The sequence below is a fragment of the Triturus cristatus genome, chromosome 4_2 (assembly GCF_964204655.1).
Source record: "Triturus cristatus chromosome 4_2, aTriCri1.1, whole genome shotgun sequence".
Taxonomy (NCBI): Eukaryota; Metazoa; Chordata; class Amphibia; order Caudata; family Salamandridae; genus Triturus; species Triturus cristatus.
Window position 1 is genome coordinate 640,475,297 of NC_140586.1, and position 144,179 is coordinate 640,619,475.

Below are 144,179 nucleotides of genomic sequence, written 5' to 3' on the forward strand. Positions count from 1 at the left end.
TTACCCATGTTCCCGGAGGGCGGGCGCCCCTCAGTTTTCAATTGACTATGAAAGACGGGGTATGAATTCTCATATTACTTCTTCTAGTTCCCATCAAAATTTTCCTCTCTTTAATATCCCAGTATCTAATCGATACGCCCCACTGGAGGACGTAGATTGACTGGGAAGGCTGGACGCCTTAAATACAGGTAGATATCCTTCAAGCCCTCCTGATTCATCCACCCATTCTGGTCAGATCACTGGTATCTTGGGGACCGTAATTAACTCACATAATAAGGATACTCCAATAAATCTCGATGTAACAAGGTCTGGTGCAACTGTAGGTACTCATAAGTCATCTTCTGCTTTGCCTTTGTGGCCATATAAGGAGAACGAAACTGTCAATTCTGTTAGTGAAAATATTACTAGTTCTCCCATTGGTCTAGCTACGGCGACAAGGGTCTCAATTGATGATGGTGGAAGGCTGTTGGCATTTGATAATAGACTTACCATTTTGTCCTGGAACGTGGCAGGGTTTTCTAATAAGATGTCCTGCCCCGACTGGGGACTTTTTATTGACCAGTTTGATGTCTGCCTGTTTCAGGAGACTTGGATCAGGGAACATTTCTTTAGGTTGGGCTTTTTGTCAGTTAATAACTTGGCTTCGATTGGCGAGAGGGGAAGACCCTTTGGTGTTTGTCCATCCTGATTGGTTCGCACTTAGGATGCACAGTGACACAATTAGATACCCAAGTCCTAGATCTTCAATGTATTAGACTTTCCTTCCTGTCTAAATTTAGTGTGATCCTTATTAATGTCTATTCCCGTCCCACTTGGATGGGAAAAGAATCCCCAACATTGGATATTTTAGATAATTTTATATCTGCAGTACAGGGGGAGAGTACATTGATTGTTGCAGGGGATTTCAACTGCCAATATGAACCTTTGCCCAACCATAGAATCTACCACTAGCGAGGAGGATTCGCTTTGGTCCATTCCAGATGTTCAAATACCTCGATTAAGGCATGGACACCACTTGCTCTTCAAATGAACTCCATTACTATGGCTCAATCTTTGAGAGCCTGTAATGGTCGTGCCCAACCCGACCAGGAGGGTAATGCCACTTTTAACCGCACAGGCCAGCTTTCCCGTATAGATTATATCATGGTAGAGGCAAGGACTTTGTGATCCTTCCACGTCATGATAGTGACCATAATGGTACTTGATATAAGCCTTCCTGAGATGGGTTTAAATATGGGGGATAGACTGGATAACCGAGGAATTCCCCTTCTTTCAAACGACAGAAGAAGGCTTAAATGGCCAACGGAGAAAAAGTACCCAGATAAAATGAGTACCCTCTACCAAGTTGTCCATCAGGCGTTCTTTGAACTAAGTGGTCATTTAGACCATGGGCAGGAAGTGTTTTTTAACCAAATATATAATATACACACAGGTCTAGCGACCGCTCTCGCTGAATAATTAAATCCACCAATAGTTAAACCCAGGGAGGATAGGAAGGCCTCTACATGGTTCGATTCCAACTGCAAGAAAGCCAAGGGGGCACTCCTGGACGCAATTTAATCCCTGAACAGACCATTAATAAAATGCAAGAGGCTAGAATACAAGAGAGTGCTAACCGAGGCCAAACAGAACTGGGAAAAATGCAAATGGGATGCCATAAAAAACGTCCTCGGGAATAGGGACATGAGGGAATTCTGGTCAATAGTACGAACTGGCAGTAGGGATGGATAAAAGGCAGATGATCCAAATATTGCACCGGAGCGATGGGTTGAGCACTGTCAGATGCTTTATGCCCCTCCGGTAGAAGCTAATCCCTTTTGTGTTCCCTCTGCACAGTCACTGTCTCAGAACATCGATGAGACGTTAAATTGCTTCCTCGATAATTCTCCCTTAGTTCATACTAATAATGAAAAATGTGATATCAAAGTAACATTGAAGGAGGTTGAACTTGCTGTAAAAAGGCTCCCAGTAGGTAAGGCGCCTGGCCTCGACAAAATACCTGGTGATCTTTATAAGGACCAAACAGAGATATGGGTTCCATATCTCTGTTTATTGTTTAACGCTATACTCCAGGGTTCTAAATTACCTGATACCTGGGTGGGAGCTGAGATTATACCAGTGTTCAAGAAAGGATCCCAATTACTCCTGGCTAATTACCGTCCGATCAGCCTGATCGATGTAAGTCAAAAACTATTTGCACGTATCATTCTCGATCGGCTTCAGATCTGGATGGAGGAACAACTGATCCTGAGCCCCTATCAGGCTGGTTTTAGGGAAAAGACATCCACGGTCGACCAGTTACTAAGGCTCCAACTTTTGTACTGGAAAACTGTGAGAGTAGAGGGTGGCAGCCTCTATTTAATTTTTGTTGACCTTAAAACTGCCTTTGACTTGGTACCCCGTCAAATACTATGGGCTGTATTGGGGTAAATGGGGATCCCTGCATATCTCCTTAACATCATTAGGAGACTTCACTCGGATAACTTTGCCCAAGTGAGGAGTGGTAAATGGGGAGGCTTAACATCTAAATTCCCAGTCAATAGAGGAGTAAGACAGGGATGTGTCCTGGCACCCACCTTATTCTGTCTTTTCGTTAATGCACTGATTGCCCACCTCAAGGGGGTCAAAGATATCGATGCCGCAAAGCTAAAAAAACGATCAGGTGGTGGCATTAATGTTTGCTGACGATACTCTCCTATTGTCAAAATCGCCAATGGGAATCCAACGTGCCCTGGACAGCTTTGTCAATTTTTGTTATAAAAGGGGGTTAGAGATTAATACACAAAAGACTAAGTTTATGGTCTGTAATCCACCAAAGACCAGATGTGCCAATCCCTCCCTGAACGGCATAGCTTTGGACAGGGTAACTGTATTTGAATACTTGGGTATCACCCTCACCGATAGAATGGATTGGGGCCCACAACTGGCTAAGGCTAAACTCAGACTTGCGCAGACCACTGGTGGTATTTTAAAACTCCACAGGGAATCCACCTCTAAGCCAGTTGCTTCCATTATAGAAATATATAAAGTACAAGCACGGGGAGCAATTTTATATGGGGCGGAATTGTGGGGACATTCCTCGGTAGAAGGTATCAGTAAGACTGAAAAGCTATTCTTAAGATCCCTGCTGGCCCTTCCATCCAGTACCCCTCTTATCCCCATGAGAATGGACATGGGTATTAGACCCATAGAAGAAGAAGTGGCTCTACAGCCCCTAACCTATTGGCGCAGACTTTGGGTTACCCCTGAGCTGACACATTTTAGAGCTGAAACTGAAGAGTTACTGGGCCTTCCCGGGACTGAGAATTTGCCCTGGTTTGCTTTTATAAAAAAAGAAAGTATGAGACTGTGTTTATCAGGTCTTTGGTCCAATCCTGCAGTAGCTTGTGCTGAGCTGTCGCGTGTTGATTTAGTCAATTTGTATCGCATGAATAGAATCACGGATACCCTCAGCAATTCCGACTTGGGCTCACTTACCCTCCCCTTTTTTAATATAAAAGACAAATATAGAGTGGAGCCGTTCTTAGATGAGATTCTACCCAGTGCAGCGAGAAAACTTTACTTGCAATTTAGATATGGCACACTCCCGCTTAGGGTTTTCTCCTATAAATGGTCGGCCAACAAGACAGTAGAATCTCCGGCCTGTGGGGCTAAGGAAGAGACTGAGTCCCATGTTCTCTTCTTCTGCACAAAGTATAAATCCATACGGCAATGGTGGCTTGTCCAACTTTGCAGAAATTTGGGATATAGACATCATAACGAGGCCCTCAGAATACTTAAATGTAACACTTCTACTCCTCTTGTATTCTCTGTTTCGCGTTTCATCGATGCTATGTGGCACAGGTGAAGATCCTTCTTATAAGAAAAGATAGGGGAAGAGAGAAGAAGAAAAAAAAAAAAGATTTTTATATATATATATTTATCTCCCAGGAACTAATTAAGAATTGCAAACCTGTGTCTTTCCTAAATGTTTTTATATTTCTTTAAACTTTTAACAATTTTTATACATTGAATGATAACTGTTTTGTGTTCCTATTTTTAAGTGTAGTAAATACTAGTAATGACATTGTCTGTAAGTATGTATCTTTTAGGGTCTATGACCGAATTAAAGATTATTTGACTGACTGACTGGTTCTCCTTTCGCGTATGCTGGGGACACGAAGATATCCGCCTATATGGAGGGGTCCATCATTGCCACGAACTACCCAGCTGAACGTTTTAGATTAGCTTTTTGTTACTGTTATTGTTAATTTTTCCTTTTCAGGGTGACAGATGCTTCATGTTCAGAAGTATAGGGTGGGGCTGTTGGGGGATTGGGGGGATGGGAGGGCCATTTCCCTCTGGATCTTTTACTTTTTGGCTTTGTTTCAGCCACTGGTTCTTTTTTTTCATGACAACTCATCGCACGCACACACCACTGCCACTGACAGGAGACCTACCGCAGCGCGCAGGCCGTATCCTCTTACTTTAGCCGCGAAACATCGCCTCACCTGGGACCCAGGCCCTTCCACAATTATTCACCCCTGCGCCACCCACTCCTCAGATGCCTACCCATGGTAGACCTTACCACGTTCTGTCGTGGAACGTCAATGGCCTACTAGACCGTATCAAACGACCCGCCGTCCTTCGGAGTGCCCAACGCCAGGCGCCTGACGTCCTTTTCCTTCAGGACACACACCTCCTAGGAACCCATTGCACTTTCTATGGGTTTGACAGAGTGTGGCACTCCAGTTTCATGCGGGTCTCCAGGGCGCGGCCATATTACTTTGTAGGGGTCTCCCTTTCACACTGGTGCGAGCGGCGACTGACGCACAAGCCGTTACGTGCCCGTGACCGGCAGGCTTGAAGGACAGGTTCTCAATCTCCTATCTACATACATAGCTCCCGCCACACTGCCCTCTACCCTCCAGCACCTCACAACGGTAATCTCCACTTTCCCTCAGGGTCAGACGATAATGGGGGATGACTTCAATGCGGTTATGCAGCCTTCTCTTGACATGACAGGTACTCCCTCTGAGTCACGCCTCACCTCCGCTAAACGGCTTTCGGACTGGTCCTCTTCCCTGGGATTATGCGACACCTGGAGGGTCTGGAACCCCCGCCGGGAACAATATACACACACTTCTGCGGCCCACCATACCCACTCCCGCATTGATTTGGTCCTACTACCGGCCACCGACTGCCAGCTGGTGTCTGGCGTCACTATCCTCCCCCGTGGCATCTCGGACCACTCTCCCATCTCCCTTCACCTGGTACATGTCTCCGGTGGGGTGCGTACAGTCTGGCAGTTAAACGCCTGTTTTTTGCAGGATGCAGAGGTCAACGAGGCCCTCGGAGTGGAACTGAAACAATACTTCCTGATCAATAAGGGCTCAGTCCCTTCCCCGGGCACACTATGGGAGGCCGGCAAGGCCACCATACGAGGTGTGGCCAGCGGTCTGGTTCACACAAACGAGCGGCACAGACTGCTCGCATGATACAACTCGAGGCTCAGCCCATGCAGCTGGAATCGGCTCCCGAAGCCTCAGGCGATGCTCACTCCGCTAGACAGCTCGTGCTGCTCCAGCAGGAGATCCGCCGGATTTCCCTGGATTCGGCCAAAATGCTGTGGCGCTCCTCAGTGGCCCATGTATACGGATGGGGGGGGAAAAAACGGTAAGCTGCTCCATAATCTGGTCTCCTATCCCAAAGCCAACCAAATCATTCCTGAAGTCTGCGACGCGACCGGCATCCACCACTGTGCTTCGCAAGCCATCACCCAAGCGTTTGCAGGCTACTATGCCCAGCTCTATGTGGCCCGGACCCCTGAGTCCTCCCTGGGTGGCCTGTTGGAACAGACAGGGGTTCAGCTACCCCGTCTTGTCCAGACCGTTTCTACTGATCTCGGCCTCCCCTTCAACCCCGAAGAGATACACAGTGCTATCTCCCTATTACACTCTGGTAAGACTCCTGGGCCAGACGGCTTCCCCCAGGAATACTACGCGGCTTACCGTGACTTACTGACCCCCCACTTGATCTACCTCTTCCAACACGTGGTGAAGACGGGATCCTTCCCACCGGAGACAGATGTGGCTACTATCGTGGTCATTCCTAAGACCTAGCAACCCTCTCTCTCCAGCGCGGAGTACCGCCCAATCTCTCTCATCAACACCGAGATGAAAATCTTTGCCACTGCCTTGGCCCAACGCCTCTGCCCTCTCCTGCACGAATTGGTCCACCCGGACCAATATGGCTTTATGCCTGCCAGCGGCACCCGACATTGTATACGTCGCCTACATCTCGCCCTCGCGTACCACCACCAGCTCACCCCGTACCTGGCCTTGCTCTTCATCGACTTTGAAAAGGCCTTCGATACGGTTGATTGGAGTTACTTGGAGGATGTTCTCACTGTGATGGGATTTGGCCCCCCGTTTCGGTGGCTCATCAGAGTCCTATACTCCAACCCTAAAGCACGGGTTCTGACCAACTGTGCCTTTTCAGAGGCGTTTCCTATCCGGAGGGGCACCCGCCAAGGCTGCCCCCTCTCACCGCTCTTATTCGCGCTGGCGATGGAGCCCTTGGCCTGCCTTATACACAACAACCCCCACATACGCGGGTGGATCCCCACCACATAGACAAAATCGCCCTGTACACGGACGATGTCCTTCTTTTCCTAGTCGACCCAGAGAACTCCGGCCCACGTTGTCTGGAAATCCTCTGCGTCTTTGAGAGCGTCTCAGGCTCACGGCTAAACCCAATGAAGTCCACCCTAGTCCCCCTCCATCCATCACGGGCCTGTTTCGATTGGCAGTCGACCATCCCCTTGCGCCGGTGCTGGAGCAGAGTTTTCTGTTGAAAATCTATTGGGTTTTTTAAGCTCTGGTTTGTCTATTGTCGAAAGAAATTAAAATTATTAATTCATAATTACTAATTATTTGTTTTGTGTAAGTATTCTAATTAACCAACAAGAAATAACAAGAGAAAACTACACGTGGGGAAGCATTTGTGTCGTTTATTAATAATGTGCATGTTTTATTAATAAATGTTGCTGAGTGCTGTTTATTTTAAAGCACGAAAACGCTTTTTAAATGTCATGTACTAATGCTTTTCTTGTGTTGCCAAGGCTAGATAATTACATATACATAAGGGTATTAGTGGGGTTAACACTGTTTAATCACTATGCTGTGGTAACGTTGTTTTGTCTCTTTTAATTAAGATGGTACGTTTTGGCCTAGTATAAAATGGCTGCCGTTTGCAGCCTGGCCTCGAGTGAATGATTTGTGATGAGAAGGCCTTGCTGAACATGGTCGAGAGTCATCTGACCACAGTCTTCGCCTGGTTAAAGTTTTCCGTGAGGACAGCAGTTCTGGGCGAATATCCAAATACATCTGAGCAACCTTGGAGGACAAAGGAGCCATAATGAATGAACTCTGAGATCATAATGCTGGTTCCGAGGAAATGTGAACATGAAAAGATACTTTTTCAAATTCTAGTTCCGTGTTCCGTCTTTTTATTTTTGTGATTTTTCTGAGCGGAGATTTTCCAAATGTAGCGATGCTACATCCTTTCCTGCTCGCTTTGCCCAGCGGTTCAGCGGATATCGAAAACATTTTATGTTGCCTTCTATTGTTTAATTCATTATAAATATTGTTAGCTTAGAGAGGGTTTGTTCGTTGCATTTTGGATTCTGAGGCCACTTCTTTCCGAACTTGCGTTGGTGAGGATCGATGCCGCGAGGACGGTGACCTAAGAGACTTTTATCGAGAGACCTGTCCTGATGACCCATTTATGACATTTAGCTAGAATAGGTAACTATGAGAATAATGATTTATTTTGATTGCCTTTCCATTTGAACTAATTTTAGATAAAGAATCATAATTTTAAATACAGTGTTGGTTATTATTTCTTGTCAATTATTGAGTACTCTATTTTGATTATTGTTGATTATTATTGGTTAAATCATGACTCGAGACAGTGTCAATTAGGTCTTATCGACCATGAGTGTAGATGCAGGGTGTTTAGAAGGTTTCTTTCCATAGGTTCAGTGCTAATAGAGTAATCTGAGTGTATGTTAGTGAAATGGGCCCAAGTGTATGATGAGTGTATGTGCGTGTAACTGTGAATTTACTCTATCCGTGGAAGTAGGGAGAATTTGTACACCCCAATCTGCACCAATTTCCTGGTAGCAGAGGATGGTTATTGATGATTGTCTTGATCTGATTAGATTGCTTGTATATTGGCTTTGATTTATTGATTATTGATTGATGTTGGTATATGTACTAATACTAAATGTTGAAGTCGTCATGTTGAGTTTTATGTAGTGCTTCTGGAATTTGGGAGCTGGTAGCAGTTCCGTAGTAGGGCAGAGGGAAGTATATGCTGCTCTCGGGAAAGACGGGATTGTTGGTCCTGTACGTATGCAGGAAAAACGTGTGACAATTGAAGTTGCGCGTTACATTGTCTGTGTTCGGAATTAGTGACATCGTTGTGTGTTACTATTAGAAATATTTCTGGTATAAAAGGAGTGTGTATGGTAGCGAAGGTTATCTGTGAAACTCTGGTCTTAAGTCCCAGGGATCCGTAAGGTTCACCGTTAAAGCTTATCGCGGGAGGAGCAATAGGTATTCTCTGAGCTTGTTTGAAGGACTGGGCAGAGGTAAACACTGCTTGGTTAACGTATGTTATAATTCTGTAGTGGGGCAGATTGTTCGCTGTTCTCGGGAAAAGCAGGATTCTGTGTGTATGTACTACATTTTCTTGTATGAATGTGCGTGAATGCTCATATATTTAGTTAATTATAATACTCTTTGGAGCAGTCCTAGAGGAAACAGTTAATGAATGCATGCTACTGTGTCAACGGGATTCTTGTGAAATAGATTTCCTTTACTATTCTTTGGTTAGCGAAGCAGACAATGGAGATGTTTATATGTTGTAACTAATAGATTTTGTAGAATCTGACACGAAGTCTACTGAGAAGTTTTGTAAAGGAGGGGTAGACGACTGACAGGAGACAGGAGCAGGAGAGACTGCAGCGACTGCTGACGTCAAACAGACCGCGCTCTGATTGGATATTAGATCAGAACAGTGCTCGCGCTGAGATTGGTGCGTTGGTGTGAGCCGCGCAAGGATTGGAAAGAGTCACCTTGTATTCTTGTGACGTAGACGCTCCAGGATTGGTGCGTTAGTGTGAGTCGCGCTGTTATTGGATAAAACATCGTACTATTGAGTTGTATTACGGAAGGGATTAGAAAAGTTTGGTAAAAGCTAAAATGTATTACCAAGAAGAGAAAAAGAAAAAATCTTTGTTCAGAAAGATTAAAAATTGGTTCGACAAGGACAAAGATGTTAAAACGAGAGAAGGTGAATTGTTACCTCCATCGAAAACGCCTGCATCCTTCATGGCTGCGAGATATGGGTATCATACCTGTATATGGTTGGAGAATTGGGTTAGGTATACAAAGGAGGATGGTGTTCTAGCATTTCCAGAACATGGTTCATTTAATTTGGCCGTGTTGAAAAATTTGCGGGAAAAGATGTTATGTCTTGACCCAAGACCAAGGCCGACACAGTTTGAGGCTTTAGTGGAATGGGAAGAGGAAGTACATGAGCGAGAAAAACAGAGGTCTGGGGGAAATTATAGGTACATGTTTGGGAGGAGACATGATCGTGAAACTCATCATGATCGAATGAAGAGATGGCGAAATGCTAGTATGTCAGAGGGATTATACCCTATGAGAACAATTGAAGAGAAGGGTACAGAAAGGGTTCCTGAGGCAGAAGTGAGAAGATATGGAGTTAATGAGTATGAAGTCTTGAATGACATGATTTACAAAAGACCACCTCCATATAGACCAGAACCAGAAGAGAGCACACCAGTTGTTTCTCCGATAAGAGATACATTGCGTATCATTGAGACAGAAAATGTGACACCTGAGTTAAGAAGTGGTAATCCTTTCAGGGAAAGAGAGAATAGAAGCGGTGGCGAAAATACGAGAGAATTAGCCAGAACTACATCGGAGTTGACTGAAAAGATTAAAGAGTTGACAAAGAATCTAGATGCTGTTACGGTGCCCGTAACCATAGGTCCGATTATGCCTGTTTTTGATAAGCAGAGGACAGGTGAGAATGGTTTGGTGATTCCAAATGTGGGGAATAGATTGACAAGTTTGGTTGGTCCTTCAGGAGATTCAGGAAAAAGGACAGAAAAATCCAGACCTGAGACATGTAGTGAAGGATTAGAGATACAGTCTAATTCAGGATTGAATGCTGGTGAAGCTAGTTGTTCAGGGATGCCGGTTTTAGAACCGCAGAAGAAAGTGGTTCCAGTGAGAAAATCTACTGAAATAACAGCTGAGGATTTGAATGAATGGATGAAAGTTCTTCAAAAGAGGGATAAAGATTCACAGGCAATTGATGTGGCTAGGTTACGTGTAGAATTAGAAGAGCTTGTTGCAGGGACAGTTCCAACAGAAATTCTGAAAAATCATCATGATGGTGAATTGTTATTTATGTGTAAAAATATCACCTGGAGAACTAAAAATACACATGACAGATTAAGAGCAATAGCAAATGAGCATGGAGTTGACATTGATAAAGTGAAAGCTTTGCAGAAGTCTTACAGGATGGATTTCACAGACAAAGATATTGAAAATCTGAATGGTGCTGGTAGAACAGGACAGATTAAAGAGATGATCGCTTTATTGCGAAAATGGGGTGATGTTGAGAAGTGGAAGGATAGGTGGTACAAGAAAAGAGAAGAATCAGGAAATAGGACTTATTTAGCATTTCCTGTGAGAGAAAAAGAGAAAACTGAGGAGGCTTATCCTATGAGAGAAATACCTGGAGGAGGATATGTACATGTTCCATGGACCAGACAGGATATTTTATCATTTACGAATGATTTCCCTCGACTGAGAGAAAAGCCCGTCGAGTGGTATAGGCAGGTAGACAGGTTTGTGAAATTGTCAAAAGTGCTGTGGATTGACCTGAATAGTCTGTTTGATATAATTGTTCCAGCAGACTTGTGGGCTGAATGTAAAATAGTTGTAAGTTGGCATACTGAGGAATATCCAAGAGATCAAAGAACAGGAGCACCAGATCCAGAGGTAATGAGAAAGTATGAGCAGGTGATCGTATACCTGAAAAATAAAGTACCTCCAAAAGAGACAGACTGGGTTAAAATAGATCGAACACATCAGGAAGCAAAAGAATCGGTCATGCTTTTTATGAGAGGCTGATACTGGCTTTTAAACAATTCAGTGGGGATGAACACCTGGGTGACAAGGATTTGAGTCATTTTGTATACAGATTTGTATATGGCCTGAGACCTGAGATTAGTGAGAGAATTCGTGAGCATACAGTGGACTGGCAGAGTAAGAAAATAGATGAGATTTTGAGACATGCAAAATACTTCAGTGATGAAATTGAAGCAAAACAGAGAAAGCTGAAAGAGAAAGCAATGTGGGCACAAGTGAAAGTTGCGGAAAGACAGGAAGCACAGTTAGTGGAACAGGCGAATAATGCAGGAAATAATCCAGGGAATAGACCTAGATATGCAGGGAAAGGAAAGGGGAATCTTGAGGAAGCCAAAAAAAAGTTCCCGTGTCACAACTGTGGCCAACTGGGACATTGGAGATCTGAATGTACCAATCCACCATTAGCGAATTGTGGAAATATGGATTTTTCTGGTCAGTTATGTCCCCTATCTTGGACCCCAACGGTTCTATGTGCATGTTACAAGTACATGTATGTTCCCTCCAGTTCCAGTTATGAAGACGCAAATACATGTGCGTCCACCGTTAACATGTCCTCTGTTGATCCGCCATGAATGGGCCGGATATTCCATTCCTAAGTACGAAAGGCCACCGCCTTTATATGGTTCACTTATGCCATTTTACAGTCCAGGCAAGTAGGCCCTGATTCTGTCATCAAGCTTTTCTTGCTTTCTGTCTCTGAAGCTCCAGTCCGAGCCTGCATCTGTGACCATGAACTTTGTCTCATTCCCTGCGCGGCTCACGAAGCCTGACATCAGCTTGCTGCCTGCCAAGAACTGTATTTCACCTTCGAAATTATCTGCTCCGATTCCTGCCCAATGCATTCCTGTCTAGTCGTTTAAGTAAACATTCTGCCAGCTACCGAGCAAAGGCCCGGCTTCTCTGTCTTTATACAAGTAATTCATAGCCCTGTTACTATGGAAGATTCCGCCCTCGCATCTAGTGTAGACACTTAGACGCTTGTACACGCACTAACAGTCAGTATAGTCAGTATAGAATAAGATTCTACTCTAAGAGACCTCTCTTTTGGATAACATAGTTCTTTAAACATAGGATGTTAGATATGATTTGGGATTAGGTTGACTTGACCCTCCAGACATCTGTCGCCACATGTAGAGCTAAATGTCAAGTCCCCTCCACCCCCTAGATGCACGTCAATCACACGTCATGCTGCTGCGCGCGCATTCCTGTCAAGTATTTCTGCTGACATTGCGAAATTCTTTCATGCAACCGCCCTCTTATGACATCACATCTGATGACGTTCTTTAAATCACTCCCAGTTACGCCTATTTTTGCTACGCATGTGAAATGTTATCTTTGCTATCAATTGTTACGCCTCTTGTATTGGCCTCACTGTAATGCCTATTGTATAAAAGTAATTGATTGTCAATAACGTATGTACTTCACTTCCTGAACCTTCGTGGTAATGGAACCTGGAGCAACCGATTATAATCGACCATTGGAATAAAGCCCATTCCGAACCTCTAATACCACGGATTCTGCCTCTTATTTACTGAGCTATTTTATTATGTTTCTGTATCAAATTAAGTCCCGGTAATTAAATTATTTACCACATGAATGGCGCCCGAACAGGGACTCTTTCTCATCTCACGCGCCGGCGGTGCGTTGCAGGCCCGGTCTCCTGCCACAGCTGGACGGACAATAACGCGTACCAGCAGGATTTCCTGTATCTCCCTCCGGTCAAGCGGGGGCGACTGAGGCTGCGATCAACACCCAGACGAGGCGGTGAGAAGTGCGAAGTATCCCGACCAGAGCCTAGCTGAGAGAGCAAGATCCGAGGTATACAGAGGCCCACCAGTTTCCGAAGTCCCAAGTCGAGTCTGGTGTCCGAAGTTTTCGAGTCGAGTCGAGTCCAGTCCGGTTCAAGTTCAGTTCAGTTTCCGAGGCCTTCCGTTCCGAGCTACCCGGTGAGTACCATTACTGGGGAGGCGTTCTGGCGTGCACATAAGTTGTGCCGGTCCAGACGGGTTTGGGTACACAAATCCGGTCTGCACTGTTTCAGCAGTGTATCTGTACTGTTTAGCAGTATATCTAGTATATCAAGTATATAAATTCAGAATAATTCAGATAATGCCGAGTATTATGTTTAAGTGATTAAGTTTTCCTTAGATCGTCATCGTCATTGTTTGCCCATTTAAATGTTAAATGTTAAATGTGTTAATACGTTCTGCATATTGTGGTATGAATGACTGTTCATTATCGTGTTTATTGTATTAAGTTTGTTCAAGATCAAGTATCAGATCAGTTCTCAATATGCCGCTCTTTTCGAAATTAAGACAGATCACAACTAGAAAAGGGGTACTCGAAGAAGCTGTTCCTATTCCTCCTAGGGACACTCCAGGGTACTTCATGTATCACAAACATGGCCTAGATGCTATATTATTTCTTGATTTATGGGTAGACTACACTAAGGAATTACCAGAAAGTCAGAGGTGGCCCGCAGCTGGGACCTGGGATGCAGAGTGCATCGTGAAAGTAGAGGAAGAATTATGGAAAAGGAAAGCTAGACAATCACAGAAAGACGCCATTGAGTTATGGCGTAAAGAATCGTATAGACGTACAGAAAAAGCACGTAGACAGGAAGAGAAGAGTAAAGAGAATTCAAGTGAAGTCCGAGAAAATCTATTAATTGAAGAAGGTGCACGAGTGAAATCAGAACAAGTAGACAGACAAAGACATGCCCTTATGAAGGGTATGTATCCCCTTCTGGCCGAGGGATTACCTAAGGCTACTGCGGGGATACCAAAAGACTTGCCACCCCCATTATTTCCAATAAAAGTACATCCTAAGGGGCATCCTAGAACCGCAGAAGATGTTTTTCTTTCCTCATATTTAGATGACGCAGCTCCCGAGTATGCTAATCCCGCCCCACATAGACCGCCTGCCAGGGAGGTTCAACGCCAAGATCCAGTACCCGTATCCCTACAGCAACAAGTTCTGACACAAGTTCCGGCAAGCACATCTGTTTCTGCATCTGTTCCTACAGCTACTTCTATAGCTGTATCCACACCTATAGTTGCTGTATCACGTTCAACGAATCCTTTCACACCCGATACCCCAGACGGGGCTACCGGAGGTGCTACCAATATCTTTTCTACGCCACCTAGAATAAATAAACTTACTTTTCAAGAGTCAGCACATTCACGTACCCCCAAACTCATAAATGCCCGTACGCTTAAGGAACTTCTTGTAGATTGTAGATATGACCCTGTGCCCGGCAAAGAGGACGAAATGATCATGGCATCATTACGTATCAGACGAGCCGCGGTGTATTTAGGGAAGTTACCAGGAATGACTATGCATCTAGATAATATATACCATTTTGTCCAAACAGGGCGAGATTCTGAAAGTATCAACAGAGCTATGGAATACCAGAAAGTGGAAATACAGGGGGAACTGTTACGTTTCCTAATAAATTGTGTGATCAGAAATCAAGACCGACCGGGGGTAGACCCGGAAGCAATGCAAATTCTTACCAGATGGAGCCAGAATATATCAGAAGGGAGACATGATAAGCAAAATTGTATAATAGCCATGTGCCGAAAGATCCGTAAAGAAATAGAACGCTTACACGAAGAAAGATTAGCGGTAGACCAGTTCGAGCAAAGCGAGGAAGAAGGATCAGGACTGCCCACAGGACAGTCAGAAACTATAGCCTATGTAGGTAGAGGAAGATCTTGTAATAATACTAGATGTCTTACTGACACGATACGTCCGATATGTCTAGAAAATAACAGGAATTTTCAAACACCTAAAATAAATATGAGGTCCCCCGAGCATTCGTTCCAAGCCGCTGACAAATTACTGCGAGAACGAAGGGGTTATCATTTTCTTGATTCTATGGATGAACAAGAATTAGCTAGGTCAGCCGTTCATTGGATTGACAGTCCCGGAAAGTATGATGATGATACAGTAGCACACACATTTTTGAATCTCACCCCAGATGAACAGCGTTTAGCTGGGATTTATATGATTCAACAACTTCTAATACTATATAAAAGCCAACATTCAGATCCTGGTCCCTTACCTGATATATTGACTGAATTACTCACGAATAGATGGAGAGGTTCAGGTACAAAGTTAATTAAAGAAATACTAGAATCAAGAAAGCAGTACATTCTTTTTATATGCCCAGAACATGTCTCACTGCCCATCAAGGAAAGAACCACGTATTACATGGACAGACAGAACCCCTTACGAGAAGTGCACCCAATAAAGGGCGAGGACAATGAGTTTAAACGTGTATATGTATATACGCCCATATCGAAAATAGAATTGTTGTAAATGAAGAAAGTGGTACCCAGTCATGACAAAGACCCAGCGGGTTTCCACCGAGAAATTAAAGACATGTTACTCATGGGAGAGTATACCTATCCCGACATTATGACCATATTAAAGGTATTGATGCCTGCTGGCATTTACGAAAAACTGAAGGAAAAAGAGTGGGAAGTGGGAGACCAAAAGATAGATTGGACAGCATTAGAAAATGAAGAAAAGGCCCGAGGTCCAGGTTCGGGGCTTGGGGACAAAACTAAAGCACTACCAGGTTTACTAGTACAGGTACTGCCACGTTTATTAACCACGAAAAAGGAAGACTGGGGTGCAATCTCAGCCTGTAAACAAAAGCAAGATGAAGACACTAGTGATTTCTATGCCCGATTCGAAAAATGTTTTGGTATAAATAGTGGTATAAAAGCAAGTAGCGAGTCATACCCACATCTGTTTGTGACAAAATTAGTTGAAAATTCTTTGCCCCAAGTGAAGAATAGAGTATTAAAATTCGAGAGTACCTGGCAAGGTAATACCCCATCACAAATGCTACAAATGTTACAGTACCATTACAATAGAATTAGAGAAGAACAAGATCATGAACAAAGACGCATGAAAGACACGAAAATGAAAATGCTAGTTTCCCAGACAGTTCCAGCTGAAGGACATAAAAAGGGTACGACACATTCCGGTGATTAAGCAGGACCTGTAAAAGGGACATGCAACTATTGTAAACAGCCAGGTCATTATGTACACGATTGTCCAGTTCTGAAGCGTAATATCGCCACAGGTATTACAAAAGAAAGACCACGGCCACCTAGACAGGATCAGAATGAACAAGGAGCACCGCAGCATGCACAAGCCATGCCAGCTCCACAACAGTCTATACAGTTTGTGCCAGCCGCACCAGCGTTGCCTGCTGCTGCCACACAAACCACGACACGACAGCTGTACCAGACCGCACAGTATGACTATCCTGATTACCAACGATACGCATGAACCAGCCTAGAGAGGGAAGTTGACTTACCCCTTATCGAGGTCCCTGTAGACCAAGAAGGACCTTATGTACATAGTGAATTATTAGGTCAAGACAGAAAGTTTTTACTCGATACAGGGGCAAGTCGAACAACTATAAAACGTAGTGAAGTTCCAGGGGTACCCCTCTCAGGCTCACAGAATATTTCCCTTGGTTTTTCAGGAAAACCTATTGTTAATGAAGTGTCACAGCCTCTTCCACTTACGATAGGACCTTTGACCCGAACTACAGATTTATTGCTTACTAAATCATGTCCAGAAAACTTGTTAGGAATAAAAACACTGAAAGCTCTAGGAGCTATAATATGTTGTTCTCCGGAAGGAGTAAGATTGTTTTTGCGTGATTTTAAAGGTCACTATGTGTCTAGAGACATGGATCCCCGACTGCAGACTTTACCTACACATCTGTGGGCACAAGGCCCTACTGATGTTGGTTGCATGAATATTACACCATATCGAGTCACACTAAAGGCAGGAGTGGTACTACCACGAATGCGACAATACAAGTTACCACCAGATGCTGTAGTGGCTTTACTGCAAATCATTGACGAGCTCATTGCCCAAGGAGTGGTTGTAGAAACAGACTCCAATGTATGTAATTCACCGATAATTCCGATTCTTAAATGAACAGATCCGAAGGCCCCGCCAGTATATCGATTGGTTATTGATCTGCGCGAATTAAACAAATGCATTGTGCCACAATTCCCTGTGGTCCCAGATATCTCATCATTACTGACAGCTATTGATTCCGAAGCAACATTCTTTACTGTAATTGATCTCAAAAATGCCTTTTTCAGCGTCCCAATAGATCCGGAAAGCCAATATTTGTTTGGATTTAGTTTAAATGGACGTAGCTTTAAATTCTCACGCGCACCTCAAGGATTTACAGAAAGCCCCAGCATCTATAGCCAAGCACTGAAACGAGAACTCGACAGTATCCACATGCCAGTTAACACTGCTTTGCTTCAATATGTCGATGATCTGCTGATCACCGCGAGAAGCGAACCCGAATGTGAGAAAGCATCACTGACAGTTTTACGATTTCTAGCCGAAAAGGGGCACAAGGTGTCCCCTTCTAAGCTGCAATTCTGTGTCCAGCGAGTTGTTTATCTTGGACACTCGCTGTCCAAGGAGGGAAGGCAGCTTACACCCGACCGCATTCAGTTAATAGCTAACATGCCAATACCCAAGACACAAAAGGAGGTGCGGGCTTTCATAGGCCTCACTTCATATTGTAGGCAGTGGATCCCTCAGTATGCATTTCTAGCAAAACCACTCATTCAATTAACAACACAGGAGGCAGCCACATCGACTGTCCTCCCTTGGACTCAGGAACACACACTAGCTTTTGAAAGCTTAAAGAAAGCTCTATGCCAAGCACCTGTTTTAGCAACACCATGTTACAGAAAACATTTTACACTCTTTGTTACAGAACGAGAAGGTACTGCTTTGTCAGTACTCACACAGGAACAAGCAGGATCACACAAACCGTGTGCTTATTTTTCTAGTACATTAGATCCCGTAGCTCAGGCTCTGCCTGCGTGCCTGAAATCAGTGGCAGCGACAGCTTTAGCAATCAGACAAAGCGATGCCATAGTGTTAGGACATCCATTGACAGTACAAGTACCACATGCAGTGGAGGTTCTTGTGAATAGAACGCAAACACAACACTTGACTATAGCAAGACTTACAGGGTACGAACTCACATTGTTTCAGCCACATATAGAAATCAGACGTTGTAACACATTGAATCCTGCCACACTTTTACCTGTAAATGGAACAGACCCACTAGCTCATGACTGTATTGAAGTTATTACAATCACGACGAAACCCAGACAAGATTTAACCGATGTTCCATTGTCAGACCCAGACCTGACGTTGTATGTAGATGGTTCATGTATGAGAACAAGTACAGGAGAGTTAGTGGCCGCTTACGCAGTCACAACAGATACTGAAATTATTGAAACAAATTGCATAAATACCTTGTCCGCTCAAGCAGCAGAGCTCGTCGCTCTGACACAAGCCTGTATTCAAGCCACAAATAAAAAAGTCAACATATACACTGATTCACGTTATGCATTCGGAGTTGTACATGACTTCGGCGTGCTGTGGCGAGAGAGAGGTTATTTAACTTCTCACGGTGCCCACATTCAGCACGGACCCCTCATTCATGCCTTATTAGATGCAATACATTTACCCATTGCAATATCGATTATGAAATGCAAAGCACATACGAAAGTTACTGATATCATTTCTCAAGGCAATGATTTAGCTGACAGAACAGCTAAACAGACTGCTCAAACTCAAACATCCGACATGACAAAGACAATAGTCGCGACGCCAACACATTGTATGACGGTTAAAGATCCTACTCTTGACGTAATTGATATACAGACACATGCTACACCAGACGAAATAAAGAAATGGATTGAATTAGGAGGGATCCAAACGGATCAAGGATGGATGATGAAGGAAAAGTCTGTGTGGTTCCTTCCTGATTCAATGGTCCAAGTCATTATTAACACTGTCCATAGTCCAGCGCATCTAGGAGAGAAAGCTATGCTAGACAGCATTCAACATATTTGGTTCAACAAACATTTACGAGCAGCAGCCAAACAAAAAGTTCGTACCTGTATGATCTGTTGCCAGTTCAACCCAGGAAAAAGCGTTCCCTTAGAGCAGGGTGGATTTCAGCCTCCTGATCACCCTTTTGAAATCCTCCAGATGGATTATATCCAGATGGAACGATGTCGAGGATTCAAATATGTTCTCGTAGTCGTTTGTGCTCTTTCCCGTTGGACAGAGGCGTACCCAGTATCAGATTACACTGCCCCGACTACTGCCAAACAGCTAGTTCGAGAATTCTTCCCACGATACGGTTTACCACGTGCTGTCTACTCAGATAACGGCCAGCCGTTCTCATCCGAATTAATGAAACACGTTTCACTTTTGTTAGGCTATCAGTGGAAATTCCACTGTGTCCGACACCCCGAAGCAGCAGGTCTCGTAGAAAGACATAATCAGACTCTGAAAATAAGATTGTCCAAAATATGCAGGGAGAAAGGTGTCGACTGGGTAGTAGCGTTACCAGTTGCACTCTTTTACATGAGAATGGTAGCACACTCTCGAACAGGGCTATCCCCGTATGAAGTGATCTTCGGCAGACCACCAAATATGTGGGGGACGCCTATACCACGTAAAATAACTGATATTGACTGTAATATGCTGACAGATTATTTGGCTTCCTTGATGTCTGCACTACAATCTTGTCGTTCACAGGTAGCTGCAGCTTTTCCTGACAACACTGAAGTGAAACCCCATGACGTAATTCCGGGGGATCTCGTTTTAGTGAGGAACTTTGATCGAAAGACTCAGCTGGATCCTAGGTGGAGGTCGCCTCAGCTCGTGTTATTAACGACGAGGACAGCCGTGAAGATCGAAGGCAGGAAAGGCTGGATTCATTCAAGTCATATCAAGAAATTTCATGGACTACCAGCAGATGTGAATACCACACCTCGTGTGTCTTCACCCATTGACTCAAAACTTCCTCTTGTTGAAAGAAGTAATTCTGAACATTATAAACTGAAACTCAGGTCCAATCAGTCGAGCAATTTGATTGTTTAAGTCCTCTCCAAGGTGAAGCGGTTGAATTGTCTCTGACATGTATCCCTTGGACCTGAATAGAGAAAACACCCGAAAAATGTTGAAACGACAGGCGTACTGTAAATCACTGCGTAGTTATTGCATAGTGACATTAATAATTTTGTTTTTCTTAAGTCTTTTTTTAATTACTACAAGTATATTGTTGCACATATATTATCCTATTTCTAGACATGTTTACAATGTTACTGCTGAACATTCTTTTAGTGAATTACCTCCGCTTGAATTGTCATACAGATTTGCGCTGCGCAATAACACTTTTATTAGTATGTTACATCATTCCCATCAGGTTAGCAATGCTACAAATTGTTGGATATGTGGCCGACTCCCTCCCTATCAGAACTATAAAGGAATTCTACCTCTTTTTCCATACCCGTTCACACACAATGGCTCCTGTGGAGCATGGTTTAGCTTAATCAATTCCTTAGATTCAAATTCTGCAGTTTATCAAGACAACTGGGTATGGGGAAATCTGAACTTAGTTTTACTTAAAGTCTGCCACCCCAACAAGGAGGGACTTCCCAAAAGAACAGGAACTGATCTAGAAAACGAAGTATATGGATTAGGTAATTTTACGCTTAATCTCCTGATCTTGAATGTCGAATCCGAAGCTAATCCAAGTTTGCCCGCCATGTCAGTATTTCCAGTAAAAGGTGAATTATGTGTAAGAAAGAATGGTTCCATACATATGGGCCATAGTAGATGCACCACTGTAATAGAATTTAGTGATCAAGGCAAGTCGACATTTAGAGCTTCCCGCCATTCCTATTTTATATGTGGTCAGACGGCATATGTACGTTTGCCTCTAGATTGGGATGGTACCTGCTACATTGGATTCCTTTTGCCACCTGTTTTTCTAGCTCCTCCTGATTATCACAGAAATACTCATTTAGTACACAATAGAGAAAGGAGAGATCTCCCAATAGTCGACTACACTGAAACAGCATGGGAAAAATACACAGATTTCAATAAAGGTCTCTTTCCCTATATAGGTACCGTTACTAATAGTAAGCTGATACGTAGATTGACTAGAACCCTTGAAGCAGTAGTGAACGAAACTATTTCCGCCCTAGGCAATTTAACAGAAGAGCAGTCTGCCATGCGGATTGTTGTGCTTCAAAATCGTCTTGTCCTTGACGTCATCCTGGCTGATAGGGGCGGAGCTTGTAGGGTCATCGGATCAAGCTGTTGCATATTCATACCAGAACATTCGCCATCTGTATATAAAGCCATAACCCGCCTTCATAAGATTGTAAGCCAGATACACCAGAATCCAGGCACCTGGACTTGGTCCGGTTTGTTTTGGAGCGTGTTATCAGCCTGGGGATGGAGAGTTCTATCCTTCCTAGGTATTGGCCTTCTCATACTATTCAGTTGCTGCTTATGCCTGCAATGTGGACCAGCGATTTGTGGTCTGTGTGCCACATCGTGCATTCCACATCAAGATTTTCGTTCAAAATCCCGGAAGAAGAAAGAAGAACAAATGATGCTATACGAACAGATCAATGGATTGATGAAGATTGATGTCTCTTGACGGGCAAGTAGGGGACAAGGAGGGAATGTGGAAATATGGATTTTTCTGGTCAGTTATGTCCCCTATCTTGGACCCCAACGGTTCTATGTGCATGTTACAAGTACATGTATGTTCCCTCCAGTTCCAGTTATGAAGACGCAAATACATGTGCGTCCACCGTTAACATGTCCTCTGTTGATCCGCCATGAATGGGCCGGATATTCCATTCCTAAGTACGAAAGGCCACCGCCTTTATATGGTTCACTTATGCCATTTTACAGTCCAGGAAAGTAGGCCCTGATTCTGTCATCAAGCTTTTCTTGCTTTCTGTCTCTGAAGCTCCAGTCCGAGCCTGCATCTGTGACCATGAACTTTGTCTCATTCCCTGCGCGGCTCACGAAGCCTGACATCAGCTTGCTGCCTGCCAAGAACTGTATTTCACCTTCGAAATTATCCGCTCCGATTCCTGCCCAATGCATTCCTGTCTAGTCGTTTAAGTAAACATTCTGCCAGCTACCGAGCAAAGGCCCGGCTTCTCTGTCTTTATACAAGTAATTCATAGCCCTGTTACTATGGAAGATTCCGCCCTCGCATCTAGTGTAGACACTTAGACGCTTGTACACGCACTAACAGTCAGTATAGTCAGTATAGAATAAGATTCTACTCTAAGAGACCTCTCTTTTGGATAACATAGTTCTTTAAACATAGGATGTTAGATATGATTTGGGATTAGGTTGACTTGACCCTCCAGACATCTGTCGCCACATGTAGAGCTAAATGTCAAGTCCCCTCCACCCCCTAGATGCACGTCAATCACACGTCATGCTGCTGCGCGCGCATTCCTGTCAAGTATTTCTGCTGACATTGCGAAATTCTTTCATGCAACCGCCCTCTTATGACATCACATCTGATGACGTTCTTTAAATCACTCCCAGTTACGCCTATTTTTGCTACGCATGTGAAATGTTATCTTTGCTATCAATTGTTACGCCTCTTGTATTGGCCTCACTGTAATGCCTATTGTATAAAAGTAATTGATTGTCAATAACGTATGTACTTCACTTCCTGAACCTTCGTGGTAATGGAACCTGGAGCAACCGATTATAATCGACCATTGGAATAAAGCCCATTCCGAACCTCTAATACCACGGATTCTGCCTCTTATTTACTGAGCTATTTTATTATGTTTCTGTATCAAATTAAGTCCCGGTAATTAAATTATTTACCACAGAATAATGAGAGTAAATCCTTAAATCAACAGGTGCAGAACGAAGGGAATAATCGACAGCAGCAACAACTTTCTGTTGTGAAACAGCAGAGTCAAGAGCCAAAACCGCCCTTGCCGCAGAATAGAGGATCACAAAAGTATAATAAGGATTCGGGATTCTACAATGATGAGCAGGTAAACAAACCAAGGCGTTCTAACCAGATACAGCAGTACTTGTTAAAGAATGAAGGGAGTGAGTCTGAAGGTGATTATTGACGGTGCCGAAGAGAGGAGGAAGAGTGCATACTTGGTGCAACTCTAGAAATAGACCAGGCAGGACCATTTGTGGATGGAAAAATAAATGAAGAAGGTGTTACTTTTTTAGTAGACACAGGTGCAACAAGATCAACTGTCAGGTCAACAGATATTAAAAATCTTCCTCTCTCGGATGAAGCAATCCAAGTAGTTGGTGTAGCCAATACACAAATCAAGACACGTCTTACTGAACCAGTAAGAGTACAAATAGGGAAATTTTCAGACATGCACAGATTTATTGTCTGTGACACTAGTCCAGTGAACCTGTTAGGTAGGGATCTACTTTGTAAGATGAATTGTACAATTTTTTGTACACCGGATGGAATAGCTTTTGAAACACCAGATGAGGATGTTTTGTACCGAATGACTCTAGAAAATAGAGAGAGTGAGTTAATTGGTGCATATGCTGTGTTTGATCCGAAGGATTTGCCTCAAGAGCTGAGAGACACAGTGAAAAGGACAGTTTGGGATTTTACTGGAGAGGATGTGGGATTAATGAATAATGTAGATCCTGTGAAAATTGCAGTGAAAGAAGGAATTACTTATCCTAACATTCCTCAGTACAAAATGACACCAGAAATAATTGAAGGAATAACTCCTATAATTGAGAAAATGATTCAGCAAGGAGTTCTGAGAGAATTATTGAGTAGCCCATGTAACTCACCGATAATGGGGCTAAAGAAACCTAATGGGAAGTTCAGGATTGTACAGGATTTGAGAAAAGTTAATCAAATTGTGGTGGCATGTTGTCCTATTGTGCCAAATCCGTCAGTGATTTTGTATCAGATTCCACATGATGCTGAGTGGTACACAGTGATTGGTTTGTGTCATGCTTTCTTTTCAATTCCATTGCATCATGACAGTCAGCCGATTTTTGCATTTAGGTTTGGCCAGCGTATTTTAGCATGGTGTCGTATCCCACAGGGGTATACGGAGAGTCCTTCGATATTCAATCAGTTATTGAAAAAGTCATTGGAGAGTTTGATCATGCCTGAAAACTCAGTACTAGTGCAATATATTGATGACTTACTTGTGGCATCAAAGACACGTGAAGCTTGTGAAGTAGATACCATAGCTTTACTGAATCATCTGGCAGATGGAGGGTTAAAGGTATCTCCAGCTAAATTGCAATTTTGCAAGAAAGAGGTGCATTATCTTGGACACAATATTGAAAAAGGTCTGAGAAAAGTGACTGATGACAGGATCAAAATTATCAGAGAAATGAAAGCCCCAAAGACCCAGAGGGAAGTGAGAATGTTCCTGGGAATGGTGGGTTATTGTCGTCAGTGGATAATTAATTTCTCGCTGATAGCAAAGCCATTGATTAAGCTGACAAAAAGTGAGATGACAGATCCATTGGAACTAGATGGGGAACAAATGGCAGCATTTGAGGAGCTAAAGAGCAGAATGTGTGAAGCCCCTGCTTTGGGTATGCCAGACTATGAGAAAGAGTTTGAATTGTACTGCAGTGAAAGAAATGGATGTGCACTTTCAGTGTTAACCCCTTCAGTGCCCATGACGAGCTGGACTCGTCATGGGCTGCGGTGGCGCTGTGCCCATGACGAGTCCAGCTCGTCATGAACTCCGCCCGCTAATGGAAGGCGCGGCACTGGGCGGGGAAAGGGGCGGGCATGCAAGGGGTTAATCCAGAAGCATGGATTACTGAGAAGGCCTATTGCGTACTTCTCATCGACACTTGACCCTGTAGCTGTGGGTTTACCAGGTTGTTTGAAATCTGTGGCTGCAACATGTAGAAGTCTGGAACAGAGTGAGGGAATCATAATGGGATATCCTGTAAGGGTATTCGTACCTCATAATGTGGCAATTCTTTTGACAAGAAGCAGAACTCAGTACATGTCACATAGTCGGCTGACTAAATATGAGAAAGTCATTTTGGGAGCATCAAAATGTGACTTTGGAGAGATGTGTGAATGTGAATCCAGCGACATTGTTGCCGGATATTGAAAATGTGGGTGTGAAGACAGAAGATGATCACAATTGTTTGGATGTGCTGGATTACTGTACAAAACCGAGACCAGACATAAGGGATCTTCCCTTACTTGAGAATGATCATATGCTGTTTGTAGATGGATCATGCCTGAGGAATGATGAGGGTGTGCTGAGTGCAGCATATGCAGTGTGCAAGGTTTCAGAAGTTATGGAAGCATCATCATTGAAAGGAGTGAAATCTGCACAAGTTGCAGAATTGGTGGCATTGACGAAAGCTTGTGAGATTGGGAAAGATCTGAGAGTGACTGTGATGACTGATAGTCAGTATGGATTTGGAGTTGTGCATGATTTTGGCCAACTTTGGCTACAGAGAGGTTTCTTGACGTCGAGTGGGACTCCAATAAAGAATGCTGAAGTGATTGGGAAATTGCTTGAGGCGATACAGCTGCCTAAAGAATTAGCAGTTGTGAAATGTGCTGCTCATGGACAAGGAGATGATTTTGTGACTGTTGGCAACAGATTTGCTAACGACATTGCACAATATTGTGCTAAGAACAATCACTCGATTAATAGGGAACGAGAAGGAGAAATGTCTTTTTGTTCTGTGATGTTTACTAATGTCCTAGAAACGTGGGATGAAGTGAAACAGTTGCAGGATGAGGCAGGAAAGGAAGAAAAGAAAGACTGGATCAAGGCAGGTTGTGCCCCAAGAGAAACAGACCATGTTTGGGTCTATAGAGATGGCAGACCAGTCATGCCTAATTCCATGTTGTCGACAATGGCAAGGATGTATCATGGTCAGGGACATTTGGGAAGGGATGCGATGATCAGGTCTTTTAAACAGACTTGGTACAATGCAAAATTCAGGACAATTGCAGAGAGTATCTGTCAAAGATGTTTGATTTGCCAGCAATTTAACACTGGGAAAAAGACAGTGGTGAGTCTGGGAACAATAGGCAGAGAAGGTGGTCCTTTCACGAGAATGCAGGTAGATTTCATTGAAATGCCCCAAGTGAACAGACTGAGGTATGTTCTAGTGGTAGTCTGTTCTCAAGATGGGTGGAGGCCTATCCGACTAGGAGAAATGATGGAATAACAGTGGCGAAGTTACTGTTAAGAGAGTTGATTCCTAGGTACGGGTTTCCAGTAACGATTGAGTCTGATAGAGGTGGACACTTCTATAATGTGGAGAGGTGTGGCTCACTGGTTAGAGGCGGCAGATCCGCAAGCAGAGAATCGGCCAGGGACCAGGGTTCAATTCCCGACGCGGCAGGGTCGTGGACCAGGGTCAAAAACGGACTCGATAATTCTCGCCTCGGTACCTACTCTAACCAGGAACACACTCGGCAACTCTGGGCATTAGCTTGCCTCATCTCCACAACGGCCCCCCACATTCGCCGGGGATGCCTGGTTTCACCTTGGAGATACCCTGGAGGTACCATCTCACAGGGATAGCCAGGACGGGTTCCCCAGCGGTCTACAGCGCCAGGACGCCTCAGGGCAGCAGTGCGCTTTACAAGACACATACATTTTTTACATTTACATTTTACATTAATGAGCTCATGAGTTTGATTTGTGAAGCATTGTGCATACAGCAAAAGCTACATTGTGCATACAGGCCAGAGGCTTCTGGTGTGGTTGAGCAGATAAATGGCACAATCAAGAACAGGATTGGTAAGATGTGTTTAGCCACTGGAATGAAATGGCCTGATGTCTTGCCTCTAGTGCTAATGACTATTAGATCTACTCCAGATAGAACTACTGGGTTGAGTCCGCATGAAATCTTGATGGGACGCGCAATGCGACATGCATATGTGCCTGTCAATAAGTTGATGACAATAACTGATGACATGATTTTGGATTACTGTAAAGGCCTGGCTGACGCAGTTCATTCTGTGTTTCACCAGGTTGGAGAAGAAGCTACCACACTTGAGAAGAAGCAAGCTCATGATCTGAGTCCAGGGGACTGGGTGAGGATTAAAGTACACAGAAGAAGAAATTGCTTGGTTCCAAGGTGGGGAAGACCAAGACAAGTTATTTTGACTACGACAACTGCAGTGAAGTGTGCTGGTGTGAAAAACTGGGTACATGCGAGTCATACTCTGAGAGTTCCAAACCCAAAGGATGGGACTGGCAAGGAGTATTTTGAAGAATCAGATTCCAGTGATGATGAAGACCCAGAACCAGTGAGAAAAAATCAAAGTTCAGGAAAAGAAGCAGAAAAGACTTCAAGAGAACCATTGAGAGTCTCAGAAGGGAGATCAGATTATGTAAGAGAGCCTGAAGTTCCAAAAAGCAGTGGAGGAAAAAGAAAAGAAAAGAGCAGTTCCACGGAAATTACTCCTGAATCAGAAGAGGAGGAGATTGAAGAACCACTTGAAATTATACCTGAAGAAGTAGGGTCAGAAGAAGATAGAGAGGGACAGATTGCGGAAGACCCCCGAGGAGGTGTAGGGAACATTCCTGATAAGCTAGGTGAAGGGACAAGTAGACAGCAAGAAGATTGCGTGTCGGAGACTCGAGGAGGGAAAGAAGTAGGGAAGTCTCAAACAGTGGTGAAAAAGACTGTGGAACGAAAGAAAACTGCTGAAGAACAAGAGGCATTTGAAACAGAATCGGATGAAAGTGAGAATGAAAAATCAGAAGGTCGAGTTCTGAGAAAGAGAACTTGGATTGGAGAAAGAAATAATACAGAAACACGACCGAAAAAGGTTGTAAGAGGAGATTTTTGGCCTAATAACAGAGTAAAGAGGCTGAGATACAGACTGATAAGAGCAAATACATCAAAAGCTGAACAAGTGAATCAGGTGTCGAGTCAAAACGAAGTAAAAAGGAAGGAGCAAAAGGAGTCAAGAGAACCTGAGGAGATAAAGAGAATTAGAAAACCCAACCAAAAGTACAGATCACCGGAATGGTCTTATGTGGCACTGTCTGAAGGAGGAGAAGAAGAAGAAACAGTGAATCGAGACAATCCGGAGGGGATCTTGAGAAAAGTGGTTGAGGAAAAGGAAAAATCTGTTGGAATCTTAAAAGTTATCCTGACTGACATTGGAGAAGAGTCGGATGCACAGGATGTTGTTGATGATCTGATACAATTTGATGTTGCTGAAGAAGAAGGAGTGAAAAGTGATGAATATCCAAATTGAGTGAACTGAAGAAATCACTTGGAGAAAAGTGAAAAGGAGGAAAGTCTGAAATTCAGCTGTTTGAAGTAATCCAGAAATAAAGAGTAATACAGTAGTGGAGTAGTAGAGGCTAAGTCAAAAGACACGGTCAAAAGTAGTAATATGGCTAACATAGAGAATAATCAAAGTAGATGTGCCTTCTTGAAAAGATGGTGTAGAATGTGCTGTTGCTGTACTGGATTATTAATGCTACTATGGGGTGTTTTAGCTTTATTAGTTACATTTAGAGTTACAATAGGTACATTTGAAATACATACTGAGAATGAGACTAATGTAGAGAAGAGTTCACAAAAAGTAGTTCCAACTAGAATTAGTAATACTTACATGCATAAAGATAGGTCAATTAATAATTTTTCTAGCAATGTTTTTTCGAAATTGTTGTATGAATATGTGAAGACAATGGAAGTAAGGGATTGCTACGTTTGTATGCAATTACCTGTATCCGTTTCAGAGGGTGTTACTTATCACCATTCACCAGCTACGTATGGAATTTCTTGTAGTGTGTTAAGTAGTGTTTTTTATTTGCTAGGGAAAATAGATTACAAGATGTCTAACAAAGATAGTATTTTTGGGCAATTGCCTATGAATGAAAAGCTGAATCCAGCTAAAGAAGCTAACATTTTTGGTGAGATTTTTATTGAAAAAGAAGAATTAACATTAGATTACATTTTTAAGAATAATTTAACTTGCAGTTTGAAAGAAGAGGAGAAAGCTTTCCTAAACATGGTGGAGGAAAGGAGATTGAGCATGCATGAAAAGGCAGGGAAATATAAAGTGAGTGAGACAATTTGGGACATTGAGATGGGAAAAGAATTGAGAAATGGAGCTAGTCCAACTTTAGCTTTAGATGCACCACAGAAGGGTAAGCTGTGTATTACAAGAAAGAAATCCCAATATGATACATACTTTGTTGGGACTAGTGAGTGTCATGATACATACTTCATTGCGACAGGATGGGGTTTTAGAGGAGGAGAGGATCCAGTTTTCCCAGGAGTGTATTATGTTTGTGGGAACAAGGCTTATTACAAGTTGCCTGACCATTGGTATGGCACGTGTTATGTGGGCCTGGTTTTTCCAAAGATTTTTCATATAGATAGAATAGAAGATGTAGAACATATTAATTTACTAACACGTTTTAAGAGAGAAACTTGGTCAGAAATAGTGGGTGACATTTTTGGAGCTTTAATTCCAGCAGTGGGAATTTCTTTGAATGCATATGGAATTCGGAAACTGTCAACAGTGGTGGATCGCTTATCGACAAATACTGCTGGAGGGTTTGTTTTGGTGAATACGGAATTGATTGCCGTACGTGCCATGTCTATGCAAAATCGACTTGCCCTTGATATTCTATTAGCCAAAGAGGGTGGGGTCTGTGGAATATTGAAAGTTCAACATTGTTGCACTTACATTCCAGATGAAAGCAAAGACCTGAAGGTCTATATCAAAAATATTACTGATTTGCATGAAGAATTAGTACCACTGGAAGCTGAGAATATTTGGACTAAAATAGCTAATAAAATAGTTGCTGTTAAGAGTTTTATTGCAAAGATAGGTAGTACTATTATAGGTAAGATATTGTTTCCTTTGACTTGTATAATTGTTGCTTTATTGATACTAAGATTGGTGTGTTTGTGTTGTAAAAACAGGGGAGGGAAAAATAAATTAATTAAAAGAAATATTGAAAGGAGAAATAAAAGAAAAAGAGATCCACAAGAAATAGAATTAGAAGAATTGAGGGAGAGTGTTTATTTGGAGACAAAGAGGGATGATGAAAGGGAGTCTGGTGTCTAGTGTTGTGTAAAAAAAAAAAGACATTTCCAGTTTCTCCTAAAAATTGGGACTAAAATTTTACTAATTTTTTTTTTGGGTTGTTTATTTGGTGATAATATCACCAAAGGGGGGATTGCTGGAGCAGAGTTTTCTGTTGAAAATCTATTGGGTTTTTTAAGCTCTGGTTTGTCTATTGTCGAAAGAAATTAAAATTATTAATTCATAATTACTAATTATTTGTTTTGTGTAAGTATTCTAATTAACCAACAAGAAATAACAAGAGAAAACTACACGTGGGGAAGCATTTGTGTCGTTTATTAATAATGTGCATGTTTTATTAATAAATGTTGCTGAGTGCTGTTTATTTTAAAGCACGAAAATGCTTTTTAAATGTCATGTACTAATGCTTTTCTTGTGTTGCATAGGCTAGATAATTACATATACATAAGGGTATTAGTGGGGTTAACACTGTTTAATCACTATGCTGTGGTAACGTTGTTTTGTCTCTTTTAATTAAGATGGTACGTTTTGGCCTAGTATAAAATGGCTGCCGTTTGCAGCCTGGCCTCGAGTGAATGATTTGTGATGAGAAGGCCTTGCTGAACATGGTCGAGAGTCATCTGACCACAGTCTTCGCCTGGTTAAAGTTTTCCGTGAGGACAGCAGTTCTGGGCGAATATCCAAATACATCTGAGGAACCTTGGAGGACAAAGGAGCCATAATGAATGAACTCTGAGATCATAATGCTGGTTCCGAGGAAATGTGAACATGAAAAGATACTTTTTCAAATTCTAGTTCCGTGTTCCGTCTTTTTATTTTTGTGATTTTTCTGAGCGGAGATTTTCCAAATGTAGCGATGCTACATCCTTTCCTGCTCGCTTTGCTCAGCGGTTCAGCGGATATCGAAAACATTTTATGTTGCCTTCTATTGTTTAATTCATTATAAATATTGTTAGCTTAGAGAGGGTTTGTTCGTTGCATTTTGGATTCTGAGGCCACTTCTTTCCGAACTTGCGTTGGTGAGGATCGATGCCGCGAGGACGGTGACCTAAGAGACTTTTATCGAGAGACCTGTCCTGATGACCCATTTATGACATTTAGCTAGAATAGGTAACTATGAGAATAATGATTTATTTTGATTGCCTTTCCATTTGAACTAATTTTAGATAAAGAATCATAATTTTAAATACAGTGTTGGTTATTATTTCTTGTCAATTATTGAGTACTCTATTTTGATTATTGTTGATTATTATTGGTTAAATCATGACTCGAGACAGTGTCAATTAGGTCTTATCGACCATGAGTGTAGATGCAGGGTGTTTAGAAGGTTTCTTTCCATAGGTTCAGTGCTAATAGAGTAATCTGAGTGTATGTTAGTGAAATGGGCCCAAGTGTATGATGAGTGTATGTGCGTGTAACTTTGAATTTACTCTATCCGTGGAAGTAGGGAGAATTTGTACACCCCAATCTGCACCACCGGCTATCATTCAAGTACCTGGGAATCTGAGTGACCTTGCTCCTGGAGCTGGAGTGGGCCCTCAACCTTACACCCCTGGTCACGAAAGCTAAGGCTGACCTCAGACGCTGGCACTCCCTCCCACTCAACCCCCTTGGCAGAGGCGCGCTTTTTAAAATAATGGTTCTCCCCCGTTTTTTATATATTCTTCAAAACATAACCTTTCACCTTCCGGGGAGTTGGTTCCGTGAAATTGATGGTCTGCTCACTCGGTTCCTGTGACGGGGCGGGAGGCCACGTATGGCCTTGGCTCACTGTCGGATACCTCCCTATGACGGTGGCATGGGCGTGACTAAACTCCACCTCTATTATTTGGCCACTAGACTCATTGTCATCCATGACTGGCTTGCTGACAGCTGGTCCGACCTGGCATACCGAACCAAGCTCAGGACTATGGACTTTCCTAAGCTTCAGGTCTACTTGTACGGGGCCCCATACCACAAGCCACCCCCCGTCACTAGAGCTGTCTTGCTGGCCTGGCGCTCTGCCTTGCGCTACACGAGATGGGACAGGAAGCTCAGTCAGCACACACACTTGTGGCATGGCACCTGGATACATGAGACATCGACCCTCCAGGGCTTTCGGCAATGGGATCAAATCGGGATTCCGCTCCTTGGAGACATCTGGGTGGGGGATCACATCAGGGCCTTCCCGGACTTGCAGCAGCGCCACGCCCTTCACACCACCCAGTTTTACAAATATCTGCAGCTTCACCACGCCCTCACTGTACATATCCCACTGGCCACCTCCCTTCCCTAATTCAGTCCCCTGGAGGCCCAGGTCATGATGGGTAATTTAGGCAGGGGAGGGGTGTCACGGATCTATCGCTCCCTCGTGAATAATGGCCCTGCGACCCTGGACCCGCTGCACGCTCGATGGGAAGGATGGCTTGGCCCCCTAGCGGAAGCAGACTGGCGAGACGCTCTCATGGCTCCCAAAACTCTGACGACCTCCTCTAAATAACGCCTTATCCAACTCTACTATCTCCACACGGCGTATCTTACCCCCTGCGCATCTGTATAGAGCTCGGCTACGCTCCTCCCCGGCCTGTGCGCGGTGTGACCATGCCCTACGTGATTTTTACCATATGGTCTGCCAGTGCCCTGCCCATGACTCGTTCTGGGCAGGTGTGGAATCGGAACTTACACAGACCCTGGGTCGGTTGGTCCCCCATGACCCATTGCGTCTCCTCCTGGGAGTGTTTGATGGACTGGATGGCTCTCAAGCTGATAAACGCTTCCTGGGCACTGCGGTCGCAGTGGCCAAACGGGACATAGTGGCTGCCTGGTCTCAGGTCACACCCCCTAGTGTACGGAAAGGGGTAGACTGATGTGCGGCCCAGGAGGAACCTCTCTTTGAGGCCCGAAGCTGTCCTGAAATGTTTGAAAGTGTCTGGGGCAAAGGGCTCAATCTGTTGTTTTGATCAATGTGCATGACCTCTTCCATTTTGCTACGTCTATGAGGAGGCCTACTCTGGGGCCCTGTGCTCAGGTCTAAGACACTGCGGTTACTGGTAATGTACTCCGATACACTGTGCATGATTCTGCTGTCTCTGTGTATTTTGTTTTTACTCAAATGCTAATAAAAATTGATTATCAAAAAAATCATACAATAAAATTTTGACTTCACTTTAAATCAGAATGGGAGTGAATACAACTTCAAACAGAAATCAAACATTAAAAGCAAACAACTGGGTTTTGCAAAACGTAACTGTAGCTATGTTGATGAAATGAAATACACTTTGAATTACCTTGACCAGAAGAATCTACATGGTAAACATGAACTTAGTTTCAACATTTTTAATCTATTCTGGTTTTTCCCAGTTAATCTTTTAGGTGCAACTACAAACCGCTTTAGCTATCTGTTGTAAGAAATCTGGTAGCCATCAATGTATAAAAATAGAAAAAATAAGAAATAGTAAAAGAAAGTTGTCTTTGGGTCACCCCTCTTCAGCCACTGGATTTCATCTGTTTTTCAAGGGTTGTCAGTGCTTGAATGAGCTGTCAGTCAAAGTCATTGCATTTTGAGGATATTTACATTGTCCCATTTGTGACTCAAACAATTCTGGTTTGACAATATTCAGCATTCTTCTTTTTGTGTTGCTTTAGTCTCCCTAAGTGGGAAGGGTATGCCCAGATGTGGGTACCGTGCTCACTATGCCACTGGATTCAGGCTAGCCTAGTTGATGAGGGGTGATACCCCAAAACTTGTCACAGGATACTTGTTTTCTGGTCCAGGGGGGACCTGGACTAGCCGCTCGGGCTGGACTATTCCCATGGGGAGCAGGTTCAAGACTGATTTGCATATGGCTGTGTCCACACTGGGGTAACCTGGTGAGCAAATAAATGATAGATTTAACCCAGATCTGTGACTGGGGTGAATGTTTGACAATGTTCAGCTTTCCATCCATTGTTGTGTTGTAATGATGAAATCAAGTAGTCATTTGTTAAACTGCAAATGCAACATGGCAGTTAGTTTCGAATTGAAATCCAGTGTGTGCTATTGGATTTACTTTGATGGAACAACAACTTTTTGATTGCGGGTTTAGAACTTTAATGTTTGCTGCTTGAATGCCTAAGCGTATTATAAAATAGGGCATAATGTTATTGACTAATCATTCTTGTGAATTCATGCTTTACTTTGGTATCAAGATATAATTTGGTTGGATTTACATCTTTTTTTATTCACAAACAAATTCTTTGATGCAACAAAAATACTGGCCCTCAGACAAAACTATCTACAATGCAATATTTTGCTGTGTGTGCCTTTTCAGTCCAATGCTTTCAACATTAGCTTATGTCTTGATTTCATACCACTATTCAGCAACAGTTTAACTCTGTTCATGCAGTCTGTTCAGCAAAAGGCACCTTTGTTAAATACGAACATTATGCTGATGATGATTATTATCATCATCCTCATACTGTTAGTAAGATAAATCAGTTACATGCAACTGTATTATTCATACATTTTCCTTCTCCAAGAGAAATTGATGTTTTATGTCATACTGTAAATTGTAATCAGCCACCATGTAATGCTATGTTATTAAAATGTATACAGCGCACGAATACCAAGCAGTGTTTTGGTGCTAACAGTCCTGAAGTGAGCTGGAGCACTATTCATTGAATAACCAGGTCTTTGAGGGCTTTCCTGAAAGGTGTAAAAGAAGGGAGACTTCTGATGGAAATGGGAGAGAATCTCTGAGAGAGCATCAGTTTTGCCCCTTCTGACCGGAGGCATCTGTTTGGAGAGTACCAATGCAGTGACTGCCTCAAAAACTGAGGACCGGTACCTTGTAGCACCTTATATGTGATACATAAGGCCTTGAACTTAAAACAACTCTTGACTGGAAGCCAATGCAGTCCCCAGAGATGCTTTCCCACTGATTGAAACTTGGGGATCCCCAGCAGGAGCCTTGCAGCAGCATTCTGGATCATCTGAAGCTTCTATAACTGCTTCTCAGCTAAACCAATATAGAGCCCATTGCAATGATCCAGTTTGGACAGGACTAAGGATGTGACTACAGTTTTCCTGCTCTCTGCTGGGATCAAAGGTAAGATTTTCTTATTCGCCTTGAGTAGAAAAAAACTGGATGAAGAAACTGCTTCGACTTGAGCTTCGAAGTTCTGTTTCTCATCTATAATCACTCGCAGATTTTTAGCTTTAGGGACCGGGATCGGTACTGCTCCCAGTTTGTCCGCCAACCAAATCTGTGACCAGCTGGGGGAGTAGTTGCCAAACAGTATTATCTCCGTTTTTCTTGAGTTAAGCTTGAGGCAGTGCATGCTCATCTGCGAGCCTACTGCCAGCATGCAATCCCTTAATATTTTTACAGGCGGCATGATATTTTTACAGACAGGCTGGACAATTTGAGTGTCATCCGCATAGGATGTTAATGCCGTACCGAAGGATCTGATTAGTGCAGCCACGTATACATTAAAATTAAAAAGTGGAGGGCTCATGGATGATCCCTGAGAGACCCCCACACGGTAAATAACGTTTACCACGAATATTTTTCCCCCCAGGTAATCACAGCGCGGTTGTTACAACGACCGCGTTGTGATTCCGCATACCATTACTCCGCAAGTCGGAACAACGACTTGTGAAGGGGGGGGAGATGTTGGATTTAAAATCCAACACCTTCCCTATTGTCCGCACAGACTGGAGTTGGAATAGTAAATTATACTATTTCAACATCCAGCGCCCCCCCTCCGCAAGTCGTAGTTCCGACTTGCGGAGTAATGGTATGCGGAATCCCAAAGCGGTTGTTGTAACAACCGCGTTGTGATTCCCTGTCGGGAAAAAGACTGCGGGATAAGAAGGTACATTCCCCCCACACAGGAGAGTGAAGGACGGGGAGGCGTAGTTGCCCAAGGCAACTGATTGTATCCTGTCGGATAGAAAAGAAGAAAACAATGCTAACGCCTTATCCGTAATGCCAAGAGTATTCAGACGGTTAAGTAGCAGCTTATGGTTGACATGAACAATTTAGAGCATCAAATAGAATAAACTACTCATTTATAAGCAAATAATCATTTTTTCCTATTTCTGATGATCGTATCTTTAACACAACCAAGCATCATTTTACCCTCTACCCCCTTTCTATTTCGTTTTCAGTAAATCTACCCATTTATATTTTTTGCTTCTTTAACATGCTGTTGTGTAGTTCCTATAAACCTATATAGGATCTGCATGTTTAGACAACATACACTATAGGATTGGTGTCAGACTGAATCTAGACATCCCTACCGGGTATGTTAGCCTGTATACCAGCTAGCTTACAGTGCCACTAGAAACCCCTCTTACCAAGGAGAGAATAGTTCTTGGCAACTATCGAACATGACAACCCTGATCCCTCAGGATCGTGGAAACCGTGTACTACTTTTTGCTCAGTCACTCGTACTCACTTCGTCTGAGAGAGATACACAGAATAAACGGTGGGGACGTTTTTCAATAATCATTTATTGAACCAGCGTCATTCTAGTGAAATATGGGTGTGCTGAAACAACCACTAGACAGTAACAGATGTAAAGGATTATAAGCACTAACAGAGTAAAAGGAAGGTAGATTTCTACCGTCATGCTAAAACAATGAATGCAGGCAAGGATAGAAAATACATGACAGTAGAATGCGAACTCCTACGATGCGACCCTAATAAATGCACCTAAGTGTACCTAATATGTATGTGTGTGTAAAAGTCAAGAATCCCTCTAGGATAAAGTCAACCCCATTACCTGAAGTGAGAGACTGTGGGACCCCGTCTTGGTCTTGAGATGGACACCTCGCAAGGGATATAAGACCACTGCGAGCTGGAGTGTCTGCATGCAGGAGCCTCAGCGTCTCGCATCAGTGTGTCAGCATGGCAGTCCTTTTCTCCTCTGACTACCTCAGCAAGATATGGTATAAATATACCCAAAGTGGCACCCCCTGGGGATATACCCTGCTTTGTCATGTCGGACTAAGATGACAGAAGGAATGACCCTTATAGATAGTTATTATGCAGGAGATGGTAGGCCTGCTGCCCTGCTGTGATTTCAAGAATCCTCATGCATAATGAATGAAGCTTAAGCTTTTCGGAGAAACCCCATGTCATCTTTGGACATTGCTGTAACTAAGTAAAAGGTCAGTACTAAGAACCGTTATGTAGTGTAATGGTAGGGGAGAATATAGGTGAAAGCTTTGGTGACTACCTGAGCCTATATTTGCGCACTTATGTGGAACATAACAATGCCAGAGTACACTATTGGTTAAGTCTCTCTCTCTTTTATTTTTGCATTTAAAATTAAATGTATTAGTAAATATGTGTTACATCCAACTTTATTTCTATAGTCACTCTTACCATAGGTTACAGTAAATGGCTTTTAAAAGATATCTCAAGCACTATTTTGCTCCATTTGTTAGAAGTATTTATGAGTGGTCTATTTTACTTCTCCCTAAATGACTACCTTCCTGGTATTGCTTCCTCTTCTTTGTAATTATTTCTTCCCCTCAGATCACATAAAAATCAGTCAGGAACAAACGTAATATACAGCTCCAGGAAGAGCTTTGAGATGAGATTCGGATTTTGTGCTAAGCGTTGGAGCCAGAAGGGTTAAGGTGCCAAATTAAGAGATATTTTAATTGTCTTTTGAATCTCCTGAAAGAAGGGATTCATCCTGATATATACTGGGAGGGAGTTCCAGATTTTGGAAGCATTGTCTGAGAAACAGCATGCTAGGGGTTTTTGTTTATGTTTTTTGCAGAGTGTTGGTGCTCCTTAGATTTCTCGTCTGGCCTGCCTTTGTGAGTTTAGACGCAGGGCTGGCTGGTCTCCCGGTGTGAAGGACTTTGTGAGTGAGGCAAGCAGTTTTGAAGAAGCAACAGGCTTCAATCTGGAGCCATTTTAGATTTTTTAGGAAGGGTGAGATGTGATTGTGTCTTTTGACTCTAGTGATCATTCTTGCTGCAGCATTTACTGTGGCTCTTAGGGGTACCAGGTGTGCCTTTGCGGTGCCAGTGAGGGCGGCGTTTACGTAGTCCAGTCTTGACAGAACCATAGCCTGTGTGGCGGTTTTTAGATCATTCGGGGAGGAAGGCTTGATTTTGTGAAGGAGTTTTAGATTGTAAAATGCACTCTTCGCTGTATTTTTTTATGTGTGGGCTTAGGTTTGGGTCCATGGCGATCCCCAGAGGTTTTACAGAGTCAGCTAAAGACAATTTGGAGTTAAAAGCGTCAATGGTTTTTAGCCACTCTTGGACCTGGGTGGTCTGTCCATTGTTGGATAGGAGGAGGATTTCCATCTTATCTTGGTTGAGTTTCAGGTGGCTTTGTGATAGCCAGTCTTGGACTTCTATGAGAGTTGAATTTAGCAGTTGTAAATCCTCAAGTGAGGATATTTCTAAATAGAGCAGAGTGTCATCTGCATAAAGGTGGTAAGAGATGTTTGCTTGTTTGAGTATGGAGTTGAGGGGTTCCATGCAGATAATAAGAGTGTAGGTGACCGACCCGAGCCCCATACTAAAACGCATCCTATTACAGGCACAGCAGTCCATACACCGTCATCTTATGGGCGATACCAAAGAAATTTGGTTAGCATCTCAACATAGAATCTACCAATGGAGAGATAAATCTAGCCAAATGCTCCATAGATTATGCCAAGCAAAGAAGTCCCCAGCCAATGTACCGGTGTTTCGGGATGAAAGTGGGGCCCTGTGCTCCTCTCCTGAGACGGTGGCTGCAGAGTTCGCACGTTATTTCACACTCCTATACACGCGCCAGGAGTTGTTGTCGGAGGCCGACATAGACTAATTTCTGCGTGATATTCCCCCCCGTAGATTATCCTACTCGGCACGTGACCTACTTGATGCCCCAATTACTATTGACGAATTGAATGTTGCATTGGCTGCCATACACCCCGGCCGGGCTCCCGGACCTAACGGTTTCTCTATGGAATTCCTTAGATCGCACATGACTATACTGGGCCTTACTTCGAGGTACCGACGTACAGAGCGGGTCCTCTTTTATCTGAGCGGACGCCAGGTGAGGTGAGGCGGTCTCCCGTACTTTTGACGGGATTTGAAGAGATATTTCTCCTACAAAAAGACAGGAGAGTATTTGAGAACCCTATCTCAAGTAGGTCGTTTAATTTGTTTCTCTTTGGTGTTTTTCACTTTATTGGAAATTGCACGAAACATACAGCAGTAGCACAGGTTCTTTTTGGTCCTGATGAAAGCCAGATTACCACTTTATCCTTAGGCTGAAACATGTAGACCGTTTGTGTTCTTTTGGACTTGAGCAGTTATTCTGTTAAAACTGCTTCGACACTGTTTTTAACATTGTCACTTGGACAGACATTATTAAAGGTTGTTTCTGCCCTAGTACATGATTTTAACACTATCACTTTACACATTTTTCTGCACTGCTTCCATCACCACCATTAATATATCAGGTAGCCAACAAAAGATTTAGGGCACATACCTCATCTTAGATGAATGGAGAGGTTACAGTTGCCCGTTCTGTCGGCAGCCTTGATCGACTTGGAGGCTCAGGAAGGGCTATCGGATCCCAAATGATGTGGGCTGCTATTTTGGTGGCTGATGGGATTCATTATTATTTATTATGATTCTGTTAAGTGCTCATTTTGCTTGATTTAGTCTACAAGTTGACCCTAGATTGCTCTATTGTGATGATAATACTGGCCCCCCCACCTACTCGGGGCCTTACAGGAGGCCGTCGACCAGTCCCAACCTTCCCTGGAGTGGCGACACGCGGCGATAGTCTTATTTTTAAAGCCAGGACACCTGCCAGAGGACCCCGCATCATATAGACCTATCTCTCTTATTAATTTCGAGCCAAAGCTTCTGGGCAAGGTCCTTGCTGACCGCCTTTGATCCTGCATACACAACCTGATCCATCCTGACCAGTCAGGATTTATACCCCGCCGCTGTACATGTCATAACATCAGACGCGTACACAACGCTATGGCTAGAGCCCCGGGGCTCGGACGCCCTGCGGCCATGCTGCTTGGAGACATCGACAGGGCGTTTGATTCTCTTAGTTGGACATACCTCTTTCACCTTCTAGATGTCCTCAACTTTGGCCTACGCTTCCTAGCAAATGTGCGCCTTCTTTACAGAGGGCTTACCACCTTGGTCCAGGTTGCCGGCTAACGGTCTGCCCCATTTCTAATATCCCATGGTACACGACAGGGCTGCACTCTGTCATCGTTATTGTTCACCCTTGCCATAGAACCCCTGGCGGTGTGGGAGCGTGGTGACCCGGTGCTTAGGGGCTTGGACTGTGACTCATCTAGATCGGACTGCATTGCATTGTACGCGGATAATGTATTTTCTTCATGACCGACCCGTGGTTCTCGGGCCACGTATCTTGCAGATCCTGCACGTTGTTGATCAAACCACAGGGCTCCACACTAACCCCGCCAAGTCTGTTCTATTTCCGGTGTGCGGGCACCAGGTCCGAGAGAAATGGGCCGAGCAGTTGCTGCGCGCAACTACAGGATTTCAGTACCTTGGTATCTTTATGTCACCATGTCCTCAGATCTCGTGGGCTCGTAATATCAACCTTCTTCTCAAAAGCCTTAAGGACGAGACAACAGTCTGGTCTGCCCTTCCACTCTCATTATACAGGCGTTCGGTGATTTTTAAGATGGTGCCCTTGCCCAGAAAACTCTACAGGCTCCAAAACTTCCCATATGCCATCCCGCTGACCTGGTTCGGACAGGTAAATGCCTTACATAACAAATTTCTCTGGAAAGACGGGGCTGTGCGTGTGGCACTAAACACGTGCATGCAGTCAACGTATTGTGGTGGTATTGCGACAGCAGACATTTATGCCTTCTACGCGGCCTCCCATCTGCAAGTGGTTAATGAATGGTGATATAATTCACCATCGGACCCAGCGTTTGTTTTAGACCTTATGGCAATGTTCCACTCCTTCAGCTTCTGTAAAGTGCTCAGAACCCTACCAGCAGCACCGTTATCCGACTATGGCGGGCTACGGTCCAAAAGATGGGGTGGCGCGGCCACCTGACCCATGCAACCCTGCTGTGGCACGGCACCATGTTGCGCTCGGTTGCAGCTCTAGGGGGGGAGTTTCGAGGGTGGGACATAGTGGGAATATCCACCTTGGGGGACGTGATTCGAGGCAAAGCTCTGAAATTGTTCCGACAGCTCCAGACATAGTTTAGATTGCACAATACTCAATTCTTTAGATATCTTCAGTTTAGGCATGCACTAACCCCCATACTACAACTGACTGACGCCTTGCCCGAATTTCATCACTTAGAAGGGAGCTTATTGATGGGTGACATAGGCGCACATAAGATCTGTCAGATCTATCAAACCCTGACAACACACAATCATACCACACTACATAAGACCAGAAAGGCCTGGGAGAAGAACATGCCGTCCATAACGAATGATGACTGGGCAGAGGCCCTAGCTAGCCCCAGAGGTGCGGCAGGTTCCACAAGATACCACTTTATACAGTTCAAATATTTACACCGAGTATACTGTACCCGATTCCGTCTTTGGAAGATGGGTGTCATCCACTCCCCGATGTGCTTGAGATGTGGGACAGACGATGGGACATTCCTACATACATGTACTGCATTACAACCATTCTCAGAGGTGGCGGCTTGCCTGAGTGAGGTATTGGCTTGGGATCTACCACTTGATCCGAAGCTACTGTTCTTACACAGCACAGATAGTATCAGGGGGAATAGATACAAGCAGCACTTATTGTTCTTGGCGGTTACCATCGCTAAGATGGATATTGCCCAGCAGTGGAAGAGCGAATCTCCTCCGAGGATTAGTCGATGGAAAAAGGCCATAGGTGAATGTATGAATGCAGAGATATCGGTGTTTCAGGCCAGGGGATGTCCCCAGAAGCATGTGAAAATATGGTTGCGATGGGCAGATTACCGAAGCATAAAATGACCTCCCCTCATCACCTCGGATCCATGATAAGCTACAACCCCGTACTGAGATTGGCCTTTCTACGAACGTGAGGGTTATGTGAGCCCTTCGGACTACATATCCAATTGTGTGTCTATAACTGGGTGGGACTTGGGTGGATCTGCGCAAGGTTGTTATTGTTATTCTTAGTTGTTTTTCAGATACAACAATCCGAAATATGCAATGTCACAAATATGCATCAATGTGTACCCTCCGGGTCTCATCCCGGAATATATCATGTAAAATCAATACAATCTGTTGTTAAAAAAAGAGTGTAGGTGAGAGCCCTGAGCCTTGGGGGACACCCTTGTGATGGAGGAAGTATCTGCGGTCGAGTTGTTTCTTTTTATTTGTTGGGGGCGTTTATGAAGATATGAAGTGAACCGTTTCAGAACCAAGCTGTCTGCTCCAATCTGTGTTTGGAGGGCTTTTAAAAGCAGCTTGAAGTCGACCATGTCAAAGTCCGCTGATAAGTCTAAGAGGATGAGCAGGCCGCATCTATCAGTATCCAGAGATTTGTGTACGTGATCTGCTATATTCAGTATAGCCATCTCTGTGCAGCATCCCTTCCTAAAACCCAATTGGAATGAGTCAAGAAAATTGTTTGAGTCAATGTGTTGGATGAGTTGGGAGTGAACACGTTTAACAAAAAAATGTTGCCAGGAAGGGAAGGTTGAAGATGGGCCTGAACTTGTTGAGTTCATTCGGGTCAGCGCCTAGCTTTTTAGCAGGGGAGTGATTTCACCTAGTTTGAGACAATCAGACATAACCCCGTTGCTCAGGGAGCTGTTAAGTATTTTAGTCCAGAGGGGGGCGAAGGCGTGGTTCCGACTTTTAACCAGGGAGGCCAGAAGAGGGGTTGCAAAGTGGGAAGAGGGCTTGCAATTAGCAATCATCTTTGAGATGTCTTGCCCATGAGCAAGTTGAACATCTTCCAACTTGTAGGAGTTGAGGGGAATCCTGGGATCGATTGCACCCTGAGTGCTCGGGGATAGTGGACACTGCTTGGGAGTTCGAGGAGAGCGAAGGGGAGTTTCCTGCCATTATAAGAGAGATTTCAGTGGATAGTTGTGTGTGAAGGTCTAGGGAGAGCTCAATCTTCGTGATTTTGTCTAAAGAATTTCACAAATTTGTCACAATGTTCTTGAGAGACATGAGGATTCTTTTTGCTGGTTTAGTGGTTTGTGCTTTATGATGTCTAAAAGTTAATTGGGAAGGTTTTTTGCCTCATTGAGCGCTTTGCGGAAGAATGCAGCTTTTCCTTCATGATGTTTTTGTATTTACTGCATTCCACTCCGAGTTGTAGAAGATGGGTTATGGACTTTGTTTTCTCTGGAGTCTTTTTGCAGCTCTAAGTCGCCTTCTCTCATAGTAAAGGTCTTTGTTGAACCAGGATCTCGAGGGAGTATTTCAATTTGTTTTTTAGTTTCAAAGGGGATATTTGGTAAAGGATTGCTGTCATCGTTGAGTTGTAGCGAGTTTTAAGGTAATCTGTTGAGAGGTTATCTGTTAGGAAGGGCAGTAGTGACATCATTCTTTCTTCTAGGTCAGCTAGGGGAATCTGACTTATATTATGAGACCATTGGATAGTTTCCTGAGTGCGAATTGGGGGTATTTCTGCTTGGTTGATTTGGAACAGAATGTGTGGTGATCCGACTAGTCCACTGGAAGAATGGTAACAATACTTACTGTATCATTGTGGGATATGATGGCGGCAAGGGAAGCGCCTCTGTTATGAGTTTGGCCATTGAAGTGCTAAGTAAGATCTTTGCTGAGTATAAGTTCATTTAAGGACTGGATTAGTGAGTCTTTCTCATCATTTCAACATAGATTCAAGCCACCTAGGATTATGTTGTTGTCGTTGGTTAGTGAGCAATGCATAATTAGTTAGTATGAGAATGCTATTCCTGTGGGTGATGGCTAATCCACCACCGTGGCGGTCCTCTCCGTCTATCTTGATGACGGAGAAACCGGGAGGGACTAGTAGGTCATGGATTGGACCACAGAATTCATTTAGCCATGTTTCTGGGATGAACATGATGTCAATGTTGTGCTTCAGGATGGCTCCAGCCAAAACTGATGCATATTTAGTTGCTGAGCTGTAGTTTATGAGCATGAAGTTGATATGTCTGCTGCTGTTTAGCTTCTGAGCGGGGTGTGCCAGGGGATATTCACGTGGTGCATGGTAGACTAGCAATTCTTGGAGTGTTGAGGTCTCTCCAGATTCCAGTGATCCCCCAGATATTGGAGGAGGGGTTGTCCCAGGTTGGCGGTAGGTCATAGGCTTTGGCCTACTCTGTCGCTTCACTTCGAGACATGCCAGGCTTGTTTCCTTTCGGCTTGTGAGCTTGGTTGTTGAAAAGAGTAGTGAACCAGCTATAAGGCTGGAACTTAGACATTCTGTGGGTTGACTAATGATGCAGGAGGAGGGGATGTGTGGAATTTGGACCAGCTCAAGATATGTTTTGAGGATCATTAGGATGTTTTTGATGCCATGCGTGACTTTATCAAGTTGATTTTCCAAGTGAGTTAGTCGTTGATTTAGTTTGATAATAGATAAAGCGTTCAGTGAGGGGGTGATGAGGTACAATTTGCCATATGTATGGCCTTCTAGAATAGAGGGGGATAGGTTAGTGAGAGCAAGGGTCGGGTTGCCACATATTTCTTTCTTGGTTAGGGAGTGGAGTAGGAATTATGTGGCACCATTGTACTTTTGCTCTTGTCGGGTCGGTTGGGGCTAGAGGTACTTTGGGAATGCTAGACGCAGGCACCTCTAGGTTGGCATTCTGCATAGCGAGGGAGAGAGAAGGAGGTATGGGGGTGGCTTCAAGTTAGGGTGGTCCACAGCATGAAACAGAGGTCATGGGTTTTCGGGTTGCTGTGTGGTGGAGAGGAGTGTGGAGCCGTGGAAGGCACATATATTGATTTACATGTTGGCTTCTTGATACATGACTTTGCATTAGGATCTTAGTGCATATATATGTATTATATTCATATATGTATATATTCATTCATAGTTTCATTAATATTTTTTTTGCATTAGATACCTAGTGTGGACCGAGTTGTCTGACCTATAAGTAGTGGTTGTGGAGTAGTGATTGGAATCAGGCCAATCCAAGGTTTTCGCTGCTGTAGAAAGTCAGTTGTGCCAGGTGCATTCAAGCTCATAAGCAAAGACTGTTCTCCAGAGGGTGAGGCAGGAAGAGATGTCTTCCAGTTAGTTTCCGTGTTAGTGATGCAAGGGTGTAGGTCGAGTTGGGCGGTAAGGTTATGATGGCAAGCTATAGACCAATTCAAAATGGACACCGCCTAAGGAGCAACATCCAGTCCTCTTTCTACTTTTATAGAAACATTTGTGAGAAGATAGGGCATTCAAAAATGAGTAAAGGGCAAAGAAGGGCTAACACGGACCTCCTCTATATCTATCAAATTCCAACTTGGAGAAAGGAGCCACATATGGATGGCAATCATGAGGGGGGGGGGGGGGGCGGTGAGAGCAGAAAATGGAGGCCTGGTGATCCCAAAAAGGCTAGTGTGAAGTGTGGGCCCTTGATTTGTGGCGTGGAAGTCTGGCAAAACCCAAATGGCAGTTTGCTGGGAGGGAAGCCCTGACCAGGCAAGTCTACACTGACTCATCCAGTCACTAGGTTGGAACTCTCCACTGATAAGCTGTGTTGCTCCTCCCTTGATGCTTCTGCATAGTCCCTTGCTGGCTTCAGGTATCTGGATCTGGGTCACAGACTCAGAAACCTGCGTCTCCACGTATCTTACTTACTTCAAGGGGAGGCAGACCGCTAGACCACCCAACCATTGTTGCCCATCAATAATTCTATATTTTAAGAGTAACACAAACATCAGCCTAAAACATCTTCAGGCAAAGGCAAGAATGAGTTGTGAGGCACATGAGATAAAATATTACATCACATAACAAAAAAATTGTAAAACATAAACACAAATCTTAACCTGCTTTCAAAAAGAAAATTATAAATCCTCTTCAAAATACAGAACAAAAAACAAAGATTGAAGTCTGCTACATGAACTTACTCTATTTATGATTCTTGTATAGATAGTTTAAAATACATTTTTACATAATATTACAGTGCTTTTCATAACTATACATGACATGATAAAGGTAATATCAATAATCTACATTAAACTCTTGTTTAGACAATACATCAGTCTTTGTAAAAATCATTTTCAGAACATAATGGTAAACAAATATTATTTTCATACCAGCAATAAAATGCAACATTTCCGTTGAAACAATTCTCCTAACATTTTAAAACAGGTAAACGAAGGCAGTTTTAAATGTTACGGGAGTTAGCAAACTGGAAATATACAGTTGTTCTATTTTCTTTGATATTATATATTTGATAAACTTTTCTGTTTCATAGAATCAACCTCGCCCCAAAACTGGTGAGAAAAATCTCTTGGCCAGCCTGGTCATGTAAACTCGCCAATAAAGTGCACAGTTTCAGCATGTTTAATTGTCCATATTTAATTTTTTTTATTTCTTGACCTGATTTTAGAGTGACTAGAATACTAAATTAAGTTGAAAGTTAGTAAATTCAACAAGGAGTGTACATGATTATGGTTTCTGATAAACGTGGTGTACAATTTGATCTTTCTATAGATGTCTATTTCATAAACTTGAATATACATTAGCAAATGTAGGGGCATATCATCAAGGAGGCGATTTTAAATTATCGCCGCTTTTGTGTCCGTTTTCAGACGAAAAGATAATTTTATCGCCTTATCAGCAAGGTCACGCAATCGCGTGAATCCTTGCATTAGCTCCCTTGCCCGTGACACCCAACTTTGCATCTCTAATGAGATGCAAAGTGGGCATTTCGTCCCAAAATAACTGGAAAAATGTAGCTAACTGACATTTCTCCGATTATCAATGGGCACGCTAACAGGCATAGCGATAAGAAAAGTAGCACTAACCGTGGTTATCGCTACTTTCCTTACGCCTGCTTTTAGTTTGACTTAGCCATGATATCCTATGCAAGGTGGATATCATGGCTAAGTCTTCCCTGTCCTATCAACAAGCTATCACCAAACTTTGTGAGATTATCGCTGAATTTCCAGCGATAATCTCACATTTGGCAGTTAGCACTTGGATTTTTATCGCTTTTGAGATAAGCGTTGCTGATAGCATGCTATCTCAGCTATAAAATTCCACGTTACCCGGCGATAATTATCCTAGCGCTAAGTGCGCTTAGCGATAATTTATCGCCGGTCCTTGTTGATATGCCCCGTAGTGTCTTTTATCAGTTAGCCCAAAGTTCTCAACCTCCTTTCACTCATAGTAAACTGCATAGACATTCGCGACGGCAAACAAGGAGCTGTTCTTGAAAGCATAAGACGAAAATGTATCATTCGCAGGGTCCCAAATGCAGCGGCTTCCAATGCGCATGCTCTGATCATTTAGCTGCCCTATATGGATTAGCACAATAATCTTGTACCTTGGAATCATTAGTTCTTTCACTCGGGCTTTAACCACCTGCAAAATAAAAATATGCATATTAATTTCCTCATTCAGGTAAAAAGTAATTAATTATAATTTACAATTAAAAATATATGGATGTTCTCATCTAGAAATAGGAGCACACACACACATACATACACACACACACACACACACACGTTTATGGCCATTTTTAGGTTTAATTTATTAACACCTGAGCCGTTTATGGCTATTGATCGCTTTTGATGAGTAGACCTGGTTATTATTGGTCGTATGAGTAAGTATACACCTATCATGTCTTAGGACTGCAGTTTGCCTTTCTCATTTCCTAATACAGCTTTCGATCATGGTTTTCTTGAGGCCCACGAGACCTGTAGAAACAAAGGGGCTTATTGAGAGTTTGGGGGAGACAGACCTCAGTCACAACAGCGCCGGAATACCTTCTTCACCAAACATTTAGTTTGCCTGTCTGATTTAGGTCTGGACGGACCAACAGATTGTCCATGATGGAGCCTACCTCGGATCCGTTGCTGGCTTCCTCTTCCAATGGCGGACACAGAACAGGCCGCTGTAAGTAAGCCATTCAACTGTCTGTCCAATTTGCAATGAGCGGTTGGAAGACTTTATTTTGCTGTTTATCACAGTCAGAGAGGGACGGTACAAATAAAGAAGCATTTACAATGCAATAGGTCTCGCATTCGTGAAAGTTTGAGCTATTTTTTAATGTCAAAAAATATCCCAGCAGTAGCATAAGTAATAAAAGAAAATCCACTAAGCAAGGAAAGGGTGCAGTACTACAGGCTGTTACTAGGTTCCCTGTGGAGTTGTAAAGTTACCTCCACTAGCCACATAAGACACTGCACCCTAAATGCAATTATAAGGAGAAAAGAGTGCAACTGAGCATACTTCCAATAAAAACACTTCTGGGAAAAAAAGACTAATAAACATAATTTGCAACTGCAATAGATTAAACTTTCACTAATGCGAGACCTATTGCAGAGGGGCGGGCAGTTTCCTGAACAACAAACTCTTGCAGAAACGATGACAAACAGAAAAAGAGTTGCCAAAAGGCTGCTGGCCAACACCACATCTATTGGCTTTGAGTAATGTTGGTTTAAAAATGGTGCATTTGAAACATTTGCAAAATGGACACTGGCTGATGGTTCACATAATAACAGATAATAAATATGCTATTAGTAAGCTGTCTTGCTGCCTGGCACCACCAAGACTGTAAGAAATAAATCATGTTCTTTCATTGATGTCCACTGCAAACACTAACCAAATGTGCACAGTCCATAGTCAACGGACTATTGTTCCGATAATTGTGTTTTATTCAAGTTTGTTGAAGAAGCACACTGGCACCATTACAAGGATGCAGATAAAATAGCTCATTAGAGCAAGTTCCTGCTCACAAACACGTGGATTTTGTTTTAAAAGGCACACAAAGCACTTTCATGTAACGAAAACAAAAACACACTGGCCACCGTAACATAATGAATAATTAAGCCACCCAAACCCAACGGGTTGCTGTGCATGGTAAACATTTTAATGTAATCTATTTTCATGATCTGCTCACCCCCCACACCCTTCTCTCAAACTAGGAAGGAAAGAACGTTAGAGAAGTAGGAGAGATCACATCTCTGAAAGAGCCAGTGCTTAATTTGAGCCAGTGGTTTCCAATGCTCAGGACCAGCACATAATTGTCAACACCTGTGCTTGTGACAGTCTACCACAAGGTGGCACTCTCTGGCTAATTTAGCGAAGACCACAACAACAGGTAATTAATAAAACAATATATAAAAAATGACTATTTTCTGCCACCCAAGCTATTCTTATAGCTTTGGGGTATAAAATATTCTACATTGTCACATTTGTAGAAGTGTGATGGTTAGTAGTTGTGTTGTTACTATCAGTGACAGCATGGCGGGGGCAATGTGTGGTGCAGGTTGCAGTGGCCTCCTGACGGGAGCCCCAGCACTTATTGTTTTGCAAATTAAGCACTGGAAAGAGCGATATGAGAACAAGGCGTAACGATGCAAAATGAGGTGCACAACATGGCTCATATTACAGCTTCATCAAAAAAAGATTGTGGAATTATCTTAATGGGCGCGCTGTGACCGAATCATACACACTATATCATGTAAAAAAAAAGAAAAAGCAAAGAAAGAAGCCAGACCAGATAATTGGAAATAGCAGCACTTTCACAGGATGTGCTGCATAGTTTGCTTTTGTCTTGTCACATATTTACTTAACCCTGCAGCATAATTTGACCCTACCCTGCCGCATAATTCCTGTGTTCCAGTGGCCCTGTTATTATGGTATTCCTCTGTGTGTCAATCACCAGACTATGTGGCAAGGCCACAGTTGCGGTGCCTTCAAGTGCGTAGGCCTCGTATATATGTGCCACTTGATTGATTGGTGGTTATGAGCTTCAAACATTCTTCCATTTGGCTGAATATGTTATTGCTTTAAATGCGAGGCTGAGCCCTGAACTCTATTCACGCGCAGGCTCTAATGCTGTAGCGCATGTAGGCCACCTCTTCCTCATCTCCGATAACCACTGACCTGTAACCCCAGCCTTTCTTCGGGAATCCTGTTTCTCGGAACCAACTATTTACAAAAGGGCTCCTGGAAGGCAGGCATAGCTGGGATTGCTATTCCGGACAGTGGTGGCGCAGCTGCCTTCCCACGTGCTCCTTCGGAGATGCCGTGTCAGCTTCAGGCCACAGGCCTTGGTACCCTCACCTGGGGCGTGGGGGATTATCAACTCTCTATTACCCCTGAAAGGCCAACAGGCAGTGAGCTGAGGAAGAAAAAAGCGGACCTGGTTGAATGATTTGGTGGATAACGTATTGCACTTATAAAGCCTGGGTCTACAAATTAAATCACTGGACTCCCACAGAGAGGCCAAAACTTAAGAATGAATAGATTTGTAAATTCTCTATTTGAAAACGGTAGACGCCCCAAAAGAGGCCAAGAATTTACAATTAATCAAAGAATGCAAATTAATAAATCATTACCTCCTCATTAAGCTTTCCACCTAATTAATCACATAGTGAGGCTGTGGGGTCGCACTATGTAATTAATTGTGGTGAGAACGTATACTCGGAGTAATGCAATTACTGATAAGTGATTGAGGCATCTCTAAGCGCTGCAGCAAACTGACCGCACATTTGTCATAACTCAAGGCAATGTAGTTTGCCACGTATTAGTTACAAACCGTGTCCAAGATGAAATACATAAAACCAGACATCAGACGGCCCTCCAGTTAATAAGCCTTTAAAGTGAGACATTTCACTAACTCTGATGCTGTACTGAAACAGAATTTTAAAAAACACTAGCAACGATTGTTTTGTGCGAGTGCATTAAATCACACAGAAAAATAAACAAATGGGCAGTGCGATTTCATTGTATGTATAGTATCACCATTGGCATCCTTTCCCACCCCTCCAACATAACATATATGCAAATAAATAAACAACACTTTTTTTTGTTTGGGTAAAGTTGGAATAGGTGGGTTATCTTACGGGCGATCCAAGGGCAGGCAACCAACTGGGCCGCCTGCCCGCCTGATGAGCCAGGCAGCACTGGGGCGAACCCCAACTGTGCTGGCCTTACTGGTGATCCTCTTCCCGGATCACGTGACACTTGGTCCCTTATTACTCACGCCCCTTTCGGGAGGAGCGTAGCATAGCAAACCCCCGGTTGTTCAGGCCCACAACCGCCTGAAGGACTAACGGGGCGCCGACACGGTTTTCCAGGAACCTCACTTGAGGCTCCTGGGATTTGGCTCTGGCACCCCTATGGTGCCGCGCAGAGGTACCTTTCTGTAACGCCCTGCTTCCAGATCGCCCTGTAACTCCGCCACAGCACTGGAGATGGCCACCGTCACTGCCAGAGCCCCCCACCAAAACAGCTATGGTCTTACCTGCAACCTCTCCTCTCTAGAGCCTCCCGCAAATCGAGAAGAAAGGGATACATCCCTACCGGTGATAAATGAACCCCATCTATCTCACGATAGCCCTTGACATTAGCCTGAATCAGCTAGTGTCTTATGAAACCAAGGTCCCTTTGGCCTGTGACTTGTGCAATTAACTATTCACCCTTCTGTGTGAAAGTTCCACTGCCTCACATGACTCCACCCCGTGCCAACTCTGGGCGGAAAGAATTCAGACACTATGGCACACATTGCCCCATTTATTTGCTGATCTCACCTAGCTGCTGCCCTTCTAGCACCGTGTGTCTGGACACCTGTGTCTCCCATCTCTGGGTCAGCAGCCCACTAGTTAGGATACCGCTCCTTCACCCTCCTGCCTGCTTTGGCTATTATGGCGAGAAGGAATATACTTAACATTTGCACAGTCCCTTTGCTTGCTAAATCATGACACACATGAATGTTCATAGCTGTCGAATGTGACAATGAGCAAGGCTGACCTCCAGCACTTCCCCTGCATCCCTTATTCCTTATGGGAATTTTGCCCGCTCAGCTTCCTCTGTGGTGAAACCCCCTAGGCATACCGCTTAGCCAATCTGTCTGATTTGCACAGTGCGCACTGTCTGCAATATGGTGCCTAACATTCAAGAATGGCTAATTCCTACTTTACCCCCTCCTAGAATATTCCCAAATGGGGGGGAACCCACTGCCAACCCGGAGCATCCTCAGCGGTGGAAAATTACCTGCTCCTGTTAAACTTTAGTTTTTGTTGAACACTGGGCGTGCCAAATGTTCTATTGACATAGTAGCCCATTGTGCTCGACACCTTGTTACCCCATTTATTGGGACGGCAGCACACTATGTTGGCTGACCGCGCCTACCAAGCGCGGCTAATATAGCTGACCGTGCGGGGCTTTTGAGCTTAACTGCAGCAACAGGTCACCTACCCTTGGTTCTGGGGTGCACTTACTTCACCCCATTGACCAGACAATTGCACAGACCCCTTTGGGTGCTAGCCCTGGTGAGCACCTTATTGGTGGGAAATCTGGTTTGACAATATATATATTATGCCCGCTATTGGCGACACCTCACCCTTTCGTGTAGTGACAACTTACGCAGTGCACCTCGCTTGCTTAACTGCCGTTGGAACACAGATGCCAGTACCTACTAACCATCTCTGACCCTGGATTCTTAAACTCGCAAAAGTGTCGGAATCCCAGATTCCCAATTTTGCGTTAGCTGCAGTTAACTTTCAGTGGATCCGCTGGGAGATACCACAAACCACATTGGTCATGAGAACCTTGAGAAGCACCCAATTTTCGCCTGGGCATACCTCAAAATGAGACTGGCTTCACACAGCTGTAAGGCCATAGACACCCATCTTGAACCTATTTAGTGGTTTTTGCCACTTGGCACCCTTCTGGTTGCAGCTCTGTGTTTTTGTGGAGCATGCGTGCCCCTGGGGCACGATGTCGCTGAATAGCCGGTGTATGTTACCCTCTCACTGATACTTATCTATCGCTAACTGCCCTTACTTGGATTGAATGACTGTAGACTTAATGCTCCAACCTAGTTTGACCCCAAAACTTAGGGACAACCCAAGTAGCAATCATGCCCTCCATGGTACATCTACCCCAGCGTTGACTATCAACGTAATTGGGACACCGGTCGCAGAAGATGCCCCTTCCAGTCTCAGGTTCTAGCCCATAGAAGGATGACCCAGGGGGCAGACAAGTCTGTGGGAACCAGAGGTGAACATTCTGTGCAAGTACCTGCCCTTTCCTGAATATTGGGAATGCCAAATGGTCTATAATACCCTGTCGCCATTTGGCTCTAACGCAGTGTTTACCAAACTGTTTTGCACCGCAGCACACTAGTTAGATGACAACCACCACCACTCGCCTGCTGCCCTGCCTAAAGCACGGATGAATATGTCTTAATTGAAGCGACCTGAAACCTGCCCTTGGTTGCAGAGGAATGCCCACCCAGTGTACATGGTACCTGTTTCTAGATGGTGCCAGCAGATGTTCCTCATAAAGGCCTTCGTAGCCAATTGCACAATTAAGTCTCAGCATTTCGCAGTGCCTCTCTTTGCGCATATCATCCCGGGGTGACTAAGCCCTAATGAGCCCCCTACCTGGATGATCCTCAGTACAAGGGTACAGACTGATGACCAAGCGGTGCGCCAGCCAATAAACATGTAGTCATGGAGTGAATTTACACTATCTCATGCCCTACAAGGCCGCACAGTGTGCTTCTTCGCCTAAACCAAGGCAAGGGTGGATCACTATGTTCATGTAGCCTGCAAACCCATCCGTTATCTGCACTGACAGATGCTGTGTCGGCACCTCCTGGATGCATAGTCAATGCATATGTGTGTGGGAGACCCATACGCTGGCATTTTGTAAAAGCTTAGAGTGCCGCTGGCTGGCATTTTGCAGCTTCTGTCATTGCCTCCAGCTATATACTGCAAAACCACACTATACCTGCAATACGTCACTACCCTTGGTTTAAACAATGCTAGTTTAGTTGTATAAGATAAATTAAGCCCGAATTTAAGCTTTGTTGCATAGCGTATTGAGAATGCTCCTTTCTTAAATGGTGGGTCTGTCACTCTCAATGTGTTGACCAATAAATAAAATGTCTCAATTCACTCAAAAGCAAGTTGAACCGCAAATGAGACCAATACCACTAAGCAACATCACATCACAAATCAACTGAGATCCTGTACCGCCCCATGAAGCAGGTAAATGTGTATAAAACCCAGCCATAGCCAAACAAAATCTCTAGAAGCAGTTTATCAGGGAATCGTAGAGATCACCGGAGTCCCTCAGCGCCCTCCGTACTCCCGCAACAGCCAGACAGGTCACCTGCACGCATGCCAGGTGCCGAAACCAGAAAGCGGCAGCCATTTTGAAAATGGAATGGCGGTGCACAATCCTCTCATCGGAGACAAAATTGGCTTGTGCCGGCATCCTCCCCACATTGGGCTAGCTATTTTATTGAACCATGGTGCTTTCAGCGAACTGCCCTTTTCCAGTGAACTGGAAAGTCATGGGGGAAGCTACATCTATCCCTAACCTGACAACCCTCACCGCACCACGCAGCACGGTACCCGTAAACTGCGTGCCCCACACTGCAGGAGTCAACAACCCTGGTGCTCCAAGTACCAAAACAAACTGTAAAACAAGGCCCACAACCAGAGCACCATGCCTGCACTGTTAGCCTGTAGCGAAGACGCCCAGATCTATAATGCGTTTCTTGTAAATTACCTCCTATTACAACATTCCACAAAACTACTGCTTTAGCGGTGTCCTATATACATATTGGCAACCTATCCAAGCACCACAAAACGTAACTAAGAAATTGAGCCTCAACTTTGAAAAATAACAATCACTGGCCCTGAAACGAGGCAGACAATGCTTGAGCAACTGAGCAGCCTCACTTCCCAAAATTACCTGCAGGTTATTTGTTCACACGACTGGGCAGCTAATAGCTAAATGACCAGAAATTTAGATTATCTTAATATGCTTGTACCTACTCTTTGTCCGTAAGGAGAACCGGGTCCATTTGATGGTGCAGCGACAAATCCCACCGCCTGCAGACAGCAAAATAGTGCGCTGGCCAGGCTCAGTGCTCCGAATCAGGTTGCCTATCTTGGCAAAGGCCTAGTTTGAGGATTCTGAACAAGCATGCTAGCTCGGCCCCATCCATAGCTGCCATTGTTGCAGATTGCTATGTATGACGCTTGCATAATTCCAGTGAATCTGTGAGTGACATCAAGACTATGCCTGACATTTTCTAGCACTACACCTACAACAAGCCCGTCCATTGGCTTAGTCAATGCTTATTAGTTGCCCGCACAACTACTAACCTTGCCACTCCTATGCGTGCGACAATTCAGACTGCTCGAGGTAACTTAAGTGATTTGCCCTGCTTCACAGGATGCTTGAGCCTACCGACAGACGCTAAGAATGATTTTGGAGCGGGCAATAGTGGTCTCCAATGCACACTGAACAACAAACAACTGCTGTGCTCATCTTTAACCACACAACAAACCACACAAACAGTGCTACTATGTGGCAGCGACCACAAGGGCCGGAGTCCGATGCCAAGCCCCAGAAAACCACCGGCTCAAACCAAACTCAGCGAAAATACCAGCGAGGCAAACGCAGACCCCCCATCCATCCGATGGCCACAGCGAGCAGCACCGTGCTTCCGCGCTTGACACTAGACTACATCCAAAAGTAAATTTACAACAAATCACGCAACCGCGTCCCCATGTAGCAACCGCGGGAAGCGCCGCTCTCCAAATAAACGCTGCAACAATACCAGCGAGGCAAACTTAGAGCTTTATCTCTCCAATGGCGAAAAGTGAGCGGCACAGCTCTGAGTAAATAATATCGTTATTACTGCGCCAAAGCGTTTAGCATTATATCAAAGTGAATCAAAAACACCTAGGCGCCATACCACCAGGGCCCCTTGCCTTCTCCAGCGTGCTCTTAAGTTCAGTGCCATCAGGAGGTTTGCTTCTCATCACGAAAAGCTAGACAGTGGTGCACGTGGCCACCACCGCCACCTGCCCCCCGGTTGGGGTCTGCCCATAAGATGGCCGCCTGTTATGGACGCTGCAGGGTTCGCGCTGTGCCGGACATTTGCACACTTCATTGATAATTATACTTCAGAATGACAACCATTGAAGCACCAGGGTTCCAACACCTGACATTCAGAGTAGGAGTCAGAGACCTTACCCAGTAGGCCACAGTGACTCATAAGTAACATTCCAATATCTGAATAATTAGGGCAAGAGTAGAGAACACCAAGAACTTGCACCAGCACGCACTGCTAGATTTAGAAACACTAATAACACAAAATAAACTGCTTCTTTCCTATTATGTAATTAACAAAATGGACTCCCTCTATCGCATGCTTAAACTGCACCTTGAAGTTCAGTGCACTAAGAAGGGGGCAGTCCTGCAATCAAGTAAGCTGATTCACCCAGCCACTTCCCATCGCTTCAGCGGGGCCTGCAGTTGCAAGAATGCGACACGTCCAAGGGGCAGCGTGACCAGGGGCATGAGACACAGCCGTTGCAGTCCCTACTCACCGCTGCAAACTATCGCATGGCCCCCTTCCACCGCTGTTTGGACCGCACTAGCGGCATGGCAAGGGATGCCTGAAGACGTGTGCAAATATTCCTCAATGATGATGTGCCCTCTGCCCGTTGATAAACTTGCCTCCACTCATGTAAAATTTGCGCACTGACAACTACCGGTGCGCGTGCCCCTTGAGGATGAGTGGGCTGCATGTCCTACCCCCGGCGCTGCTGGTGAAGCCGGAAGGACGCTGCTAAATGAAAAGGACCAGTGGGGGGGTATGAGGCCAACACTGCATTCCCAGCTCCAACAAGCAGGTGGACCCAATAACAACACTGCCCCCAAGCGGTGTTCACCTGGGCCCCGTGAGCAACGATCGCCTGAGCAACGATCGCCAGACCCCCCCTCTCCACACCCCAGGCGCAAAAACAGCCCGAGAGGCAGCGACGCGCAGCCGACCCAGCCGGAAAATTAACGAAGTGGCATGGCATCGCCCACTGCGCCTTACACCAGGACCAGAGCTGATCGTCTAACCCGTGCTTGAGTCCCGGATCCCCCGCAAGCGCCGAACGCGGTGGCTCACGGCTCCTCTTACCCAGGCAGAGGTAGGTGGCAACCCAGAAACACATTAAGCAACCTCGTCGTGCGCGCTCCCGACATTCTCTATCGAGATGGGATCACACACAGACATCCTCAGACTGAACATCAGCTCGTACAGCGTGCAAACTGCGCTAGAATCAGCTTGGTAAGTTTGCAAGAAGGAGGGGGGTCACGCTCCGCCTAACCTAACACGGCGCCTGTGTTAGAGAGCGCGAGCTAACATTATAGCACGTGCATATGGTCCTGATAGCGGTGCTCCATCATTGCCATTGAGCCCCACTTTGGTACGTTGCACCCCAATGACGTAAGCAAACGGACCACTGCATTACCTAGCAAGGTAGGCCATGGGTCTCTGCCATAATAATGTCAATGCTCGAAGTAAATAAGGCTGGCCAGCGTGCATTGGCCCTGAACCAGCACATCATAAGCAACAGTTCTTCCCTGCCACTAATCTGCCACCTTCGCTTAGGCGCGAACCAGGGGGGAGGGGCGTTAGTTGCATAAGCTAAATACACAGTAACTATGGCTTGTATATAATATTAAGTCACTGCGACCGGACCTGCACCACGACCACGCTGGGGGGGGGCAAAACCAGAAAACATACCCGCCCCACGTGCGCCAGCACAAGCAGCCAGCACAACCGCGCAGCCAGAATTCATGCCACCCGCTAGCATCGCCTGCCTGGCACCCTGGGTTATCAAGGGGGGGGGGGGGGGGTGCACCGCCCCCTGCCACCTCTAACACGCCCAACTGGAACAGTGGACTCGACGGTAGCACCTGCTACGGTAGTGCAGCGAAGCGGGGTATAAGCAGCCGGCCGGGAGGCAGCAATCCAGGATCCACGGATGCAAAAATCTCGCAAGACTCACTATCTCGAGACTACAATGCAGGTAACCACAGTGTAATCCAGCACCAGGCGGAGACCCATGACAGCCAGGGGCAGCCCTTCCTGCCTTGGGACAGCGAAACGCTCGTTGAGGGGTTGGAGGCGGCGGGCCGTGCGGATAACGATAGTGCCTCAAATACCCAATTGGCCCAAAGCTCGAATCTGTGCATAGCATAGTGAGCAAGCCGACTTGTATTTTGCTGTTTCTGTCATTGCATCCAGATATATGATACACATAACATCATACCTACAACAAGTCAGCACTATTGGCTTCGTCAATGGTTGTTCATTGCATAAGCTAAATAAGAAGTAATTATGGCTTGTATATAATATTGAAAAGCTTCCACTAAAAGCTCCGGTTGACACTGTTGCTGCTCCTGAGGTGTAAAAAGAGAAGGGCAGTCCCGAGACAAGGATTTCCTTTCCCTTAAAACGCTCACCTGGCATGACTTCAAAATTGAAAGAGGAGAACAAGTCGCCTGATCAGATTCAGTGTCTCAGGGCCCTTTGCATTTGTGCATGCTCCATGTTGTGCAAAGCCAACATCCCCTTAACTCTACCCCCTCAAACAGTCTCAACCGGGAGTGAGCAGTGATTCGGGCTGATTGATGTTCCCCGCTGTTTAGACACAGCTCACGCTGACTTACGGGCCACTGGCAGCTCCACCGCAGCCCACCCTGGCATCGCACCAACCCGTTGGGCTTGTGCACAACCAGGCTGTGGGCCCTCATACCTACAGGTCTCTGACCCTGACAGCCAGGAAAAGTACCTTAATCCGGCTGCCGCAGGCACCGGCCTGTCCCCAATCCCCGCAACACAAATTAAAATCAGAGCATCCGGGACAACCTCAACCTGAGTCCCCAACCGCTCCCGAGACGGGTTTCTCCACACCCCTAGACCGCAACAACTGCCCCCCAAACTCGGGACTCACTGCTGCCGAAACACATACCAGCCCGGGAGAAGGGGCCAACATACCAGCAATTGTGGCCGGTAAACCCGGGCAAGCTCCGGACCCATTACAAGCTTGGGAGGGGCAGGCCAGCACCCTGAGGCACTCGCCACATGATTTCAAGGCCCCTAGCTCACTATTGGAGCCAACATTACACCGCTTTCGTGACCACGCGTGTGAGGGAACGTGCATCGTCCTGTGCCCGATCTCGGTGCCCATGCGCCGCAGCGCTCGGGCCTTCCTGCCACTGATTATGCCCATGACCCCCCCCCCCAGCCTGCGGGGAGCCTCAATAGCTCCCGGCCAGGTCCTTGTTGCTACATGCCTAACTAGCGGTAGAGGGCCCACGCCAAAACCACCCTCTCAGCCAATCAATCCCCCCACCGACCCCCCTCTTCCGGGAGCACCGCAAAACAGTGGTTCCAGAGCGGGACCGGGCAGCGAGCAACCCCAGTAATGGAGTAGGGACAATGTAATAAGGGCTCCTGGCAGCTAATTGCCGGAGCAGGGAGAGGGGTGACGCGCACTGACTCACCTCCCTTCCTGAAAGGGTCTCTTACCGACTGACCCAACACTACCCACGACGGCGACGACAGGCGACAGTCAGTGCATGTCCGGAGACGGCATGTCGGGCGCGCAAAAGAGGGCGCTAAAATGGTGGGAGAGGCATATATACCCCAACGACCCCCCCTCTTCCGGGAGCACCGCAAAACAGTGGTTCCAGAGCGGGCCGCGAGAAACCCCAGTAATGGAGTGGGGACAATGTAATAAGGGCTCCTGGCAGCTAATTGCCGGAGAGGGGTGACGCGCACTGACTCACCTCGCTTCCTGAAAGGGTCTCTTACTGACTGACCCAACACTACCCACGACGGCGACGACAGTCAGTGCATGTCCGGAGACGGCATGTCGGGCGCGCAAAAGAGGGCGCTAAAATGGTGGGAGAGGCATATATACCCTCCCCCAAGTCCTGGCGCCCAGGAAGGACACCCCTAGCGCACCCCGACCAGGCTGGGGGGACTCCACCCAGAGTCCCTGCCGCTGATGGGGGTGTGGGGTGTGGGGTGCCCAGGTGACACTAGAGTGCTGACCTCTCTGGTGGCCCCCTGTGGGGGCCGCGGCCAGCCGCATTCCCGCCGCTTTTCGCTACTGTCTCCTCAGACACTACAATGTCCTGAGCATTTGGGCCATGAGGTGTGCCGCATGGCATGGATCAGGGTGGTGAGGGGGGATGTAACAGAGAGCCAACCATTAAAATGCTGAGCACTTTACTAATACAGAGAGGCAAATACTCCCCAGGTCCGATTCAAAATCAAATTTCATTCTGCACACAATGGAATCCTCAGGGAATTTCGAGATCTCAGAACGAAGAGGAGGGACACACTGGCACATCCAGGCTCCTACAGGGAAATTTCTTTGGAGGAGGGAATGTACACCTACATAGCTCGAGATAGGTTCGGGTTTTGACACCAGCACTGCCACAGCACACAGACATTAAAGCTGCAGCCCATCCCCATTAAGTGCACTTTACAAAAAAAGGCTGCACCGTGAATAAGAAATAGTTCTCCAAAAAACATCTAAAGAATGATACCGTAAGGAGATTGTAATTGGCTGGTGCTCCTCTGCCTTGACCGGAAGTGAGCTCTAGGCTGCGAGGACGAGTCAGGATGCAGCTAGAAAGAGGGGCACTCCAGGGAACCTATGGCATGCAGATGGCGGGAGTTAGTGGTGTAAGTGATTACAAAAGGTCTTGCAGACAGCGCATGCGCTTTAGGCTCGACCTAAAAATATCCCTACAAAATAGGACAAAACTCCACTGGTACTGGTTAGTTCTCTATTTTTCAAAAACAAACTCCCGCTTCGAAAGTTTGTTTTTATAAAAATGTCAATTTTGGTAAAGTTTTGATGGGCAGCAGCCTTCATGTGTGACAGGGCCATCCATCAAACTTTTCCAATATTGAGAGGAACCGCTGTGACTGCACTTCTTGCCTATGTTTAAAGATGTCCGCGGGGCTGACAGACATCTCAAAATTTGGTGGAAGTAATGTCCATCAAGGCAATGAAGTAAATTACTCGTCAGACATCCAACTGTCCGCCAAACTCCAGATCAAGCTCAAAATTCTGGTTGTACATTTGGTACTTTGAAGAAGCATTGGTTGTGATGGATCTGTGATTCACAGCAAAGGCCCCTGGCAGATGGCAATGTATTTTCAAAACAGGGTTCTCAGTGTGCCACCCCCCTCCTCCCATTTCAGTGATTTATTGCATGGAGAAATTGTCCGAAAGAAACAAACACAGCAAAAGCGCAGTAAGAATGGTAGAAGAATGTAATACATTGGTAGCAATTTCTATTCATGTTACCAAAAGTCAAATATACTTACTTAGTGTGAAAAAGTAGGAACACAAAGTAAGACATCAAAATGCTAAATACAAGTTTAGCTAAGTAAAATAGCTCAAATGAATGGCTTTAATATTTTCTTCTTTGCTATATGTAGGCTGCACTTTCATTTAACACATCAAGGCATTCTGTGTATTGTTTTCTTCATTTTCTTCAATCAACGAATGCAAAATAATTAGGTAAGGGAAAGTCTAGGGCTGCAAACATAGTTTCTAGGGTAGATTACACGACCTAGCAAGAGTCTCATATGTATGTTGTTATTAATGAAAGAACTGTACTTAATTGCTGTGCCATATGTATGACAATACTAAAGTATACAAAAAAGTGATTGATGCAATAGTTTAACTAATCTCAGCACTGGTAATTACTCTGGATCGCATCCCAGTCCATAGTTTTTTGCACACCATGCCACCTCAGTTTGGACTTACCCATATGCAAATTAGTTTTGAACCTTCACTGATGGGAACAGTCCAGCCCGAACTGCCAGGCCAGGTCCTCCCTGAACCGGAAGACAAGCAACCCAGGAAGGATTTTGCGCTGGTTATATCTCATCAGCCATTTATAGCTTGGTTCCAGTGACACAATGTGAACGGGACCCACACCTCGCCAAAACCATCTCACCTAGGGAGACACACTTAAGTACACAAAAAAGTTACTGATTTGGCGACTTTTGGGAGGCAGTTCGGGATACTCTGAAGGTACAACGGGGATACCCCTGGGGCTTCAACCTGGACTCGCGCTGTTGTGTGTGGGGGCAGACTGACCTTACGCAATAACACAAGCTGTTAGTTAACCTAGGTTGCGTAGTGGTGAAACAGGACATTATTAAGAAATGGAACTCGGGGACTGCTCCTACACATCATGAATGGCTAGATGGGATGGATTATTGTAGAATAATTGAAAAGGAAGTCTTTCAAAACAGAGGCTGTGAACGGAAGTATGAGACAATTTGGGGTGGCTGGTCTCAGGGTTTGGCTGAAAGGGACATTTATAGGAGAGATACCTGCTGACTGGGGTAGAGTTCAAGTTATAGAAACCGAGGGGTGTCCTGGGATGGACCAGCGGGCGAGCCGGATGCTCAAAGATGATGCTGCTTAGCGACAAACTGTCCTTAATTTATCTCATGAATAAATGGATGCATGTACCGTGGTGGGGGGCGGGAGGGGGAAGACGGGGTTAAGTTTTGCTATTGTGTATTTGTTGATATTACAATACTCCAATATAGTATTTATTTGAATTTAAAAAAAACTTTTTGATGGAGTGCTTGAACTAATCTCAGCCACTGGTAATTACTTGCATGAAGGACATAAAATGCCATCAGTTCCCTGGTATTCTCAAGATCTGACTCAGGCAAAAAGGAAATGTCAAAGGCTTAAGAGGATCCGGAGACAAGATTATTCTGAGGCTGCAAAAGAAGCTTATAAAATAGAATGTAGAATATTTAAAGGGCTAGTCAAAGCCTCTGGCTGTAGCTATTTTCATCACAAAATTCTTTACGCAAACAACCCTACTAGAGAACATTTTGTGGTCTACAACTCTCTGGTGAAAAGTACCCAGTGTATACCCAGGGCTCCCCCAATGCAAATGGTCTGCCAGACCTGGCAGATTTCTTTCAAAATAAAATGAATTTAATTTTATCATTATTCACCTTGACAGAGGAATCTGAAGACAGACTGAATCAGGGTGTTCACCATTTTAACTGTGGGACAGATTTGAAACTTATCATAGAGGAGGAGGTGATATCTCGACCCTTGTCCTATTAGGATTTTTAAGACGTAAGCCCCTTTTTTCTCTCCTTTGATAAATATTATATTAAATAATTCCTGAAAGAGGGGTGTGGCACCTGCTTTTTTTGTAAATTAGCATTAGTTACTCTGCTCCTAAAAATCAGACTTTAGACCCTAGCATTTCCTCGAATTATGGAACTATTTTCCGTCTTTTGTGTTTTGCAAAAATCCTGGAGATCTGGATAAATACACTACTAGCTTCTTACATTGAGGAAAATTGTGTGTTTAATAAGCCCCAATCTGGATTCAGATCCTGCTATAGCAATGAAACTATATTTGTGGCAGCTACCAATGACATCTTCAAGATCTTGGATGAAGGAAGTTTGGTGGGACTCATCCTCCTTGATTTGACAGCAACCTTCGATACAGTTTCTCATGCTATTTTACTTGAAAGGTTATTTGCTATTGGCCTGAGAGATAAACCCACTCAGATGGTTTGACTCCTTTCTGGAAAACAGAACTCAGGCTGTCCATATGGCAACTTTTCGCTTAGATTTGAAAGATATTGCTTGTGGTGTTCCTCAGGGGTCTGGTCTCAGTCTCACTCATTTTAGGTCTCGCATAGGCAGCGCATGCGCTGCCTCTACAAGGCATCAAGTAATCTGTATATGTTAGAAAGTAGCTGGTAGTTTCTCCCGCCGCTTGCCATTTGGTGAATGTTGGCACAGCTCCTGTTAGCTGGCTTTTTACTCGCTGTTGATGTCAAACTGACTTCCGTGTAGTCCGGAAGCAGCGGTCACTAACTACACTTTTTGTCCGCCAGATCGCACTTTTTTATTTGTCGCGCATCTCTGCCTGACACATGGCAGCGGCGCATGCGCATTCTACACAATATTCAGTGCTGTACTAAGTGGGCCTACGACATTGTATGTTTGAACCTGGGCCCAGCTGGTGTCTGTCATGGAGGCTGCTTTGCCTGCACCTAATTGACCCCACAGATCACCTCTACGGCTCGGTGCGAGTGTCGGCACACAGCTGTTGTCTGCCGTGGGGTCTACATTGCCAGCTGATTGCAGGATACTGGGAGCCGCCTGCGATTGAGTTAGAAAGCGCTGTGTGTGTCACTGCCGCAGGCCCGTTAGCGGGACCGAGAGTGTGTGTCGAGAAGCGACGACGCGCCCTAGTCATCTGTTGCCGATCACCGATCCAGCCCGAATTCCAGGAGGAGGACCGCGTCACTGGAGAAGCCGTACCATTGCTGGGTAACCAAGGACGCCTCAGCGAGGAAGCGCCAGCAGCGTTGCACCCCGCCCATCAGGACGTCGACAACCGAAAGAGGAGCTGCGCTCGAAGTTGGGAAGGCTGCCCCGACCCCTCCGTGAGGCACCTTCGAGGGAGGAGAAGTCCCGTCAGCCGATCGCCCTGGCGGGGGCCGCAGTACCAGAATAGCTCCCCAGGTAAAAATCATCTACCCACATTGCCGCTTCGCATTTCCTTAGCGGGTTGGAAATTAACGGGTCTGCCGAGGGTGGCTCGTATGAGCAGGGATTATTGTGGACACTTATTTTGACTGCGGGCCTGCCTCAGACCATGCCAGCATTGCACCAGGGAGAAGCACGGCCCGTCCTGTTGTTGGCATTTGGTTTCTTCACGCCTGGGGGGCAGAGTTCACCGTGCACCGATAGCCCGTATCGAGGGCTGGGGATTGTGCGTTGTTTTAGAAAGCTAAAACAGTCCTTTACAAGAGTAACCTTGAATTCACCAAGTGCCGTATTCCTTATCAGATAATTTTTGCTCACATTACTGGCCTAATACGTCTGGAACAGTGTTTCATTGTGCGTGGATGCTGGTTTGGAAGTGGTACAGATGTGCTTGAGTGTCAGAGTGAACATGTTGATGTACGCATGTGTGCGTCTGTTAATAAGTGTGAGCGTGTCTGTGTCCGTATACAGATGTGTTTGTGTGCGTGTGTCTGTATACTCATGTGTTTGCGTGAGCCTGTCTGTGTCTGTATACAGAAGTGTTTGTGTGCGTGTTTCAGTATGCAGATGTGTTTGTGGGGGTGTGTCTGTATACAGATGTTTGTGTGCGTGTGTCTGTATACAGATGTGTTTGTGTGCGTGTGTCTGTGCCCATATACAGATGTGTTTGTGTGCGTGTGTCAGTATGCAGATGTGTTTGCGTGTGTCAGGAAGCAGATGTGATTGTGTGTCAGTGTCAGTATGCAGATGGATGTGTTTGTGTGCATATATCAGTGTCAGAAAGCAGGCTGGCTGTGTCAGTGCCTGCGGGAGGTAGTCTGTGTGAGACAGTAGGTGTATGTGTATGCACTTGTATTCTGCCACTGAGAATGCACATCAGTCCTTCTGAAAGTGTGAGAGCCCCCGTGTCGTGCTGTTTTTAGGTCCCAGGGAGGGTTAGGGGTGTTTGAAGCCTGAATGCGTCTTGTGCTGTCCTTTTACAGCCGCTTCTCGTCGCTCTCACTGACACATGATAACTGTTGACTGAAATGGCTAGCAAAGGCTTTCGTGGCTACACAATATACACAATAGTTATCACAAGTAGTGAAGGTGCACGCCCGGCCAGGGGTGCAGCGTTAGAAGAGAATGAGTTACTACTGGCCATGGAGGTGAATAGCTGTGCCTAACACCTATGGAGAAGCATCAGTGCTTAATTTGATCTGGTGGTTTCCGATGCTTGGCACCGGCTCTTATGACAATCCGGCACATGGTGGTGCTGTCTGTCTAATTTTGGAAAGAGCACAACAGCAATTGGTTAATAATTCTACATACATTAACAATGACTAACACCTTCCCCACAAGCCATTCTTATAGCTTTCAGTGGCCTGGGATAGTCTGAAGTGTCACACTTGTAGAAGTGTCATAGTTAGTAGCTGTACTGCTATGGTTATTGGCAGCGCCGGCGGATGCAATGTGTGGTGCCTCCTGAAAAGGGCCCTGGCACTTCTTTGTTTACAAATTAAGGACTGCCAAGACCTCTCCTACAACTTGACAGAAGAGGGATGGATGCCCCAAACCCCAGTTTGTCAGTCCCCGCCTCATTTAGAGGGCCAGAAAGCACCTTTCCATTGGAGACACAGTAAGCTCAGGCATCAAGTAATCTGTATGTGTTGGAAAGCAGCAAGTAGTTTCTCCTGCCGCTTGCCATTTGGTGAATGTTGGCATAGCTCCTGTTAGCTGGCTTTTTACTGGCTGCTGATGTCAAACTTCACATTGCACAATTCCACAACTAACAATTCCAACACAACGCATATAATTCCACTCCACACAACATACACCCACTACACTCCAAACCAAAACACATAGGTAAAAGACATTGTCATTTACAATGCCAATCGCTCTAACTCCTACAAATGTGGACCTATTGCATTGCAAATGCTTGTTAATATACATGTTTCTCCCATGGCAGACTTGATTGCCTCTTTTGGCTCGCAATGTTATGGTAATGTTTATGCTACCCAAATGATTATCAGCATGGAGGGCAACATTTCCGACTCCAGGAAAAATTCAAAAGCTGTTTACTCAAGGTAGCTAGCTGGATGGATGTCAATTCTCTCCAGCTAAATTCAGATAATACTGAGATTTTTATATTTGGTAATCCCTCGATCTGGTCCTCTATGTGGTAGCCCCAATTGTTAGAAGAATATCTGGAACCAGCATCCACTGGCCATAATCTGGGCGTGCTATTTGATAGCAAACTCTAATTTGAGAATAAGATTAATAAGTGAATGTCGATGTGCTTCCTTCTAATGAAACAGCTAAAGTAGATCCTCCCTTTTATTCCTTATCATTTGACAGTTGATGGTGCAAGCCCTGATTTTAAACAGATTGGACTATTGCAATGCCCTTATTTTGGACTTCCGGATTAACCTATAAAGATGTTACAATCTATATGGAATGCAGCAGGTAGGTTGACTTTTTGGAGGAGTAAGTTTGACAGTGTCTTGTCTTTACTTGGCCAGTTACACTGGCTCCCTGTTCGTACAAGATGCTGGGTCAAGGCCCATTGAATGGCTCATAAGGCCCTTTACCCAGTAGTATGGTCCTCGTAAACATCTGATATGTTTCTAAAATATATTCCTCCCAGGCTGCTTCGCCTGACCTCAGCCTGTCTGATCACAGTACCTAACTACCAGCAGGACTGATTGTCAGCCCCAACATGGGTCCTTTTTTAAGTAACATGAGGGAGGGGGCACGGTACACTATGTAATGAAGATGGCGATTGCAATCGTTCCACTTAGACATTTTAACAGACTTGGGGCCATAATACAGAAGGAGCCCCGGGGTCGCAAAGTGCATTTACACCAGCTTTGGACGCCCCCAGGGCACTTTGGTATTATAGTAGGGGGTGCAGATGCTTGTACCTCCCCTTCTATGATGCCAATAGCGCTGGTGCACTTAATGCGCCAGCGCTACCTTCAGAGGGTGTTCCCTCATTTATATAGGGGCATGTCCTATGGAAATGAGGGAATTCCTTTGACTGCACCCACGCCATATTAGAGACAGTGGCGCAGAGTCGAAGAAGCCTGCATGAGGCGCACTGACAGTGCGCTATTTAAAAGGTGGTGCACTGTCAGTGCACCCCCTGAGAGCAGCCTCTGTAGGGGTTAAAGGGGGTCCCATGGACCCCCCCTGACATCTACTTGCAAGAGGGTGCAGTCAATTACTTCACCCGCCTGCAAGGGGATCGCAAATCCCTTTTGAAAGTGCAGGCAAGTGCTGCCTGCACAGTGAAAACACGGAGCAGCTGCATGAATGTCTTGGCCCCAGGGCAGCACGAGTTCGCGGCTGCCCTGGTGAGAACGAATTAACCATAATAAGGTGCATTATCCTTGTTTGCGCCCGGCGCACCTTTTGAAAGGTGCACCGGGCACAAACAGTGATAATGTGTGATATGGCCCTTAGTCTTCTGTTTTGTGCATTACTGAAGAATCTGTCATTTTACTGAGACTTCTATACGTTTATGCAAGCACCATAAATTAAAAAATGTATCAAAGTGAAAGTAACAGACATAGCAGAGAGTGTCGAGATGGCAACAACTGTAAATATCATGCATGTTTTTGTATATTTTACCTCGGAGATGGTCTTCGTCATTTGTCTACATAGTTCTGCTTCATATCTTTCTTCTTGGAGATAACTTGTAAGAACATCCTTTAAAATGTTGTTTACTGTGGCCACAGGGAAACGTTTAGAAGGACCTATTAAAAGCACCATATTTATATTAAATGAAGGACATTGCGAACTGTATGCTTTATGTACAGCTTAAAGATACATATATTGAAGTCAGTTAAAGGATACAACAAAGGAGTTATTAAAATATATCTAATGTGAATATGTTACGTATTCTGAAAATGTTCCCCTAGGCATAGAGAAAAACCACACAAAATGACAAGAGTTTGTAACTGGAGCAAGAATTCACATAATTAAATTCAGAATATTATTACAATACCTTTAGGATCATTGCCAATATAAATAACTTAACTATCACATTTATTGCCACAGTGTTGTGGTTTTGCAGCATTGCAAGTAACAGATGTGACAATTAGGAGGCGTTTACTGTCAAAGTGGGAATCACATGAAGCGGGTACCCGAAGGGTCCAAACAGAAGGACTATCTGAACTCTGTCCTGTCCCGGGGAGGAATATCATTAACAAGGCACCTTTCCAACAGCCTCCTGGACCACACTACCATTGCAGTCACCATCATTCAGGGAACCTTGTGGTCTTCAGAACATTAGCCACTGACGTGGCTTGTACATGATTCAAAATAACGAAAGCTCTAGTAATCTGGACAATCGTGAAATGAAAATGATGATAATTATGGCAAAATACATTAAACTTCTACCTTCATGATGTAGATGCATTTATGTGCATGTCTAATTCAATATTGGTAAGCAATTGAGTTATTAGCAGTGAAGGATGTGAGTCCTTTACAAGTAATAGGTCCAAACTTGTATTATTACAGTGAACCAAGTACCCCACTGTAGCACTTGATTCTCTCAGGCTAACAAAGCAGAACAGTCCAAGGCCTACTCAGACTCCGGGGAGGTTGTATGGGTGAGAAAACAACACTCTATAATTTATTGTTCAGTCAGTGCTTTGTCCTTTAAAAGAAAGGAGGAAAAGTACTTATTACACACACACTACTTTAATTGCACACACACTAATAAATACTACACATTAAATTACAAATATAAAAATCAGGGCGATGTAAATACCTTCGGTGAGACCTTCATGTCACATTTCACCACTAGTGGGTCCTGAACCCCTTAATCATAAACCTCCCCCCACCCATCTATACCACTGTCAATAAAGCATTTTCATTCAAAACAACCATAATCGGGGGGCGTGGCCTGGCGCGCAAGATGGCAGATGCACCTTGAGTGAGCTCCGGACAGTTAATTCAGCATCCAATGATAATCCTAGTCCGACTCAGTCACACGGCCCCCACAGCAGCCCCAGTCGTGTCCCCCCCCCCCCCGACCACAGCCGGGCTCTGGAAGTTCACTCCCTGTCGCTCCCGAACAGCAGGGCTGGGGAGTCCTCAGGACGTCACCAGCAGACTTGACTGGGCCAAGACCAGAGCCACAACGCCTCACACCGAACAGGCCGGGGAGAGAAACCAGGCTGCACCACACCCCACCACTTCTCCTGCAATCCACACACTCAATTTGCAGGTATCTATTTTTTCCACAATACTGGAGCCACAGGGGGTAGAGCTACCGTCCCGAATGACCGGACAGGCAGCTGCGGCTTCCCCGCCCTGGCTCTGGGCCTGTAGAGCGGCCCACACACCAAGGAGGAGACGTGCAACGCCCTTCAAAATGCCTGGGATCTTTTGACCCACGCCGGCTCTAAACAGGGGTGCCAGCCGGGTCATCATAGAAGGGAGAGGACGGGCGGCTGCATATACCAGAGACAGTGGAGGGGTTGCGGAGGGGGTCAGGCGGGTGCAGACAACGGCTGGGGTGTGTTAGACCCGCCCAGCTGGGGCTTGTCGACGCACTGGAGCCGTATCCCCCCCGCCTCAAAGGATATCAGTGCATTTGGAGCACACCATCGCCCCCCCCCCCGGACATAGGAGACAGCTTGGTGAGTGGGGTAGGTCCCAGTTGCCTCCCCTAGTAATCCCTGTTCTCACCACTCTGCAGGTTTGAATGGCAAGTGGGTGACGCCTATGTACGTTGCAGCAGGATATTAACAACACTGTGGAAGGACGGCTCCGACCCTGGGAGGCAGTGCCCAGCCAGGTTGTGCATCTGTGGTGGGTATGTTTGATTTTCCCATCCCCCCTCCTTGCATTGGCCTCTAATTTCTCCATGGGGGACCGGTGGCAGTGTAATCATCCGTGTGGCTGATATGGTGCGGTGCTCCATTAGGGGTAACGCTCCGTGGCCCTCCCAGAGCTGCAGAAGCAGGCAGGCCAGGTTCTGGTTCGGTTTGTGACTGGGGTGGCCCGAGTATTAAGTTAGATCAAGGACCTGCTGCAGCTGCGGACTGACGGCTCTGGGAGTGGAGGGGGGCCAGCCATCCACTGGTGGATTGAAGCAGCCCCCAGGCTCTCACAATGTCTAGGGATAAACCACCACCAGCCTCAGCCAAACACTATGGACCAGTACACTAGTGAGAACGCAATACGGACCAGGCAAGGTCCCCATTGGGCTGTCCCGACAATGCCATGCTACTTGCAGACATTACTCAATCACGAGAGGCCCTGGAGGCTAAGATTGGGGCAGTGGGCTCCAACATTAACCTGTTGCGACAATATCTGAGGAAGGCGGTTGATCGTATGACAGAGGCAGAAACAAGAGTGTATGAGGTTAAGGATTCAGTGGCAACATTGCAGCAGAAGGTCACAACATTAATGGCCACAACTAAGGAGCTGGCCATAAGGGCTTTCCTGAGGGATGGGAAGGCTCCTCTGGAGAACAATTCTTGACAGTGGCTGAGATCTATGGTACCGCCAGAGAGCCTGTCATTTTGCTTCATGGTTGAACAGGCTCACCAGGCCCTAGTGAGGAAGCCCCCAACCGGTGCACGACCACGGGCTATTATTCAGAAAATCCTGAACTACTTAGATCGGGACGCTGTCCTGCAATATGCCTGGAGCCAAGAAAAAATCATGTTTGAATCTGGAGGAACTCACGTACAGATGATGACCATTGACATTTTTAAGGGCCTGTCGTCACATGTGAGACTGATATACTGATTGATATATTTCTCTTCAACTGTTCGTGAGAGGCTGGACTGGTATATGATGTCCACTAATGTAAGTGGGCACCTTGCACCAGTCCAGACAAGCCTTATGGTGATTTAAGAGGTCTCAGATAACCTTAGAAAGCTATCCAAGTGGTAACTGTGGAAAGCAGCCTTCAGGCTAAGTCTTGAAGAAGTGTAAAGCAGCTTGTTTTACCAGAATGCAATCTTATTGTATTGATTAAATGAAACAGAACCACACAAGGTACTTATAAAAATATGTATTTATTATATAATACTCTCTCGTGTGTTCCAGTATTTCCTACACGGAGAAGGACACAAAGCACACAATACTTAAGCAAAGAAAATACAGTAAATAGCACTAATACACAGTGGGCCCCAGGGCGGGACCACACCGTATACTAAGAAAGGGGCACGGTGGACGATAGTTGGCGGTGACCTTGACTCTACAGCTGCGGGGACCAGGTGACGTTGAGGACGACCAGGAGCCGGATGCGAGCTGTCCCACGAAGGATATCGAGTGCTGAGGGGTCGGTGTCCAGCGGGAGCACCAACAAGCCTTGACAACAGCAACCCCCGCAGAAGGTCAAGGAAGTGTACGGTTCGGACCAGCAAGGTCCAGGAGACCCACCACAGCCAGGGGAGTCGGGGCATGCCTGGAACAACCAGGGGAGCCCAGGAAAAGCAAAGTTGACCCTCAATTGGACCCACAGGCCGGAGGCACTGGAGTCGCAAGAGGACCGCGAGTAGTTTCATATAACAACAGGCCACGGAGCACAAAGTGCGAGGTGGATGAAGATCTTTGTGCAGAAAGTTGCCAGAGGTTGGGGCTACTCGGAGCCCGATGTACTTGTTAAAGAATTGTCAACAAGCACATGCACTTGCAAAAGTATGCAGTGCTCAGGGGTACAAATATTGCAGCCCCCACGAGGGATTCTGAGCTCAAAATTGGTGAGAGGGCAGCTCGGACCCCGAGGGATGTAGAAACCCACCTTCTGTGTTGCTGAGCATTTCAGAATCCATAGGAGCCTGGGGTCATTAGACCGGTCAGCAGTGTTGCGGTGTCTTTACTCCAAGGGAGATTATCTTCAGGTGTTTTGGAGGCTCCAGAGGTCCTACACGGATCATGTATGGTGCAGAGGCACAGACGATGCAGCAGACTGAGAGGGAGATGAAGTCAGGCCCAAACAAAGTCCAGCGAAGACCAGAGTGCACCGACGGTCAAAGTGCAGTGGTTTCAGTTCTGAATCTTGTCCACGAAAAATCTAAGGTCCTACAGGTAAGTCCTTAAGTACACACGGGAGAGGGTTGGAAAGATTCAGAGGACCCTCCCAAGGGAGGGTCTGGACAGTTGTCCAGTTTCGCGCCAGAGCGGGAGCCAATGGCTCCCAGGACAGGTTTGAACAGGACTATGCACAGGGACACCAAATGTGCCCCTCATGCAGACTTTCACTCGCTGGCAAGCGCACCCACCCAGCCCTAATACACTAAATCCTGCCTGGGAGGTGGTCACACCTTCCTGTGACAGCATGCCTATTGTTATGCCATTCCCCTGCTCGAACTTGGCTCAGCAGCAGGAGGGTAGAAATGTGTCTCTGGTTGGCAGCATTCATTTTGTGCTGTCTAGAGCTAGAAGGCTGGTACTGGGAACACCAGGGACCACACGAAGCATGCTTCTGAGGGGTGGAATCATACCTACCACACCAGTTACCAGTGTGGGGGTATGATTCCAACATGTTTGACACCAAACACGATAGGGTTTGTTTTAGCCATTTTAGAGTTGGTCATCACACGGCCGCGTAATGCCCCTCTATATATTGTATACAGCTTCTTCACTGACAACCCAGGAGAATGGACTTCCGTAGGCTGCAGGGGTGTCCTGCTTATGCAGGGGCACTCTTTCACCTAGAACCAGGCACCCTGCCGTCAGGATTGTAAAGGCCTGCTATTGGGGTGACTTATAGGTATTACGTGCAGTGACCCCTAGATTTAGTAAACCTTATTCTTTAGTAAGTGGTGCATGCACCAACTTACACAGGCTGCAATGGCAGGCCTGTAGTTCCATTTTACATGGCCTCTCATGGGTGGCATAATACATGCTTCAGCCCATGAGAGGCCTCTGGGATACCTTTGCCCTAGGTACATGTATACCACATACTAGGGACTGACAAGGGCACCCCAGTATCCAATCTGAAGTACATAACACAGAAGTTTAGGGAGAAAGCAGATAGACTGGGGTCCTGATTAGCAGGATCCCAGTCAGACTAGTCAAAAACAGTGTTACATCAAGCAAAAAGTGGGGGTAACCATAAGAAGCAGATCCTACTTTTCCACACTGTTCTACTGTATCTAATTTCAAGCTTTATGGGGATCACACGCTCTCTCCTCCTCTATCTATATTGCCTGTGGAAGAGGTGGACATTAAATGGGCCAGTTGCATGGATGGAGACTGTGTGCCTAGAAGACATGTGCTGGGGCAGGCAGGACGCCCTTTATAAAACTGCCACCTCAGAGAGTCATTCCTAGGAATCCCTTCTAGAGGCTATGTTCTTTGGGCTTTGGGGTACTGGGATCCATTGGTGGTGTTTCTTCCCTTTTCCCCAGTTGGGGTTCGGTAGGGGCGAAAATGAGACAGATGCTTCCAGTTTCGTGTAGTATGGCGTAGGTGGGTCGGGGGGTGTTGCACCTATGTTTTCTTGAACAGCTGCAGTCCCGTTGCTCATACCAAACTTGACACACATGTACCAGGGATCATTCTATATTACTGATATAGATGACTAGCTGCACACTAGGGCGCACAGGGGGTTAACACTGCATCTTACCATGGAATGTAAAAGGGTTACTGGATAAAATTAAATGAGGGGTAGTCCTCCAGCACTCCAAACACATGGGGGCGGATGTTGTCCTCTTACAAGAGTTCAACTTATGGGGAAAAAACTAACTGCCTAGCCAGCCTTGGCTATACACAGCTATTCCATTCTGGATTTACATGGGGCTCCCGGGGTACAGCCCTTTTAATCCATCGCAAGGTCCCCTTTACCACTCGGAAGGTGTGGGTAGATACCTATGGTTGCTATGTTGCTGTAGCAGGGGACCTCCATGGGGAACAGCTCACACTCCTGAGTGTCTATGCCCTACCTCCGCTGGATGCTGTGGTGTGAATGCTTCCTCTGATTGTGGGGCAAGATGCCTAGGGGCCTTTGTCTGGTTGGGGGGACTGTAATGACGTCATTCACACTGGGGTGGACAGATGGCGAATACAGGGTGGGAGGGATGCCCAACATGACTCTAGGCTGTCCGATCGGGTGACCACCCTTGGTTGGGCGAACACATGGAGGGCCTATCACACTACCGAGAACGGATATACATACTATTCGTCAGTCCATGGGTCCTTTTCCCGCTTAGATTATATGTTTATCCCAACCACATATCTTCACAGGGTGTCATCGCCCTATACTCACGCACGGGGGTTTCAGATCATTCACCTGTGACCTTGGAGCTTCATACTGGCACCACTTGCCCTAGATTTCGATGGCAGATGTTGCCATGGCACCTCCAGAACCCGACTTATAGGACCATTGCACAAAAAGCAATAACTGAAACTTTTACGTTCAATTCATCCATGGCCTCCACATAGGCAGTTTTATGGGAGGCACTTAAGCCAACGATTTGAGGGGTAGACATCAGCTTTTGCGCAGGAGACCATAGGCGTAGAGCACAGCAGCAGGTTGCCCTCGAAACACAAATTGAGAAGTTGGAGGGGACTGTAGGGGGCCAGGCAATAAGGCAGCAACACTACAGCTTAGTCAGACCCAACAATTATACCATAGCATATGTTAAATGAGGTGGAGACAGCATGGCAGGCCACACAGCAACAAATATATATCAAAGGGGGGACAAGTCCAGTTGTATGTTGCACAGATTGTGTCAGGCAGCGGGAACCGTGTCATCGGTGGTGCGGGACCATCAAGGAGGTTTGGTATTGGAACGGCAGAAGTCGCCCAAAGCTTTGCAGATAATTATAGGGCACAATGCACACCTTCAGGAAGAGCCTCGAGACCTGGCTCTTCGACTGATCCGGAGCAGCACCCCCGCCCCTCCAGCACCTTGAGACCCTCATGGGTGAGTAGAGTGCTTTATAAACCCCTGATTGATTTATTGACCATACGCCTCAACTGACCATATCAGCATAGAATTAGTTCAGGAATTTTTCAGGGACATCCCGCTGCATGCCGTATCTGCAGAGGCGCATACACAATTGGAGGAGAATCTTACAGCCGAGGAGATGGTGACAGCCCTGGCCGAGGTGAACATGGGGTGGCCCCGGGGCCCAGTGGCTTCCCGAGTGAGTTCTTGAAGCTCTTTATGCCGAAGATTGGCTGTACCCTCCTTGAGATTATACAGGAGGCATCAGATAGCACCCTGCTCCCCTGGGAATGGTGACACGCAGAGGTCGTAGTATTTCTGAAGCCAGGGAGACCACCGGATTTACACTCATCCTATAGACCGATCCCATAGACCGATCCCACTTCTTACTTCGAAGTGAAGCTCTTAGCCAAGACTCTGGCCAATAGACTACTGAAATGTATGCCCGACCTCGTACACCTGTACCAGGCGGGCTTTATACCCCAAAGGTTCACACGCCATAATATCAGGCAAGTCTATAATGCCCTGGCTATGGTTGACCACTTAGCACTACCGGCAGCAGTGCTACTGGCAGATATGAACAAAGTGTTTGATTCCATCAGCTGGCAATACTTATTTGCTCTATTTCGGAATACCAACTTTGGCCCACATTTCCTCAATTACGTGAAACTCTTGTAAACTGGCTTGACCACCTCGGTCCGGGTTGCAGGAGCAATTTCGTCTCCCTTCAAGGTGGGCAGGGGCACCCGCAGGGGATGTCTACTGTCCCCATTCCTGTTCGCCCTTTGAGTGGCGCAGGAACTATCAGATCGGGTCGCCCTATATGCTGATATTCACTATTTTTCCCTCACTAATTCACGCTCTTCCAGCCCACGGCTGATGCACATTTTGCACGTTTTCAGAGAGACATCAGGACTGCACACGAACCCTGGGAAATCAGTGGTGTTTTTCATGAAGGAATTAGCGAGAGATAGGACATAGGCTTCCGGTTCGAACATGGCAGCCACCGGTTTTAAGTACCTGGTGGTATATATTGCTACTGACCCTTGTTGCGTTATTGCCCCGAATGAGAGAAGAAATCAAAGTGTGGTCCCCACTACCTCTCTCTCTGCTAGGCCGTTCAATGATGTTTAAAATGGTCTCTATGCCACGAATTTCATATCAATTAATGAACTATCTCTTTCCATATCCCCACAAAATGGTTTAAACAGGTCATTGTGGCTCACACAGTTTCTTTGGGGTAGGTGGGGTGGTGCATATTGCTCTACGGACTTGCATCCAGTCTATGTTCAAAGGGGGCATTGCTGCCCCAGACATCTACTCCTATTATGCTGCGTCACATCTCTCATTATCACCAAATGGTGGTGAGCGCAGTTGGCAGATCCAGCGTACGTGACAGAGCGTTGTGCGATGGGAAATGTTTCGCTCATACACTTCCTCTATGGTGGCAAGATTGGGAGTCATGTTCCACATGCACCTCAAACTGTATTACGACTGTGAAAACGGACACTAATGTGAATGGGGTGGTGGAACCGACTGACTCAGATGACGCCACTGTTGGGTGGGAATTTCTTGGGCCAGGTAACATCTCTGTCGGGGTTTCAGCAGTGGGATGCTATTGGCATTTCAACATTAGGAGATATCATGCAGGGTTTAGTCCTTAAATCCTTTCAGGAACTACAGACAGATTTTCAATTGCATAGACAACAACTCTATAGATATCTCCAGTTACGACATGCTCTTACCTCCTGTCTATGTGCTCTTCATGACTTACAAGAATTCAACCCAATGAAGGGCAAACTACTGACTGGGATTCTGGGTACCCATGAAATCAGATAGATTTTCCAGACACTAGTGACACATAGTACATCCACACTTCCAACTTTGAGACAGACATGGCAGGAGGACATACCCACACTCAACAATGACAACTGGACAGAGGCTCTGATGGCACCACATGAAGTGGCGATACCGTCCAGACTATGCCTTATCCAACTGAAATTCCTTCATAGAACTTACTTCACTAGATATCAGCATTGCCTTGCTGGTCTGCCTAAGATGTGAGATGACCGAGGGCACCTTCCTACACATGATATGGAAATGCACAACATTCTGGAGTTTCTGGCGTGGGGTAGTTACATGCCTGGAGAAGGTCCTGTCCTGGGAGATTCCTTTTCACCCAAAGCTGATATTACTTCATAGCACAGAAGGAGTTGGAGGTAATAGATATAAAAGACATTTACTCTTCTTGGGCTTAATTTAGCTAAACGTGACATTGTACGGCTATAGAAGGATGCGTCTACGCCCACAGTGGGTACATGGAAGCAAGGAATGGATCATTGTATGGGCATGGAAATAGCAGTATATCGTGTCTGCAGAAACACGCAAAGTTATGGCAGCGGTGGGCACACCACAGAGGCATAGATTTGGCACCGGTCCCTTCGGTTAACTCTCTTCTTGACACTGAGATACAGCAATTTGACAGCGGTTCATGAGGCTCCTGGTCCCCTATCACATCCAAATAAGCCCTATACAGAGACTTTAAAAACATTGTTCATGATAGAAATGGTAGATTTGATTTCGGTAAGATATGCAGATACCACTGGGGGTGGGAGATGGGTTGTTATTGCACTGCAAGTTTGGGTAGGCCATGTTGGCCATCATGTAATGGCAAAACAAATTAAAGAAAATATGTTGTGAGAAAAAAAACATAATCATGAGCATCAGATCCTTTCTTTTATTGTCTATAGACCACACAATACACCATAAAACCAACCACAAGAGATCCCTGACCTCTTGACCTCATGAGCCTGAAGCTCCAGCTCAGAATATAAAATAACGAAAAACAACTTTTGGGGCATGGACATAAACCCCAGGAGACTTCGCGTTAGGTGTTTTTTAAAAACGCTTTAGGGAGATGCTGCACTGTTTGCAGCCCCCAACATTTACCCACACCGTTGGTGGTGTCCATGTCCCTCATTAAGGCACCACGAGTAAGACATAATATGCAAATAAACCGAAGCAGAGCATTATAGGGAAGTTCTGTCCTAGTCAGTGACTATTTTATGTGTGGTAATCCCATTCGACCTTGTTCTGCACATCTTTTGAGTTTTCTTTTAGTTTTTTTTATATCCCTGTTGCTTGTTGCCCACTGGGTACCATGGTGCTTTACCACTTTGAAGGCAGCGCAAGGAGTCTAATTCAGGATGCCCAGATGCCTCTCCACTCAGTCGGCACTACTGGTTGCCAGCATGGAAATGGTAATCTTCATTCTCCCTGCCCGCTACGTTGGATCGACGCTGTGTGCCCCCAGATCCCCCTGAACAAGTGGAGCAGGGACACTACACCGAAGTTGGGGAGCTGCCAGATGATGCTCCCCCTCCCCTGGCTCACATTCCTACTGCGCCACCCCTAGCAGTGCTTTTTGTTTCTTCACCCCAGAGGATGGGGTTACCAGGGGCCACAGATTGGCACAGGGAGGGACCATCATGCACATCCCCTTCCCCATAAATATATTAAATACCGTTCTGTCGACCCATATGCCATGGCCCATCTAAAATATGCAGAGTGCTATGAGTCTGTTTTCACATTTCTTGGTTTACAGCAAATCCTTAAATGGAATATCTCTGGCCCTTTTGGGCCAATTTCCTTCGTCTTCTGCTTTTTCTGCTCCTGGTGGCCGGGGCTGGCCCCCAAGATCATGGTTGTCAGGCCTCCTGGCCTTTAAGTAGGTGCATTTTGTGGGTAACTAGATTTTCTGACTTCCTAAACCAGCCTTGTTCTTTCTGTGGCTCCTGGTGCTTCTCTCATAAGATGTGATTGAGGGTTGTTGGGGACAGCAAATTCAAACTCACCCTGCTTGTTGTATTCCAGTTTGGTACCTTGCTGGACCCTGTAGTCTTGAGTGTAGTGAAAATTCACTTTAGGGAAGATTTCACCTACATGTATAGTACAATGAAAACACCATAGATTTTACAGTAAGCACTGCAGACCTACTCTATGATTGCCCACTAATATAAGGCCTACCCCAGGTCAGCACCAATCCTTGTATAGTCCTTTCTGCAACAGGCTACCTGTGTGCAATTACCAGGCTGCGTACAACAGTATTCTCACAAAAATAGCCCACACACACATTTGCACACATATACATGTGTAATTAGCCCAGCACCCCTTCCCCTAGCTGCGCCACAGGGGCCTTATCTTTAAAGACGGACACTGGTGGTTAACACCAATTACCATGAATTTACCATAAGTGAGACTCCGGTAGTGAGACTCGCCCACAGTAAAGGTCTAAAAACCATGTAGTCAAAAGCGAGAAATCCTGGTGGACTAAATGGGAAGAACTCATTTGCTACCAATATGAGCACAGGTTTGATTCAACAAGACCACAGGATTAATTTCACAACTTAATCAAATTATCTACAGCTTACTCACAAATATGTAAGACTCACTTTCATGTAAATTCACTGGACAATCCTTGTCAGATGAAAGATATATACGTCAAGTATCCACAAGATTATATGTATCAGTCATCTTACATATTGGTTTTCAGTTAGAAATGTTGAGGGTTAAAACGCTTGGATACATCACTTGGTGTAAAAAAAGCCCTAAAAACCATCCCTTTACGAAAAAAACATGATAGTGACAGATGAGATGGACCAATAATTATAGAGTTACTAGGGTTTGATGCAAATTGATTCTTCTAGTACAAACCTGGTGTCTATCTAGGTGCAAGAATGTCTGCCTAGTGCCTAGTGGCTGTCAAGAAGGCTTTCACCAACACAGGACAAAATTATAGAAAATCTACATTAAAGATTCTCGACTAAATGAAATGCAATTAAAGCACTATATCTGAAGCTGCAAATTGATGTAGTTTACTCACTGGTAAAAAAAAACTGTCAAAACTCATATGCTCCATGGACTTTAGATCGACATCAGTAAAATAGGCACAGTGCTGCGCGTTTCGTATGTTATATGATGTTACAAGAGCCCTTACAATTTGCAAAATAATGTTGGATTTCTAGAAGGAGAACACAAAACATCCAATGGAGCACAATATTTACCAACATTAGGGTGGAACTCAAGCAAGGCATTGGAAATTAGTTGGTTTCTAATTTTCAACTCTCAATTTGGATATGCACATTTTCATACTAAAGACGGAGTATGTTTTTAGTGCAGAGTTTTATTTATAACTCTTCATTACATGATCAACATACACACACAAAACACAGTATAAAAGACTCTAAAAATGAAACTCAATATCCCATTCACAACTTTTGCATCACATAAACTTGAATATTCACTTATGGATATTAGCAGCACAGTGTGTAAGTGTGTGGAACTCTCACGGCTGGTATTTAGGATCTCATTACAAGGTCCTCTTTGTTCCCGATCCGACTTTTAACAAGCGCCACCAACGTGTGTCAGACCCAGTTTGGTGGGCGACAGTCTATTACAGACAGTGACTACGGAGACCCAAGCATGGTGGATGAAGTCATTTTCCACTAGTGTCCTGGGTCGGCTCTACTATGGCTCTCAAAACTGGGCGAAGTATACCCTTTCCACTCTCGAATCTCAGGGTAGCGAGGGCGAGTAGTCAATGGCTTCTCGGGGAGGTAGTGTAGGGCGCAAGTGCTCACAACTCAAAAGTCAAGCAATGGCCACAATAACGCATTATCCAGCTCAGTGCTTTTCATAGTAAAAAGAAGGCACTTTAGTAACACAGCAAAACTAACAATACACAATTCAATTGAGCTCAGCTATGGGGTTGATATTCCAACTCAGATTCCCAGGTAAGCATTTATACTATGGTATCCTCCCCACATTCTATGAGCTTCTCTAGTGCCTATGGGACATCTACTGAAGCGTAGGGATAGACATAGAGTAGGCATAGGTGCAGTTCAGTATGTCTTTACTCATGCAGAGTATTTTGTAGTTCAGTTCAACAGAGTGTACTCAAAATGGGATTGTATAAATAGCAGTTCATGCTTCCACTGCAGAACATGGCCTGCTGGCAGGCATTCTCCAGACCAGCACTTTCCACAGTATTTCCTCTGATATGGGACCTTAGTGGTGACTTCATTCAGGACACGACAAATAAACAGCACAGCAAGTCTGCTCAGTGGGCATCTGTCCAGACAGATGAGGCTTCTGGCAAGACTCTGACAAGTGTGCATTGCTGGCACTCGCAGCGTCCAGGCCAGGCACACACAGGGTGATTGTCTGGCAGTGGCAGACTCCGGGCTAAGATGAGGCTTCTGCTCTGGTGCGAATAGTAGGTCCTTCACTGGATTCACTTGGAATCAGGCAAACATCAGGCAACCCGCAGCACCAGGCCATTGGGTGTTGCAACGGCGTACTACTCTGGCTTGATTTCTACAAGCATTCACTGCGGAGTATGTGAAGGCAGACCCTTCATGGCAGGGATCAGCTTTGACTTTGCTCCGAAGAGGAGCCGCAACATATCTTTGAGTACTTTGCGAATGACTCACTTCCTTGTTCAACAGAAGCAGGAACAAAGAGGGGTAGTTTGGGCCCACTTTAATACACAATTTCCAGACAGGTGATGTGGATCCACTGTCTAAAGTTGCAAGACTGGTTTCAACTGGTTTCAAATGCTGTTTTCAGACTACTCCACTGACGCCGCCTTGTGCTTGATGATGGTTCTCACAACAGGTGAAGGATTTTTTTGAAGTGTGATCTAATAATATTCAATACTTGAGGTCACGTAGAGTTTGTCATAAACTAGTCATTGCATATTAGATTGATATTATAGTAAAACAAAATACCTTTTAACAACTGTCGGGTACTTGCTCAACTAATGTACACTCCAGTCTCCAATGTGGTATGAACCATATCACTCAATTTCTAAGGTGCAGTGATGTGTATAAGTCAATGTTTCAATTGGAGATGACCAGAAAAAAATATTTCAAAGATAATTATTGCAACAAGTGGAACCTTGTGCTTATTATCCTTCCTTTGTGACAAAGTCATTCTCCCTCTGAATCTTTGCACCCACAATGAGCTCACTGGGGCTTTTGGTTTGTTTCCATTTTCTGGTATATATCCCATATTCACTGATCTAGCTCTGTTCTTCCCCTTGCCTGAGGTGACTGCGTTCTAGCTACAATAGTTGTACTTAATTCAGCGCACCAGAGAACTGTAGCTGTGTTGCTTCCCTAGGGAGCCAAAATGACTTCAGTCTGAGGTATGCAAAAACACTGGTAGACTACTAGTGGAGTAAAAGAGCTGCCCAGAGCAGGTGAAGTAGAGAGAGACATACAGGTCTCTTGACACTGCTACGATCCAAGGAAGTTTACCGGTTGAGATAATGGAGCACAATGGTAATGGTCACTCCGGAAGCTTCACTATCATAGTCCCTTTTCATTTTCTGTCATTCGCCAATCACTTTTTCACAACAGAACATCGGCGCACCAATGCTCACCATGATTGCATGGGGCTTGAAGCTCTCCTGGTGACAATCTAAGCAGGGCAGAAAATCACATTGAAGTGGTGTAAAGCAAGAGGTCCAAGTTTGGAACCAATAGGTTTTTAGAAGAATGTACATTAGAGCACGCATCTTGTTTCATGTTTAGAAGCAATCAAGGGTGGTTTAGTTAAACTGATACGGAACATTATTAGGTGGGTGTTAGACCTGGCATCTTGGCGTGAGTCTCCCTCCCGCTTTTTGCCGATGTGCCTCAGATGTTTTGCTGGTGTTAGCTGCTCAGGGCACTGTGCCACTGCCAATCAGTGCCACAGTGCAAGTGCTCCCTATGAAAAGTGTACCTATAATTGATTTCCATGATTGGCTTATTTGGTTTACTGTCAGCCCCCAGTAAAGTGCACCAGGAGTGCCAGGGCTTGTAAATACAAATGCTGCTAGTGGGCCTGCAGCACTGGTTGTGCCACCCACAGAAGCAGCCTTTTAAAATATGTCTAAGGTCTGCCATTGCAGCACCTGTGTGCAGTCTGGTACTGTCATGCTGGCTGGGCAAGTGCACACACTTGCCAGCCCCTAAAACTTTCCCTTTACTTCATGTGAGTCACCCCTATGGTAGGCCCAAGGGCAGGGTGCATTGTAAGCATAAGGTAGGACAAGCCATAATGTGTGTGGCATGTCCTGATAGTGAATTACATTCATTTTCGTTTTTCACTATTGTAAGGCTACCTGTTCTCATAGGCCAGAATGGGCAGCTGGAATTATTACACTCTATAATACCAGCAGGCTCAGGGAACATGGTAGAAAGTTAAGTTTAGTGTGCCTGAACTCAGAATAATAAAAAACTCCTTCTAGTAAAGTTTATTTTAAAATCCTGTGTTTGCAAATGCTACTTTTAGAAAGTTAGCATTTGCTTGCCTGATTGTTCAGCCCGCCTCTGCTAGGATGTGTATCTGCTGTCTGGTTTCTGTGAGTGACAGGGCTGGGGGATTCAAGGGGACAGTCTGGGCTGCCAGGTAGTGAATAGAGGGATTACCCCCAGGATAGGTGGGAGGAGTGCCCCTTGACTCTGAATAGGGCTGTGCTCTGCCACCTCAATGCTGGCTCCACCTCCTGCGGAGCGTCTGGTGTCCCTGCCCTGCACCTTGAAAGATACAGCAAGAGGCTTAACAACAAAGTGCTCCAAAACTGGGTTGAACCAGGCTCAGGCCCCCTGGCCTGGAAAGACAAAAGAAACTGGGTATAAAGGTAGGAGCCCTGCTCCTAAACATCAGATCCTGCTGGTGCATCAAGAAGAACCCGCTATCCACCCTGAGGAAGAAACCCCCCAACGACTTGCTGCTTTTGAAAGCCTGGCTAGGCTCAAAAAGGAACTTGCACTCACCGCGATCTCCAAGGGCCTGGAAGCGAGCTGGCCCCATGACCTGAGTCCCAGGAACATTGGACTCTGCCTGCTACTGGAGCCGAGAAGACATCGCTGAAATCTCCCCCTGCTGAGGGAGCCACGAAGACATCGCTGAAATCTTCCACGGCTGCTGGAGACGCGAAGACATCGCTGAAATCTCCCCCTGCTGCGGGAGCCGCGAAGACATTGCTGAAATCTCCCCCTGCTGCTGGAGCCACCCCAAGTGCATCCCTGTAACGCCGGACTGCCGTGAAGCCGACCTGTGCCTGCCCGCCCCGTGTGACCCGCTCTGACAATGAGCCGAGTCCACACCGTGTCGCTGGGTTGCCCACATCCGCTTCGCCCTCCTTTTTGAAGGGCGCACTGTTCTGGCCGCCGTATCCCCACTGGGGGGGAGAGACCTGCAAAGAGCCGCGCATCGCCCCGGAGACGTCTCGTACGCTGAAGCATACCCTCTCCCTGACGTTGCGCTACACAGCTAGGAAGCATTTCCCCCGCTCAGATGGGCATCTAAGGAAGTACGTGCCGTACGCCTGAAGCGTACTACTTCACCCCTTGTCCCCGAGGCCGCGCCGCACAAAGGGAGCCGCGCTGGACGTTGAGTACAGGCCGCCCCGTGCTGCATTGCCGCCTCTGGGGAGATTGGACCTCTGCCATGTGTGCGCCGGACCCGAGAGTCCGCTGGTGGCAGAGTCCCTCCTTTGGCTGCCATTGAGTTCCACCACGTCCCGCACAGTCGGGACGACGCGCACGAGTGCAGAAGAGCCGCTTTTTGCCCTGAACGAGGAAGAGCCGCTTTCGGCCCTCAAAGACCAAGAGCCACATTTTGCCCTGAACGAGGAAGAGCCGCTTTCAGCCCTCATAAACCGAGAGCCGCTTTTGCCCTTAAAGGAGAGGAGACGCCTATTCGTGCCCAAAACAAGTTGGGGGCATTTAAAAACATTGTCCATGATCGAGAGACCCTGTGTAGAGAAGACACACATCCCCACATAAGAAAGGTATTGTGTGCCTCAAAAGATAACACGTTATTTATGGTCTTGTACTTAAGTCTGCCTAAGAAGTTATATTTTTACATAAAGTTTACGTATTTTGTTACAAAACACAGCCTGGTGTCCATTTGTGGTGGGGTCATTCTGATTACTGTATATATATTACAAATGCTTAGCCTATGACGCCCAGAGATTAGCCTTGTCTGCTTGCGCCACACTACCTAAAGAGTGAGCAGGGGTTATTTGAAAGGGTGATCCCCTTATCCTGACTAGAGAAGAGGGTCCCTGTTTGTCACAAGTTCCCACCTGTGCCAACCAGAGACCCCCAAATCTAACATTGGTGGTCAGCGGTGAGGATTTCGAATTTGCATTTGTGATTTGTGTACAGTGATTATTTGATCACCACGTAGTAAGAGCAGACCTATAACGTAGCCACATACTGTTAATTTGTTTTTTACTAAGAGATATCCATTTTTGTGAAAAGTCATGCCGGGCCCAAAGTCTGTAGGGAAGGCAGCATCCATAGTCTCTGATGGAAGTGAAATAGAAGAAGTAGATTGGGAAGAAGAGAAACTAGGAAGCTACACAGTACCACAGCTGAAGGGCTTCTGTGAAACATTTGGAGTTCCCAAAAGCGGATGTAGAACCAAGCCTCAATACCTAAAGGCGCTGAGGGACTGGATTGAGTCAAGAGCTCCAGAAAATAGGAGGGGAAATTGTACCCCCAGACAACATCCATGATGTTGGCAGAGTCCTGTCGCTAGAGGAATGGGCAGACAGGGCAGTAACCAGGGCACATGAAGTAGAGATGGCAATACTCGATGGATAGATGGAAATAGAGAAACAAAGATTAGCAATGGAAAGCCAAAGGTTGGCAATGGAAGAAAAAAAGATTCAAATGGAACATGAGATGAAATTGAAGGAGTTGGAGTTAAAAGGCAAAAGTGTGGAAAATACTCCTTCTGGTGGCAGCACAACGCCGGTACAGGTAGAGTCAAGGGTGTACATGCCAAAAGATGTGGTGAAGGAATATTTTAAGGGGGATGACATACGGCAGTGGTTCAAGGCCTATGAGGTAGCCATGTCCTCCCACCGGGTCCCTGAGCGAGATTGGGGAGCGGGGTTGTGGGGGCGGTTCCTTAGTGAGGGACGGGACACCCTGCTAGATTTACCCTCCGAAGACTATAATTCTTATCCCCACATGAAGGAAGCTTTGATGACCAGGTATGGGTGGATTCCTGAATTATATAGGCAGAGGTTCAGGGGGTGTACAAAGATTCCTGGAAGTACCTATGTTGAATATGTAACTTTTTTTCCAGAGCACTGGATGGTTGGGTGGGGGTAGCAAAGTGAATGATTTTCAAAGTCTCTTTGATTTAATGGCATGGGAGCACTTGTCCAGTAATTGTTTTCCTGAGCTACGCCAGCACCTGCTTGATAGCAAGCTGACTAACCCTAGGAGGCTTGCTGAGGAGGCGGACCGCTGGGTCAGCACCAGGGTCCACAAGGGTCACGTGGGAGACTCCGCCAGTGGTGGGCAGGGTCCCCAGCAGAAGAGTGGGGGGGACAGGGGTAAACAGAAGGAGTTATAAAGAGGGCCCCAAAGTAATCCCGAAGGGAACCAAGGGAAAGGTTCTCCTCCCCCCCCCCCCCCCCCCACCCCAGAGGCAGACCGGGGCCCGACAGGTAATCCTGTTCAAGCAGGGCCCATAAAATGTTACAAATGTGGTGAACTAGGTCATGTTGCCAGTAATCCCAAGTGTCGTTTTTTTGTTAAACCAGCACCCCCTGGTGCTCACCCCAGGTAGGTGGCTAGTATAGCCTTTGGGGAGGAGGGAGAAGTCCAAGAGGGGTGGGAGCCAGTTCAGATGTCCCTAGTCTCGTTAGGAGACAGTGCAATGGTCCCTGAGAACTACCTGCCCTCCAACACAGGAGCCAGTGTGACTGCCGTCCGGCAGCACCTAGTGTCTCAAGAGCAGGTTGTACCCAATGCATACTGCCGGGTTGTCAATGCTGACAACTCGGAGAGCCATTGTCCAATGGCTCAGGTTCCCTTTGAGGGGGGGGGGCATCTCTGGTACTCTGCAGGTTGCTGTGAGGACTGCCATGCCTGTGGATTGTTTGCTAGGGAATGACTTGGAGAGCTCCCCTTGGGAAAAGGTGGAGAAGACAACTCACCGGAAGATGGTGTGTCTACCTGACTGGGCGTGCGTGACCACCCGGTCAAAGGCAGATAGTAGGGGTGCTCAAGAGGTCCTGGAGCCTGAGGGAGAGGCCCAGGAACCGGCCTTAGGGGGAAGGCATGGGGAGCACGGGAGACCGGCCCATGAAGTTCCCACGGCCCAGGAGGAAGCAGACCTTGAGGGGGATGCCCTGGAGCATACCGGGGAACATTTTGCTGAACTGGGGGACCTACCTGAGCTGACCCATTGGCAGCAGGAAGGGGGCCCCTCCAGGGAAGAATTCTGCAGGGAGCAGAAAGAATGCCCTTCTCTCGTGGGTCTGCGGCAGCAGGCTGCAGACCAGGCCAATGGTGATCAGTCCGGTACACATTTCATTTACTGGGAGAATGACCTCCTGTATTCAGAGCCTAAGGTTGCTGCACCTGGGTCAGCCCATGCGCTGGTGGTACCGCAGAAGTTCAGAGCCTTCCTACTGGGGCTGGCTCACGATGTGCCCTTAGCAGGACATTTGGGGATGGACAAGACCTATGACAGGCTTGTCACCCACTTTTATTGGCCCCAAATGCACAGGAGCTCAGATGCTCATTGTAGGTCATGCCGAACTTGCCAGGCAAGTGGGAAGAGTGGGAGGAAGCAGAAGGCTCCTCTTCAGCCCTTCCCTGTGGTCAGTACACCATTCCAGCGAGTGGGAATTAACATTGTGGGGCCTCTGGACCCCAGGACAGCCATGGGCAACAGGTTCATCCTGGTATTGGTGGATCATGCCACCCGGTACCCTGAAGCCATCCCTCTGAGGACAGTGACGGCCCCCGTGGTGGGACGGGCACTGATGGGAATTTTCTCCCGGATAGGATTCCCTCTAGAGGTGATGTCTGACAGGGGCACCAATTTCATATCCAAGTATATGAAATCCCTTTGGCAAGAGTGTGGTGTAACCTACAAGTTCACCACCCCTTACCACCCCCAAGGAAATGGGTTGGTTGAGAGATTCAACCAAACTCTGAAGGGCATGATTATGGGTCTGGAAGGACCCATGAGGCGTAAGTGGGAAGTCCTCTTGCCATGCCTTCTCTTTGCATACCGCAAGGTGCCACAAAAGTCTCTAGGGTTCAGCCCCTTTGAGCTTCTGTATGGCCACCCAGTGAGAGGACCTCTGAGTCTGGTTAAGGAAGGCTGGGAGCAATCTCCCAGGAAACCTCCCCAGAATGTATACAGTTACATGCTGGCCTTTAGAAACCAGACTAGGCGATTCAGGCAACTTGCTGAGGTAAATCTGGAAGCCAGCCAGGAAGAGATGAAGCGGTGGTACAACCAGAATGCCACTCTGGTAGAGCTTCAACCTGGACAAAAGGTGTGGGTCTTTGCCCCAGTGGAGCCTTGTGCACTTCAGGATAAGTGGACAGGCCCATTTGAAGTGGTGGAGTGCAAGAGTCCTGTCACCTACTTGGTGGACATGCAGTCTCCCAGGAACCCCTTGAGGGTCCTACATGTTAACCGCCTTAAGCCCCCCTTGGAGAGGTCTGAAGTGGGCATGTTCTTGGCAACCGATGATGGGATGGAGGAGGAGACCGAGCCACTTCCTGACCTCTTGGTAGCCTCAGAGCGAGATGGGTCAGTGGATGGAGTTAACCTCTCACCCACCCTGACTCCTGAACAACAGAATGACTGCCGCCAATTGCTGGGGCAGTTTCCTGATCTGTTCTCCCTGGTTCCTGGTGTCACAGATTGGTGCGTCCATGATGTGGACACAGGAGACAGCTTGCCTGTAAAGCACAAGGCTTACAGAGTAACTGACAGGGTCAGAACCTGCATCAAAGAGGAGGTCTCAAAGATGCTTGCTCTTGGAGTGGTTGAGTTCTCCAGCAGTCCTTGGGCCAGCCCAGTGGTCTTGGTCCCAAAGGCTGCAGTGCCGGGAGCCACACCTGAACTCTGGTTCTGTGTGGACTACAGAGGACTCAATTCAGTCACCAAGACTGACGAGCACCCCATCCCCAGAGCTGATGAGCTCATTGATCGGTTAGGGGCTGCCCAGTTCCTCAGCACGTTTGATTTGACGTCTGGGTACTGGCAGATCGCCTTGACTGATGGGGCCAAAGAGAGGTCAGCATTCTCCACACCAGATGGGCATTTCCAGTTCTGTGTTATGCCCTTTGGGATGAAGAATACCCCTGCCACCTTCCAGAGGTTGGTCAACCAGGTGTTGGTCGGACTGACTGAGTTCCGCGCCGCCTACCTGGATGACATTGCAGTGTTCAGTGGTACATGGGCAGAACACCTGCGCCACCTCTGGGAAGTGTTGATGGCACTGCGCAAGGCAGGCCTCACGATCAAGGCCAGCAAGTGTCGGATCGGGCAGGGTTCAGTGGTGTACTTGGGACACCAAGTGGGGAGCGGCAAGGTGGCATCCCTGCAACCCAAGATTGAAACCATCCTGGCTTGGGAGCCCCCCAAAACCCAAACTGCAGTGAGAGCCTTCTTAGGACTCACAGGGTTCTACAGGAGGTTTGTCAAGGGATATGGCAGCATTGTTGCACTCTTGACAGAGCTGACTTCTAAGAAGCAGCCCCGGAAAGTGATCTGGACTGACACCTATCAGAAAGCTTTTGACACCCTGAAGACTGCCATGTGCACGGCACCCATGCTCCTGGCCCCTGATTTCTCCAAGGAATTTCTAGTGCAAACAGATGCTTCAGAGCATGGTGTAGGGGCTGTTCTCTGACACATGACTGAGGAGGGCTGGGACCAACCTGTAGCCTTCATCAGTAGGAGGTTACTTCCACGGGAACAGAGGTGGAGTGCAATTGGACGAGTAGCTTTTGCTGTGGTCTGGGCATTGAAGAAGCTAAGACCCTACTTGTTTGGGTCTCACTTCCGGGTTCAGACAGACCACAGGCCCCTCAGATGGCTGATGCAGATGAGGGGTGAGAACCCAAAGCTGTTGAGGTGGTCCATTTCCCTACAGGGTATGGACTTCACGGTGGAACATCGCCCTGGCACAGATCACGCCAATGCTGACGGTCTGTCCAGGTTTTTCCGCCTTAGTGATGAGGAACTCACTGGGGTAGGGTAGTCCTCCCCACATTTCAGCTGGGGGGGGACATGTGTTAGATCTGGCACCTTGGCGTGAGTCTCCCTCCCACTTTTTGCCGATGTGCCTCAGATGTTTTGCTGGTGTTAGCTGCTCAGGGCACTGTGCCACTGCCAATCAGTGCCACAGTGCAAGTGCTCCCTATGAAAAGTGTACCTATAATTGATTTCCATGATTGGCTTATTTGGTTTACTGTCAGCCCCCAGTAAAGTGCACCAGGAGTGCCAGGGCTTCTAAATACAAATGCTGCTCGTGGGCCTGCAGCACTGGTTGTGCCACCCACAGAAGCAGCCTTTCAAAATATGTCTAAGGTCTGCCATTGCAGCACCTGCGTGCAGTCTGGTACGGTCATGCTGGCTGGGCAAGTGCACACACTTGTCAGCCCCTAAAACCTTCCCTTTACTTCATGTGAGTCACCCCTATGGTAGGCCCAAGGGCAGGGTGCATTGTAAGCATAAGGTAGGACAAGCCATAATGTGTGTGGCATGTCCTGATAGTGAATTACAGCCATTTTCGTGTTTCACTATTGTAAGGCTACCTGTTCTCATAGGCCAGAATGGGCAGCTGGAATTATTACACTCTATAATACCAGCAGGCTCAGGGAACATGGTAGAAAGTTAAGTTTAGTATGCCTGAACTCAGAATAATAAAATACTCCTTCTAGTAAAGTTTATTTTAAAATCCTGTGTTTGCATATGCTACTTTTAGAAAGTTAGCATTTGCTTGCCTGATTGTTCAGCCCGCCTCTGCTAGGATGTGTATCTGCTGTCTGGTTTCTGTGAGTGACAGGGCTGGGTGATTCTAGGGGACAGTCTGGGCTGCCAGGTGGTGAATAGAGGGATTACCCCCAGGATAGGTGGGAGGAGTGCCCCTTGACTCTGAATAGGGCTGTGCTCTGCCACCTCAATGCTGGCTCCACCTCCTGAGGAGCGTCTGGTGTCCCTGCCCTGCAACCTTGAAAGAATCAGCAAGAGGCTCAACAACAAAGTGCTCCAAAACTGGGTTGAACCAGGCTCAGGCCCCCTGGCCTGGAAAGACAAAAGAAACTGGGTATAAAGGTAGGAGCCCTGCTCCTAAACATCAGATCCTGCTGGTGAATCAAGAAGAACCCGCTATCAACGCTGAGGAAGAAACCACCCAACGACTTGCTGCTTTTGAAAGCCTGGCTAGGCTCAAAAAGGAACTTGCACTCACCGCGATCTCCAAGGGCCTGGAAGCCAGCTGGCCCCCTGACCTGAGTCCCAGGAACATTGGACTCTGCCTGCTGCTGGAGCCGCGAAGACATCGCTGAAATCTCCCCCTGCTGCGGGAGCCGTGAAGACATCGCTGAAATCTCCCCCGGCGGCTGGAGCCGCGAAGACATCGCTGAAATCTCCCCCTGCTGTGGGAGCCGCGAAGACATCGCTGAAATCTCCCCCTGCTGCTGGAGCCGCCCCAAGTGCATCCCCGGAACGACGGACTGCCGTGAAGCCGACGTGTGCCTGCCCGCCCCAGGTGACCCGCTCTGACAACGAGCCGAGTCCACACCATGTCGCTGGGCTGCCCGCATCCGCTTCGCCCTCCTTTTTGAAGGGCGCACTGTTCTGGCCGCCGTATCCCCACTGGGGGGAGAGACCTGCAAAGAGCTGCGCATCGCCCTGGAGACATCTCGTACGCTGAAGCGTACCCTCTCCCTGACGTCGCGCTACGCAGCCAGGAAGCATTCCCCCGCTCAGACGGGCATCTAAGGAAGTACGCGCCGTACGCCTGAAGCGTATTACTTCACACCTTGTCCCCGAGGCTGCGCCGCATGAAGGGAGCCGCACTGTACGTTGAGTATAGGCCGCCCCGTGCCGTATTGCCGCCTCTGGGGAGATCGAACCTCTGCCCTGTGCGCGCCGGACCCGAGGGTCCGCTGGTTGCAGAGTCCCTCCTTTGGCTGCCCTTGAATCCCGCCACGTACCGCACAGTCGGGACGATGCGCACGAGCGCAGAAGAGCCTCTTTTTGCCCTAAACGAGGAAGAGCCGCTTTCTGCCCTCAAAGACCAAGAGCCGCTTTTCGCCCTGAACGAGGAACAGCGCTTTCTGCCCTCAAAATCCAAGAGCCGCTTTTGCCCTTAAAGGAGAGGAGACGCCTATTCGTGCCCAAAACAAGTTGGGGGCATTTAAAAACGTTGTCCATGATCGAGAGACCCTGTGTAGAGAAGACACACATCCCTGCATAAGAAAGGTATTGTGTGCCTCAAAAGATAACACGTTATTTATGGTCTTATAGTTAAGTCTGCCTAAGAAGTTATATTTTTACATAAAGTTTACGTATTTTGTTACAAAGCACAGCCTGGTGTCCATTTGTGGTGGGGTCATTCTGATTACTGTATATATATTACAAATGCTTAGCCTATGACGCCCAGAGATTAGCCTTGTCTGCTTGCGCCACACTACCTAAAGGGTGAGCAGGGGTTATTTGAAAGGGGGATCCCCTTATCCTGACTAGAGAAGAGGGTCCCTGTTTGTCACAAGTTCCCACCTGTGCCAACCAGAGACCCCCAAATCTAAAAGTGGGGATACCTTCTGAATGGCTCAATAGCCGCTTGGGTTGCCAGGCTTATCCTTTAGTCCACATCATGGGATCTGCAGTCATACTACTTATTTTTAATAGTTTTTGCTGCTGAAAAATTCTGTGAAGAATATAGGCAGAACAATCTCATCTCTGTGTTTCATAACATTTGAATGCTCCCCATTAAAGGTAGATAAATCACATTGTTCTCAACCTGTAGGTTTCTTGCACTATTCCAAGTATGTTCTCTTCTGTTATGTAGTTTTTCACTACTAATCTATAATGGCTTAGGATCAGAAAGTTTAAATTTATTAAAATTCGAAAAGTAGTTCCCAAATGTATACATCTTATAATGGCTTGGTGAAGAGCCAACGTTATCATAAATCAAGTTCTTCTGACATGAAAAAGCCACTAAATAAAATGTAGCCCACAATTTGAACGTACTCATTGGTCGATGTTCGACCCGTATTACTAAAACATGCTCCATGATGGCTTACCCTAAAACAAGAAGCAATATCTATGCCACACAATATGAATGTTACCAACATATTCACTGCAGCAGTCTTTAGAGAAGAGAAGGGTATATGTTGCTTACCCAACTGAAAGGTATTCTCCAACTGAACAGCAGGACGGGGAATATCATCATGGTGTCCAGGCTCATCAATATACGAAACTGTACTCATGGAACTGTGAGAAAAGCAAGGATAATAATGCTGATTAACATTTAGATTCATAGACACTTATTCACCAGGCAACCTTATGTTAGTGAAAAGATTTGCAGAACTACCCTATCCAGCAAACAAGTCTCAGCCATCACACTTGGTAAGTAACCATGCCCATCGCAAGCCCAGCTAACTACAATGTGCGTCATGCCCTCCCTCTCCCGTGAGGCTAGAAGTTTCGGGGTCTTCATCACGAAAGGCACATGCAGTGCTTAATTCTCAAAGAAAATAAGTGCAGGGGCCCAAGGTTCTTTTAAGATGTTGCCAAATACCAAATTTCTCTTGTCTTAATTACACCTCATTCCCCTTTCTCCCACCACTCCACACCTTCTGTCTCCTCATCCCAAGACCAAAGTTTTTTTCATCCATTTTCTCCCTTAGCAAATGTTTCCTGTCTTTCTCTTGCTCCTTTCTCCCTTTTCGCTCTCTTGCTATTTGTAAAACTTTAATGATGAAAAAATAAACCCTGATCCCAATAAATGACAGCTGGTGTCCATCACCTTGAACCACCTCAAAAACTAAGCACTGGTCAAATACTGTGAACTAATAAGGACTACGGTGTTAGCCCTGTCCTTTCGATGACCACAAAATCAAACAAAGCCTTAAATAAGTAATGCAACTCCTGCTCTACCTTTTTGTTTCCCTGTAGGAGAATAATCACTTGTTATGTTGATATTGAGCAATGTTTACCAAGAAGTCTGTACATTGCGCACAGAGGTGAAGCACACCAGAATGGATGGAGGATAGAAGAATCTAAAAGGGTCTAAGAATTAGCGGTAGGGGAAATAATAGCACTTATGTTGAATATCTTGTAAAGAAAAAGAGCATTGACTTGTGCAGGATAAATACCTGAATAAATCTTGCGCATTTACGCACACCTACATAATGTGAGATCTTTAGACAACAAATGAAAGTACAAGGGCAGGGAGAAAAAGAGGGATAGAGAGCAAAAGAGTGAGAAAGCGAGGAAGAGAGAAAGAGATGGCCAGACCTCACACTTGGGACACTGACGCACACAGCATACTTGATCCATGATCAGATCTTGAGCGCCTAAACTGCTAGGACCTGTCTGTCAGCACCCAGTGGGTTGTTTCTCCCTGACCCCTACTCTAACAGCATCCCAAATCTTCTGGGCTCTTAGGAAAATGAAGTTGCCTGCAAACTATATTGCTCACGCTCTCCCTTACCAACCCTCTTTCCAATTCTGGGCAGATAAATTTATCAATTAGGAAGATGGTGTAGAAAGTTCCTGTCACTCTGGCCTTCTTGAACAGAGTCCTGGTGACTCAACAACACTGGGATAGGAAAAGGACTGATATCGGGTCTGGAAATATGCCTGAATAGAGACACTAAATACACCAACACTGTGCCAAGGAAGGCACAAGCTCTAGGACAGGGAGCACACTGGTACCAGCTGAGGGTATGAGCTATCACTGTGACAGGGAGACCAACACTAGAATGAGAAGACTGAAAATGGCTTAAGGAGACATACACACTAAGACAGGCAACACATTAGCACTGGGACTGAGAATACACAACACCCATAGACTGGAACTGGTAGAGAAATACATGGACACTGTAACCAAAATACAAGACCAAATAATCACTATGCCATATATTTTAGTCAAAGTCTCAATTCGCTATGGAGATGTCTACAAATATTAAACCACACATCACAGGATTCTGGAAATCCAAATAACACAAAAAGACCAAGGAATTGGCAAACAATAATGCATACATTTCAGCCAGATGTACAAAACCTTTGTAGTCACAAAATCTGAGCGTGAGTTGCGAAATCACAAGATTTGCAAGGGTTTTTTTTAATTTGCAAAGTAGACTTTTTTACCCACAGCTGATTCACAAAGGGTAAGGGATGTGTAATGGTGCACGCCTCTCCTTTGAAAGTAAAACACAAATTAGTTAAGGGTAAAAACATTGTTCTGGATTTAACTTTTGTGAACCATTATGTTATGCAATGTGTGAAGCTCAGAAAGGCAGTATTACCTTTTTTAAGAACTTTGTGCATCAACAACCATACAAATCACTCATCTTATTTCTATAGTTTACATCAAGCACCTTGTACCAAGCTTTTGGTGATAAAGCACAATAAAAGAATAACAAATAAATATTTGATTGTTATCAATATTGGAGTATAACTTGATAGGGCATTTATACAACTGCACACTCTGAAAGACACATCGAGGAGGTGTGGGTAAATATTTTATTTTGGGAGTGTAATTGTATTGTATTGTTAATCAGTATTTATATAGTGCTGCTACCCCTATGTGGAAGACTGAAGCTCTTGCCTACAATAGTAGCATGCTACACTGTCTAAGGTGTGTGGTTGCAATGAGGTTGTCGTTTTTTAGGTCCAAAATGGGCAGTGTTTCCATGTGCGTGATGACCACCGAGGTGCGATTATTGTGTTATGGGACACAGTCCGTAGCAGTGTGGTGGATGAAGTGTAAGAGACAGAAGCACAGTTTTATCATTTTCAGTCTGCTGGCAGCTTTGAACAGCCCTTCTGGTCCCTTTATGGTATTCCTTATGATGGCAGTCTGCTTAGCTGGTTACTGCACTGAGTTGTCTAATCTGAGATTTTGCTTATAGTTGTGGTCCTGAGCTGGCAAGGTTGGCGAGAGAGAGAAGAAGAGAGATCTATTGTGATGGGCATTGTTATTATCATACCATATCTGTCATTGAGAGATGTAAAGAAGTGGTTGGAATGTATAGATATTTGGGACCTGCAGTAGTGGACTATATTAAAGCCCTCCAAATGATCCAGTAGTGTCTGACAGATATCTCGTCAGTTAATCCATGTCTGTTCACTATGTGATGTCTAGTTTTTGATCTACAGTGCTGGTGATGGACAACCCTCGTAACCGATTTCTTATGTGAATGTAAGAGGTATGACTTACAATTTGTTGCATGCCCATAGTATGGTCTTAGTATTATTGTGGGACATAACTGTTATATATGCAAGTACATAACTATATATTGCCACAGCAAAGCATAGGCCTGCCATTCTTAGCTTATCTGCATATCGAAAGCAGTTTGGTGGCTGGGTTGTTTACAATCTGTGGGTTATAAACTGAGGATTGTGCATGAGAGTGCAACTGTGTTTTCAACTGTCTTCTGAAGTGTTTTTGCTCCTGGGTGCTTCTATTGCTAGTTGGTAGTGAGTTCCAAACATTTGGGGCTTGTACTGAGAGAAAAGGTCTCATCATCATGCCACTTACTGTAAAGTGGTATGATGAAAGGGTCTGTATACTGAGTGTGTAACTGTGCACAAAGAGGCCCTAGAAACATGGTGCATCAGACATTGCTAGTCAATATACGAAAACCACAGGTAATTGGGAATGCTTTCACTATGTGCTTGGCAAAAACTGCCACCATTTTTCACAGCTAGGAATAAAACCATGGTAGGTGACTCAAGTCTAGCATTTTTTCTCTTGTTCCCTGGAGTTTTTCTCAGACTCTAATTGCCTAATTTAAGTAAAGGTACGTTGATGTTAGTTGAGAAGAGGTGATTCTCTGGTACATGTTGGGGTGCTTACCATTTTTGGGTCAAAATGTAAGCCTGTAAGAAGATCCAATCGTTGTAATCAAATAAAATAAATAATTTACAATTTCGCTTTAAACAAATAAGCACATTTTTCGAACAAACATTTTAAGCACATTCTTGTGTAGACTTTGTAAGTGACTAATAAGGCAGAGAGCAAGCCATACACAAACCACAAAAGTAACTTACTCTTTGGTCTTGCCAATGCTTTCTTTTGCTTTGACTTCATGGCTGCTTAAAGACGACACACTACCTCTTTTCTTTAAAAAACGAGCAGCCTTATCCTTGGCGATTTCAGACATGTCTAAAGAAACACAAATCGACAAGACATGGTATTATTTATATTAATTATGCAACATCAGTTATATGTTTAGGCATTTGATAAACGCAGATCCATCCCCAATGAGTAAAGTTGCGTAGACATTTAAATTATCGCTCATCTAATGGCTGCGTAAATTGTGTGTTGGCAACAGACTTATTGTAGCTAATATATATAAATTAGGCTATCGATCCACACCTTATCCATGAGTCAATAGCATTCTTGTCTTTCACAGATCCCTGCTCCTCATATAGTCACTTTCCTCCCCATTCTTATGTTTATCGCTACCAGAGAGGACTCTATCTCACTGTCTGTTGATTGGATAAGTTGTATACTTCCGCTGCTGACATCAGAATATTTCACTGCAGCTCGTGAGGGACTATTTTCTCTCCCCTTTTCCTGCTCGGCTCATTTACAATCCTGTTGTCTTCAGCACCTGCTTGCTGGCCAGTGCTCAATCCTAAATCTGGCGCTAATGCAGTGGTGGGCAGCAATCTTGGAACGATTTTAAACAATTCCAAGATAACAGCCAAGGCATGGGAATTTACACGCATAAGAGGGACGACATCTTTGAATGGTTTGTGTTATGCTTCATGAAAAACCATTCCAAGAAACCACCTATGTGCGCATAATACAAGAATGCATCTTAAAAGGTATTTCATAAAGCATTGCGAAGACCATTCTAAGATTGCAGTCTATGCATTTGTGTGAAAGCACTGCTGGCCATCTTACAACAGTTTTTTTTTTGCCTTTAACAATGCCAAAACCAAAACAAGCATTGGCAAACTAATGTCTGTGCACCAGTGTCCCGGCTGAGACCTATGAGCTTTGTCAATGCTTGTCATTTTAACCCCTTCGCTGCTGCGGACATTCCGCTGCAGCGCTGGGGGGGGCAGGGGGGCAGCGCGGTGGGCCTGTGCTCATGACGGAGCCGCTCCGTCATGAGCCACAGTTGAGCTGTGCTCATGACGGAACGGTTCCGTCATGACTCCGCCCATTTGCATTGTCCCCTCGCACAGGCGGGGAAACAGCGCCGCGGAGGCGGAGCGGCCGCCAACAGGATTGTCATGACGGAACCGTTCCGTCATGAGCACACGCCAACCGTGGCTCATGACGGAACGGTTCCGTCATGAGCAGGGAAGGGGTTAACAGCTTCATCCTCAACAAGAGATCAGTGCTGCATCCAGAGTATAGTGAAGTCCTCTGTGACAGAATGGCGTTAACAAGGATGTAATGTGGGGGCTCTGGATAGGACTAGGCAGCCCACTATATACTTAATATGCCTGTGTGTATGATTTAGGGCACTAGACAAACTGATTTGACCAAAATCGCACAATTTAATTCTTAATTTGGTCATATAGTGAAGCCAGAATTATAACCTAGAACTGAAGGTTCTAAAGTCAACAACTTAGCCACTGGAGCACAATATATTATCTATCATACTACAATGCTAAAGTCATATTAATTGATTTTACTAAAATAAACGCCTTCAAGCAGCACAAATACTAGACAAATTACTTAAAAACTTACTGGCCCATGCATCAAGCAAAATTGTCCTCGCTAAATTAGCGAATCGGTAAAATAGGCCGTTAGCGAGCGCCAAACAACAGATTCCAATGCATCAACCCCAATAGTGAAAAAACGAAAGAATCGCTAAAAAAAAAACCCAGAAGATTACCGAATCGCAAAATAAATAATCGGAAATAGCGAAAACACCAATTGCGCTTGCCAATAGTGATTAGCAAACAAAGAATCGCAAATGAATTCACCAAAAATCACTAATACCGAAAATCATCAAAATCGCTATTTAGCATGAGAAAAATAAGGGGAATCTCAAACGGGAGGTAAAGTTGCTGAAACACAAAAAAAAAAAAAATTACGTTTATCACAGGTGTAATGAATCAGAAACCCTTCAAAAATGGCACTGGAGTCCCCGTATTCTTTTCCAAAACGGCAGCCCTCTACGTGCAAGGAGGATGAGAATAAACTCAGCAGCACAGCGCAGGAGTCCACCGGAGATGCATCTGTGTGTGAAACAGTGCATTGTTATTTTATTTTGTTACTTTATCTGTTTATCATTTCGCCTACTTTTAACATAATAAATAACAGATTTAGACACACTGTTGGACCTGTACTGCTGGGCTCATTTCTTGCGCATTGGTGATCATACATGCACACTTGGCTAACATGACTACATCTCCCATGATGCAATTCGTATGTGAGGGTATGTGTGTAATCCACTTCTTCCTGCTCACTGTGATTAGCCTGGGGAGATGTGCATGGGTATACAATACGCAGCGTATCAGCGCAGGCATGCATCTTACCTTGTTCTGTGGTTGCTGCGCCGGAAGTGTGCATTTGGGTGACTCCCACGACTGCCTCTGGCTCAATAGTCCCCTCAACGAGGTCCTCCAGGGCTGTGTTGGCAGGTACTCTGGATGGCCCCCCTCCTGTGCCAGCTGCTTCCTTCACCCTTTCTGCAATGCGCTCCTTCGCCCTTTTCCTGAGGTCATACCACCTCTTCTTCAGGTCGTCAATGCTGCGGTGCGTGACTACCACAGCATTTACCCTCTCCTTTATGCGCAGCCATATCTTGCGCTTCTCGGCTTCTGTCACCTTGAGGGACAACTTTCCAAAAAGTCTGTCATGCTTACTGCTCACCCCCTCTATCAAGTGTTCCAGTTCCCTATCAGAGAACTTTCTCTTCCTCTTCCTGGGCGTGGCAGATAGATTTGACGCATTGTTGTGCATCCTGGATAGCTGTAGTGTGGCTGGGTTGTGAGGGTGAAGTCTCTCAGCTCAGCTTCTGTGCTCTGCCTCCTCCTCTGAGCTCCTCAGAGCACTGAATGAAGCATGGGCTGGATGACTTCCTGGTTATGATGTCATCAGCCTGCTTCCAGAGCGACCCGTTTTTAGCGAAATCGCTATTAGCGATTTCGCTATTACCGAAATCGCTAATACCGATTTCGGTAATAGCAAATTTTTATTTTTAGGAATCGCTATTGTGTATTCGGTTTGTTTTTGCGATTTTTACCGAATCGCTAAAATGTACCGAATCTGTACATGCATCCCGAAAAACAAATCCTTATTTGCGATTCCTTATTTATCGCTAATAAGGACTCGCTTTTCCGAATTTTGATGCATATGCACCTTAGTGTACTAACTAGAATCTCTCTAAACAGAGATTTTCAACTCAGTTGTTTAGAAGTCAATTACACTATTAAAGCCTTCCAAAAGAGATGACAAACGCATCAAGTATTGACAGACCCACACACTATCATTAATTAAAATGTTCGAGTAAGAGTACATAATGAACATATACAACAACTCAGAAGAGTATACTTTTTAAATACAGTTGACAGCTTTCCTCTTTAAAAAAAAAAATAATCTAATGATCAGGAGGACAAAATCCAGTTTACGAAAACCATCAACACAACGCGAGCTAACACTGAAAGATGAATGAGCATTGTGCCTAAATAGTTGAGAGGCTGGGAAATAATTGTTCATCCTCTTGAGGGGATATGTTTTTTTAAAATAAATAATATAGGCTTATATTTCACTCTTGCCTACATGTGCATGCCAGATCACTCACGGAGAACCAGCCAGGCTCTCCATAGTGTATCTCCAAGAATGTATGCATCATCTACAAACCGCTAGGCAGCTGCTAAGCAGCCCCGCCTTCATTTCCTCCATGGCGTTAGGATTTATGATAAGTGCAAAGTGGAAGGATTTTTAAAAGCTGAATACCTTACATTCACGTTTTCTTGTTACTTTTAAAACGATATCTGGGTTTTGAGGTCTTGCCTACAGTGTAGCTGCAAAGTGGCTTGTACTCGGACTAGCCCTCTCCCTGGACAACAGCCAAAGTCAGCACTTCGTCCGACCCAATGTCTATTTTAGATGGCTTTGGCGACAGAGGTTCTTCTTGACTTGCAGCTTGGAAGGTGAGGAGTCATTTTGTCATAGTTCCATTGTTTCTCCTTGATTGTTAATGCATAAGAACAAAAGCGTTTGCTGCATCCTCACTTGAGTCTCTCCTATGTCTTGGTGTGTAGCATGGGGGAGATTCAGTTTACGATTACGAGGTGCTAAAGTTGGTGGAATAACACCATAGAACAGGCTTCCCCAGCAAGTATCTCGCCTACTAAAGTAGAAGTTTTCGCTTGAGTGACTTAATATATGTATCCCAAAATTGAAATGCAAATATTTGAGACTGGTATTTGCCAAACTCATATGTTTGGATGTTTGGAGACAAATAGCTGGATTTCCAAAATATATTTAAAGCTCATATTTGAATAATAAATTATGAGGCACTGGGGAGACAGTACTTAAATGATTACCTTGTTGCTAGGGGTATTGCAGCTTTGGTTGTCATGAATAATCCTGATGCTTTCCAAATTGCTAAACTCATTTTCACATCACTGATGCCAACTGTGCCTGGTGCACTGAGGCAATCACTGCGGGTAATCTTGGGACGGTATAGCCACTAACGTAATCTTATCTGATATGTCACTATAATCACACTAAAAATATTAGTAGATCAATATGATTTTCATTGAACATAAGTATCATATCCTCACCGAAGATCCCCACACCGCCAAAGCTAACCTCCACAGAGGAATGAAGGCCGTAGCCGACTGGATGAAGGACAGCAGACTGAAGCTGAACTCAGACAAGATAGAGGTCCTCACTCTCTGACCCACCCCATCAGCCTGGGACGACTCTTGGTGGCCCACGTCACTAGGCACAGCCCCGGAACCCAGGGACCACGCACGCAACCTGGGGGTCATCCTCGACTCCACTCTCTCCATGACCAGGCAAGTCAACGCCGTCTCCGCGTCCTGCTTCAACACCCTCCGTATGCTCCGCAGGATCTTCAAATGGATCCCCCTCGATTCGAGAAAAACCGTTACCCAGGCCCTCATCACCAACAGACTCGACTACGGGAACGCCCTCCACTCAGGAACTACAAACAAGCTCCTGAGACGACTCCAACGCATCCAGAACGCCTCGGCCTGACTCATCCTCGACGTACCCCGCCGCAGCCACATCACACTCCACCTGAGAGGCCTGCACTGGCTCCCCGTCAACAAAAAGGATCACCTTCAAGCTCCTGATCCACGCACACAAAGCATTGCACAACACCGGACCCACCTACCTCAACAACCGACTCAGCTTCCACACCCCCACCCGAAGCCTCCGCTCCGCTCAGCCAACCTCGCCCTCGCCACAGTCCCTCGCATCCGAAAAACCACCGCCGTCGGCGGCAGATCCTTCTCCTACCTCGCCGCGAAGACCTGGAACACTCTCCCCACCATCCTACGACAGACCCAGGACCTGCTGGCCTTCAGAAGACTCCTCAAGACCTGGCTCTTCGACCAGTAGCACCCCCCCCCCCCCCTCCCCAGCGCCTTGAGACCCTCTCGGGTATGTAGCGCGCTTTACAAATGCAGTGATTGATTGATTGATTGAAGTACCACTTATTACAAAAAAGGTTGGAGACCCCTGCCATAGAACCTCTCAATAGAAAACCTTCATCTGTGATTGAAAAACCATGGCGTATGTTATGTAAGGATTGAATTGTCTTTTGAACACTTTCAATCCGATGAAGCCATCTCTGAAATATTTGCCTTAATTGCTTGCATTGTGTGGGGTCTTGATAATGTTTACTTACTTGTACACAATGGGGGTAGAAATTTGCTTATCTATAACAATTGGATGTGGTCTTGACTCATCTACTTTGAGACAAACACAAATGCTGTTTCTGTGGCTTGAGTAGCCTCATCAGTGGTTGCTTGCCAAGCATATTGTTGAGGGTAGCCTGCTAGTTTGCCTTTAAGAGGCATAGGTGTCATGTTGAATTACTATTTCTGCAACTGGAGAATCCGTATTTAATCCTTTGAGGGGTTTTGGAGACGATTCCTGAAACAGAGCTATTAAAAGATTGTGTTATTTGGAAATCTGGAATTCACTGCAAAATAAGTAAATATGAAAATGACAGCACTCCCCTATTAATGCTACTGTTTATTTGTCTATGTGTCTGTACCACTGCTTGGTGGTCATGAAAGCCAGACTAGCATGTTCAATGGGTGGCCATTCTTTGTTGACTTGTTGCTGGAGGAGGGATCCTATACCAGTGGCATTGACATCTACTGCCTATTATGAATTTTCTTGGATGTTAGCACTGCATATTTGTATCAGCAAGGAGGTACCATGAAATGCCTTTTGTGTGGTTTATTTCACTCCAATGAGAGTATCCTTTAGAAGAAGATCTCCTAAAGTGTTGTCAGTGCTGTGACATAGTGATGAAGTGTCCCCCGGCATGTAGGTGTACCCAGAAAACTGCAGACTCCCGACGCTCATTGAGGCAGCTTTGATGTTGTTTAGCTTTTTTAGGTCTAGTGTCACACTGTCTGTAGAAAACTGATATCTGACAAACTGAATATTTGATTGTAGAACCTCAAGTTTATTGCAGTACGGTGCCAAACTGCTATGCCGGATTCTTTTGAGTACAGCTGAAGTCTATGGAAGCAGAATACACCAGGATGTCATCAATGATATTTAGGACTCTCACAAGGACAGACTCCACTTCTTGCATGCAGCTCTAGAAATCTCAATTACACCGGGATTGAGAAGGCGGTGATACATTGAGAAGTTTTACTCCACATTAAGATTAGTGTTGGAGAACCACTTACAGCCATTCACCTCAGAGTCCAAATTATCCACCATGTGAGTGATTTAGAGTTGCCTTCTGAGGAGCTCGTTGGTATGTACATTTGCACAGAAAACCAAACTTTGCCGGGTAGCTTTGTTTTTTTGTGTTGACCACCGGGGACACCCATGGTATTGAGAAATTTGACTTTTCAAATTATTACCACTTGTTCCAGTAAGTTGGCCTTGTTTGCTATTTAGGTACACATGTGAAAAATGTATGGCAGTGTTGTGGTGCATCTTATTGCACTGCCTCAGCAGCTTGGGAATAAATTGTATTTTTGGAAAACATTTCAACATGAAACAATGAAAGCACCTGTGTAGATTGGTGCTACAACCATCTTAAATGTGTATGTTACATTTTGGGTGTGATTTCCATTTTATAGTTTTGCCACCCACCTTTCATATTATGTGGACATTATCATCATCGACAAGGCCTAGTTTTTCCAGGTGTGTATCTGCATTGTCTGGCAGTAGTGTTCTTATATGTAATCACACTGTTGCAGTTCACTTTGTAGCCTAGGGACTGTGCAGCAGAGTGACATACATCGGGCTAGTGTTTTACTTTCCTGCACATCCAGCAGTTTTTTTCCCTTGCAGGGAAGCCTGTGGTGTGGGACGATGGCCCTACATTATCAACCTGGGCTTTTCTTTCTCGGCCACACATTCTGGATTGAGTGCATAGAGAATTCATTCACATAAGCCACAGACCCAGTCTTACCTGATACTCCAGCAGAAGATGTCTCAATATGGAATGCACAAGTTTATGAAATGTATTGTGACTGCCCCCAGAGTCATCATGTTGTGTAGTTCCATTCTCGTTCCTCTTGGAATTGGTTGGGTGTGTTTGTGAAGCAGCAGCCTTAAATTATTTAGGCATGGATTTCTTCCCATGATGCAATAAATTCAAACATGCTGGCAACGTTGTGCAGGAAGAGTGGAAAGCAATTATGGTTTCTTTGGCCTTTTGTTTGGCACGGTGGAGGGCATATCTGGTATTTGGACAAAAAATTGGAAACACAAATAACGTGGGACAGAATATCGTGTCACAAATATTGAGGACAAGAATATCGTGTGGGTCATTTTCTATGGGCAAGTAAAGTTTTACTATATATAACTCCACATATATGTACCTTGACGATATATATCATCAAGGTACGTAGATTTGGAGTTAAGAATAGTAAATGTATACTTACCTATTTGCCCTTACCCACTCAATATTCATTTCCTCAATATTCTTTACACAATATCCGGTCAACACGATGTTGTTGTTCCCTATATTATAAATAAATATATTCTCTCTCGCCTTACATGTAGGAATTTGGGCCTGATCAAATTGACAAAGACTGGTCAAAAAAATCCCTTTTTCAGCAGTAACAAAAGAAAGATTGACTGGTGATTTAATGAAGCCAGCTCTGAAAAGGAAACAGGAGCCATAAGAGGGTAGAAAGACTAGTGGGTAAGTGTGTGAAATGATTATAGTAGAATAACTAGGAGATTTTAAGAGTTAACAAGTTGGATGAATAAAAACATAAATATTCCACTAATAGGTATGTACCCTCTGAAGAGGATGTCCGAATTGATTTGATTATGTCAGACACCCCTGCCTTCTTCTAAATAAGTAATGGGAAGTGGTGCGTGGTAATGTTAATTTAATTGAAAAAAGGATATGTGATTAATAGGCCCGTTATTTATAGGGTGCCAATCTAAATAGCCCAAAAAGAAGGAATATCAGCGAAAAGGTGCAACAGGATTTAAATACGACTGCACAAGTGATATTTCCCTGCTGAGATAAAATTTGGGTGAGACCCGCTATAGTTTTCTCTGTATAATGGTTTTAAAATAAAATAATAAAAAAACATTGAAATATGTGTTATGGCTATGGTTTGAAAATAATTATCAACCGAGGCGTTAAGTGTTTCCTTATAATATGGAAGCAAAAGAAAATATAGTGGTCTGGAAATAACACATCAACCGAGACATAGAGAATAATATAATTATAATCTGAAATGATCACAAATAAATATAGAGTGCACTGAACCAATTTAATAGTCTATGTTCACACAAGAAAATAATTGAATCTAATTGCATTTTACTGTTTATTTTTAGATGTATGGTCTGTTTTCATGGAAATTATGAAAAAGTCATGAATGTTATATGAGTCCTGAAGAAGGTGTTAAGGAAGCAAAAGATACACCGAAACGCGTCGACATATGGATCAATGGCTTGATATACTGTTTTAATAGGTTTATTTTATGTATTATGTGTACATGGGTAGTACATACCAGGAAATGAGTTTATGAAAAATTGGACTGACATATCTACTGTTTCTTGGACAACTATACCACTGGTGTAAATATATTGACATATTGTTGTATTTTGTTTTGTCTTAGATACATAATATGGATGTGATTATTTTATACCTATAAAGTGTTCATGAAAAATTGTGGCTACAGACATTGTGAATCAGTTACATCATTAGGATGATTTTTTAAATGTATTTTAAAATTAAATGCAATCAAAAGCGGGTCTTTTTGTGTATTGTGTGTAATAAAGTATAGTTATTCAAATAGACTTGTTATGACACTTAATGGTTGAGTGCAGATTCTGGTTCAGTGCATACTATTGAAAGCTAGTAAATTTGACACAGAAGTGAATTTCGTTTTTGATAAATTGCCGATATTCTGTCACTGACTGGCATATGTCATTGTCAGGATTGACATGGGGCCCAAAATGATAGTTAAGCACCCCTTGTGCCACATTATAATCGCCCACTTGGCCAGTGACTGCAAAAGCAAGAAGCAGCTTATAGCATTATGCCTTGTGATGTGCACAAGTAATGATTGCTTGGCTGAGTTATCTGTTTCTTTGATAATTGCTCAATGGCTTTCCAGAAGAGCATCACTACAGTCCATGGCCCCACCTCTTAGAATCATTGGTTCCCTGTGTCCTCCTCCCCATCTACTGTACCCCGTGTCACTGCTTTCTGGCTAGGTTTTCACTACATAAGAGAACATGTACACATGCCTAATTAATACATGCTAACACGCTATATAGGCAGGAGACTTTTGATTCTTTCAGCAGAAATTCCTGTCATTTTACTTTTGCTCCAGCTAAAACTTCCTACAGCATAAGAAAACTAAATAGAAAAATCAAACTACCCCAAGGTTTTCTCCAAAAATCCCCCTGATATGTTCCTAAATTTTGACATGGATGATAATGTTCTAAACGTGGGAGCCATGGGGACATTCGTGCAGACATGGCCCGGATCACCTTACACATTGAGAATAAATACGGAGACAGAGGCAACTGATCAAATGTTCAGGGCACGTGGGCCACAGGGCTGGAATCTTCATTTGTACACATGAAAAACCCTCAGTAGAGAGAGGACCGGGGTTGCATTGAGGGATGGAAAGACCATCATCTATCATGCTTGGCAAAAAACCCTGAGGGACCCACCCAATTTTGTGGCAGAGAGGTATATAACTTTCCCCTATAAAACCCTCCTGTAGACGGTCCGATCCACTACACTCACTCAGCACAACAGTATAGGCTGATATGAACACACTGTGCTTCAAGCACAGAAATGTGTTTAGATCCCCCGCCTCCCAATGGGTGCCAATAATCAGTTCAGCATTAATATACTTGCCTGCCTTGCCCAGCAGACAATAAGGTACTTAACCATGGACAAAGTATGGCGTCCAATGCAGCTGCAGCAAGTCGAGGATATCTCCAGGTAGAATGGAAGGAGTTTGCAGGCAAGGAGAAATGCTGGGAGTAAATGGATTGTGGCTGCAATGATTCAGCCCACACACTGAGACCAGAGCCCTCACAGCATGTGCAGGCCATATATACACAACACATGTCCTCTCATCACCAGGCCAGGGCGGAGTTTGCAAGCGACAAAAAAACTTTGTGGAGTTCCGCAAGCAGCGGAGTTCAGCGCGAACGTCTTCCTAATGCTCAAGTAGAAATTCTACCCGAGCGGCAGCTCGTGCTTGTCAACTTACAGTTGGCGGGCACGAGCAGAGAAAAGCTCTGCTGCGCTACACAGAGCATAGTTTTCTGCGGGGTGCAGAAAACTCCGCAAACGGAGCGGAGTTCACTGCCCAGGCCTACTCATCACCAGCCTATGGCTCAAATTATGATTCAGCTGGGGACATTTATCACATCCTGCAAATACGGACAACGAGGTGTGCTGTATTTAGCAGCTTCCATAAATACTCTCTTTAAGGGTTTTCCTCTGGAAAATAAATAATGACCTCTGGTAAGTTCCCCCTCAAATTCTGCATGCATCAGAATACAATTAATGTTTTCACCTGGAACATTTTACCAAGTTTGACTTACAAAACTTCAACAGAGGAAATTTGGAATGGTGCTGGGATTACCCTAATATTCACATTCACGATCCCTCTGCTGCACAAACACTGACTCACACAAGGATCATAATTTAGTTAACCACTCACAAGGGGCTTAGGGTGCTTGAGTGACACTTCCTTGAGGAGGCACAAGCAGAGACCACAGAACACGGTATGATGTGAAGTATACCAGTGCCCACTCGCACCACTATCATTCAACGTATTTCCTACAGATATAATATGCAGATAGCACCAAAAGGCCAAATCCAAAAGGGGCCCATTAGGGGCTGCAATAGGCACTGTCCAAGATGGTCAAACCATGTAAAACATCCTTATTCTCTAAATTCAGAGGGAAACAGTCTGATGCATGTGAACAGTCACCACCCTAATGGTTCCTTTGAGAGCCAATCGTTATGACCAGCGGCTGAAAGTAAAACCATTGTCTCTGACCCACAAGAATATGAGAAGCAGGAAAGAGCAATGCTCGCGAAGTTCCAAGGAAGGGATTATACAAGGAAAACAATTGAGTCAACTACACTGAAACCAGGTCAATAGAAAAACATTGTTACAAAAATAAACTCTAAAAAGTGAGGAAGCATTGTTACAAAAACAGCCCAGCAAAAGTGAGGAAGGGAAATTAACATATGTAAACATATTTTTCGAACTAAGTATTACAATTAAAAGCATGACCTTAAGAAATGTGAAGCTGACAGAGAATGACGAGTATTTCAAGAATTTTCCAACACTGGGATACATTCATCAGAACCTGCACATTATTCTACTTTCATTCCGAGCAGCAATGTGCAGGCGAGGGGGCTTGGGTATTGTAAATTCCAGGTGAGCCCAAAACAAAGACTGAAGTTAAGGGGCCATCAGGCCTCCTTTTGTTGGAGTATCCTGGCAGGTAGCTATCTGGAACCTCACACCTAGATAGAAATACAATGGAGAGGAAATAAATGCACACAGCTTGTTATAACTTCACAGATACTTAACAGAGGCATGCTTTCGACTTTTTCCAGTTCATGTATATAAGACACATGGACTGCAAGAATGTCAGATGTGTTTTTCTGTCCCGGTATTCCCACAAATAACAATTTGAATACAACTATTTGGTTTTATTTCTTTTATTGCACTACTCATCCCAATCTAGGATGTCTGATAGCTTTACACGCACACATCATATATTGACAATAAATCACGTGTGTGTAAACCAATGTACAGGAAGTGTTACCAAAGACAGTGAGGGTTACAAGGTTTAGGAGTTATATGTACTAGATGGCTCACTGTGCTATATTAAAAGCGTTACAATTTTATGAACTGAGGTAACAAAAGGATCTTTGTATTAAAAGCAGTAACCCACTTACCCATCTACATAAAATACAAATATGTAATCTGTGTGTCACATGATGTGCTCTGCAGAAGACATATTAACCCTCTAAGCTACTTTGATTCAAAACTGAGACGAGATCAAACACAGCAAGTGCATTAACCTCCAGAGTTATTTTACCATTATTATAATTCCCTGAGAATTACTGGGCACAGGTGCCTTAACCCCAAAAGATATTTTAAAATGCAGACTTTGCAGCCAGTAGAATTACTGCCACGTTTTTAAATGTATAAGTTGAGGCTCAGATTTTGTGTTGCGGTTGTGTCACTTTTTTGGCACAACTCTGATGTAAAATCTCATACGTTAAATATTGTAATGTGCTCAAATGTACTCATGATAGATCAGTATCTTTCTCGATGGTGTGGTTATAATAAAATAGGCAATTGATTTGCAAGATCAAAAATGTGTGGAGAAGACCTTGAGAAGGATGTTGGCAGGTATAGGCAAATGCAGGACAGGTTAGTAATGTCTGAAAGATGAACAGTGAGTTGGCCTGATGATGATGCTACAGGTTACATGGGCATTGTGCATGGAACCGAGAGAAACAGGGAGGAAGCATATTAAGAAGCTACTCTGACTTAGTGACGACATGGTATATTTATATACAGTTACACAGCGAAAGACTAAGAGCCTGATTTAGAGTTTGAAAGACTCTGTCACAAATGTGAAGGATATCCAGTACACTTTATCAGCAGAGCGTTATACCCTATGGCACTTGTAATACGGTGGACGGTATATATAAGCCATGTTTGTGATGGAGTATGCCATTTTAGAACATTGGAATGTTGGGAACTCCATTGAAAACAATGGAGTAGCTCTGGGCTTATAATGGCTGGTATAAGCCCGGAGCGCCAACATTCTAATGTTTATTTGTTCACAGCTGTGGCTGTGAACAAAGGATTCTGAGAAGCCCTCCCTGAAGCCTTTCTTTTATTTGTTAGAACATTCTGCTCTCTAGTGGCAGAATGTTCTAATAGCCTTATAGCTCTTCGTAGCTGGGCTATACCTGCTATTGGTAACCAACACGACATCTGGTCGAATGACTGGTGGCCTGACACACTGGGCAGCTGCCCATCCCCTGTATCCCATGGGGAAAATCTGGGGGTTATAGTGGACACATCTCTGTCCCTGAATTTACAGATTAGCAGAACAGTGTCCACCTGTGTTAGAAATGGGATTTCTGGCTGGCTAAGTCGGGCGCTTAAGCCAGGCAGAAACCACCTCTCTAGTCAGGGCAAGGATGTTACATGCCAAAGATAACCCCTGCTCACCCCCTTGGTAGCTTGGCACGAGCAGTCAGGCTTATTCCGGAGGCAATGTGTAAAGCATTTGCGCACGCTCACAGCAACAACATCCCAGGCCCACCACAAAAGAAACTCCACACAAGGTTATATATAAAAATAGCCTTTGTATTTTCATAACACATTAGAATGGTAATCACACAATATACACTGTGCCAACTGGCACTGGGCAATATTTACAAGGGATTATGTACACATGACAGGGCCACAGGGGCCACTGTCAGAACCATCACAAAGTGAACTTAGTAAGTGTAGAATTTAGCATAAACATAGAACACAACCAGTACTACTGGTAATCACTGCACTTAGCATCAGCCTGTAACATCAACTACATTAGGCTCAGTCTTACATTAGGTGCCAAACGCATTGTACGCCAACCTCATCAGCATAACCACATTATACAATTCTCTCACAAGTTTAAACACATTGGACCCTGACCTCCTAAGTATAACTACATTAGGGAATAACTATCACTAGCATAAACCATAAAAGGCGAACCAACCTCATAATCATAACGCACCTCTAGAGGTATCAACACAGGGGCGTAAATCATACTAAATGAATAGCATTTCCAAGCACCACACTCACATTAGAAGTCTAACGCATTAGACACTAACCTCCTAATCATAACTCACAGTAGGCATAATCATATGGACATAAATCACATTAGGGCCTGACGCCCTACACATCTAACAATCCCCCCCTGGCCAGCTGGCCATCACAAACAGGGGTTCAATTGCCCTATGTCCCGAGAGTCAGGGCTGCTGCTTAGTCAGCGAAAGTCAAGGGTGCACCACTGCGCCAACCTAAACGTGGCAGCTGCCCACTACTTGCTGGGCAGCTGAAAAAGTGTGGGGCAAAGGAGCGCATCTGACTCCTGACTTCACAACACCCCAAACGAATGGTGCGCCTAAACGATGCAGCTGCCCACAACTTGCTGGGCAGCTGTGAATACTCAAATGCGGCATGGGCTTTCAGTAGCCCTCGAAATCAATGTGCCCAATGTGGGAGCCACACGGGGCTCTGTACAGAAATACTGCACCGGTTTGGGCCACACGGGGCTCTAAAAATGCTAATGCCAGCGTTGGAGCCACACGGGGCTCTGTAAACAAGTAATTCCCCCTAGAACGTGGCGCGCACTGGCGCTGTAAATAATTATGTGCATGGTGGAGCCACGCACAGGTTCTAAAAATGAACATGTCCCCTTTGTTGGAGCCACTCGGGGCTCTAGAACAGCAATGCCACTGCGGAGCCACGTAGGCTCAGAAATGAGGTGCTCATCGTTGGAGCGGCCCACTGCACACACGGGCCGCTCTGACTCGGCGCCTCGTACCGGCGCCTTAACAAAACCTGCTCCCTCGATAAAGCCACGTAGGCTCTGAAAACAATGGTACCCCCACGTTGGAGCGCACTGGCTCTAAGCAAACTATGCCCCAAGATCGGTGGAGCAACCCGCTGCGAGGCTGGCCCGCTCAACATTGGGCAATGGTACGGTGCCTTGAAGAGCATCAAGCGACATGGAGCCCCCACTCACCGGGGCTCCACAAATACGTGACGAACCGTTGGGGCAGCCCTCTGTCAAGCAGGACTGCCCTGAAGAGATTCTACTCTCCCCCAGCCGGCTTCACTTACCGGGTCTGCAAAGGGGAGGCTCTCTCCCCGGACGGTTGCTCCTCTTCACATGCAGTGGGGGCAGGCACCGGCAATGTGCCTCGAGCCACCTCCGCCTTCCACCTGCACTCGTCGGCGCCTGCGGGGCTCTCCCTCGGCCATGAGAGCCCCGCACAGGCAGGCGCCATCTTCCTCCCTCCGGGCGTCTTCTTCTCGGCGGGCGGGACTTCCCGCCGTACTCCTCTTCCTGCTTCCGTCCGCAGGCCCCGCCCACAACCAGGCAGGCCGCGGTTCGCGGCGGCAGGGATTCAATCACTGAGTGGTAGGCTCCCTCTAATTTTAGAATAAAATAGCAAGCGGGGTGGGCACCCGCTCAATCCATTAAGGCGAAGTCACGGGGTGGGCACCCGTGTATCAATTAAAAATACACGACACGACGCAGGGTGGGCACCTGCTTAACTGACGAGAAATAAGCGGGGGGGGCACCCGCAAAAGCCCCCAAGGAGGGGGGAACCCAAACGAGGGGGGATTCCCTCGGCAAGGGCTGCTCAGCCCCCAGACTCTCCCTCTCCTAGGGAAATTAAATCGAAGCGTGCCAGGCCTCAAAATAAAGCGCAGGAAGGCTGTTGAAAGTCTGGCCAGATCAGTATCAAGAGCAAGAGGTCCAAGAAGTCCTGGGCATCAAAGAGGGAGCAAAACGGCTCCCAGCAAAGGAAAGTCCTCTAGGCATCCAGGAGTAGGGCAGGGCCCAGGGAGGCAAGCCTTCCCCTGAGCCCCAGCAGCAGCACACCCATGTTAGATTCAAGTCCAGAACAAGAACATTTTCTTGGGGTCACAGCCCCTACTTTTATACACACATTTCCCTTTGTGACACAGCACAGGTAAGGGGGGAACCAGATACAACTGGTTCAGGAGCACTTGAGCACTTTGTTTTGCTCAGCCCCTCTCTTCTATTCACAGGACAGGCCAGCGACATCAGACGCACCACGGGGGGTGGAGCCAGCATTGTGGAGGGAAGGCCCAGCCCTATTCAGGTCCCAGGTGCAACTCCTCCCTCCCATCTACATGCAGATCTCTCCATTCACCACCGGGCAGACTCACCCTGGCTACTGGAATTCCCCAGCCCTGTCACTCAAACTCCAGACAGGCAATTCACATCATAGGGCACAAAGACACGCCAACCTCTAGAAGTGGCACTTCTCCTATAGTTATAATACATCCGTGCACATCATTGCGCAGCATTTATTCTCACGAGTTCACACATACCAAACTCGCCCCTGCACTCCTCTCACATCAGGAACTGCCATGGACACACATATCCCCCATGCATTCCTATGGGAGGGCAGGCCAGTCTCACTACATGTAACACAGAGCGCACGCACTTTACCCTGGGACACAGTGCTAAAGTGCCTAGAGGCCTAAAACTACTAACACTACATAGGGGAAAAAGGCCAGGATAATTGCAAAAAGTTTATGGGTGAACCTGCCAAAAGGGCCAGGTCCAACAACCTGTTTTGAGATAATCAGGCTCCTTAGAAAAATCTCCCAGTACCTTTTGTTTGCATCACGAAAGCAGGCAATTATTGCCCTAATAATGTCCAGACTCGATTATTGTAATGCACTCTATCAGGGCATTAACAAAGGCTTGGTGCGACAGTTACAGCTAGTGCAGAATGCTGCAGCGAGGCTGGTGGTGGATTTGCCGAAATACCACTCAGTTTTGGCTGCCTTCATCTCGTTGCACTGGCTACCTCTGGATCGAAGAATTCTCTTTAAGACTCTATGCCTGACCCATAATGCCTACTACGGCCTAGGCCCTGAGTCCATTAAAGCGATGTTCCAGCGCTATGCCCCGACCAAGCAGCTTAGGTCTGCTAGCAAGAATCTGCTAGTAGTTACTAGGTAAAAAAAGGTTAGATGGGGAGGCAGGGCTTTTTCCACTGCCGCTGCTAGGTTGTGGAACTCTCTCCCTGATGGTCTATCTGGTCTTTCTGCAAGGCCTTGAAAACCTGGCTCTTTACACAGACTTCTGTATGAGTATTTTATTCGGTTTGTACATCAGTCCTCTGCAGCGCCTTGACACCCTTGGGCTAACTTAGCACTTTATAAATTTAATATTCATTCAAAGTCCCGCTAAATCCCCTCGAGCACCAAGAGGCCTTTGTGAAAACATTGGAATGTTGCTTTGCGGGCCTTTACCAGCCCGTAGAAACATGGAGCACTCTGCTCCTTGTCTTCAATGGAATGCTCCACATTCCAATGGTCTAATATAGTTTTATAGCCAGCCATAGTGGGCTATACTGGCTATTAAAGGCCCACTCCAGCGTTAAAGGCCCAAGCCGAAGACGAGGGACTTTAACAAGGAAGCAGGACTTTAATATCCGGTATAGCCCAGCTACGAAGGGCTATTAGGCTGTTAGAACATTCTGCCACTAGAGGGTAGAATGTTCCAAAAAAATAAAACAAAGGCCTCTCAGAGTTCGAGGGGTTTAAATTCCCTCGGGCTCTGAGAGGCCTTTGAAAACAACATTGGAATGTTGCTTTGTGAGCCTTTACTGGCCCGTAGAAGCACGGAGCACTCCATTGACCATTGCTACGGCGGGCTATAAGGCTATAATCCAATTTCTAAATCAGGCTCTAAGTAACAAGTTGTTTCTGTTTTTTCAGACACACGGACGCACCCAGGACATCAGTAGAGTACATGCTGGACCGCACATTGGGCACGGTCTTACTACGCAAGGTAGATGGAAACAAGTAATACGGAACAGTCAGTTGGTAAGGACAGGCTGTTTTCGTGGAGAGGGCGATTTTCAGGGATGGATACTCAAGAGTAGATGCCGGCTGTCAATGGAAAGGAAGGGAAGCACTGCGTGTAGAGCCTGGGGGGACGCATGAGGTACAGGGCTAGCGATAGGACAAGAGTATCATGCAAAGGCGCTGAGGTGCTTGGAAACGATGGTCTCAGGGTACATGCTGATTTGGGGATTGGTCGTTTGAATTTTGAGAAAGATAGGTGCCAACTGAGTGTTCATTCAAATTAGAGTCAGAGGTTCTTGGAGAGCTCAGACTAACACCACAAATAAAGATAAGCAGCGGTGAGACTGGTGTGGTACACCCTGCACTAACGCACTTCAGTGAAAGGGATCAGCGTTACTTTTCATGATACCACTTTTTTCTGCATAGATATATATTTTCCATAAAGAAGCGCACAGGATGCGCGAAATGCATTGGGATGGCAGTGTAAAAAGGACATGTTATTGGCGGGATGTAAAAAGCACAATAAAGGTGTATTTTGAACAACCCCTACAATTGTCAAACATATGAGGAAGTGGGAGAGAACCCGGTGATTTCATCAATAACTGAGAAACACCATAGAGGACCCTTAAGCACCAGTTAAAGAAGAGGATTGAGACACTAGATGTGTAGTGGGTGCAAGGGGTAACACTGTGGAAAAGTGAACACAGTCTTGTCAATCCAAGCAAAAGCCTCTAAGAAACGTCGGTTTCTAAGAGTGAATTATCACCAAATGAGCACCAATTCCCAATATCACATTCACTGTAACTCTACACCGCCCTGAAAAGGAAAGATTGGCTTCGAACAAGCTATTAACAGTGGGTCATGTTGCTGCATTTCCTGTTTTTTGTGCATTTGTTGCACTGTTACTCAACGAGATTTCAAACATGGAAATCTGCCACTACATGAAAAGAAAAACTGAAAACGCGCACTACTACCCGAAGACATTTTGGCGCTAGTCAAGTCTTTAGGAGTCTCCTGAAAGCGTTATCGTTTTCAGTAACCTCAATAGCTGTAGGCACACTGGCATGGATGCCGTAGGTATAGCTCGAATGCCGTTAACGTGCGCCTAATATGTGTGCCAAGCGACAAACCTTCCTTCCACATCCGATAACAAAGGCAGGCAGAAGTCCAAATAGAGCGCAAACGGATTATGGCGGTATTGGATGACATTAACTTTTCTTGTGGAAGGCGCAAACCACAAGAACAGTCTTTCCTAGGCCTGAGGAAATCGTAGTTGAAACAGCACGATACGATCAGTAGAGTGCACTTACCGTGTCTCGGCACAGCCACCCGCTCTTTTCACACGCCACGGCACCCCTTGCACCAGTGTACCGCGTCCAGTTGCCAGGGCAACACATACGCTTAGAAGGAAGGCGGGTTCACGAATGACTCACCAATAACGTCCAGTTCAAGGGAACTTCATAGCCAATAGAAGTTGCTGAAAAAAGGGGCCGGCCACTTAGCCTGAAAGAGAAAGTGTGCAGCTATAAACACGGAAATGCAGTCGAGCCCGGAGAGGCCATTAACAAGCATTTACAATGCAACGGTCTCGGCATTGTTAAAGTTAGAGCTATTGGCATTGCTCATGACATTATTTTTTTTTGTTTTTGTTTTTAAAACATTTAAAGAAACGGCATTGTTATTTACAATGTCAATAGCTTAATCACTCTCAAAAGCGAGATTTATTATGCGAGCATTATTTGGGAAGTTTGGCAAATCCATAATTATGAGGAAAACGCTGCAGCATCGCAAAATGCCAGTGGCCCAGACTAATATGCATGATTAGTATTTGGATTCCATGCCCATTCCTTCTTTGTCCTCTCTGCTGAAACTGCTGTCTGAAGTGTCAAATTTTATTAATACTAAACTAAAATCGCACTACCGTGCCAGGGCCAGACTTGGCGTTGATAATGATTGTTTGAAAAGGGAACTTTGAAAGGATACGAACTTGACCAATTCTGGTTTCAAAATATAAGAGAACACTGTAGAGGCATGCGTCTACCGACTGTTATATATAATTTGGGATATATTTCTTAATCTGTCGAGTTCAGCCACTGCATGATTATATTGTTGTCTCTTTTTGAAACTCAGGAGCAGTAGCATTGTCGTGGTGTCACTAGGGCTTCAAGTGGATGCTTTTTCAATATTATATACAAGCCACAGTTACTGCTAATTTATCTTATGCAACTAACAACGATTGACAAAGCCAATAGTCCTAACTTGTTGTAGGTATCATGTTACTTGTTGTATCATTATGCCTGGATGCAATGACAAAAGAGACAGCAAAATACAAGTCGTATAGACCCCGCGCAACACCGCCCCCCAACCCCACCCATTTTTAGGTCTCGCCTGAGACAGCGCTTTAGCGCTGCTCTGGCGAGAGCTATAGAAAACGGGGATCTGGAAGTGCAAACAGTGCTTTTCAGGCCCCCAACTACAGTGCATGTGCGCCGGGCGCGCGCACCATTTGGCAGCCTGCCTGTACATTTCGGCGGGCGCTTTGATGTTCTCAGTGAGCTCCGTGGCCACTGCGAACATCAAAGCGCCCGCGAAATGATTACTTTCACTTTAACGTTCGCACCTACTTGGCAGACTGGTTCTCTGTTGCTCTTTCCTCATCTGCTCTCTCTCCTCAGAGTCCGTCCCTCTCCCTGTTGCAGCAGCTGGCATTACACGGGGGAGGGTGGCTCTTCGTGCCTACCAAAAAACAAGCATTGGCATAGCCAATAGGTCTCGCTTTTGAGACCTTATAAGTATTTAGTTATGCAACTGTTGCATAGTTAAACACTTATAAGGTCCCAAAAGCGAGACCTATTGGCTATGCCAATGCTTGTTTTTTATCCCACTTAAAGCCCTGGGTAGGATACTCAACAACAGGGCCGAACTGGAACCCCAAAGTAGGCCTGGCAATTATGTCGGACCAGCTGGAGGGTCATGGGGGAGGTTAACTGTGAAGCACTTTTGCTACAGGAAACGCCCGATGCCCGGGCAAGCCAGCCCGGCCCTGCTCAATAACCCCGTTCTCTCCCGCATTTACCTGTGATCAGGCGCGCAACACCCATTGAACTCAAAGGGCTTCAGCCCCCCCCCCCCCCCCGTCGTGTGTGGCAGCCCAGGATGAGACCGCTTCCCGGGCAGACACAAAACCGCGCCCGAGCACTTCACAGGTCTTTAAAAAGACCATTTGCATGTTAATGAGGCCTCGCTGTTGGTTCACCCCTTCTAAGAACCCCCGCAGCTCCACTCTGCCTAGATTCAGCCCCCCCACCCCCGAAATCAGCGCCACTCTGCCTACTGTTTAAAGATTCAGCCCCCCCCGAAATTTTTGCTTAGCCCCCCCCCCGAACATTAACTAGCAAGTGATTTCGCTGGTCGCTTTTTCACAAGCTCTGAACTTTGGCAGTGATGTTTCCCCTTGATAGAGAAGTTTCAGTTTCTGTATTTGGATTCCATGCCCATTCCTTCTTTGTCCTCTCTGCTGAAACTGCTGTCTGAAGTGTCACATTTTATTAATACTAAACAAAAATCGCACTACCGTGCCAGGGCCAGACTTGGCGTTGATAATGATTGTTTGAAAAGGGAACTTTGAAAGGATACGAACTTGACCAATTCTGGTTTCAAAATATAAGAGAACACTGTAGAGGCATGCGTCTACCGACTGTTATATATAATTTGGGATATATACCGCCACTCAGTGCCTTGCTGCAACAGAGAATCTTCGGTACCTCAGTACTTGCAGCGTTTTGTAAAAAGCATATTTCCAAGCAGTCATCGAACACCGCCGCCTTTCTCCGAGGCAGAGCAGAAATGCCTCGGAGAAACGCAGGTCGTTTTCGGATTCGGGGGCGTGTTTTGCTGTTATCTCCTCCAGCCATTGGCTGGAGGAGATAATTAGACTTTCTGCAAAAAACACGCCCCCCGATCCGAAAAGGACGGGGCCTGATCGGAGTGACGGGACCTCTTCTCCAATGGCTGGCCAGCATTGAAGAGGCCAGCCAATGGAGAACAGGGGAGAAGAGGGGCGGGTTCAAGCCCCTCTTCTCCAAGTCATTAAATCTCTGACTTCCGGTTCTGCCTTCGGCAGACCGGCGGTCCTCGACCTAATAAATCTCCGACTTCCGGTTCTGCCTTCGGCAGACCGGCGGTCCTCGACCTAAAAAGGGTAGTCAGTGCAGTGTTGGTGGAGACGCCTACAGTGCCCAGTAAAACAAGCATTAGCATAGCCAATAGGTCTCGCCTTTGGGATCTTATGTGTTTAAGCAGAATTTTTTGCAATGTTTGGAGCATTGTGGCTGCTGTGCATTATGTTGAAAAGTTACAATAGAAAGTGTTAAGCATTTTTGTTACCTTTATACAAACGAAGACAACTTTATATACAACTGAAAAACCTGATTAAAAAAAGATTTTAACAAAAAATGTCTTCTAGTTTTCTGGTACTTGTACTGCTGGCAACTTCTTCCTGCCTGTGCTCATGCTTGTTTGTTATCATTTTTTTTGTTATGAGGGAACGGGACATAAATAACCGAGGAGTGGAGGTTGGAAAACAGAAATTTAATTAGAACACGAGCAGCGGATGGACACTAGAGGAGAATCAAAAGATGCCAGATTCTAAGGGCAGACTGACATGATGCTTAGGTGGTGCGCTGATGCAAAATGGTGGTGGTGAATGATGTTTGGTGCTCAGGTTGTGACACTATACTGTGTGGATTGGAGGTACTTTGTGGATTGTGGAGTTGTGGAGTTGAAATATGTTGTTTGGTGTGTAATTATGCGGTGTGTATTGGAAATGTGTGGAGTTGAATTGTGTGGCCTTGAACTGTGGTGTTGTGTGAAATTATGCTTAGTGAAATTGTGTCATGGTGTGGAGTGCATTTATGTTGATTGGTGGTATGTGGTATAGAGTGCATTTATGTGGAGTGTATTTATGTTGCATTGAGCAGAGTGCAATTACGTGGCGTGTAATTATGTGGCACTGAGTGGTATTATGTGGAGTGTATTTATGTTGCATTGAGTAGAGAGTAATTATGTGGTGTATAATTATGTGGCACTGAGTGGTATTATGTGGAGTGTATTTATGTTGCATTGGTTAGAGTGTAATTGTGGCGTGTGATTATGTGGTACTGAGTGGTATTATGTGATTAATAATGAGAAATGCAGTGATGTCTCTGCCTTTGTAGATGTGTGAGACTGTTCAGTGGAGTATGGTGAGTCTGGCATGCAACCGTCTCTACACCAGTCCAGGAGACTGTAGATGCCAGCTGGCATCACATTATTGGGTTGGGGGAGGAATAACCTTCAAACATTCCTGGTTTTTAGTCAACAGCTGCAGCTTGTAGACCTACCTATCATTTGAAACTAGAAATCGTCGCTTCCAGGGCTGGTGTTACAAATGACAGGGACCCGTTTGGCAACTATTGAAACCGTTTCCTTAAGAACGTGCCACACTTCTCGACAGACCCATCTGTTTATATATACATGTCCGTTCACTGAATATCCAAGAGTTGTAAATAACAGGGGCTATTATTAGCCAACTGAATTGAGCTCCATGCGGATTTTTGGAGACTGAAATGCTCAGTCATTACTTAAAGGCTGTAAAGCTGTAGCTCTGCAAAAAGAACTTTACAGCAGGTGCATCAATCCAGTGAATTAATTGACCTGTGTAGCATAGATTAACAACATTGATTTTCAGCTTTGCAAGCCTAGTAGCATAGATGGTGCTCTTAGACAGAAGTAATTCCGCTCGTGGTACTGCTGTCTGCTAGAGCTATCCAGATGCAGCCTTTTCTCCAAGTAGTAACACTGAAGAGGGCACTGTAAAGTGATGCTTCGTTGGACCCGATCCCGCTTACCAGCGCTGCCTTCAGATGAACTTGTGCTATGAAGAAACAGGGCGCGCTTGTATTGTTGGAACATTTTTCCTGGTACTATGCCAAACTTACGACAATGCTTTGTTTCCTCCTAGGAGCGACTCAGTTTACACTGCCAACTCTCCCTTCAAAATACCATGCATCCCATGCGTCATGCATTCCAGCCGCGTCATCACCCAGCGTGCTGAAGAGCACACAGCAGGCTCAGCCCAGTAGCACACCTCTTCAAAAGTCTACCACAGACATAAGTTTTGTAAAGAGTTATTGTTGCAATCGTTGCTAAATCATCTCAGTCACGCTGCAGTACACTTAAAATGCTACTACAGGGTGCATCAGTATATATTTATTTAGGACCTTATATAAAGCGCAGCCTCTAACCATTAGGGTTACTTAGCGCTTGGAACTTTAAAGTAGGTATGCAAGAGCGGGTAGACCAAAGGGAGTTGGTTACAGAACAATGTTTTTGATTGTCCTTGGAAGAGCAATTGATGTGGTGAATTTGAGTGCTGCGAAGCACGGAGCGTGGGTAGGCTAAGTGCTGCGAAGCAGAGTGCTGCCAAACTCGAGGAGAGCTGCGAGTCTGACAGCACTGCGAGGCCCGGAGCGCGAGGTTTCTAAACTCGGAGTAGGTCCGTCCAGAGGGGTGGTGGACGCCGGGACCGGCAGGAAGGGGTCTCTTGTGCCCTGAGCTGATACACTGTCACAAGCCCTGAGTACCAACATGGGGACCAGCAAAGTCTTGTGACTGGCCTAGAGTACTGCGAAGTCCAAAGACTGAGAGGCCCATAGTGCTGCGAGGCCCATGACCCGACAGGCCATAGTGCTGCGAACCCTGGAGTGCTGTGAATTTGAGTGTTGCGAAGCCCGTAGTAACGGGAGCCAGGGTGCTGCGAGGCCCCTGGCTCGGGGAGTCAGAGTGCTGCGAAGCCCAGTGCGCTGTAAGTCAAGAGTGCTGCAAAGCCCGGAGCGCCGTTGCTCAGAGTGCTACGAAGCTCGGAGCACTGCAAGGCAGAGTGTTGCGAGGTCCGAAGCGCTGTGATTCAGACTGCTGTGAGGTCCGAAGCACTGTGAGAGAGTCCTGTGAAGCCGGGGTTGCTGTGAATCTGAGAGCCCTACGAGGCTCAGAGTGCTGTGAGTCTGAGATGATCTTTACGAGGTCCGGAGCACCCAAGTGCTGCGAAGCCCGGAACGCTGAGTCAGTGTGCTTCGAGGCCTAAAGCATTAGGACCAAATCCCGTGGGCGAAGCCCGGCCTCAGAACCAAGCTCAGAGTAGGTGGACTGCTGGTCACTGGGGTGGTGGTACCCCAGAAAGGCCCGAAGCCTGGTGCGAGTTAAAATATTGTCTGTAAACCTTTGACTGAAGCATTGTTCTAATCAAATTGCCATTGCCCACTCATATAACACCTAGCTTACTTAAACGAGTGCGGCCGGCGGCCGCGAAAGTTAAAGAGTACTCATGCATGCGCCGAGAGCAGGGACACGCAGCGTTTACCTTGCGGGAGCGAGCGCGATAATTGCTAACAAATGGCGACGCTGCTCGCTCCCGCAAGGAAAACGCCAAACGTGCACGCCTTGCAATACAAAGCAATGCAAAGCGTGCAAGTTTTTGGCCCAAAAACCCGATCAATTTCAAGAGGTCCCTTCCAAGCAGCGCATGCGCGCTGCGAAGGCGAGACCTAAAAACACACCAACACACTAGTATGGTTTACTCAACGTACTACGTAAATCATCACGGACCCGCCTTTATTATTTATACTTGGTCTAACGTCAAAGTGTGGGACAAACCACAACCCTGGGAACGCGGGACTGTACACGTAACACCCCTCCGGAGTCCGTACCATAGGTTAGTGAACACTACAGTTCAAATTGTATTCAGACGACTGTTTACAAATAAAGTTCGTATGAACACACAATTGTTAATTGAATATCTTTCCATGTAGAGAGTATGTGGCCTAGCGACCAGAGCTGGCCCCTTTGGAGCTGGGGATCAGGTTCTAGTCTCAGCGTCGGCTAAGCAAATCACTTAATCTCCATGTGTCTACCGAAGTAATGTAACCGGTGCACATGTATAGACCTTCGCCACTTAAACCTGCACAAAATAAATGCAAGTTGGAAAAAATGTGTGTTTTTTAGCGCATATATCCTTTAACACTCATTATTTGAAAAGCATTTTAACTGATAAGGTCTCTGCCTAATGTTTATTTTGTTTTATATACAGGCGCGCAATACATAACTCCCGCAGCTACCTGGGTGCACGTGGTCCTGTGGAGGGGACCAGGGCGGCGCGCGACAACCATTGGGCTGAGAGGGCTTCAGCCCCCCGTCAGGTGCCGGTGGGCTGGGCTGAGTCTGCCAGGCAGTAATAAATGTTGTTCCAGGGTATACTCTGTCCGCCCTAAAGCCCTGGCGTCTATAGTAAGCGGTAAATCTTTCTTACCTCTTTCTTTCAGCAGCCTCCCTTTCATTGCTTAATCACTGTCTCTGCAGGACATCAACGACGACCCTGGCACTGCTAAAGGGTTTATAGGTGTGAAGTACAGCCAGCCATCCCAGTCCCGGAATGGACAACAGGGTATCATGCAAAGTAAAAAGAATACACCCGTATCACAGGCTTTTACAGAGAATTTAGGGGAGGGGTGAATTTAAAGGGGACATGTGACAGATGTATATAGATTGCCACTTTTTCAGATACAAATGGGGACGAGGCTGATATGTAAATAGCAATTTATGGAAACATTCGCTGTAAGCCTTTTTTGAAATTTCAATCATGATTCTGTTAACTATTTTGCTCCAACAATTTAATTTTATTTTATAATGTCACCAAAGTAAAACGACAGTAGAGTTTAAAATTAAAATAGTACAGCGAGTGTTACAGAAAGTATAGTAGTCCTGAGGAGTTTACAATACGCACTCGAAATTATAGACAAGAATAAGACGTCATCTGGAACAGAGTGAAAGTGAAACCAGCAAATATTGAATTGAACAACTGACTATCAAAGTGGTCAAGTCAGGTCATAAGAACTGTTTTCAGGCACATGTTGAACAGCAAAGAGTAAGACGCTGTTAGCTTTAATAATCGTTTAGGAATTATGTATATTGCATGAAAATTATTTTGATGCAATATATGCAGGGCCATTGGAATTCTGCGACAGGAGAGAGGAAAATTATGGAGCATGGTTGAGTCAATTATGTGACAAGAAAAGGCAAATTATGCAGCGGAATGCGACACATTTATTGATAGTATTACTTTATTAATTTGTCATTTTTGCACTTGTTAACACTGTCTAAGCATTAGTTTCACCAATTGGTACCAGTTTAACACCCAAATAGAGAAATAAGCAACAGAAAGGTGACTAGTCACCATTTGCAAAGGGCCTTCCACTGCACTGCCACATGGGTCACTGCATTTTTAGTAACTTTTGAACCGTTTGTGCTAAACCAATTTTGTTTTCTGTTAACATCTGCATATTATGAGACAGATAATAGATTATGTGGCAAATGCAGCAAATTTAGAACTATGCGAAAAATGCCACAGCCATACAGTTGCATAATTCCAGTGGCCCTGGGTATATGCTTGTATTAACTGCTTAAACCTTGTAGTTCAAACTAGAATATCTATGAGCTTTTGTTCAGTTGGAAGAGATTTTTACCAGACTTTACTTAAAGATATCCGCCACTTTGGTAACAAACTGGCCAGGTGGCAACCCTATGGGAAGTTACAGCATGGAGGAGAAAAATGGATGGAAGTGTGGCAGAGCCGCTGAGAGAAAGTAACATGCTATAAGAGTGAGGGAGGGGAAGGGGTAAAGGTGAATGGCAACAAAAAGTGATGGGCAGCAAGAAAGAGGAAGGAAAGACATGCGTGGAAGATTGGCAAAACCAGTGAGAGAAGGAAATAAGCTGGGAAGAGCTGACAGTTGAAAATTAGGGCATGGAGGCAAGGGGTGAACTGCAACTGCGAACACTGCTGAAATATTGAACCTATATTACTCACTATGCAGTATACTCATGCAGCACTGGTAGCAACGATTGACACTCTAGTGCTTGATGTAGGATAACTAAGATCAGGAGAAACTGGCAGTTTTTGTATCAGAAGCCAAAGGAAAACTGACAATGAGATATGAGTCCTCAGGAAGCACTTTGAGAACATGCATGACAGAATTTAATTCCTTAAATACTAGGCAGAAGGAAAAGCTATGAGGACCAACATTAAGATTGGGGGTCTCATCGAACGAACTAAGAGCTTTAACATGAACATTTTTTGTCAGGGTTACTAAGTACTCAGGGTGGGCAGTTAACTCCACTCAGCCAGCGGAGTTTTAGAACTCCGCACTCCGTTTAGAGTGCAAAGTTTTCAAAAACTCCGCGCTTGCAGCAGAGCGGACATTACTGGTGCCACTTACGAGGAGTCTAGGACCTAACTCCTAAATGGTGGCTATCCACGGCGGTGCAGCCTGGTCGCAAGTCTGTCCTAGCCGGCGCTGCCTTCCTTCCTGCTCCTGCTCCTGCTGGCTGTACTCCACTTAGAAGCCTGAACCTCCACTACTCTGGCTCGGAAGAAATTCAATGCAGGAGCCACCCTCAGCCAGCTTAGTGCAACAGCTAACTCCGACTCAAAGGACATTAAGAACTGCAGTGCGCATGTCGTATTGTTTGAAGGCATGCCTGTCCTGATGAATTCCCATGATAGGGTCAGGCATGCTTTCATGCAATACGACATGCGCAATTAAGGAGAAAAACAAAAAAGGTTGACAGACCATCCACTACTCTACACAAGCTCAGAGGGCTGCTGCAGCAGTGGAGGCACTCCAATAATTATTGGGCTTGTTTTGTCACCAGTGGCATAGGAGATCGCACATTGGTGATTAGTGGCAACACAGATGACGTGGAAACTCCCCTGAATATGGGACTCTTGGCTGAAGCTCAATACATATGTAAAATAATAAAGCCCACTGGCTGCTCTTAGTTAGCCTGGGCTGGATTATATTGCCTGTTAGAATCCCCCTATTAAAACCTCAGGTGGCAGTGCTGTGAGATGCAGCTTTTTGGGGGGCTGTGACGGGATGCCAATGTTTACTATTGTAGGGAAAAGTGTGGTACATCAGGGCGTGTGCTGACTGAATCATAAGTGTTAAGGTTAATGATTTGGGGGGAGTGTGTATCAGGATAGTAATTGGAGCTCAATGCTGCTAGAGAGGGAAGTAGGCAAAGCAGAGATTGTCATGCGAACGTCTCTGAGGGATTTTGAGTTTGACAATAAGAGCAACAATAGATTACTAGCATATAGGGAAAGGTACAACATGATCAAACATAGATTGAACTGATTTGCTTATAAGGAACTCAGAACCAAGCAGCTTTGAGAGGGTGATAGATCAGGCAGGTTGTTAAGACGCTTCCTGACCTCAGAGGTGCCCCAAATTTCAGTGACTATGCTGTGAGGAGATAACCCGGAGTGCGCACTATGCACAGACCAACATCGATGACATTGTTGTTAATTACACACCTCCTTGGATGCATTACTGTGTGAGATATAAGGCACATTTTCTGAAGTTGTAAGGACATCAGGTTCTCCCCATTCCATCAGAAGATCAAAGACTTGCTCTGGAGGCACCACTGGCCCACGGTGAAACTAGGCAAGCTATAGAAGTGATAACTAGGGACCAGAACCCAGGGTCAAATGGCCTGCCAAACAAATGTTACTCAACGTACAAAAGACTGAGGACTTCTCAGCTGGAGATCTATTACTGGGACAAGCTTTAATCATGCTTCCACAAATGACAGAGATTCTAGTAGTTATTGTGAAATCTGCCCGTGATAGTTGTGATAGGACTTTGAAGCGACCGCTCTCTACGACGAATATACAGTATAAAATCCTGGGGATGGTGCTAACATAAAGATTGCTGCCCTTGTGCTCTGTCTTTGCTCATGATCAAATGGCTTCATTTTGGGTAGGCAAACTTCCTTGAACTTGAAGAGATTGGTCTACTCGATGACCTCCCTCCTAGATGCTGAACACTCACCAGCAGCGGCATCATTGCCCTGTTCAAATTAATACAATTTCACTTTCTTCATCAAAACGATCTCACCCCAAGGAAGCTCAGTACAATATGGAGACCAATGATTGATCCCTCAGACGTGAGGGTCTGAAGACAGATTTGTTCATACTGTGTAGCAGTACTCAAATCTAATAGATTACTGGAAACATGTGACTAAAACAATAGCAAAAGTAGTAGGTTAAAGAATAAACTGTACTCTGAGGATGAGCAGAATGGGCTGGATGTCCAGAGCCAAATGAGGGAAGAATGAGCAGGTGTACAGATGTGATCATAGTTGCAGCAAGATGTTGCCTAGCCATGTCATGAGGATTAACAATAGCACTTGACAAATACATATTTAGGAAAGACAAATACATGGATGGAGGCAGAATGTGCAATAGTGAGAAACTCAATTATAAACATACATGGACCACATACAGGAACCAATAATATTGGAAATCGAATGACTTTCTGAATATAGGCAACCCTGAATGACAGGTCCTCCTAACTGCATATCTCACTGTACTGGTCTGTGGTTAACAATTAAATATAGACTGTATAGCAGGCAGAAGAGAATCAAGGGATGGACACCCACCTCTCGCCAGAAGAGCAGAAGCAACGTTGCTTTTAGTAGACTTACCACTAGTGAAAGACCCAGTTTACTCGGGATCCAAATCAGTATCCTATGGAATTGCGGAGTTGTGATTACCCACTAAAAACAATTTAAAGCTATCCCCAACACAGTTTGTTTGTATTGTTTATTGAGGTATGCATCTATTGTCTGCACTTACGAAAGGATAGCCTGTGTCACATGAAGAGTACATTTTAAAATAACAATGTGTGTGGTTTAGGGTGATATTCATATGCACTGTAATAACGTGATTGTTTTGAAACTTTATAAACATGTTTATTACAATATCAATCGTTTGGAACAATGTAGCACTGAAGGTACTGCTCTTGTGTGGCTTACCTTTTTCCTATCTGAGAGGTCATGAACAGTCCCCTTCCCCCAATTTTAGTTATATTCGAAACCTCTCACCATCTCTTCTCACTGTTCTACTGTCTATTGACTTTTGAATGTGATACAATGTAAGCTCAAAGTGTAGTGCCTAGATCTTGGCTCTTTCCATAAAATAGGTCCTCTGATTCTTTACCATCGTATGACTCTTTATATACGTATCCAGAATCCAATGCTTTGCAGTTGCAAATGCCTGAATCTTCCTGAAATTAGGCAACACTAGAATTATAATGATAAATGTCACGAGAGTAGGTAAACATGTTGCACTCTATTTACAAGTACAACTAAATAAAACATTTACCATTTGTTCTGCTAGAATTCCTTAAAGGAGAGTTATAATCTTCCTGTAAAAGTTGTTAAATACTATCCTGAATACATGAATGTTAGAGGCCCAGCATGCTTTAAATTGAACTGTCATATATTGGGGCAAAAAAATTCCCCCCATGCATCATATTACTACGACAGGATGACCCACAAGAAATGGTTGGTCTGACATTGAATTTGGCCCCGCCTCTAGCATTTGAAGCGTTAGCTCACCCCGAAATTTGCGTCTAGTTGCGCCCCTGGAGGAGATCCCCATCCACTTCTGAAGGCTACTCGAAAAGGCTACGGAGCACAACACAGCTGCTGCTGCCTGACAAGGTGGCATATCCCCACAACAGTGAAACACTTATAAACTTGCAAAATGCATCATTGAAGCTGGCAGAGGACTCCCTCCCCCCAGAGGAAAAGCGCCTCAAAGTCTCTTGGTGTCAGTGAGGAAGAAAAATACAGCAAAGCCCAGGGTGGGAGAGGGGAAAGATAACACAGGGAAGGAAAACGGAAAAAGGCAGACGACAGGAAGTGGTCAAACATTAAGTGGCACAGGAGAGAGGGAGAGAAAGTGGTGCGAGACTTAGTGTAAAGTGCTAAAGAAACAGGTTACAGAGCGAGGGAGATACGTGTGGGAGAGCTGTGAAAAAGGCGGATGAGACGAAGGAGACAGCTGTGAGACAGATATAGGGGAGCGTTAGCTGTCAGAGACAGAGTAGAGAGGTGTTATAGAAGCAGGCAGGTGAGAAAGGTGATAAAAATGCAGGCAGGTGAGAAAAGAACAGTTTAGAGGAACAGGTGTATGTGAGCGATAGACAGACAAAAGACCATTGAGAAAGAGAGAGAAGGGGAAGCCAAAAAAAGAGGTACAAAAGAGACTTAGAGAAGAAATAGCTGAGAGAGACGGAGAGGTGGGATTACGTGAGAGAGACAGAGATGAAGTCAGTGTGATGGGGTTGGTAACGAGACAGCCATGCCATAATGAATAACTGAGGGTGATAGTGTGGAGGAGACAGGTGTGAGAAAGAGATAGGCAGACAGGTGAGAGACAGCTGATAGAGATAGAAGGGGAGAGAAGAGCTAGAACAGTAAGAAAGAGGCAGATGAGAAAGAGAGGCAGTTGTGTGGGAGGGAGATAAGTTAAACACAGCTGAGAGATATAGAAGGAGAGAGTGATGAGAGAGACGTTATAAAGACAGAGGCTGGTGGGAAAGAGACAGCGAAAAGAAGGACACATAGAGGGGGCCAGAGAGAGGGAGAAGGGCTGGGAAGGTAAGAGAGGCATGCGAGATAGAATGGGTGATGACGTGTGAGAAGTGAAAAAAGGACTGCTCAGCAAAAGAGAAACATAAGGAGAAGACAGATGTTTTGGAGTGATGAAGAGTGGTTAAAGACAACATAGCAAGAGAAAAAGGGCAGCTGATGAGAGAGGCGATAGAGACACTGAAAAAAGCGATAGCCCTGAGAGAGCATAATACTCACAAAAGTAAGGGATGAGAAACAGACATACGGGTTAGATAGAGAGAGAGAGGTGAGAATAGCGCAGCACAGAGAGCGAAAGGGGGGAAGTGATGAACATGAAAAGAGACAGGTGACTGTAGTGCCGTGTGAGAATGTAATGATTGAACCTTTGTGGCTCCTGATGTACTCCATAGAACTGTGATGTGGAAGCATTAAAGCATAGTGAATTGAATGCAGGTTTAGAATGTTGAGTTCAGGGTTACACGCAGAAGAGTAAAGGCGTGTTATACTAAGCTTCGTGGGTGGCGTTGTCATTGGCGAGTACCTAGGCTGGGGAGGACTCTACAACTGGTGACGAGATAGAGGATAAGTAATCCAAAGATCGACACTGCTCTCCCAGAGAGTTTGCCGTGGTCCAGCAAACTGCTTGTGTGTGTCATGTGTACCTCAGTCGAAGTGCGGAATCAATGTTTGTTGTATGTGGAGTCAAAGTGAAGTCCCAGTTCTGTATAAAGCATTTGAAGTTGATCAAAGCTTCATTGAGAAGTCTACACATCGGTGGCCGAGAACCTGCTGGGAAGGCAACACAAAGAGGTGCTGCACTACTATGCAATTCAAAGTCATACTTTCATACGGTTTACAATGCCGCCACCTTCTTGAAACCACCACCGCCATTTGATACCACCAAAAAGTTGAATATTGGCGACAGATGGACGGCCTGGATAGAGACATTCGATGATTTTATTGATGTGACTGAAGAAGCAGATAACAGGAAGATTATGAAATACTTTAAGAATCTTGCTGGTGATGGTGTTCTATTCACGGTGTATAAGAAGTCATAAAGAAATACTGGGAGCTGATGAATTTGCAAACAATCAAATCAAAGCAGCCTGGAATCTCAAGTTCAATCCAATGCCAAATGTGGATTACCAAAGGTACATCTTCAGTCAAGAAAGACAGAAGGCAGTGAGACCATTCACAAATTAGTTGAGAGACAAGATACACTCAAACACTAAGTTTAATTAATTTAATGATGAGCAAACTATATGCCTTAGAGTGACTGACAGATGCTTGTCATATTTGTTCAGACAACAAATGCTGAGAAAAACTCTTAGTCTGCATCAAATTCTCACGGCTGCAAGAGCTGAATAGCGTGCTGATTGTCAAGCTTCTGACATAGAAGCCGTAGGTGCCCAGCGAGAGTCAATCATGAATGTGAGAAATAAGCCCAAGCACAAGGCTGCGGAACACAGTGTGAATTCTCCACAAAAAAAGAAGTCATGCTTCCTGTGTGGATTTTCATTTCCCCTCAAATGTAAATGTCTCGCCTTTAGTCAGATCTGCAAAGGCTGTGGAAAGGAGAACCATTTTGAGATGGTGTGCAAAGCAAAGGAAAAAGTATGTGTGTCACTGCGTGAAGACAAAATGGCCGCCTGAACGTTCCAGAAGCGACGTTCAACGCACGCCCGTAAGGCCAAGCTACCACATCAGTTGAGGCAAATCAACATTAAACAAACTAATTTGACATATAAATCTTCGTCAAACAGTTCTTCCATATCAATAACAAGTAAAGTAGATGAGTTTGCCATCTCGATGTTTACTTAGGAGAAGCATAAGCATGTTGGACTGGTCGCCTGTGAGGAAAAACACTGGTCCAAGAGAAACCGACATGACAAAGCACCAAAGTCGTTCAAACATTGGCCGAAGATCATAGTAAAAGTCAATGGTTTTTCAATACCTTTTATTATCAATAGTGGTGCTTCAATAAATATTATGCCTGTGGAGAAACATTATGAAATGTCTCCATTGCCCTGGCTTACGCCATCAAAACCTAAAGTGTACACGTGGGCTGCCTCAACACCACTAAAAAGTCAAGGTCAATTTGTAACAACAATGAAGCATAAGAAAACGAAAGTACAGGCATCCATTCATGTACTTCAAGGTACAGCATCAAGCGCCTGTTTACTCTGTTTCAGCACAGCCGCTGATATGGGACTGATATCCGTGAACTATAACATGAATTCTCCTCACAAAATAGTAAGTCAATTCCATTTGTTGTTTTTATGGGTTGAGAAAACTCAAGACTCTGAAATTCCAATCACACATTAATGAGGACTTCTGTCCTATTGCTCAAAGACACAGACCGATTCCCTTTCACTTACAGGAAGCTGTTGAAAAGGAACTTGGATCTTCACTCAAGCATGATATCATTGACCACTTTACTGGTCTAACTCTATGGGTTTCTCCCATAGTGGTAGTACCCAAAAAGAACAGTGGAGGAGCTGTGCACATCTGCATGGATATTGTTGGAAACTGCCTTTATGCAGGGTTATGCTTTTTCCTCCTATGTTTCTGACCTGTTTTTGTTGACTTTAGGACTCTGGGCACAATACCACTGCTACTCAGTACTGAAGTGCAAATGTTCCCTGTATACATTGTAATGATGATTGGTTATCCATGATTGGCATAGTTGATTTACTGGTAAGTACTTTGTAACATGCACTAAGTGTGCCTGGGCCTGTAAATCAAATGCTACTAGTGTATTTGCAGCACTTGTGCTACCCCATGACTAGCCCTGTCTCTGACCTACCACTGTAGTGTCTGCACGCCCAGTTGTAAACTGCCATGTCAACCTGGCAAGTGCACCCACCTGCCAGGCTCCAACCTTCCCTTTTCTTACATATAAGGCACCCCTCAGGTAGGCCCATGGTTCAACATGGGCAGGGCGCAGTGTATATAAAAGGTAGAACATGAGCTGGTGTGTTTAACCATTCTGTGTGCCTCTGCTGTTTGTGTATTGACTGTCGTGTTTTGGAATGACCGGAGATGGGAATGTGCAGTCACCGTAGTCAACCACAAGAGGGGTTGAGGTGTGTCCTGCCTTTCCTGGGAGACTCATAGCTGTGCTGAATAGACCTTGGCTGCATTTAGAGAGGATGGAGGAGTTTCACATAACTGGTTTGGACTGGGTTCAGAGACCCCGCCACAAACAGAAAAAAGAAAAAATGGGGTATACGTTTTGGACCTTCAACCCCAGAGAATTAGATCACTTCTGGACTCAAGAGGAACCTCTGCCAAGAAGAGCTGGAGAGCTTTAAGGAGAAGTACATCCCCTTTGCTGTGAGTGCTTTGATGGGTTGGCCTGCAGTTGCGGCTTCTAACAAGGAGAGGATAAAGACTGGAACTTTGCTGTGAACCTTCTTGAAGAAGAATCTCCTAGGACATGTGTGTGCTTGCCTCCTGTTCTGAAGGCTCAGGGCCACAAAGACTTTGCCTGCAACCCAAGGACCAGCACCTTGACTCCTGCATTCGAAAGGGCACCAATTCCAATTCCAGTTCTTGGGAACTGAGAATTGAGTGGTTGGTGCTGCAAATCAAGAAAAACAACAGCAACGCCATCAGCAATGCCGCGACATGTACCTAGGCCGGGAGCACCCCTCATGAAGCGCACAACGCACCGCTCTGCTTGCACTGCAGCTCCTACGCCCTTCAAGACCTGCAGTTATAGGCCTTCCCCATGCCAGCGTTTGCATTGGGTAGATTACAAGTCTGGTGAATCATGAAGTTTCGGCACTTGCCTGCGAATAGGCCCGGATGGGCAATCCCAGAGCATAAAGACGCATGAAATTTAGAAACTTTTCACCTTTGACGTGATGGCTAAAAAGCAATGACATTTTGAATAAAGTGGAAGAACTTGGCAAAATCATGGAGTGTTTGTGAATACTGTTCACTTGTGTGCATATGGCTGTGCAACTCCTTCATGACACGCACACAGCGTGCCACAACATGAATTCATTACATATTGGCGCCGTTTTGGGACGGGGCGAACAGGAGTGCTGCACACTAACTTTGATGAAAATCGTGACGAAATTATGGATAAAGTCAATAAGGGTGTGCTTCAGGTTCTTTTCATGAATCAATTATAGTGATGACATATTTGTTTTCGGAGCTACACAGAAGGAGCATGACAAAGGTCTCATGCAAGTGTGTCAGTTGCTGACTGATGCCGGTTTACCTTTGAATGCCAAGAAATGTGAGTTCCATAAGATAAAGTAAAAATTGCTTGGCCATATCTTTTCTGATGGGGGCATGACACCCAGTCCTGCTAAAGTGCAAGCACTGTCAACTGCCAGTTCCCCACAAGATGTTACCATGTTACGTTCATTCCTTGGCTTGGCCAGCTAGTGCTCTAGACACATATGATGCTTTGACACGGTCAGTGCCCCATTAAGAAACTTGATGAAAAATAATTTGTCTTTTCTTTGGTCACATGAATGTGAGCAAAGTTTCTGGAAAACCAAGCAAGCTATTAGGAACACTACTGAAAGGCATATTTTGATCCAAAGCTTCTTTTTGAGGTTGTTGTTGAATCTAGCCCAGTCGGGTTGGGCGCCATCCTTACACAGCGGAGCGGACACCTAAATTCTCAAAATCGTAATTGGGCATACGCCATCCAAAGTTTGTCTCAACTTGTGGGTACGTACAACCTGAGAAAGAAAGCTAGACAGTGGTGTGAACATTTCCATATATTGTTGTATGGGAAGCCTTTCACGCCTGTGACTGATCAAGCATTATGTTTTTTATTTTATTTTTATTGGTTTACAACAGAAATCGGATACCTGCACAAGCAGTACAAAGTTACTAGAAGATTTCCCCCCTCCACTACTAATATCACCATTGCAACATCCACGAATAGACAAAATGAGAATCATTACAGTCATTACATCCAAGCCACATCTGATCCCTCAAAAGAGGAAATGCTACCCAAAGAACCCTGAACATAATGTGATAAGTAGAGTGAGTTAGGGAGTGGCGAAGACCATACAGCTAAGGGGGAGAAGCCATCACCTCCGATGTCAACTGGGTCATCAATGTTCGCCTTTCTCTCCGGAGCTCCACCATCGGGGAGATACAAATTTCCCCTCTATATTTATTCCATCTTCCCCATTTTTGATCCCATTTCCTGGGGCAACCCCGATTCTTAAACACAGACTTCTCTGCAATTATTGCGGTGTCCATATCCTTAGCCCAGTCTACTAGGAGCGGGACCACCTCCACCCCCCATTTTTGCGCGACATTTCGTTTCGCAATGACAAAGCCCATCGAGGCCAAAGTCTGTTCGGCTTGGGATAGGTCAGTCGCCCCCCCAAATATTAAGCAGGCATAGTTGGGGAGATAGCTCAATGGACTTGTCACTGGCCCTCACGATCTGGCGGACAATCTTTCCCCAGTATCCTTGAATTCGGGGACATTCCCATAGTATGTGATAATAGGTACCCACTTGATTGCAGTGGCGGAGGCAAAGTGGGTCAGGGCGTCTACCTATTTTGAACAATAATGTGGCATCAAAGTAGACCCGGTGAAGTATCTTGAGCTGGAGGAGTTGCATGCGCATGGAATAGCAACTTCGCGAGGGGAGGCCAAAGCGTCCCGCCACATGTCGTCCTCCATCTTCCCCAAATCACTTTCCCAGCCCACTCGCAATTTTTGCATCGGGTCTACACGGTTAACTAGTTTCTTATATGTGAGTGAGATGTCTTTGCGCTCCATAGGATACAACACCAACCGGTCCTCCAAGGGGGAAGAAGCGGGGAGGGGGCCCTCCATCGGCAGAGCAGAAGATACAGCATGCCTGATCTGCAAGTATCTCAATGCCTCAGATTGAGCCAATTGGTATTTTGCCTGCAGTTCTGTGAATGTGGTCAGCCTTCCCTTCGCCCAGATATCCCCGATCCCAGAGATCCCAATTGTATCCCATTTATCAAACCCCAAGCATGTACTAAGGTGACCAAGAATATCGGGTTCCCATAGGGGAGCCGCTTTCGTCAAACGATTATGCCATCCCAACTTTCTGGTGACGCTATGCCAAGTCTCGACTGTCCGTGCCGTGGGCCGGGTTAAGTTGAGTGTGCGAGGATTAGTATATAATGCTCTACTGTAACCGCCCCGTCCCATTAACCAGTGGTCTGTTTGGAAATTAGGGTCATCATGAGGACCAAAAACGCATCTGTTAATTGCAATCAACTGGGACGCTTGATAATAAAGTCGTAAATCTGGTAAACCAATGCACCCATCATACCATCCTATGGTAAGCTTGTTCATCGCAATTCGTGGCGTACGATCCTCCCACAACAAACCCCGTAATACACCATCTATTTGGGAAAAATAAGAATCTGGAACCGGGTTCGGGGTATTTTGCAAGGCATAAAGAAAGTGCGGAATTGCGAGCATTTTAAATAAGGACGCCCACCCCAGGAGAGTCAGGGGGAAAGAACGCCAATGGAGGGCATCCGACCTAAAGCGCTGAAGAGGGTCGAGCAGGTTTTTTTCAAAGAAGAGGTCGACCTCTGGGGTGACGAAGATGCCTAGATATTGAAAACCCTGAGGGGCCACCGCAATCTCGTAGCCCCGGAGACTCGTCGGGGGAGCACCCCATAATGCATACATCTGGGATTTGGACCAGTTTATACGATATCCAGAGTGAGCACCGAAGATGTGGAAAATATGGAGCACCCATCGCAGCGAGTGCGCGGGGGAAGCCAGATACAAGAGAATATCATCTAAATAGAGTGAGATCCGAACCCACACCACAAGCGGTTCTAGTACTAAAGCGAAGAGTAGTGGGGACAAGGGACAGCCCTGTCTCGTGCCCCGATGAAGAGTGAAAGTGGCGGAGTGATGATTATTGACAACGACATGTGCCATGGATTGGGTATACAAGAGTCGGATCCAGCGTATCCATTTGGGCCCAAACCCCACGCGGGCCAAGACAGCAAAGAGAAAATCCCACTCGATAGTATCGAATGCCATAGAGGCATCTGTTGATAATAGGATTGCGTCTTCTTCTAAAGTGGGAATCCTGCCAAGAACCCCATGCACCCATCGCAGATTTGAGCCGTGTTTCTCCCCAGCATAAATCCTGACTGCTCCGGATGGACGAAGTCCGTTATATAAGGAAGAAGTCAATTTGCCAGGAGTTTAGCCAGGATCTTGGCCTCGACCGTCAGGAGGAAGATGGGGCGATATGATGCACAGTCCTCAACAGGCTTATTCGGTTTGTGAATGACCACAAAGGCCGCGGTTCGGATATCTGCGGGGAGGAGGCCCGACTCGATACATTCAGTGTATAGAGTCAATAGATGTGGTGCGAGGAGTGAAGACATGGGTTTAAAAAGCCCGATGGGGAGCCCATTGGGACCCATGGCCTTACCTGATAGGACATTTTGTAAAGCATTCTGAACCTCCTCTACCGTAATGTCCGCCTCTAGGGTATCCTTATCCTGTGGGGAGATAGTAGGAACGTCAATAGTGACTTGGAGGTCAGCCGAGAATGAGGCCTCGGTTGTAGGTGAGCTTGTATAGACCATAATGGGCAGCAAAGGTGTCTGCTATCAATTGAGGGTCGGTGAGAAGCGTGCCCACCGGGTCAGCTATAGCATGTACCTATCTGGCAGCTTGTTCCCTCCATTCAAGCCACACCAAGAGCTTGCCTGTGCGCTTGCCCTATTCATAAATCCTATGACGGGAAGCCAGAGAGTTTGCCATGGCACCCTCAAAAAGAAGCTGTCTATAATCCTGCATCTTGATCGCGAAGCTGTGTTGGGATGCGGGGTCAGGATCTCGCGCAATAGACTCCTCCAGATCAGAAATATCCGCCTCTAATTCAATCGCCCTCCTAGACCGTTCCACCCTGTGCCCTACCACTAATGACAATACCTTGTCCTTTATAACTGCCCCAAAAGCATCAAGCATTATTGAGTATTTTTGGAAATCTAAAAGCAAAAATGCCTCCTTGAATTGAATGTTGTGGTCTACAATTGCAAGAGCACAACTACACCACCGAGCATCATCCAGTGAAAGATCAGAACCCTGCTGACTACTTCTCACAATCGCCTATAAAATGCCCTAGCACCCATTCTAAGAAAGCTGCTTCACTCCAAACATGATCTTATAGGGAGTCTGTTCACCCAAGGATTTTCTAGGCGGATTGTTTAGTGCTCTTTTGACCCCATATAGGCCATGGATCCAAATGTGACCTGAGGCTAATACCTTCCCTGTTAAAGGCTGCTTTAAGTTCCAGTTCTTCTTCTCCACTACCACATTTCCCTCTGGATGATGGGAGAGAAGTACCGCAAGGTCACACCCAATTTTCCCATGGTATCTTTGTCAGCCTTAGAGGAAAATGCGAGCCCCTGGTCCAAATGGAATGTGGCAACTGCGTATGTCCTGATGAAACCTTGCAAGTCTTTGATAACAGTTCAGCCGTCAGCCGATCGCTGTGACTAAACCCATAGAATTTAGAGCAGGAATCCACTGCAGCCAAGAATTATTTGTAAGACTCATCTGATTGTAAGGGGCCACAGGGGTCCAGATAAATACAAGCAAGAGGTCTGAGATCAAAAGAGTGGTCTGCAGTGGCCGCTCCATGGTAGAACCCTTCAACTGCTGGCAGATGTAACATTTATGGAGAAAGTCCCCTACCCTGTTAGTAAAAACCTGGCTGCAATAGTGAAATTGTAGCCGCCACCCCAGTGTGCAGATGCTAAGCTCTCATATGCTGCTAGGATTAAACCTAACCTGTGATCTGAATTCGGTATTACTCTATCCCCCACTCTGGTTATATGAGACTATGATATATTTTGTGCACTTAACTGGTAGGAGTACTACGTTGGAAAGCCTTTCGGCAAATGGGTGTCTTCATGTGCAGTGTTGCCAGCCATCATGATGTCTCTATCTACTTTCATACTAGAACAAGTAATTGCAGCGACAGCAGCAATTTGCACTGTTGCTATTGCAGCTTCATCAACCATGGAATTCGCTAAGACATGTATTCCTACACGCTGATGACTCAAAGTCTGAATCACATGAGTCCGTGGCAAGCATTCTTTCAACTTAGCTACTTGGCCCTAAAGTGTTTTATGCTGTATGATGTTTCCTTTGAAATCTCTGAATCCATTCTGGCTTCAATAGTGTAGATACTCATTGTAAGACTGGACACAATTAGACTATTCACACGCAATGAGTGTGGGAAATTCATAATCCATATTCTCTAGTGCCAAAATTAAAGCCCTAAGTTCAGCCAGCTGCGTTGTGCAATCCCCAAGTGGCTGCCTGTAGGTCTTGTCAGTGTGGGATTCTCCATCCTGCATGTGCCCCTTTACGGTAGTGCACACTGCAGAATATTGCTGCTTTGTCCTTACCACAGGCTGTGCAGAACCATCAGTATAGATGATGTATTCATAATGATCAAGAGGCATTACTTCATTAAGCAGAGGGTACTTGTGTTCATATTGAAGAAATGCCTGTGTTTGTAGTGTAGAGTCAAATGGGTAGTTTAAATCTGTTTCAGTGATTGAGTTAGCTCACTGTATCCATCTCAGATGTAATGCTTTTGCATTGGGAATGCTAGCTTTTGTGACTGCCTCTAAGGCCGGCACCAGAATCATGACAGTTATTCATTCACGGTTGGAGTACCCTTCTGCCAGACCCTTTTGGAATTATCTAACTCCATACCTTGGTGTAATGTGTCAGGAAGCCAGAATCAGTGCATTACCAAATGCATTCCAGTATGCAAGCATGCAGACATCTGCCTGTGCAGCTATCTTCCTTCCTATGATGAATGTCAGGTCCTGCAAAGCAGAATCTCATTCACAACTCTCAGTACCTGCCATGATAACTCTGGTGGAAAGTGCCTCACATCAAATCAAAAATGGACGCTGTTTAAATAATAAAATACTGGCCTTATCTCTTTCTGATAGAGACACAAAAAAGGCAAAAAGAGTAGTGTCATATGAGCATAAAATAAAGCAAAGGACATCGAGTTCTAGTATGTGTCTCCCGGAACCTAACAATGCAGACCACAGAACAACAATGTCCACCAGAAATAAATGTGTGCATAACATTTTCTCGTGTTTGTGAAAAACATGTTCATACCACCATCTTAACAAGATGCTAAGTCAAAAAAGAAAACTAAAATGGAGATTAAAAATAATCTTTCAAACAAAGAGGCACACAGTGTTAACCTACAGCAATGCTAAGCTGGTGAAAGAGAAGATCTGCTTTCCAAAGGTGTACACCCTCTTAGATTCCCTATCCAGTGGGGTGGTAGGGAACGCGCTTGGGTTGATCTTGGCAGTTGGGGCCTGCTCCACCAGCCTCTCAAGGGGGGCATGCTGAGAGAACAAGGCTGGGTCTCTGGTGCCAGGACAATGTTGGTGGGCAATCATTCTGTGCACAGGAGTCACCGTGCAGGGATTGGCCCAGGCCCCCTGGAGAACATCTGTGAGGGCCTCATTAAGGAGGAGCAAGAGCTCTGCAGAAATTGCCCCTGGGTGAAGCACCTCACTGGTCTTGACTTCGACAGATGGCAGCTGCAGGTCAAGGATCTGGAGGAGAAATCAAGCCAGATTCTGGAGAGGTGTCCAGGCCACTGGCATCACCCAGCTTCTCATACCTGTTTCTCCCCTGATATGGATCGTCCTCAAAGTAGCCATATCCCTCTTCCTCATTCCCCTTCAGCTAGAAAGAGTCTGTTCGGGGGGGGAGATGGCCTGGAACTGCGCCTGTGTCGAGCAGCATTGGGACAGCCCCGACTCGGAGTTGTATATTGGTTCCTAATCGGCACTGGTAGCGGCATCGGAAGAACTGGGACCAGAAAGGGTGGAGGCACCTGCGTCCACATCTGTCTGGGTCCAGATCAGCAGGGGGCAAAGCTCGGCCCCCTGGGGCCCAAGGGCATGCCAGAGGAGGTTGTAGGCCCAAAGATGGAGTGCATGGCATTGTAGAACTCCTTGAGTTGGGCATTAATTTCTCCGGCAAACTCAGGGAAGCGTGGAGTAGAACAGGCCACTAGCTCTGCTGGTGGAGTGCGACAGATGGGCATAGAAGCACGGCAGTTGCGAGGGGAAATCGAAGAGTGGTTTGGCTTCTTATTGTGCTTCTTTGACTTACCAGACTTGGATGAGGATGACTTGAAATGGTAAGACGATCATCCACAGGAACGGCTCAGAGAACGGCCTTGCAATTTCCATTGAGGCTGGGATTGGCGCTGAGTCGTCTTCTGTCGCACAGCCAGGAGCTTCACCACCCGCTCACCGAAACGGGAAACAACCTTCACAACGCAGTCATTACATCGCACTACCTTTACAATGCAGTCATCACAACGCAACATCCTTTACATTGCATGCAATTACAATGCATTCATTACATTGCATGTCACTACAACGCATGCCATTACAATGCATGTCACTACAACGCATGCCATTACAGCGCAATATAAGGTACGTAATGGGGAATAGTAATTTTTACCCCTCCCCTATCCAACACTTACCCTACTGTTGCACTCACTGGAGTGGGAATAGTAATTTTTACCCCTACACTGTCCAACACTTACCCTATTGTTGCACTCACTGGAGTGGGAATAGTAATTTTTACCCCTACACTATCCAACACTTACCCTACTATTGCCCTAAAAGTAATATGCGTTGTTTGGAATGCATTGTAACGGAATGCGTTGTAAATGGAGTTTCTAAAAATGCGTTGTGATGGCATGCGTTGTAAAATCATGCATTGTAATGGATGGTGCGATGTAAAAACTGCATTGTAAAGGCATGTGTTGTAAATGTTTGTGTTGTATCATCATACATTCCACCAAAACACCTTTGGACTCATATACTAGCAGTTGGCACAAGCCCTAGTGTCGTGGCCCAACCACAGGCAAACCAAGTGTGGGTCAGAGACAGAAACATCTTTCTGTGACATACCCCACACAGTTTAAACCCAATGGGTTAGTCAGAAGACCTGTCCCTAGTACACTATGAGCAAAACTCAAAAACAACTTGACAAAAGAGTTTTAAAAACTGGTAAAAAATGACCAAGTTAGGTCTCCGGAATCGCGCTGTTGGAGCAGAATGAAAGGACTTGATGTCAATACACATGGGTGCTGCGTATATAGGCACTGCGCATGTCAATTCTAGCACAGACTACATCAATGTGGAGTTGTCTCACTACACCTACCGCTGTGCAGAGGTACAGCTCAAGATTTTCTGGATCCTATCTGATGCTTGGGAAATATTCTAAGGTGAGGAATCTGAAGTTAGAAGTCTCTATCAGAAGATAAGTATGATACTATGAATTTACACACAAAAAGTGGTGGATGCCGCCCTCTCTAGAAGTGAACTCTGGGGTTATAGCAACCTTAGTGAGATGCAATGTTTTTAAAATAACTTCCTACGGTCTTTGTTGAGGCTTGGCCCAAGAACACCACTAGCGCCACTCTATTTGAAGCTCGGCATTACCCTGGTCACAGATTTTGCATCTTTATGAGCAGTGCTGTAATGGATAAAATTACATAGAAATTGAAACAGAGTAGTCTATATCAAATCTATGCTAGAGTTGAGAACGTATAGTTGACAGGGAAGATCTAGCTGGTTGGTATATATCAAGAAAACCTTAATATCTCTGGGAAAATCAGAGTTTAGTATGTCCAATCAGTGCGGAAATATAAATAAAAGATCGTTATTACGCTCATATTTTAGAGGAAAATATTTGAATAGCTTGTTCAGGAAGCCTTTTAGATAGTTATCATGACCTCAAACATGAAGGAGGGTTTGAAAAATATTTGAATTGCATTTTTTAAAATCAAATCAACCAGTATTTATAAAGAGTGGCTAATCACCCCGGGAGGTATCCTGGTGCTGAGGTCTCAAGGGTCTTAGTAGAAGAGCCACGTCTTCAGTCCCTTTCTCAAGTCTGGAAGTGAAAGTGAGGTTCAGAGGTGGGGGGTCATTCGAGGACTTGGCAGTGAGGTAGGAGAAGGGACCACCTCCACTGCAGTTTCTGCGGATGTGGGGGACGTGGGCACAGGAAGCAGGGCGCAGTTGTCTGGTGAGTTGGAGGAAGGCCAGCCGTTTGTTGAGGTATGCTATTATTTGGTTGTGGAGGGCTTTGAAGATGTGGGATAGCACCCTGAACTGCCATCTCTTAGGGATATGGAGCCATTGGAGGCTTCTGGGGTGGGGGGTGATGCTGGGTCTGGCTGCGGTTTTCTGTATGGTTTGGAGTCGTTTGAGGAGCTGGGTGGCGGTTCCGGCCTAGAATGTTTCTTCATAGTCCAGTCGGCTGGTGACGAGGGTTTGCGTGACTGTTTTCCTGGTGTTGATGGGGATCCATCTGTAGATCTTACAGAGCATACACAGGGTGTGGAAGCAGGAGGAGGATACTGAGTTGACCTGGTGCTGTATTTAGAGTTTGCTGTCCAGGATGATTCCGAGGTTGCGGGCATGGTCGGTTGGGGTGGGTGTATGGTCGAGTTTGGTGGGAAACTAGGTCTCGTCCCATGGTGGGGTGTTCCTCCTGAAGTTGAGCATCTCTGTCTTGTGAGATTTAAACTTTAGCCAGTTTGCCCTCATCCAGTCTGCGACGTTTGTCATGGCACTCTGGAAGTTGATTCTGGTAGTGGCTATGTCTTCCATGAGCGAAAGGAAGAGCTGG

At 45.5% G+C, this 144,179-nt stretch overlaps 1 protein-coding gene across 2 annotated transcripts; it reads right to left on the bottom strand.

The window, feature by feature from the left end:
* Positions 1–36,668: 36,668 nt before the first annotated feature.
* DYNLT5 (dynein light chain Tctex-type family member 5) lies at positions 36,669–117,341 on the bottom strand. Of its 2 annotated transcripts, none has more exons than XM_085602343.1 (5): positions 117,266–117,341; positions 97,701–97,815; positions 93,823–93,914; positions 68,296–68,420; positions 36,669–47,651 (listed from the first exon to the last, which is right to left on the bottom strand). In XM_085602343.1, exons 2-5 carry the CDS (start codon positions 97,811–97,813, stop codon positions 47,448–47,450), a joined length of 534 nt encoding a protein of 177 aa, XP_085458469.1. In that variant the 5' UTR covers positions 97,814–97,815; positions 117,266–117,341; the 3' UTR covers positions 36,669–47,447. The 2 variants fall into 2 exon arrangements, with proteins under 2 accessions (XP_085458469.1, XP_085458471.1); XM_085602345.1 differs by lacking the exon at positions 117,266–117,341 and adding an exon at positions 99,711–99,988.
* Between the last annotated feature and the right edge of the window lie 26,838 nt (positions 117,342–144,179).

Excerpts from the sequence above, each read along its gene's own strand:
- DYNLT5 (XM_085602343.1), bottom strand. The coding sequence starts at position 97,813 with ATGTCTGAAATCGCCAAGGATAAGGCTGCTCGTTTTTTAAAGAAAAGA. Across the intron at positions 68,421-93,822 it reads GGAGAATACCTTTCAGTTGG|GTCCTTCTAAACGTTTCCCT; the intron begins GTAAGCAACATA and ends TGCTTTTAATAG. Across the intron at positions 47,652-68,295 it reads TGACGAAGACCATCTCCGAG|GTGGTTAAAGCCCGAGTGAA; the intron begins GTAAAATATACA and ends TTTATTTTGCAG.